General features: G+C 52.7%; 44 protein-coding genes across 44 annotated transcripts in view; 20 read left to right on the top strand and 24 right to left on the bottom strand.

The window, feature by feature from the left end:
- BDZ99DRAFT_486093 (uncharacterized protein) overlaps positions 1-758 on the top strand; it is a gene marked incomplete at both ends in the record, with an annotated part of 2,872 nt that extends 2,114 nt beyond the window's left edge. The window contains one exon of the mRNA XM_033722753.1: positions 1-758. This exon is cut by the window's left edge and continues 602 nt beyond it. Within this exon, the coding sequence (XP_033581023.1) occupies positions 1-758 (758 nt within the window).
- A 263-nt stretch (positions 759-1,021) lies between these two features.
- Positions 1,022-2,301, bottom strand: BDZ99DRAFT_230717 (uncharacterized protein). The gene is made up of 2 exons (XM_033713505.1): positions 2,032-2,301; positions 1,022-1,918 (listed from the first exon to the last, which is right to left on the bottom strand). Exons 1-2 carry the CDS (start codon positions 2,284-2,286, stop codon positions 1,286-1,288), a joined length of 888 nt encoding a protein of 295 aa, XP_033581022.1. The 5' UTR covers positions 2,287-2,301; the 3' UTR covers positions 1,022-1,285.
- Positions 2,302-2,454: 153 nt separating this feature from the next.
- On the top strand, positions 2,455-3,595 carry BDZ99DRAFT_506849 (protein-L-isoaspartate O-methyltransferase). Its single transcript, XM_033724199.1, has 2 exons — positions 2,455-2,751; positions 2,811-3,595. The coding sequence occupies exons 1-2, from the start codon at positions 2,650-2,652 to the stop codon at positions 3,378-3,380; spliced, it is 672 nt and encodes a 223-aa protein (XP_033581021.1). The 5' UTR covers positions 2,455-2,649; the 3' UTR covers positions 3,381-3,595.
- A 1,015-nt stretch (positions 3,596-4,610) lies between these two features.
- BDZ99DRAFT_459789 (uncharacterized protein) lies at positions 4,611-7,893 on the bottom strand. The gene has a single exon (XM_033719237.1). The coding sequence runs from the start codon at positions 7,541-7,543 to the stop codon at positions 4,802-4,804; it is 2,742 nt and encodes a 913-aa protein (XP_033581020.1). The 5' UTR covers positions 7,544-7,893; the 3' UTR covers positions 4,611-4,801.
- A 2,985-nt stretch (positions 7,894-10,878) lies between these two features.
- BDZ99DRAFT_459786 (uncharacterized protein) lies at positions 10,879-11,435 on the bottom strand. The gene is made up of 2 exons (XM_033719236.1): positions 11,151-11,435; positions 10,879-11,103 (listed from the first exon to the last, which is right to left on the bottom strand). The coding sequence occupies exons 1-2, from the start codon at positions 11,417-11,419 to the stop codon at positions 10,923-10,925; spliced, it is 450 nt and encodes a 149-aa protein (XP_033581019.1). The 5' UTR covers positions 11,420-11,435; the 3' UTR covers positions 10,879-10,922.
- Positions 11,436-12,501: 1,066 nt separating this feature from the next.
- BDZ99DRAFT_516675 (uncharacterized protein) lies at positions 12,502-13,070 on the bottom strand (the record flags this gene model as incomplete). The annotated part of the gene is made up of 2 exons (XM_033725093.1): positions 12,502-12,871; positions 12,925-13,070. 2 exons carry the CDS (start codon positions 13,068-13,070, stop codon positions 12,502-12,504), a joined length of 516 nt encoding a protein of 171 aa, XP_033581018.1.
- Positions 13,071-16,343: 3,273 nt separating this feature from the next.
- On the bottom strand, positions 16,344-17,842 carry BDZ99DRAFT_516674 (uncharacterized protein; the record flags this gene model as incomplete). Its single annotated transcript, XM_033725092.1, has 4 exons — positions 16,344-16,731; positions 16,787-17,111; positions 17,163-17,239; positions 17,292-17,842. The coding sequence occupies 4 exons, from the start codon at positions 17,840-17,842 to the stop codon at positions 16,344-16,346; spliced, it is 1,341 nt and encodes a 446-aa protein (XP_033581017.1).
- A 1,871-nt stretch (positions 17,843-19,713) lies between these two features.
- BDZ99DRAFT_473176 (uncharacterized protein) lies at positions 19,714-20,522 on the top strand (the record flags this gene model as incomplete). The annotated part of the gene is made up of 3 exons (XM_033721815.1): positions 19,714-20,130; positions 20,163-20,220; positions 20,398-20,522. 3 exons carry the CDS (start codon positions 19,714-19,716, stop codon positions 20,520-20,522), a joined length of 600 nt encoding a protein of 199 aa, XP_033581016.1.
- Positions 20,523-21,200: 678 nt separating this feature from the next.
- Positions 21,201-23,942, bottom strand: BDZ99DRAFT_459783 (cystathionine gamma-synthase). Its single transcript, XM_033719235.1, has 8 exons — positions 23,805-23,942; positions 23,663-23,757; positions 22,842-23,612; positions 22,459-22,794; positions 22,213-22,403; positions 21,964-22,147; positions 21,857-21,899; positions 21,201-21,801 (listed from the first exon to the last, which is right to left on the bottom strand). Exons 1-8 carry the CDS (start codon positions 23,871-23,873, stop codon positions 21,691-21,693), a joined length of 1,800 nt encoding a protein of 599 aa, XP_033581015.1. The 5' UTR covers positions 23,874-23,942; the 3' UTR covers positions 21,201-21,690.
- Positions 23,943-24,165: 223 nt separating this feature from the next.
- BDZ99DRAFT_495616 (Nrap protein) lies at positions 24,166-28,076 on the top strand (the record flags this gene model as incomplete). Its single annotated transcript, XM_033723386.1, has 4 exons — positions 24,166-24,633; positions 24,683-24,883; positions 24,934-25,108; positions 25,159-28,076. 4 exons carry the CDS (start codon positions 24,166-24,168, stop codon positions 27,903-27,905), a joined length of 3,591 nt encoding a protein of 1,196 aa, XP_033581014.1. The 3' UTR covers positions 27,906-28,076.
- A 1,357-nt stretch (positions 28,077-29,433) lies between these two features.
- On the bottom strand, positions 29,434-33,994 carry BDZ99DRAFT_410350 (cysteine proteinase). Its single transcript, XM_033716582.1, has 9 exons — positions 33,782-33,994; positions 32,989-33,725; positions 32,705-32,936; positions 32,594-32,654; positions 32,146-32,540; positions 32,007-32,095; positions 31,225-31,750; positions 30,583-31,174; positions 29,434-30,533 (listed from the first exon to the last, which is right to left on the bottom strand). Exons 1-9 carry the CDS (start codon positions 33,795-33,797, stop codon positions 29,438-29,440), a joined length of 3,744 nt encoding a protein of 1,247 aa, XP_033581013.1. The 5' UTR covers positions 33,798-33,994; the 3' UTR covers positions 29,434-29,437.
- Positions 33,995-34,266: 272 nt separating this feature from the next.
- Positions 34,267-35,220, top strand: BDZ99DRAFT_436772 (uncharacterized protein; the record flags this gene model as incomplete). The annotated part of the gene is made up of 4 exons (XM_033717554.1): positions 34,267-34,444; positions 34,506-34,625; positions 34,678-34,872; positions 34,922-35,220. 4 exons carry the CDS (start codon positions 34,267-34,269, stop codon positions 35,011-35,013), a joined length of 585 nt encoding a protein of 194 aa, XP_033581012.1. The 3' UTR covers positions 35,014-35,220.
- A 240-nt stretch (positions 35,221-35,460) lies between these two features.
- BDZ99DRAFT_436768 (TBCC-domain-containing protein) lies at positions 35,461-37,327 on the top strand. The gene is made up of 4 exons (XM_033717553.1): positions 35,461-35,782; positions 35,829-35,989; positions 36,071-36,745; positions 36,816-37,327. Exons 1-4 carry the CDS (start codon positions 35,710-35,712, stop codon positions 37,008-37,010), a joined length of 1,104 nt encoding a protein of 367 aa, XP_033581011.1. The 5' UTR covers positions 35,461-35,709; the 3' UTR covers positions 37,011-37,327.
- A 122-nt stretch (positions 37,328-37,449) lies between these two features.
- BDZ99DRAFT_436765 (Aldo/keto reductase) lies at positions 37,450-39,205 on the bottom strand (the record flags this gene model as incomplete). The annotated part of the gene is made up of 2 exons (XM_033717552.1): positions 37,555-39,205; positions 37,450-37,515 (listed from the first exon to the last, which is right to left on the bottom strand). The coding sequence occupies exons 1-2, from the start codon at positions 38,803-38,805 to the stop codon at positions 37,450-37,452; spliced, it is 1,317 nt and encodes a 438-aa protein (XP_033581010.1). The 5' UTR covers positions 38,806-39,205.
- Positions 39,206-39,529: 324 nt separating this feature from the next.
- On the bottom strand, positions 39,530-41,050 carry BDZ99DRAFT_436764 (ribonuclease M). The gene is made up of 3 exons (XM_033717551.1): positions 40,783-41,050; positions 40,436-40,730; positions 39,530-40,384 (listed from the first exon to the last, which is right to left on the bottom strand). Exons 1-3 carry the CDS (start codon positions 41,043-41,045, stop codon positions 39,701-39,703), a joined length of 1,242 nt encoding a protein of 413 aa, XP_033581009.1. The 5' UTR covers positions 41,046-41,050; the 3' UTR covers positions 39,530-39,700.
- Positions 41,051-42,745: 1,695 nt separating this feature from the next.
- Positions 42,746-44,752, bottom strand: BDZ99DRAFT_230479 (putative ATP dependent RNA helicase). Its single transcript, XM_033713504.1, has 4 exons — positions 44,589-44,752; positions 44,467-44,539; positions 43,815-44,411; positions 42,746-43,764 (listed from the first exon to the last, which is right to left on the bottom strand). Exons 1-4 carry the CDS (start codon positions 44,630-44,632, stop codon positions 42,952-42,954), a joined length of 1,527 nt encoding a protein of 508 aa, XP_033581008.1. The 5' UTR covers positions 44,633-44,752; the 3' UTR covers positions 42,746-42,951.
- Positions 44,753-45,613: 861 nt separating this feature from the next.
- On the top strand, positions 45,614-46,315 carry BDZ99DRAFT_516665 (uncharacterized protein; the record flags this gene model as incomplete). Its single annotated transcript, XM_033725091.1, has 1 exon — positions 45,614-46,315. One exon carries the CDS (start codon positions 45,614-45,616, stop codon positions 46,313-46,315), a length of 702 nt encoding a protein of 233 aa, XP_033581007.1.
- Positions 46,316-47,257: 942 nt separating this feature from the next.
- BDZ99DRAFT_567736 (uncharacterized protein) lies at positions 47,258-48,277 on the top strand (the record flags this gene model as incomplete). The annotated part of the gene is made up of 1 exon (XM_033727723.1): positions 47,258-48,277. The coding sequence occupies one exon, from the start codon at positions 47,258-47,260 to the stop codon at positions 48,275-48,277; it is 1,020 nt and encodes a 339-aa protein (XP_033581006.1).
- Positions 48,278-48,350: 73 nt separating this feature from the next.
- Positions 48,351-50,041, bottom strand: BDZ99DRAFT_459776 (uncharacterized protein). The gene is made up of 3 exons (XM_033719234.1): positions 48,955-50,041; positions 48,825-48,893; positions 48,351-48,754 (listed from the first exon to the last, which is right to left on the bottom strand). The coding sequence occupies exons 1-3, from the start codon at positions 49,951-49,953 to the stop codon at positions 48,560-48,562; spliced, it is 1,263 nt and encodes a 420-aa protein (XP_033581005.1). The 5' UTR covers positions 49,954-50,041; the 3' UTR covers positions 48,351-48,559.
- A 778-nt stretch (positions 50,042-50,819) lies between these two features.
- On the bottom strand, positions 50,820-52,476 carry BDZ99DRAFT_567734 (uncharacterized protein; the record flags this gene model as incomplete). Its single annotated transcript, XM_033727722.1, has 3 exons — positions 50,820-51,804; positions 51,856-52,288; positions 52,344-52,476. The coding sequence occupies 3 exons, from the start codon at positions 52,474-52,476 to the stop codon at positions 50,967-50,969; spliced, it is 1,404 nt and encodes a 467-aa protein (XP_033581004.1). The 3' UTR covers positions 50,820-50,966.
- A 1,364-nt stretch (positions 52,477-53,840) lies between these two features.
- Positions 53,841-55,513, bottom strand: BDZ99DRAFT_473164 (acid protease; the record flags this gene model as incomplete). The annotated part of the gene is made up of 2 exons (XM_033721814.1): positions 53,841-54,889; positions 54,943-55,513. The coding sequence occupies 2 exons, from the start codon at positions 55,511-55,513 to the stop codon at positions 53,841-53,843; spliced, it is 1,620 nt and encodes a 539-aa protein (XP_033581003.1).
- An 847-nt stretch (positions 55,514-56,360) lies between these two features.
- BDZ99DRAFT_473163 (uncharacterized protein) lies at positions 56,361-58,775 on the top strand (the record flags this gene model as incomplete). Its single annotated transcript, XM_033721813.1, has 2 exons — positions 56,361-56,430; positions 56,731-58,775. 2 exons carry the CDS (start codon positions 56,361-56,363, stop codon positions 58,773-58,775), a joined length of 2,115 nt encoding a protein of 704 aa, XP_033581002.1.
- A 764-nt stretch (positions 58,776-59,539) lies between these two features.
- Positions 59,540-62,323, top strand: BDZ99DRAFT_506837 (6-phosphofructokinase). Its single transcript, XM_033724198.1, has 3 exons — positions 59,540-60,478; positions 60,531-60,989; positions 61,042-62,323. The coding sequence occupies exons 1-3, from the start codon at positions 59,735-59,737 to the stop codon at positions 62,155-62,157; spliced, it is 2,319 nt and encodes a 772-aa protein (XP_033581001.1). The 5' UTR covers positions 59,540-59,734; the 3' UTR covers positions 62,158-62,323.
- A 246-nt stretch (positions 62,324-62,569) lies between these two features.
- BDZ99DRAFT_410323 (enoyl-acyl-carrier-proteinreductase 1 mitochondrial precursor) lies at positions 62,570-63,849 on the top strand. The gene has a single exon (XM_033716581.1). The coding sequence runs from the start codon at positions 62,582-62,584 to the stop codon at positions 63,770-63,772; it is 1,191 nt and encodes a 396-aa protein (XP_033581000.1). The 5' UTR covers positions 62,570-62,581; the 3' UTR covers positions 63,773-63,849.
- Positions 63,850-63,919: 70 nt separating this feature from the next.
- Positions 63,920-65,306, bottom strand: BDZ99DRAFT_567730 (uncharacterized protein). The gene is made up of 2 exons (XM_033727721.1): positions 64,995-65,306; positions 63,920-64,892 (listed from the first exon to the last, which is right to left on the bottom strand). Exons 1-2 carry the CDS (start codon positions 65,022-65,024, stop codon positions 64,320-64,322), a joined length of 603 nt encoding a protein of 200 aa, XP_033580999.1. The 5' UTR covers positions 65,025-65,306; the 3' UTR covers positions 63,920-64,319.
- Positions 65,307-66,274: 968 nt separating this feature from the next.
- Positions 66,275-69,232, top strand: BDZ99DRAFT_436745 (uncharacterized protein; the record flags this gene model as incomplete). Its single annotated transcript, XM_033717550.1, has 2 exons — positions 66,275-67,244; positions 67,293-69,232. 2 exons carry the CDS (start codon positions 66,275-66,277, stop codon positions 68,966-68,968), a joined length of 2,646 nt encoding a protein of 881 aa, XP_033580998.1. The 3' UTR covers positions 68,969-69,232.
- Positions 69,233-69,407: 175 nt separating this feature from the next.
- On the bottom strand, positions 69,408-71,289 carry BDZ99DRAFT_230394 (uncharacterized protein). Its single transcript, XM_033713503.1, has 3 exons — positions 71,043-71,289; positions 70,549-70,977; positions 69,408-70,479 (listed from the first exon to the last, which is right to left on the bottom strand). Exons 1-3 carry the CDS (start codon positions 71,173-71,175, stop codon positions 69,539-69,541), a joined length of 1,503 nt encoding a protein of 500 aa, XP_033580997.1. The 5' UTR covers positions 71,176-71,289; the 3' UTR covers positions 69,408-69,538.
- BDZ99DRAFT_459770 (uncharacterized protein) lies at positions 71,169-71,762 on the bottom strand. Its single transcript, XM_033719233.1, has one exon. It carries the CDS (start codon positions 71,746-71,748, stop codon positions 71,404-71,406), a length of 345 nt encoding a protein of 114 aa, XP_033580996.1. The 5' UTR covers positions 71,749-71,762; the 3' UTR covers positions 71,169-71,403.
- A 1,355-nt stretch (positions 71,763-73,117) lies between these two features.
- Positions 73,118-73,714, top strand: BDZ99DRAFT_516655 (uncharacterized protein; the record flags this gene model as incomplete). Its single annotated transcript, XM_033725090.1, has 1 exon — positions 73,118-73,714. The coding sequence occupies one exon, from the start codon at positions 73,118-73,120 to the stop codon at positions 73,712-73,714; it is 597 nt and encodes a 198-aa protein (XP_033580995.1).
- Positions 73,715-74,614: 900 nt separating this feature from the next.
- On the bottom strand, positions 74,615-76,069 carry BDZ99DRAFT_567727 (uncharacterized protein; the record flags this gene model as incomplete). Its single annotated transcript, XM_033727720.1, has 3 exons — positions 74,615-75,278; positions 75,332-75,817; positions 75,882-76,069. The coding sequence occupies 3 exons, from the start codon at positions 76,067-76,069 to the stop codon at positions 74,615-74,617; spliced, it is 1,338 nt and encodes a 445-aa protein (XP_033580994.1).
- A 1,515-nt stretch (positions 76,070-77,584) lies between these two features.
- Positions 77,585-78,929, top strand: BDZ99DRAFT_567726 (uncharacterized protein). The gene is made up of 3 exons (XM_033727719.1): positions 77,585-77,970; positions 78,048-78,328; positions 78,387-78,929. Exons 1-3 carry the CDS (start codon positions 77,663-77,665, stop codon positions 78,803-78,805), a joined length of 1,008 nt encoding a protein of 335 aa, XP_033580993.1. The 5' UTR covers positions 77,585-77,662; the 3' UTR covers positions 78,806-78,929.
- Positions 78,930-78,999: 70 nt separating this feature from the next.
- BDZ99DRAFT_459769 (uncharacterized protein) lies at positions 79,000-79,856 on the bottom strand. Its single transcript, XM_033719232.1, has 4 exons — positions 79,706-79,856; positions 79,539-79,581; positions 79,384-79,486; positions 79,000-79,314 (listed from the first exon to the last, which is right to left on the bottom strand). Exons 1-4 carry the CDS (start codon positions 79,795-79,797, stop codon positions 79,244-79,246), a joined length of 309 nt encoding a protein of 102 aa, XP_033580992.1. The 5' UTR covers positions 79,798-79,856; the 3' UTR covers positions 79,000-79,243.
- A 3,402-nt stretch (positions 79,857-83,258) lies between these two features.
- BDZ99DRAFT_230334 (uncharacterized protein) lies at positions 83,259-86,487 on the top strand. The gene is made up of 2 exons (XM_033713502.1): positions 83,259-84,029; positions 84,080-86,487. The coding sequence occupies exons 1-2, from the start codon at positions 83,622-83,624 to the stop codon at positions 86,303-86,305; spliced, it is 2,634 nt and encodes an 877-aa protein (XP_033580991.1). The 5' UTR covers positions 83,259-83,621; the 3' UTR covers positions 86,306-86,487.
- Positions 86,488-88,206: 1,719 nt separating this feature from the next.
- On the top strand, positions 88,207-89,228 carry BDZ99DRAFT_230316 (uncharacterized protein). The gene has a single exon (XM_033713501.1). The coding sequence runs from the start codon at positions 88,505-88,507 to the stop codon at positions 89,057-89,059; it is 555 nt and encodes a 184-aa protein (XP_033580990.1). The 5' UTR covers positions 88,207-88,504; the 3' UTR covers positions 89,060-89,228.
- Positions 89,229-91,070: 1,842 nt separating this feature from the next.
- BDZ99DRAFT_380428 (cytochrome P450) lies at positions 91,071-92,477 on the bottom strand (the record flags this gene model as incomplete). The annotated part of the gene is made up of 1 exon (XM_033715187.1): positions 91,071-92,477. A coding segment is annotated over one exon (1,407 nt), but the record flags the coding sequence as incomplete, so codon positions are not given.
- Positions 92,478-93,756: 1,279 nt separating this feature from the next.
- Positions 93,757-95,897, bottom strand: BDZ99DRAFT_410308 (uncharacterized protein; the record flags this gene model as incomplete). The annotated part of the gene is made up of 4 exons (XM_033716580.1): positions 93,757-94,290; positions 94,348-95,104; positions 95,156-95,325; positions 95,467-95,897. The coding sequence occupies 4 exons, from the start codon at positions 95,895-95,897 to the stop codon at positions 93,933-93,935; spliced, it is 1,716 nt and encodes a 571-aa protein (XP_033580988.1). The 3' UTR covers positions 93,757-93,932.
- A 1,476-nt stretch (positions 95,898-97,373) lies between these two features.
- On the top strand, positions 97,374-98,446 carry BDZ99DRAFT_567719 (uncharacterized protein; the record flags this gene model as incomplete). Its single annotated transcript, XM_033727718.1, has 3 exons — positions 97,374-97,502; positions 97,555-97,675; positions 97,734-98,446. The coding sequence occupies 3 exons, from the start codon at positions 97,374-97,376 to the stop codon at positions 98,408-98,410; spliced, it is 927 nt and encodes a 308-aa protein (XP_033580987.1). The 3' UTR covers positions 98,411-98,446.
- An 800-nt stretch (positions 98,447-99,246) lies between these two features.
- On the bottom strand, positions 99,247-101,216 carry BDZ99DRAFT_495592 (D-aminoacid aminotransferase-like PLP-dependent enzyme; the record flags this gene model as incomplete). Its single annotated transcript, XM_033723385.1, has 4 exons — positions 99,247-100,619; positions 100,787-100,845; positions 100,926-100,988; positions 101,086-101,216. 4 exons carry the CDS (start codon positions 101,214-101,216, stop codon positions 99,316-99,318), a joined length of 1,557 nt encoding a protein of 518 aa, XP_033580986.1. The 3' UTR covers positions 99,247-99,315.
- A 1,542-nt stretch (positions 101,217-102,758) lies between these two features.
- On the bottom strand, positions 102,759-104,418 carry BDZ99DRAFT_436725 (MFS general substrate transporter; the record flags this gene model as incomplete). The annotated part of the gene is made up of 4 exons (XM_033717549.1): positions 102,759-103,491; positions 103,544-103,697; positions 103,750-104,150; positions 104,204-104,418. 4 exons carry the CDS (start codon positions 104,416-104,418, stop codon positions 102,834-102,836), a joined length of 1,428 nt encoding a protein of 475 aa, XP_033580985.1. The 3' UTR covers positions 102,759-102,833.
- Positions 104,419-105,327: 909 nt separating this feature from the next.
- BDZ99DRAFT_506828 (Clavaminate synthase-like protein) lies at positions 105,328-107,161 on the top strand. The gene is made up of 5 exons (XM_033724197.1): positions 105,328-105,864; positions 105,916-106,017; positions 106,089-106,357; positions 106,416-106,663; positions 106,710-107,161. Exons 1-5 carry the CDS (start codon positions 105,503-105,505, stop codon positions 106,854-106,856), a joined length of 1,128 nt encoding a protein of 375 aa, XP_033580984.1. The 5' UTR covers positions 105,328-105,502; the 3' UTR covers positions 106,857-107,161.
- Positions 107,156-115,287, bottom strand: BDZ99DRAFT_567715 (uncharacterized protein; the record flags this gene model as incomplete). Its single annotated transcript, XM_033727717.1, has 5 exons — positions 107,156-108,276; positions 108,473-109,537; positions 109,593-110,962; positions 111,242-114,911; positions 115,191-115,287. The coding sequence occupies 5 exons, from the start codon at positions 115,285-115,287 to the stop codon at positions 107,225-107,227; spliced, it is 7,254 nt and encodes a 2,417-aa protein (XP_033580983.1). The 3' UTR covers positions 107,156-107,224.
- A 919-nt stretch (positions 115,288-116,206) lies between these two features.
- Positions 116,207-121,354, bottom strand: BDZ99DRAFT_410290 (uncharacterized protein). Its single transcript, XM_033716579.1, has 3 exons — positions 121,305-121,354; positions 120,791-121,251; positions 116,207-120,743 (listed from the first exon to the last, which is right to left on the bottom strand). Exons 2-3 carry the CDS (start codon positions 121,140-121,142, stop codon positions 116,317-116,319), a joined length of 4,779 nt encoding a protein of 1,592 aa, XP_033580982.1. The 5' UTR covers positions 121,143-121,251; positions 121,305-121,354; the 3' UTR covers positions 116,207-116,316.
- Positions 121,355-122,544: 1,190 nt separating this feature from the next.
- Positions 122,545-124,549, top strand: BDZ99DRAFT_554203 (cytochrome P450; the record flags this gene model as incomplete). Its single annotated transcript, XM_033727120.1, has 3 exons — positions 122,545-122,673; positions 122,729-122,939; positions 122,989-124,549. 3 exons carry the CDS (start codon positions 122,545-122,547, stop codon positions 124,278-124,280), a joined length of 1,632 nt encoding a protein of 543 aa, XP_033580981.1. The 3' UTR covers positions 124,281-124,549.
- A 1,389-nt stretch (positions 124,550-125,938) lies between these two features.
- Positions 125,939-126,083, top strand: part of BDZ99DRAFT_436715 (P-loop containing nucleoside triphosphate hydrolase protein) — a gene marked incomplete at its 5' end in the record, with an annotated part of 5,010 nt that continues 4,865 nt past the window's right edge. Inside the window, one exon of the mRNA XM_033717548.1 lies at positions 125,939-126,083. This exon is cut by the window's right edge and continues 71 nt beyond it. Coding sequence (XP_033580980.1) covers positions 125,942-126,083 — 142 coding nt within the window.

Genomic DNA, 126,083 nt, shown 5'->3' with positions numbered 1-126,083 from the left:
GCCAGTCTCAACAGATTCCTCAGCAATCTCAACAGATCCCTCAGCAGCCTCAACAGCTTCCTCAGCAACATGCCCCATACCCTCCGTACGAAGATCAGTACGGAAATCCTGTGGCTGGGGGATTGAACACCTATCAACAACCCAATTCTCAACAAACCAATTCTTATTATCAAGCCCCATACCCAAATTCATCGAACCCTCCCCCGGCCGCTTATCAACCCCAATCACCACAAATTTATTCCCAACCACAATCTTCTGTTCCCCAAAGCCAGCCTGCTGTGCAACGACACGAGAGTAGTTACGGCGACTGGATGGCTCCTGCAGCTGGAGGAGTCGCCGCCGGAGCCCTTGGCGCGGAAACGTACCATCACCACCAGCACGATGGGCAGAACGAACAAGAGCCAGCGGTGGCTCCGGTAGCCGAAGAGACCGCACCAGTTTCTCATCTACAAGCAACGCCCACGGAGGCATTGTCTCACCCAGCCCCGGCGCTACCTCTCATGTCAGCTCCCAGCGCGCCAGTCAGTCTCACAAGCACCATCTCCACAGTCCCCACCTCGCTTTCCACTTCCACCGCAGAGGCGCCTTTTTTAGGGGGAGCTGAGGCAGCAACTGGAGCTGCCTCAGCTAGTACCATTAAGGCAACAGGCGCATCTGGAGAGGCCTTTCCCGGTATCTTGAGGAACAACACGGGCCTCAGCGTTTCGGATTTGCATGTGCCTGGCGAGTACCCGAAGGGTCCCGGGGTTGCTTCCTGATTCTGAGGGTTGTGTGCTTGTACTCTCCTCCATGGTCTTTGTTTCTTTTTCTTTTCTTTCATACTGTCGCTAGTGCATTTGCGGGAAGAAAGGGCTTGAGGACATATACCCCGGTGTCTCTTTTTCCTATTTGCTATTTCCTTCTATTTTACTGCATTCGTTCTAGCGCTGCGAGGGGTGGAAAGATTGCCTTTGAATTCCCAATCCAGCCCCTTTTTTCTGATACTTTCTTCAATCGAACGGTGATAGCCCAAAAATCAGCGGAACTTGTGCGGGCTTCTTCCACGTGTAGGGGGTCCGAGATTTCGGGTAGGATAGTTACTTCTTGATACCTTTTCTCCAATATGCAAAGCTATTCCCTCCTGCTCTACTTGTAGCCGCACATGCCGCTGCCACTGTTATAACCACAAGTAACCTAAGGGTATCCACCAAACCTTTCTAGAAATAGGTCCTCACTCCAACCCAACTGCCTTGTACCGATCGTCTTCAAACATACGCTTATCTAGGACCCTCACCCACCCTCTCCCCTACCCCACCAACCCCTCAAACATCCCATCCCGCCTTCTCAGCAGCGCCTCCAGCTCCCCCTCTGCCCTCCTCACCTCCCGCCGCGCCCCCTCCTTCTCCATCGGCAACCCCCGGAACTCCTGCACCTGCGCCTCCAACTCTACCACCCGCGCCCGCAGCTCCAGCAGCTCCCGCTCCCGCGCCTCCAACACCGCCAGCCCGGCCGCGGTCCTGACGTCGTCCTGCCCGTTCTTCGGCGTCGTGGTAGCTCGTGAGAGCTCGGCGAGCGCCGTCTCGCACTCGCGCTGCTTGGCGCGCAGCTGCTTCGTCACGCGCGCGCGGTCGGCGGTTTGGCGGGGGAGGGTGGCGGGGACGGTGTATGCTGGGGCGCGCAGGGCGTGGAGCTCGTTGCGGAGGTCGGAGAGGGTGGTTGAGAGGGCTGTGTGGAGGGTGCGGAGGTGGTGCAGGGTGGTGGTTAGGGAGTGGGATGTGGTGGTGTGGGTTATGAGGGCGTGGGCGAGGGCTGAGGGGTCGGTGGAGGGGGTGTTGAGGTGGATGGAGGTGGTGGCGAGGGCGGTGAGGGAGTGTGCGCCGGTGGGGGGGAGGTGGGTGGTTAGGGCGGTGAGGAGGGTGTCGGAGGGGTTGTCTGGGGCCTAGATTGGGAGTGCTTATTAGCTTTGTAGTAGCCTAGTGTATAGAAAACGGGTCCGAAGCTTTGCAAGCTTATAGAGCGTTCAGCTCGATTAGATTGAAGCGCGTTCCATACCGATTCTAGCTCCGCCAATGCTTCCCGCTCTACCTTCTCTAATAGCCGCTGTTCCTCATCAGCGCGCTCGTTGGCTAATGCGACGGCGCGCAAGGCTTTTAGAGTCTCGTCATTGCGCTCGAAGGTGGGGATGCTGCGGCAGGCGTATTTGGACGCGAGCCAGCTGTCGATGTGGGACCAGTCGCGGGCTTGGGCGCGTTGCTGGCGGGCTTTGGAGGGGGAGAAGAGGTCGGTTGGGGTGAGGGTAGTGTCCATTGGTGTGTTCGGTGGGTGGAGAGGTGAAGAGGTGAAGGAATTGAGAGGCGGAGTGTTTTGAGAATGTCGAACCTGAGTACGTTGAAGAATGCACGGGCCATACCCCGGATTTCGGAGGTGTCTGTGACGTCCCGCAATTCTCGAGCTGTCTCCCCACCTTCCATTCATCTTTATTTCATTCACCATTCCGCCTTTAAGGTCAAGCTTCCTGCCGTCCCATTAAGCTTTAGCTCGCTTTCCATATTGGCTCTCGACAATCGCAAGCTCTTCCTTCTATCAGCACTCCTCACAATCCTCACTCTGCCTCTCTTCAGACCCCTCTTCCGCCACCTGCGCGGCCCTCCACAACAACGACACATCACCATGGCCTGGCGTTGCTCCGGGGCGACCAACACCGAGCTCATCACCAACCTCTTCAAGAATGGCCTCATCAAAGACGCCCGCGTTAAAGAGGCAATGCTAAAGGTACTTGTCCCCCTCGCGCACCTCCTCAAGCTTCAAAACTAACAACCCAACCCCTCCAGGTCGACCGCGCCCACTACGCCCCCAGCTCCGCCTACGAAGACTCCCCCCAATACATCGGACACGCCGCCACAATCTCCGCCCCGCATATGCACGCCTCGGCCGCCGAGTCCCTCCTCCCGCACCTGGCCCCCGGCTCCCACGTCCTCGACATCGGCTCTGGCAGCGGGTATCTCACCGCCGTCTTGGCTCACCTCGTCGGCCCCTCCGGCAGCGTCATCGGCATCGACCACATCCAGCCCCTCGTCGACCTCGCGGACGCTAATATGCGGAAATCGGAGTCAGGGCGGGAGATGCTGGCGTCTGGGCAGGTGAAGTTCGTGAAAGGGGATGGGCGGTTAGGGTGGAAGGAGGGGGCGCCGTATGATGCGATTCATGTGGGGGCCGCCGCGGCGGAGCACCATGAGGTGTTGGTGGAGCAGTTGAAGGCACCGGGGAGGCTTTTTGTGCCAGTGGACGAGCGGGGGCAGCAATATATCTTTGTGATTGATAAGAAGGGGGATGGGAGGGTGGTGAGGGAGAGATTGTTTGCGGTGAGCTATGTGCCGCTGACGGATGCGCCGGGGGCATGAGGGGGAGTTTAGGGGATGTGTTTTTCAGAGCTATGGATGAATGGCGTCCAACTGGGAAGGTGTAAATGACAATGGGTATTATCTGGCTAAGGGACGAGGTTATTCGGGGAAGATACAAGCGACATTGTGAACGGAGTCTGCAGGTAGTAGATTGACTTAGGAATAGGTATACCAAGAAGATATGAACAAGGAGCACCTTGAGTTATTATCAGGTCGTTACAGAAGACTTAGAGAGTGAGTCCAATAATGCACCCAAATTGAGTTCAAATCGCACGGACTGGCTCCCGTTTGTACGTCTCAACGCCGCCGAATCAACCCAATTCCACCGCCTTGATTCGGGGTGTCCCCAGATTTTCATTCTCAACGAGCCCAATTCACAAGCCCTAAGCTTTACCATGACAAACACCTGATCCTCACTTCTGCTGTAGCGTGTCATCCAATCACATGCCGTAATGAGGTGCAAATTACACAGACTAGCTCCACTTTCTAGATCTTGACACCGCCGACGTACTTGATTTCCCGAGGGCTACTTTAGGGAGATTTCTAATTAGCATGTGGAATGCCTCTAATTACTTTGCTGGGCGTGAAATGCGCAGGGTGGGCGATATGTAGGTACTGAGAGATTTCGTGGGATAAATGGCAAACAGAATCGTGGAGATTGATTGTAGGATGAAGTGTGTAAGACGTAGAGGCGCACGAGGAGTTAAAGCCCCTATGGCCAGACTCTTGGGGTATTTTGTGAAAAGAAGCATTGGATCGAACTGTAGAGATTGATTTTAGAGCCTATGTGGTAGACGCGGAGGTCCTGAACATATGAGCTAACAGGTAGGCATTCAGTGCAATCAGAGGCAAGGGGATGGCACTAGTAGGAGGCGCGAAGTTGCTCTTCTTCCTCCCATTACTCCCATTACTCCTTCCACCACGCTGCCTCCCAACCCTCACGTATCATATCAGTACTTAAGAGGTAGACTTCGTCTGATCGTATTAGAAGAGATGCCAAATCTAACCGTCGACTAATTTCCAGGAGCTGCTACGTGTGACACGGAGACATCCATATCGGGGCACGTTTGTAGCAAGACTTGAACGTAAATAGCAGAAGAACTATCACATCAAACCGCAGAGAGCGCCGTTGGGACACAGCGCGTACAGTAGGCGACCCTGTGTATAAGTAGGAAGTGGGGTAATTGGACGAAAGTGTTCACTATGAGGCCGGCGACTTGCTGCTTGTATTATCGCGAAGGGATCAAAGATGCATGAATTGGAGCACTTTATTACAAAAAGAACTTTGTAATTAGAAAAACATATGACGCGGAGCAAAAGAGCGACATGCTTATAAAAAGAACCAAAATGAAGAAGGAAAAAATCAACAAAACCACCGCTATAAGCGCTCACGAATGCTGCAGATATAGACCACACCGGATTCACATGTCTTCATCCACCACCGTACCCACATATCCTTCAAGCCCAGCAACTCCCTTCTCCCCTCTTTCCATGCCGCCATATAAGCCCGGTCCACCGCCTGGTACAATGAGTATCTGCGCTCCACACTCGACGAACTCCCGCGAGGCGATAAACTGGAACGTTACTATCGCAGTAGCGATGCCGTCGTTGCTGTTCTCTCCGTCAACGGAACCACTGTCATCGTCATCGAATCCGAATCCAAAGCTATCGTCATCATCTTCGTTGCTATTGGGGTTGGTCTTTGCTTGCCCCGGTTCGATCGCCACGGAGACGATTTTGGCCGAAGCACGCACACTCGCGACATATACGACGACAGCGCTGCCGACTGTGAGGGCGTTGACAGACGACGCATGCTTACCTACAAACCTTGCTCTTATAACGCGTTTGGCGACTGGACTGCCATGGACGAGGACCATGCCTTTACGGACGCGAACGATGGCTGGCGTTGAGATAGGTTGGTCTAGTGGTACAACGCCAATGGTCCCTACTTGTCCTGCAAGTAATTTGAGGACCGGCAGGCGCAGATTACGGAGAGAGCTGATTTGAACGCGCCGCCATTCATGCTGGTTCTCTTGTCCGAAATGACGAGACGGATGGAATGCAGATGAGCGTTTGTGTAGGGCGCCAGGAAAGGAACGAGAGGTTGGTATGGAAGAAGGGCGAAGTGGACGTGGTGTAGGGCTCGTGCCTGTCTTTCCACTACCACTATCGCTGTCGTCGGAAACATCCATAGGATACGGGCCAAGCAGGAGCTCTTGACCCAAGGATAGTGTTCCATACTGGAGATGACCCCCTACTACCACACCGCGGCCCACGTCAGGATCGGTGTTCGGAAGTGCCTTGCTCGGAGATAGCGTGCTGTAAATCTCTTCCACGTGGAAGAGGGCCAAAAGTGGCCTATCGGTACCATCGACTCGATGAGAGGGTGTGAGAGGGATAACCGGGAGGGGCAAAGGAAGCTCATGAAGCAACGCGTGTAATTTGCTAATGCCTGTACCATTGACTGCGCTAGTAAGCACAATAGGAACAGTAGTTGGCGAAGTAGTGACTGTTCTTGCTGTCTTGCATGCATCTGCAAGGTCTTTAGATGAAACAACATGCAAGTCTGCCTCATCGACTACGGTAGACGCGTCAGATAGAATGCTGGGTTTTCTGCCGGCCGCCTTTAGAGCGGAAAGCAAACTAGACAAGGTTTGACGGAGTCCATTCTTGGTGGCAAGGTCGAGCTTGGTGATCACCACTACCAGGGGCAGATCCAGGTTCAAGCACAGCTCAAGATGCGCCTGGGATAAGTCCACGTCTGCAGCGGCGAAGCCGAGGACATCTTGGGACGACGGTGTGCTTCCAACTTTTCCAGAGGTGTCCTCGGAATTGTCAGCGGGTATGCAAAGCACAGTCCAATGAGGTGCCCATCCAACAAGGCCGCGAACAGTGGTCCGACGATAGCGAGGATGACCAGCAGAGTCCGAGAGAAAGACAAGCCTCCCAGACTCCGAGGCAGCATGGATATCGGTCCACGAGGACACATTGCCACATGCATAGTTGACAACTTGGAAACAATTGGCGGCACCATCGGCCGTAGAGTCCCGATAGCCTATCAGCTCCTGGGTAACTGAGCTGGTCATTCCAGAGGCAATCTCATGCCGGTGCTTCAAAAGGCTCAGGCGGCTTTTCCCTCTACCGTTGTCAAACGTCGCTGTCGAAAGACAACCCAACAGGCTCGACTTGCCAGACATAGTGGCGCCAGTAAGGGATACCCTGAGCTGGTCCGCAGATGAGTGCAAGGGGGTCGAAGCTCCGCTATCGGGCGTGGGGACGGCACCGACCCTTAGGCCTGCAGGTTTCGAATCCTTCTCGAGAGCGCCTTTTCTTTCGGGAAGCAGAAGACTGAGGTCAGGACGAACGAACGCTTCAGTGACCCACAGTTTTCCAGTTCGGCGCATGCGCTGTGCCATTTCACCCGTGTCCACATCCTCGAACCATTCACAATCACCGACGGGAACTTTGCGAAGGATTTCCACGAGACAGCCTAGACTAGCCGCCATGGCCCGAAGGTTGTTTAGACTCTCTTCCATCTCATCTTCAGCTAAGCCCACGAAAGTTCCGTCGTCTGCAACACCAATCTCGTATAACGCGCCCCTGCTCTCTTCTAGACCTGGCAAGAGTTTGCGCGGCACGTTGGCACTAGACAGCTCTGAGGCATCCGGGAGGTGCGGAAGGATCAGGTTGTTTGCAGACGACGAGTGATATTGTGAAGACTGCTGCAGCCGCCAGAGCAATTGTGTGGTTAGTTGCTCTAGACGGTGCTGGCGTGATTGTGTGGAAGACGTGGCTGGGAGGGGATTGGCTAGGTTTGACTCTGAGGCACTTCGTGGAGTCGGAGATAGTAGAGCTTCCGTGCGGGGGCGATGTGACCCCGACACATGTCGTCCAGTGCTAACGCGAGAGAATGACCTGCGGCGGCGAAGGAGTAAATGAAGCTTGTACTCAGTTGGTCCTTCTTGGGGCTCTGCCTCCAGACGTGTGACAGTGTCATCATGCTGTGCAGCAACTGAAGAGCTGCTAATAACACGTTTTTGACGGGGTCCCACGACTGAAGGATCCTGCGGGATCCTCGACTGTGGCTTGGACCCTAGCGGCGGTGTGGACCAAGGCGAGGAAACACGCGGAGGATCAGGATCAAACGTGAAAATCGATGCCATATCTCTTTAGACGACAAGGTTTTCTGTGTTTGTTTCAGAGAGCGTCTGTCCTGCGCAGGTGACTGTATCCCTATACGCTTTTGCTAAATTTTGCACCGCTGCGAACGGGATAATGACCGGTAGTTGTGTATCGAGCGGGAATTAGTATGAGAGAAATGTGTCCGAAAGAGCTGCGACAATAAAGGAAGCATTTTGACAAAGTGTTTGGTGTGGTTGGTGAGTCAATGAGCTTAAAGCAAACGAATCGAGATGGCGATATTGGCAGGGGTGGAGTTGAAGAAGCCGTGAGGCTCACATCACCCAAGCCATGATATATTTTCGTGCGAGATGACGTTCGTGAATCAAACTTGTGCGGGCGGAATTGCTGCGTAGTTGTGATGAGGGTGATGCCGAATTTGATGAACAGGACTTGAGGTGATGAGGTGACAAGGTTGCGGGTCTTGGAGTCATGGAAAATCAGCACGTGAGCGCCTATGACTACTTCAATATGTGACCCTTTTGGGGATGCAGTGTGGATAAGACTGAAATTAACCTCTTGTAAATCGTTTACTACACAAATTATAACTGAACACTGGGTAATGCGATGTAATCACGTGATATAGGCGCCCTAGCTTCCCCGCTATTGGGGCTTCCACTCTGTTGACCGACAACTTTACCAGCAAACGCCGTATTGGGTCGTATATATATGTGGATCCAATCAAAACTACTTGAGTTCTCCCTTCGCTATTGGATGCCATTGGCTTGCTTGGCGCCGTCAAGGAGCTGGGTACGTGTAAACATTGAGAATCTAGTTGAAATAACGTACTTCACAAGCGAGTCGGCCACACAAGCGAGTCGGCCACCTCATCACGAAAACGCGACGCGTCAACCAACAACCAATATGCGTCGACAACACAACGCGCAATCAATCCAAAAAGAAGGCAGGCTAGCCTTAGCTCTCCTAGCTATCCGAAAAAATCAAATTCTAAGCGAACGACGCGCTGCAGGCATATACAATGTCCCCAAAAGCACGCTCCAAGACCGACGCGGCGGAATGACTGCACGACGCGATTGTGAGCCTAATTCAAAGAAGCTTACAAAGCTTGAAGAATCAGCCATTGTTCAACATATACTCGACCTGGATTCGCGAGGGTTTTCGCCTAGCTTAACTGCTGTACGAGAGATGGCCAACAAGCTACTCGCCGAGCGCGGTGCTGGCCAAGTGGGCATTAACTGGCCAAACAACTTTATCAAGCGAACGGACGAGCTTAAAACAAAGTTTAATCGAAAGTACGACTATCAAAGAGCTCTATGCGAAGATCCAGAGGTTATTGGCGATTGGTTTAAGCTTGTATACAATATAAAAGCAAAGTACGGCATTATTAATAACGATACATACAACTTTAATGAAGCTGGCTTCCAAATGGGCGTCATCTCATCAAGCATGGTTGTAACAGGCTCCGAGCGGCGCTATCGACCAAAAGCTGTACAGCCAGGCAATCGCGAATGGACAACAATAATCCAAGGAATCAATGCCTGTGGATGGGCCATCCCGCCATTCATCATCTTTGCAGGCAAGTACCATCTCTCTGCATGGTACGAGGGCGACGACATACCACCGGACTAGGTTATGGCAGTGAGCGACAATGGCTGGACAACGAATGAGCTTGGTGTTGCCTGGCTGCAGCATTTCAATATGCATACAAAAGATCACACCATAGGCACGCATCGGCTGCTGATTATTGATGGCCATAAGAGCCATATCTCGCTCGAATTCCAACAAATTTGCAAGGAGAACAACATCATTGCTCTCTGTATGCCGCCGCATTCGTCGCACCTGCTGCAGCCGCTTGATGTTGGCTGCTTTTCGCCATTGAAAAAGGCATACGGGCGCCAAATTGAGGACCTAGTACGCCACTACATCAATCACATCACAAAGCTAGAGTTCCTGCCGGCATTTAAAGCAGCATTCTACAACTCAATTACAAAGAGCAATATTTGCGCAAGCTTTCGAGGCGCAGGCCTTGTGCCGCTTGATCCAGAGGCAGTGCTCTTAAAGCTTGATGTTGTGCTTCGTACGCCGTCGCCTCCCGCCGTGGAGGCTCAATGGGAATCAAAAACACCAAGCAACGCTCTCGAGCTAGACTCTCAATCAGCCTTAATTTGTAATCGCATTCAAATGCATCAAAATAGCTCGCCTACAGCTATTCTTGACTCGCTTAATAGCCTCTCTAAAGGTGCTGCAATTATAAAGCATAAAGCCACGCTGCTGCGCGATACAGTTGCCAGCCTTCAAAAGGCAAATGAAGCTGCCACAAAGCGCAAGGCGCGCAAAAAAAAGCGGATTCAGAGGGAAGGAACTCTAACAAAGGAAGCAGGCTCTCAAATAGCTGCTCAAAGAATCGAGGAGGCAGCTCAAAGCAAAAGGCAGCAAGCCGGAGCGCGCTCCGGCGGCGGCGTGCAGCGCTGTAGGCGCTGCGGCGAACCAGGGCACAACGCTCGTACGTGCAAAAAAGATGCAGAGGTTGCTGCAGATTAGGCTACAACTTGTATCTAGTTGATATCTATTGGCGTTGTGGAGCAATCAACGTTTAAGGCAGCTAAATATGATGAGGTGGCCGACTCGCTTGTGTGGCCGACTCGCTTGTGAAGTACGTTATCACATCTGCAAAACTTGCCTTCCATCTTCGTTTGCGAACTCCATTGCTATTCTCCGGATGAGTAGAAGGAAAGAAACCCACTCCCACTTCCATAGTAGAAAGAGTTTCTCGAAAAGAAAAAGATATCAATATTCGCAATTTAGTTGTTTACCGGCGACGGCAATAGTCCTTCTATTTCGTTGAACCCCACCTTGCTGAACACATATAATCATGCGGTACGTATGGCACTGAAGGAGGTACCCTCCATGTAGTCCCCAATACTTGTTGACCCCTATTGATCGTCCTTAAGATTTGCAATCGCCTGCAGGAACGTCTCGTAATCTACAGTATAGGTGCCTGTACGCCAACTGCTCTTGGAGGGGGCGCAGATTTCGGGTCAAGAACCATGAAACTCAACCTCACTGGAGTTGCGACGACTGCGGCCTCTTATTCATAAAACGTGACCAAAATCAGCACAGTGAACCCTTTTCACGCGGCCATCAATCTTTCACGGAAGTGCCAGCACAGGCATCGGATACTTTCACCCGTGTGAAAAGGGTATCGGCCAGAAAATACACACCGACGACAGATGTGTTCTCCAGTCGCTTCTGGATTCAAGCGTGAGTGTTGTCTGCAAACCTTCCTCGTCGGATTGGCAGGCCGATTTTGGACCCACGCCTTTGGATGCTCCCAAGATTTTGCAATTCGAATGTGTTCCGTGGAGAGGCGAGCTGCATTGTCTACATGATGTCCATGATGTTCTACTTGGCGGAATCCTTGACTATCCCTTCCCCCCTAGCGTCTATCAGAATGGTGCCGATCTGGACGTCGACAAAGGCACTGCTTTTCGACTCATCATCGAGACTCTGCAGAGTGACGGCACCACTGCACTCACTAGTCAGATGGGTACGTTCTTCATTGGGCAAAGGGTGCCAGCGCTGTCTAGATACTTCATCAAACCTGCCTTCCTCTCTGATTGGAATGCCTACCCGTCTGCCTTCTCTGCATTTGTGTTCTCTAAATTTGCGGAATCCAACCTACGCCACAGCGATAGTTTCTTGTTATACAACATTGCGGAAGGTGTTCTGTTATGGGTTGTATATCCGCCGAGTGCGGACAACATCATGGCATTGCGGGTGTCGGAATGGCGAGAGAATACCTCCTTCGACGACCTCCACCCACAATTCAAGGGAGGTATTGTCCTCACCCAGATCGCGGGCGAAACGATCGTCATCCCTCCGAACTGCATCACCTTCATGTTTGCTCTCTCGTCGTGCATATTGTATGGTGCCGCGTTTTCGAATGTGAATCTGCTTCCTAAAAAGATAAGCTCGTTGCGTACGATGACTGCATCGAGCAATCCTAGAAAACAGAAACTATCGACTTTCTGGACAAGCTTCGTGGGGGATCTAGGAGTAGCTCTCGAGCGACCAGATATGTCGAAAGTGATCATTGCTGCCTGGCTGTCAAACAACCAGACATTAAAGCAGACTCTTCCATATGAGATGCAGCATGAAGACGATCAAAGGTCGTTAATAACGATTTGGGGGAAGTACCTCGATGCTACGACCACCAAAGTCTGCCCCTGCGGCGAGCAGGTGAAAAAGTCCTTCAGCCCTTCAAGCGCAGACACATGTTCGATACTATGTGGTGATGGAAGCTTTCGTCTGAAAGCAAAGACGCCCAGACCACGAGGGCAACACCAACGGCGTGAGCAGAGAGCCCCATCTTCCATTCAAAGCGGGTCTCCAGATCTTCCCAGGAGGCGCAGTCACCTTCTCGTTGACTCGTACCGATGATGTCGTTTAGCGAAAGCGAATAGTACGAGACATACAAAAATAGTGTCTACTCATGACACTTGCTAGAGTTGAAGCACGAGGCTTGCGTGGGTTTAAGGGAAATGACTTCATAAGGTTATTTCGACATGCCATCTGGTTGCCGAAAGTGGTATGGGCATTTTCCTGGAACATGGAGTTGAGGCTGTGTACAATGTATTATTAGCTCAGCATTAACGCTTACAACTGGGGCGCCAGCCAAGCCAGAAGCGACGAAGGGAGCCGAAATAGCAGTGCGATGCAATAAAAGAAGTGTTTCGGAACCTTGAGAGAGATGGGGCGGTCTGACGACGACGGAACCCGACAGCCTCACCAACTCTCCTGTCCTACTCTGTCATATCGACAAGGATAGCACGTGCGACCCCCCGACCCTGTCCCGCAAAGCAGGGCCCAAGGCCCCTGGTACCACCTGTCAGGGACTCGAGCAGCAGCCCGGCGCCCAGTTCGTCGGGGCGTCCACGGCCTTCTTGGTGAGCCTTTGGCCTACTGCACCTCACGGCCGGCATCACGATCCTTCAACACCTTGCGCAAGCACGGCAGGAAGGCCGTTGGCCAATCCTCCCGCCCGCCGTCGCCACCTCTTTCGATCCTCCCGCACTGCGACGACGCACATCAGCCCGTCCGCCGCCTGATCCGATCCGAGGGCGTGTCTTGCGGTCTTGGGCCTCTTTTGACGCGCTGCGGCGGTGTGAAGATGCCGCATGATGCGATGCGATGCCGCATGGTTTCGTTTGATGCCGATGCCGTGTCCGAGTGGTTGAGCCGGGCGTTGAGAGCACGTTGCGACGCCGAGGAGGGGCGGAGTAGAGCTGATCGTGGTGCCGTTTGCTCCAACCAAGAGTGCGGCACCGTACATGCTCTCGACCTCGAGGGGCCTGTTCTCCACATTCAGGAGCCTTGGTACGTAGCGTCGGGCTTTTGGAATCACCGACGAAGACGGCGGTGGATGCGGGTTTCCGCGCAGTGGCACTCCGCACCGCCGCGGACTTTCCACGAAGTCATGTCCATGGGCCAGGGCTGGTCGCCGGTTCGGCCTTGCTGGGCGCGTTCTGGGACGGGGGTGTGCTGTACCATGCCCGTTGTGTGCGACCTTTTTCTCAACTCAATCACCCTAGACACCGATTTCTCCATGCCACCAGCACTTCCCCATGGCGCCCCCTGCCACTTCAATGCTCGTCGCCTCATCCTTCCAGCCCAGGACAGACCTGACACGCCTGTCAGCACTCTGTTTTGACTGCGGCGCAGCCCAGCCGTCCTTACGTTAGCACAGTCCCCACACACCGCAAGCCTTGCCAGAGAGCCCTATTCGCTAGGTCGCTCATCGGGCCGAGTGATTGGCCCCAACTCATCGAGTTATACAAGATTCCACCACACGTTGATATGCATATTACCCGCGCGTCAGGTCAGAAGCCGGTGTGCACGGCGGTCCACGGTCCGTCACACGCATGCTTCATATGTACCAAGGAAAAGCAGGGGTCGGCGACTCGGTGACTCGGCGACTCTGCGCAGCACGACCGTTTCACCAGGATGCGAATAGATAATACTCTCGAGCTGCAGATGCCCTCTGTCGGTGGCTTTCCCGCTGCCATGAGCCGGGGATCGAGGCTCCAAAACGGGAATTGCTCATTACAGCAACTAGAACAGCCAGTCCTGGAACCTCCCGCCCCTTCATCAAAGGCCAAACCACGAACTGGTCCTGGTGTGTGCCATACTACTGTCGCACCCTGCAATATCGCGCGATATCCAAGATTAGGTGTCTTGGCGCGCCGCACGCGCCTCTCTTAACCTCCTGCACCCCTGAAGCGTGGACTTGGTTTTGGGATTCGCACCCCATGCGGAGACGGTCGGTCTCGTACAAGTAGACTAGCTTACAAACACATCGGAGCAGAACGAACAACTCAACACCGAAGCTAGTTATAGTGTATGATATTTCCGACCACGCAATATAAGAAATTAGAGGATAATAGATATAAATTTTATATAGGAATCTAGCTAGTCTATATATATATATATATAGGAAAGGCCTATACAGGCCTAATACATACTAGAGAAAGCGTTCCCACAGTAGATCTATACATTAACGTGCATAGTAGCCGAATATCAACCGAATATTTGAGAATTCCACAAGTGGCATCACGAAAGCAAGAGGGGGGCACGTGAGCGCTGTCGCCAGTGCGTGAGCACAGACTCGTTGGTATATCAATCAAACTTCCAACACCGCCCAACACCAACCCAACTTCTTAGCCTCCCCCCAAGGACAAGTGTCTATGCTCCACGAGCCATTTATCAACCTCGACGCGCTATTCTCAACGGCCTTCTTCTTCCACGGGCCCGACCCCCCAACGACTCGGAGGAAAATGAACGTCTCGTGATTTCCCGCTCGTAAAACTCCCATAATCCAAAACGAGTCCTATCCAGCGCGACGCAGGAACCCACGCAATCGCAGACGCAACGCAGGTTCGATCAGCGACAGGGAAGCGAATCAAGCATAACGAGTGCAAGCTGGCGGTTCGATACGAGAGCCATCGCCGTTCGTTCAGATGCACGCTATGATAGGATAGGACACCCGCGCCCGAGCGATTCGGATCGGTTCGAACGCCCCGAAGCCCGACTATGATCTTATGATCTTATGATCTTATAATCTCGAAGCTCTCGTATTCGCTAACGTCTAGAACAAACATGATCCGACTGCGGGTACGGCCGAGAAAAAAAACAGCGCACGTGCGAGTCCGCGAGTCGTTAGAGAGGGTCCTGATGGCTGGCTGTAGAGGGGAAACCAGCCACCGCCAACGTGGGGAGATTTGGAGGCCGTTGATGCGTGGGTCGTTTCATGGGCTTGTCGGGGTTGCGCTTGGGGTGAGTGGGGTGCATTAGTTCCTAACCGCCGCAAACGTCCAGTATCTACCGATTACATCATTAGCACAGAAACCACACACAAGGTAGTAGGATGTTTATGTATTCATAGTTTCATATTTCATGCGTTATACAAGGCAGCGAGAAATACAGTACAGTAGCTTCAAGAAAGGTCCCCTCCATCCTCTATTCTAACCGAACCCAGTAATGCCCAACCAGGCAGCAAGGAAAAGAAAACAAAAAGGGTATGCGCAGTGGGTGGAAAAGTAAGCCCCTTCACTCTTCGCCACCGCGAATGTATGTAAGCCCAGCTCAGCCTCGCCCAGCCGGCAAAACTCGAAAAGTAGCAAATAAATGAGCACCAGCCCATGTCGCCCACAGCGGGACCCCAGTGAAGAGAGCAAGCGAGCCAGCGAGCCAGCGTATAGCACAGCCCGACCGCCTACCTACCCGGCTCTCACCAAGCCCCCACCCAGCTGCGGTATGGCGTTGAAGCACTGTCCAGCCCGGGTCCGGTGAAGGTCGATCGATCATGCAATGTGGCTAATCCTTCATTGCTGAGATAAGATGAGAAGATTAAAGAGATGTGTTCTTTGCGGGTTATGTTTTGTGTGGTGTGGAAGAAGCGGTGTTGGCTGTGCTACAGTACACAGCATGACCTGACGGGGGCCGCACAGCCTCGCGCAGCGACGACGATCCCCGGTGCAGATCTTTGTGCGAGGCAGCCGCATGCAACAAGCGCAAGGAAGTGTTTGCCGACGGAAAAGAAAAGAATAGAATGAAATGAAATGTAAAAAAAATGATAACTCCAGCAAGGGGGAATACTCCGAAAGAAATAGAATGAAGCGAGAGGGGTATGGGTGGTGGGTACTTGGTATGCAAAATCGCTCGAAACGCCGGCCCAGATGCTTTGTGTAGAAGCTCACGAAAGAGTAAGAAAGAACGCTCTAAAGCGCGTAGAACCGCACAGGCGCGAAATAAATAAATAGAAAAACTTGAAACGCTCAGTAACAATGGTGATGGTGGGGTTTTCCCCCTTTTGGACCAAGTTACGAAGAAGCGAATGACGAAGAAGCGAATGGGTCAGAGCGTCGTCTGAGAAACACGAAATCGCTCCAATCTCCGAAAGCGACGCTGTCTGCGCAACTTATTTTGGTGTATGACAGCCCCCTGAGAAGTCTGGCGTTTGTCCCAAGCCAAATAGATGGTAAACTAGAGAGGCGATGGGGATCTGAGTTTCGCAGGAGTCGAATGCTGGGCGATATCGACGAGTCCGAACCACATTGCTTCTCTGCGATCCAACCCGCGCCTGGCACTTTTGTCGCGCCCCCACCGCGACCTCGCCGGCTGAGACCCAAGTGCGAAACATGATCTGTGCCATGCGCCAGAATGTGCATACGGCGATGCTCAAAGTGGCCCGTGCGTCCGCCAGTTTCGTGGTGAGTCTTAGGAGGCACGGACGATGAGGACACGACATCGGCGCAGCCTTACAGCTTACTGGCTTGCGTCGGACGGCCGCCGGGACTTGCACTTCTCGTGGGCCATGTGTCCGTTGCGCGCCGTCGTGCGCGTGAATTCAGCGCCGCACCGAGGGCAGTAGCTCTTCGCCGCCGTTCCAGACTTCTCGCGCTGGTGCCGTAGGAGGTTGCTGAAGGTTGAGAATTGCCGTCCGTTACAGCCGTGTTCCCAGCACTGCGGCTTGGGCCGTTGGTTGAGTACACGTACGTTACGCTGCTCCGGCGAGGAGGACAGGCCGCCTGCTGCGGGATTGGGCTGCGCCATGTGGTCGTAGGAGTAGGCGGGCGTTGCTGAAGGTGGGTACATGGTTGTGGGGAGAGACCCATAGGCCATCTCGTAGCTAGTTGGAGGGTATGCGTCGGCTCTGTTGCTTACTGTAAGCAAGGCTTTCTTCGCCGCCTGTAGATCTTGGAACTTACGGTGGATAGCTAGACCCGTGGTTTCCCAGTGAGCTGATAGGCTGGTTTGGTAGGGTGGGTTGCATTGCAGGATAACCGTATGAATGTGCTGGAGGAGTGCCGATGATTGCAGATGAGTCGCTTGATCCTGGGGGGTATGACATTGGTGTTGGACTTCCGCGCATAGGTCCGAGTGGCTGCTGGTAAGGGGAACGAGGTATTGAAGTTGATTGGTATGGTGGCATCCCCGCCTCTGACCGACCTGACTGACTCCGTAATGGCGGACTCGAGACATAGGCTGGAGCGTATCCTGCCGATGATTGTGACTGCTGTCGCATTTGGTAGCCTGAGAGCATCATTAACATGACTCTTAACTCAATCCCGAGGAGATTCTTACTGTGAGAGTCTAGCGGGGCGGAAGAACCGTACTGATCCATGGAACCGTAATGCGAAGGAACCATGAAGTCAATAGCACTGGAAAAGGTCAGTTGAGTGATCTGTTGTAGCTCAGGCCTTCGGAAGTTACCTCATATTCTGTAAATCCACTTGCTGGTTGGATTGAAGGCCGGGGCCTGCTGCAAGGCGCAGATCGAATTCACCGGAAGTGGGGTGCTCTGAGAACTGGGAAAGCTGGAGTGAAGGGAGGTCTGGCGCTGGTGATGCCTGAATATGGTACTGGCGTGCCTCGGTGTTGTAGGAAGATAGGGTTGGCGGAGGAAGCTGTTCAGAGCTGTACGAGTCGATGGGCTGGGAAAGCAGCGAATTTGAATGCGACTCGAGGTGGGGCTCGTATACTGTCGAGTGTGAGGTTCGGACACGTTGAAAGGACTGTGGGAGCTCTGGAGGATCCCAGGCAGCCTCGTGATGGGGCTCTGGTCGCGAAGTGACAGATATGGCGGATAGCTGTCCAGCGGGGGGATTCCTGGAGGATGCTGCTGCTGTTGCGGCGCGGCGGGAGCGCAAGTTGCGAATCTGAGGGAGCTCGGGCGGCTGTATGGAGAGATGCTGGCTAGCTCTGGATCTAAGTCTGCGTGAGATGGTGGTCGACTTATTTGATTTGGGTGACCGTGGGGTCATGGTTTGGTGTGAGGGAACATAGGAAGTTAAAGGCACAAGCCGGGACGGTCTTACACTCGGGCAGGTTGCTGGATCTGGACGTATTAGGTGCCTTTATAAAACTAGACGGGCGGCTGACGGAGGGGAGGCTTAAGCAGACTGGTAGCACTGGCTGGTTGGTGGAGAGCCTGCGCCTCGCTGGGGGAGCATAGGAACATATAGATAGACCATCTGAGCATCACGCTGGCGATTGGACTGAGCTCTAGCACCAGGACTAGCAGCATTCTCCCGGGAGCGCGGCTGGTTAGTGGGTCGGTGCCTGAAGGATTCACTTCCTGGCCCCGACCTTGCGCATTCTGAGGAGAGGGTGCGGGCCTCCTCCCGACCGTTTTTTTAGGTCGTGCACCAGTCAGTGAGTGGCATGCTCCTCCCTGGAGCTGTAGCACGGGGCCCGTTGGCCGCTGCCGCAGATAGCAGCGGTCGAGGCGTGCCTCCATTCCTGCCGCGCTCACGCCGCTGAGGCGTCCTCACACTGATCGATCGCGGTAAGCCACCTGGCTTTCGGCATTTCCAGGGTCGCGGAGTATTGCTGTAGCTGTGTGCTAGTAGGAGTATACCAGGCCTAGCATGCGCGTCTGCAACGGGAGGCTCTGTAGGCTCTGGTGTTGGTGGCTGCAGACACCCCCCCCCCTCCCTTCCCGACCACCAGGACCCCACTGCCTGGCTGCAAGTGGAACACCGCGCCCTACCAGGCGGGCTCGGTGGTTTCAACTCGCCCTGTCGGGCAAAGCTGCTTCTGCGAAAATAGGTGGTGGGTTAAGCCTCGCGCTGCGCCACCAGTGCTCGGCGATCATCGTTAGACGACGCAAACTGTTGCTCACCGCGGCGAGCCTCAGACGTCGCACCGTGTGCTATTTTCGAACAGCCTTACCGACGACGCCCTTTCTGGCTGCTGCCCCGGCCACCGCAACTCCACGCGGTGCAAGGAGATCTGGCGGGCGGGACGACGGGGTAGATCTGCCACTCTCCCTGCGCCGCGGGTCGCGTTGCCATCATTGACGAAGCTTGGTGCAGGCCTCACAGCGGGCCGCCAGCACTTGCATGTCTGCGGACTGTTTAGGCCCCTTGGCCAGAGGGCCAGGGAGATGCCGCTGCTGGGCCTGCCACCCCCATGCCCGCCCTCGTGGCGCTGGGGAGAGCAAAAGTACTTGATATCGAGTCCAGGCCGGCGGGTGCCGCGCTCAACCACCGCTGGGACTCGGCGCTGCCCAGCAAACCACTAGCAATTCCCGTGGGCTGCAGTGCGATCAGATGAGAGGCCCGATATAAACGGTGCTGGCGGTTTCGAACAAGGTGTCAACGATCGGTATCCAGCCAAACGCCCTCGTTCGTCTGAGGCGCACGGATATCAAGCTCCCGTGCTCGAGGGGATTTGCTCGGGGACCACGCCGCTGGGTCACCGTCACAAGCCGCCGCCTGCTGCCATCAAAAGACGAGCCCGGTTGCCGTCAAATTCTTCGGCGCGGTCGGGAGACGGAGCATTGGCACGCAATCTTGTCGACGTCGAAATGAGGCGAAGTAGGACGGCACAGAGAAGGGCGGCTCCCGATGCGGCGTGATGGTTGCAGATGAATCGCCAAGAAGAGGCCAGCTGCTGCGCGACTGACAAACGTCGACGTCGAGAACCAGTGCCTCAAGCCTGGGGTGTGGAGAATTGGGTGGGCGTGCATGAGTCCGCGCTCGCCATCAGTAGCGCTGGGCACTATGCCTGTTACGCTGAAGCCCCTCACGCCTCTTTACCGTCACGACTAGCTAGAGAGCTGTGGCTCTTGAACTGACGGGAACGCTGAATGAATGAAGATTCTTTACTAAACGTGTGCATCTAATACCCAATGTGCTGTCAGAGATATAGAACTTTACCAGTCGCTAGAAACAATCTGATTAGACAAGGCCATCCTGTGAAGCCGGGACCAGGGCCCGACAATGCAGCCAAGCGGATAGCGTATAGCGAATGGACTCCACAAACGCAGAGGAAGTGCCTCATGCGAGGACGCGCGGGAGAAGCTTCGAATGCTTCGATGCCAAGGCGTCACCCAGGTCCCGAGTCAGGCTTCTGCGGGTGCGGCGACAATCTGATTGTGCTGTGGCCACTAGGGTTGCAGAAGGCAGCGACATGCAAGTGCGCGCAGGACCGCAAGTCAGTTTTCGGGTGGCTGAAAGCGAAAGCGGCGGTAGCGTGGTCTTTCGAGGCTGTTATCCACGTGCGATTTGGGCAGCTCGCAGCACACCCGCTGGGATTCCTGTTGGATGTATGTACAGTGACGCTGGCGTACGTACGTAGGGTGTCGCTCACTTGCCAGGCCTGGCCATTGTTGGGTGTAGGGTGATGCATCTTGGCCGTGAGCGTAACCATGCGATGCAGGGCTGACCTGCAGGCCGCGTGGGAGAGCGTGGAGCTAGGCGCTGGAGTACGTGCCTATTCACTCCGAACCGACGCCGATGGACGGCGAGTGCACATGCAGCCGTTGATGTGCACCATCGAACCTGCATTGGGAACATCGCTGTGCCTTTTCCAGCGGGCAAGACTGGGAAACCACCCAGGACGGCTTCGATTGTGGCTTGGAACTTAAATCGCTGCGCTGATTCGAGCGCTCTTGATTATGCACGATGCGGCCCATGGGCCAACCAATCTGAGCTCTAAATGCTCCCGTTTTCAGCTTTAGATGCTGACGGTTCTTTTCTTTCGGCAGCGGCTTCATCGATCAGATCTCTATCTGCATCCACACCTAGGCTCGAGTGTCGATCGCGCTACGGCGCTGCAGATGGTGCCTCACTGCTTAAATCAGCATCACGAACTGCAAGACGGCACTCCCCGGCTCGCAGAAATGCCCCCCTTAGTACCTAGCGCCCACACCGCGCGCGGCCACCGCTAGATGCATGTGTTTCATGTTTCCACGGCATGCCGTGTGCTGCTCTCGGCCCAACCGACAGCCCAGGTGCTGAGTCCGGCTTGCCTATCAGATGGAACTGCTATTCAGGACGGCGCCATCGCCGCACGCTGTCCCGTCTAGCGTTCCTTGCTGCTGCACATGTCACGCGATTCTCCACCGGCCGGCGCCTGCAACTCGCTGCTCGCCGGCCCATCCTGGATGCCACACCCGCAGACCTGGCTCCTGGCGTGGTGAGCTTGCCTGCCGTCTGCCCACTCCGCCGTCGGCCCTCTCGGACTTACGCTGTGGCGCCCCTGAGATGCACACCCACGACGTCCCCGCACTATGGGAGTCTCTTGGAACCTTACCGTCGGCGAGTCCGACACGTAAGAGGCATCTTCTCCGCCAGATGCCCGCTGCAGCTTCACGGCACGGCAACCCCGCAAACGCTGCGGAAAGGATAAGCTAAGGGATATGCTTCCAGGCTCTAAATCAAAACGGGCAGACCCTCCAGCCGCGAGGTGTTTGTTGAAAAACCTCCGACTTCGCTCTTGGCCAGGGCCAGCAGGCCCATGCCACTCGGACCTTCCATCGATGCCCAGGTACTGTCATTCCGTCCGTCTCAGCGGCGCCTGACACCGAGTCTGCCTTGCGGACTCCGAAGCCCCATCCCTGTGATACATCACGCCTTCGCCACCCAACGCCATGCCTGCAGCACCCAGGTCGTCTTTCCAGGTGCTCCCTGTCTGTCATTCTCCCGCTACGTCCCCTTGGTAGGTAGGGGGCTGAGGAGTCGGTGCTCGTGAACCTGGCCCAGCCCAACATCTTGAAAATTCTCCTCTGAAGGAACCGCGCCGATCTGGTGCCAGAATCCTCACGCCGTCCTCATCCTTCTCTCCACCTCCCATCAGTCGTTTGTTTCAGGTTGACTGTTCATTTTCACTGCGGAATTGCCTCCAATGCCCGCTCGAACGTGTCTACCAACTCTTTGGTATCCTCGAGACCAACACTGAACCTGACTAGGTCTGTTTCGACACCAAAAGACGCAGCCTAGGAGTTTCAGTTTCATTATCATGCGAATGCCTTGCAGAAGTGGGGTGCTTACCCAATCCAGTTCCGAATAGTGGGCAAGAATTACATAGGGAGAACTACAGCCACATGTTAGCGCACGGGAAGATCCCAGGGTGAGAGCGACATCGAATGTCAGCTAACCTTAATGTAAAATTCGTCCCAAGACTCGGGCCCTTGGCCGTGTCAATGTGGTCAAAGAACGCCACCGCATCTGCCGTCGAATAGAAGGTAGCGGATAGCAGGCCGCCATAGCCCCCGTTAGGATTACGACACTGATCGTAAAACGGCCGCGTGGGGCTGTACTTGGGATAGTTGACTTGCTTCACTGTGCACCTTATCAGCCCTGGAGGAATAAAAAGCAAAATGTCAGGGATCGTGCACTAATCGTACCACGTGGATGAGCTCGTAACACGTCGCAGATAGCTTCCGCATTAGCGTTTATGCGTGCGATGCGTGGGACGAAGTCGCGACTATTCCTTTCAAGGAAGACGCTGTCCTCAGCCCAGTGGTTGTCCTCATACTCTGACTCCCAGGTGTCCTTCAGAACTTGGAAGTGGCGCCCTTTGGGATTCAAGATGGCACTGCTTGAATCAGTGACTAGTCCTCAATCATGCAGGGGACGGCACGCTGTCTTACCTCCCGCCCATGACATTGCTGTCGCCACTGAATACTTTGGTTAGGCTACTAACTACGACATCCGAATACGGCAGGACATTAACGTTGAGGAAATTGCCAACCGTCTCGTCGATGACCACGGCAAAATCGTACGTGTCAGCCAGCGTTCGTATACGCTGGAGATCGGGGGACTTTAGCAGCGGGTTGCCGGGGAACTCGGTGAAGAGCGCCAGGTATTTTTCACCGCCCGCAAGCCTCTTTTCCAGATCGTCGAGGTCCTCGGCGGATCCGAACCCATAGAATAAACATCCAGGGCCAAATTTCTGTACGATCTTTAGAGTGTCGACATAAGGGAACCTATCCGAAGTCAGTGCTTGTCTCCTTGGGGAGTAGCCCTAGCCTACCCAAATATGATGCTTTTCAGCTCGCCTCTCGCAGCCAGCAAAGTACGGTGGCTGTTGAATATGGAGCTCATCCCGGTAGGATACAGGTAGACGTCGTCCTCGGAGAACCCTGCGACTTTCCTCGTCGTCTCCTCATCTCTCTCCAAAGACAGAGCTTCTGTCAGTCCAACATCAGCCGTCAACGAGCCTGCAATGCGACGTCGGATTGCTAGCTTAGCGTTGGCAGCCAAGGAAAGATCCAAGTTCCTCCCAAATCGCTCCTCGACGAAGCGCGTGGGATCCTGTACTTCATCTCCAGTTCCCTTCGTCACAGAGTCAACGCCGTTCGAATGGCCGGTAATGTCTACAGATGTCTTCTTCTGATACCGCTTTGGTCCTTTGCAGAACCGCGGCTCCTCTTGCTTACGAAGGTCGACTAATAGCCCTTTTGAGAATAGATTAAAGCAATAATCTGCTCGGCGGCTTGAGATTCCATCGCCTGAGTGCTGCCAGTACGCCTTTGCGACACTGAAGTGTTCTTGCGGAAAGATCACCGCAGAAATACTTGGAGATACTTCCTCGGTGGCTCTGGAGCCAGCTGCTGGGGCGGCGGGCCCAAGATCGACAATTCGGACTTTCTGGGGATCAAGCTGCGGAGCTTGACGGTTGAAGAAGGCCAGGCAACGTGATGCTACGGCGTTTGAGGGGAAGAGGAAGGCCGCCTCGCCGGGACGGCCATATTTTTGAACGATTGCAGCGGCTAGCTTTTGAATAGACTTATGAATGAAAAACCTTTCTGTCTTAGCAATAGATATACCTGTTGGACAGACTTTGGGTCCTACCTGGGATAGCCGGTCTTCATCTTGCTCATGACCCATTCTTCCCCCTCTTCATATCCCACGTTTGCCTTCCATGTCGGCAGTGATACACTCACAGCCTACGACATCTCAGCATGAACAATGGCAATTTGCGGAAGTGACTCACGTGCGCAGTCATGGCGGGAATACTCTCGCCAACGTCGTTAGCGGGGTCTTCCGCCATTGAGACTGTCATGGTGGAGTAAGTGAATAGGGATAGCCTAGATGCGTGAAACGTACGACAATTGTGAAGTATGAATGTGGCAGACCCGCCTGCCAGTAGAGTTCCGCATATTAAGCGTCGAAATGCCGTCGGAGACGTCGTTTGCCCCACACTCCGAGTTCGGATGTCAAAATTTAAAGTTCCTGAAAGTCCGAAACGTCATTCAGCCACGCCGATGCGCCACAACTCGCACCGCCACGGTCCTTTTTTTTTTCTGTGTATCGAAAGTTCAGGTCCAACGCGCAACGATTACTCGACACCCACCATGGCGCCGCCAGCGACAAAGAGGAGGAAGCTCAGCCATAGCGACAGCAGTGAAGATAGAGACGTCGCAATATCCGGCAGCAACAATTTCGCTAGGAACGGATCCGAAGATAGCGAGCAGTCCAGCGGGGACGAGGACCCCATGGAGGAACACGGTCTTTATGGAGACGAAGATGCCTTAGGAAGCGAAGGCGAGGAGGGCGATTCTGTTGAAGAAGATACACCGGTAGCAGTCAAGAAGAGCAAGACCACCGGACCAGAACATAGAGCAAAACCGCGGAAAGGAATCGACGACATACCACAAGACGGAGTGTACACCGCTGAAATATACAAGTCAAATCTCTTCAAACTACAAGTGGATGAATTGCTGAAGCAAGTCAAACCGAAATACGGAAAGAAGGAGGTCACAAACGCAATGCACACATTGAAGAGCATTATCGAGCAAATTCCCAGTCGCGAGCCCCAGCTGGTATGACTATATGCATACTCTCTTAACATCATATGCTAATATTCTACAGGTTCACGACGCGGAAAAATCCCTCCTCAAATCAAGCAAAGTCTCCACGCCTTTTCCTCATCCACGACCCCCAAAAGACGCAAAATACAAGCTGGAATACGAGAAACCAGCAGTCATAAATGTGACGGGAAGTTACGTCCTGGAAATAGCAACCAAGCATGGCGACGAGCTTTGTGTTGATCTTGTTGTCACTATGCCCAGTGTAAGATTTTTCTCTGATATCGATAAGATGCCCTAGCTAACAAGTAGCAGTCGCTTTTCCAAGAAAAAGACTTCCTCAACTATCGATACTTCTATAAACGGGCATACTATCTAGCTTGCATAGCTGTCGGCATCAAAGAGTCAAAGGATCACAAATTTGAAATACGATTTGAAAGCTTGAATGGCAATTCCTTACAGCCAATTCTTGTCGTACGGCCGAGCAAAGGTATGGAAGGCTCCCAAAACGTCGTGAAACTGACTGACTGACTTCAATAGATGCTAGCGGCGACTTTTCGGCATCGAAATTCTGCATCAACGTTCTTCTTTCCCCCGGGGAGAAGATTTTCTCACCTGAGAAGCTTTTGCCGGAGAAAAACTGTGTACGACCAAAGGGCTCTAAAGACGAATTGTCTTCCAAATTAGTCCCAACGCCTTTCTACAACGCAACACTACAGGCGGATTGTTCCATTACGGCATACCTGAAAGTGCTTCATGCTGCATCGAAGCAGTGTGACGCGTACAAGGACGCTTGCATACTCGGGAGAGTATGGCTTAGGCAGCGCGGATTCCATGGTCACGCCCGCAAAGGAGGATTCGGCAACTTCGAATGGGCGGCCATTATAGCAATTCTTCTCCAGAGTAGCAGCGGTACCGGAGCACCAATTCTCTCTGCCGGATACAGCAGCTACCAGCTTTTCAAGGCCACGATTCAATTTCTCGCAACTAGAGACTTAACCAAGATTCCATTTGCGTTCCAGGCTGCCAACGTATCTTTACCGAAAACTGAAGGCGTTCCTTATTTCTTCGACGGTGAAAGGGGTCTCAATCTATTGTTCAAAATGACCGCTTGGTCTTATAGACTGTTACAGAAGGAAGCAAAGAATACTTTGAAATCCTTAGCAGACTCTACATTCGACCAATTTGATTCTACCTTCATTCTCAAGGTCGAGTCGCCATTGTACAGATACGATAGTATTCTCGAGCTTCCTCTCACCGGATTTGAGCAAGACACGAACGAGGAAGACATCCGCCAGACTCTACCTCGGACTTGCAAAAAGCTCTATACCACTCTTACACGTGGTCTCGGCAATAGAATCACTTCTCTATCGATAAGCCTTCCTGAGGAGACTGGCTGGCAAGTTAGCTCGTCTAGGCCCTTTGAAGATAGACAAGGCAGAATATTGATCGGACTGGAGACAGATCCTGTTAATTCTACAAGGTTGGTGGATCATGGCCCCTCAGCCGAAAACAAGAAAGAAGCCGCTTCTTTTCGCCAATTCTGGGGCGAAAAATCTGAGCTTCGTCGTTTCAAAGATGGGAGCATCCTTGAGAGTCTCGTCTGGTCACAGAAAGAAAGCAGTGGGACAATTGTGGAACAGATCATCAGGCACATCCTCCAGCGACATATCAGCGCAAGGGTCGCAGAGTCGGCGAAGTTTTCAGGTGACTCTTTCAACCATCTTATCACTGCTGGCGGATTGAGTGGGCAGTCAGGGACAACCCCCTTCCTTACGCTCATGAGTGCTTTCTCTACTCTCGAGAAGGACATTCGAAGTTTAGAGAATCTTCCTCTTCAAATTCGGCATATTATCTCCGCGGATCCTCAATTACGCTACTCTTCGATCGACCCACCCTTCAACGTCTCAAAGCAGATGAAAACTCCCGCATCAATTGTCGTACAATTTGAGGGATCCGGGCGATGGCCTGATGACCTCCTTGCTATCCAAAGGACAAAGGTCGCCTTTCTTCTCAAGCTCGCAGAACTCCTTTCGGGAGAAAACGCGCAATACGTCACCCGCGTTGGTCTTGAGAACACTTCACAGCCATCTCAAAATCAATCCTTCCTCGACATCATCACTCCATCAGGCGCAGCTTTTCGTCTCCGCATCCATCACGACCGCGAGGCCTTCTTACTACACCACCAATTGAAAGACAAATCATTAGACGGCCCAAGTCGTGAAGCAGCAGCCCACGCTCTGGCGACCTACAAACGCGATTTCCTCCGCATACCGGCACATACACAGGCCATGCAAGCCCTATGCACCCGCTTCACCGCGCTCTCCCCCTCAATCCGACTAACTAAGAAATGGTTCGCCTCGCACCTCCTGTCCTCCCATTTTGCCCCCGAATTCATCGAACTCCTCGTCGCGCGCTCCTTCCTCCAGCCCGCCCCATGGACGACCCCATCCTGCGCCACCAACGGCTTCCTCCGCACGCTCTTCTGGCTCAGTCGCTGGGACTGGACCCACAGCCCCCTCGTCGTCGACCTCGCCAACACCGAAAGCGGCGCTGACAGCATGAAAGCCGACGACCTCGCGGCCATCACGACGCGCTTCGAAGCCTGGCGCCGCATCGACCGCGACCTCAACCGCGTTGTACTCTTCGCGGCTTCGAACCTGGATCCAGACGGCACCACGTGGACGGACCGCGCGCGGCCGGCCAAGGTAGTCGCGAGACGTATGACGGTGCTCGCCCAGGCGGCTGTGAGCGTCCTCAAGGACACCGAGCTCGGGATCGTCGCGGGGAAGACTGGTGTCGCGGATTTCCAGCCTGAAACGCTCTTCGCAGGCCCGTTGAGCGATTATAGTTTCGTGCTCCGTATCGCACGACCATTCACCCGTTTTGGACGCTTGAAGGCGGATGCGAAGGCCGATAACGCCATGTTCAAGAACTTGCAGTTGCAGATGCAGTCGGAGGGTAGGGATGTGGAGGCGGTTGGGTATGCGCCTGCCAGCTTGTTTGTCGAGGAGCTGAAGGAAGTCTATGGGAACACAATTATCTGGTTCTATGATGAGGAGGGTGGGGATGTGGTGGCTGGGCTCTGGAACCCATTGGCGGCGGGAAAGAGGGGGTGGAAAGTCAGGTTGGGGACGTCGACTGTGCCTGTTGCTGGCAAGGCCAAGGCATCGAAAAGATATGGAGGAGTGGATGCGGTGGTCAATACGGGTGGGATTCTGAATGAGATTGCTAGGTTGGGTGGGGATTTGATTGAGAAGATTGAGGTGTTTGACATCCAAAAGTGAGGGGTTGGTTCTGCATGGCGGTAAGCGTTGGATGGTTTATTCAATTCGATTCCTAAAGACCAATCACTCGGGGAGTTTATGAAACAAAATTTCAAGAACGTTTGAAGCGGTCTACATGACGACCACGAACATCAGTCGAACGATGAATATCAAAATCTCGAATCACTGTCGATCTGAAACGTGCCTAATTTTCAGCCTCTTTTAGTATGTCAGTTCCCTGAGCCTCGAGATCAGACCTGAGGAAAAAGTTCGACAGACGGTGCTTTGGGAATCATGAACGGGAGCCAGTCCATGCGATTTGAACCCAATTTTGGTGTACTATTGGCTTAAACCCATAAATCAGCTCCTGAGAGATAGGGTAAGTTCGATATCGCGAGAAGCATGAACGGGAGCCAGTCCGTGCGATTTGAACTCAGTTTGGGCATGTTATTGCTAGGCACTCGAGATTAGGCCATGCAGCAAAAGTAATTTCACAGCGTATCCAACAGGAGCCAGCCTATGCGATTTGCACCAAGGGTTGGCATGTCATTGCTGACCTACCCTACTCGGGATTTGAGTCGCAGTAACTGGGAAGAAAGTGAGTCAACCAATGCGCTCGATCTCCAGTAAACTTCGGCAGCCTAGGATACAGCGACTACACATTCAACAATCCAGCGCAATCAGCAAAGTATAGGATAGGCAATTATGAATCTCATTCACCATCCACGCCCACCTAACCAGGCAAGCCTCTCCTATGTATGTATCGCTGAAACTAACAGGGACAACGAACCGCAGAGAGCAATCCACTCTCAATGCAACACTAGCTCATCTCAACGAACGGTGAAAAAGGATGAATGATGGAAAAAGAAAGGGGGAAGGGAGGAATCCGAGCGTCAAAAAATCACTTGTCAGTCCGCGACATCGCAATCACCGCCTCCATCATCTGATTGTCCAAATCGTTCAAATCGCGCTTCTCGTCAGGCTTGCACTCAAGGGTCATGATATTGACCACATTATTGCTCTCCCCCTCCTGGAAATCTTCCGCCATCAGGTGAATGATATCTTCCTGCCACGAGTCCTCACTTGTAAGCGAAAGCGACAAACCCTCCTGCATTATTTCCGTCAAAGCGTAGTTTACGGCCTCGGCCCTTTCCAGTAGAGTGAGTGATTCGTCTAGTGGCGCGTTCACTGCGGTATCGGCAATCTTGAAACGGTATGGTAAAGAAGATGGCGATTCCGCCGTTTTGAGTTGCTGCGATGATGTTTCAATCATCCCTTCCTCCAATTGGACATTCGGCTGGAGGTAAAGCGCCCTCTTCTCCGGCGTAACTGGTACGTAATTCCCATCAGGACTAACAGAATCGGCCTTGGAAGGCTCCATTTTCCTGGGTACAAAGTCTCCACTTTCGAAGGAACCCTTCACGAGCCTGCCTTCGTGCCAGCCAATGTCCTCAGAAGAATCGCTCTGGTCAGAATCGCCGTCGTACCCAAAATCGACCGCGAATATACCATGAAATACGGAAGTGTGCGGGTCAACTAGAGAAGCACAATCGTTAACCCAAGACATGATTCATGGGCATGGGACAGCAAGGGCCGTCTGCGGGCACACCCTCGATATACTCGACTTCCGTATACGAGCCCTCAACTGCATCCGCCATCTCGACGTCCTGGGTAATTTTTTCGTCGACCTGTGACATCTCTTGGTTAGCATGATCAGCCGCGGGAGGGAAGGGAGGTGGTACCCGTGGATCCCGCTTGACGGCTTCCACAAGTTCCAGCACATCCTCCTGCTTCACGTAGACCATGCCCGTCGAAAGGCCCGGGAATTTCTCTTCCTGCTCAAAGATCTCTTTGAGGTCCTTCACTTCATCCACCGTCTCGTCGTTGTATTTCCGCCAGATATCTTCCTTGAAGTCGTGGATGTATATGTAGTAGTGTCCACCGGTCGCGGAGCCGCGGTGGATGAAGACAGCCTGTAGCCTGTAGGGGTGGTCCTTCAGATTCTCGAAGTAGGAGTTGATCGTCTCGTCAACCTCTTTCATGTCCTGGTCTAAAGATTCCTGTTTTTTCCTGAGGATCTCCGCCTCGTTCCGAACAGCATCTGAAAGCCCAGGGGCAACGGGTATAGCGTCGACGTCTATGAGTTCGTCAGCGTCTAATTTCTCAAGGCCATCGAGAAGTTCCGCTGTTTCCTCCACGTCGTCTGCACGACTAGTACCCAATTCGGAGGTTTCAAGTTCCTTTTTCATATTTTCTAGCTCCCGTCGCTTCTTATCAGTTTCCCATTTCTTTTCTCTAAGACTCAGAAGCTCTTTGCTAGATAGAGACGTGGTTTGGTCGAGGTATCGATCCAAGTAGAGAACGTCCTCCAATCGCAAGTGAGACTCGATTCGCTTCGCTCTCTTTGATTCTTTGTCGAATACCAACCTTCGCACGTTGATCATCAAGATAGGCGGTAGCCGATTGATCTCTTCATATTTGAGTGAGTCTGTCCCTTCGACAGGTCCGAGGTCGAATTCATCGTCGAGAGCTCGGTAGAGATGTCTAGCGTAGTCGCCTGGGGAGGCAAGGATATTATCATGGAGTTGCAAGGTTGCTGAAGTCTCGCCTTTAGTGGTTTGTACCGTCTTTATGCGAGAGAAGAACAAGCTGCGACGAGTTAGAGAAGGCTGGCATTTCGAAGACGACTTCGGCATACCTAGTAATTTTATCCATCTGCTCCCCATCCTCCATGATATTATCAGCTTTCATCCCACACCTCAATAGATCGAGGATATTATTCAGGATTTCGGCGGCATCTTGTTGTTGCGCGGCGTTTTCAGCCCTTTGGAGCACGGTCTTTTCTTGAGCGGATGCCTTTGGCCTTGGCGGAACTGGGGGTGGTGGATGTGACGGGGCGGCTGGCGGTTGGTTCAGTGGTTCCGAGTTCGTCTGATTCTGCTGTACGTCGCCTCTGTCTTTGTCATCCTGTGATGCGTCTATAGAAGTATTTGTCGTGACTGCAGTGTCCGAATCAGTCATGATCACGTCGGTCGGCGATCCCGATGTGGGGTTTGAAGATTCTTCTTTGCTCGCAGATGGGTTCGGCATGGGTCCATATACGGGGCGACCCTCCACTTCGCCGAGGTGGCCGGTACCGTTTTCCGTGGGTTGAACATTAGAGTTGCCATCAAGGATACCATAGTCAGACTCATTCAGCAGGGCCAGAATGACGAGGAGTCTTTCTGGTGTTACGGAGTCGCTGGGCGCAGTGATCATCACCAAGAAGAGCTTCCTCAATTCTTGTATGACTGTGAAGTAGAATCAGCCATGATCGAAAACAGCGAAAAATAGGACTCACATTGTTGAGCGCGCTCGACTCTCTCTAGTGTGACTACGCGCCTACCAACTTTCTTGTTCTGTATCGCTTCTGGAGTACATTCTTGTTTCTGCTCGTCAAAATTCAGAACGATCTCTCGAAGGGGCTTGATGGTGAAGAGAAACTGCAGAACGCTGTTGAGGTAGCAGGTATTCCCGATGTTTTTACATCCAACAGGCCAGATCTCCAAGGGATGCTTAGCAGCAGGCTTCGTCTGCTGGACCATGGCGCCCTTCTCCCGTGCGATGAGCTCGAACGCTCGGTTGGCCTTTACTGCGTCCTTGTGATCGGCGATGGCCAGATCGCGATGGACTGCCAACGCACTCAGATCAATGTCTCCAGAGCGATCCGCAATACCGAGAAACGAGTATGCATCGGCAATATCCATATCGGCGTCTGCCATGGAGCCGTCCTGCAAAAACCTTCGCAAACTATCGCTGTTGCGGTGAGCGGCAATGATCTCCAGGGCCTTGCGGGCGATTTTCTCGTTTGCGGGGCTGTCCTGAATCTGCGAAGCAATGAGTAAATGTATGGTTGCCGACACATTGGCGTGGTGGGTGTCTTAAGATAGAGACAAAGGTGTAGAAGAGTGAAGTGGAAGGTGAGTCAAGACAAGGGAAGAAACACGGCGTAGAAACGCGCGGGTAACAAACGGAAGCGATTCACGGGCAAGTGCATCAAAGTGCATCAGCAGGAGCAAAGCTGCTGCGTCACCGCCGTCACTGCTGTCTGTCGCCGCTGTCACCACGCCGCCTGACACGTACCTTAAGAGTGAACATGGTGATCACAAACTCGTCCGCCGTGGTCTCGTCCAGATCAAACCACGAAAGCGCTTGCGAATACGTCTCGATAGCTGCGCACTCGTCAGCAAGTGCATACACTACCACAAGCCATCAAGCTCACCATTCGACGCCTCTTGCAGAATCTTGGAGCTCCCTCGAGCCTGGCCAATGACGCGCAGCATCTGCCGCGTTTCCTCTTCGTGCACCAAGGACATGTCCGCCATGCGAGATTTGAAGGTCCCGATGACGATATCGTCAGACAAGAGCGACACATACTTGGGGTCAATGTTGAAGTAAGCATAGGCGGCCGCTATCTCCTTGCGGCTCGTCTGTCCTTCCGAGGCCAGCATTTGCACCTTCTCCTCGAGCGTCGAGCTTTTCCTGCCTATCGCCAGATCCTTGAGGCACTCGAAATAGTACGCCGAGTTGACAGGGTCTGTCTCTACCTGCCTGCTGTACGCAAATAAGAGCAGTGCGTCGGAGAAGTCCCCAACGGCTCCTAAGCCGGCGTAATATCTGTGGTTGGGGATGAGCTCTCACTCTAACAGCATGCTCAATGGCGAACTTACGGGTGGTCCTCCTGTCCCTTCGCGTTCTGCACTTGGGTGCGAGTCAAAGAGATCTTGCTGTCTACACCGATATGTGAGTTGCGAATTTTCCATTGTATATCTAGATCTTACAGTCTAAACACCCTAGCGCTCTCTCGATTTCCGTCACAGAGGGCTTTGGAGCATATACGTTGTTTCGGACGCCCTGCTTCTCGGACTGTGGCCTGTTCGATATGTGCACAGAGAGCTCATGAATAGCGTCGTCGATCTTGTTGCGCATAGAATTTTCGGCGAGAGGGTCGGAGGAGGGCGGCGGCTTTGGGAGATACCAGCAGAACTCTTCGTTGGTGCCGTCGTTGTGTTCCTGCGAAGAAATTAGAGTTTGAGACCCAGCGAACGCAACCGGCGCCACCTACCATGGCACTCGTAAACCCCAAGTCACGGAGCATGTCGTCACAGTTCCTCCCAAATGTGACTAGGAACTTTCGGTTCAGCAGCGGTATCCGACCCTTCCCTTTGGTTGGATTCAAGGAATCGTTCAAATAACTGGTCAAGAAATCAAGGCCGTCCACAGGTCTCGCCATTTTGTGATCCTGGCGGTCTGGGTCAATCTGCTTCGCGGATTCCAACCTCCGGCGCAACTCGATCTTATCTGTCATAAGGTGGATATAATCGTCAGTGAGGCGTGGAGGATGTATCCGTATGCGAAGCTCGACGGGGCAGGTATTTGACGAGCACTGGAATCTGAAGATCCTGGGCCCATTGAACATGCCGAGAATCTCTCGATCAAAGGCACCATCGGGTCGGTGTATGAAGTGGTGCAGCGGACAGTCCCTGGTCGGGCAGGGGTCCTTTCTCACTCCATGGTCCTGGAAGTCCACCGTTACGTCGACGTGGTATAGACAATTCTGGCAGAATGACGCTACTTTGTACACGGTCTTCTCGTCTGGAGCTTGTCCTGGTACCGGCAGCACGCTCTGGTCATGCTTTATCATGAAGACATGGCGACAGTTTCGGAGAGGCACGGCACGTTGTGGCGGTTGGGACGGATCATGATGCGGGGGAGGATCTGTGAGCAGGTTTCGACCAGCCCGATCCTCATAGCGCGGGTCGTAGGTAAGAAGGTCTTGGAGTAGTTTTGGGGCGGTCTTGCCTAGAGAAGGGAGTATGGTGAGCAGAGAGAACAGCTTCCAGAGCGTGCAGGCCTACCAGGCGTGGAAGACATCTCCACCGCAAACGCAGTGGAAGAGTATGCAGTGGTCTATGGGCGGAGGGTTTGGATGTCCGCAGGGAGGAGTCTATGGTACACGCAGAAGAAAATCTACCGCAAGAGGCGCGGGAGAGAAGTGCGTAGAATGAGGCGGGTGAATAGGCGGAGGACAGAGCATCGCAGGCTGCGAAGTTGGAGGCGACTGCGCTGGCTGGCCACGCAAGCTGGGGCAAAGCGCGGAGTTCACGGGGAGGAGTAAGAGCCAGAAGCTTTGAAGAGCTTCGCCATAGGCCCAAGGAGTATTTGAAAGCTGTCAGAAGCGCGCCCTCGCAGCCATCTGGAGACTCGATGAAATGACATGCCCCAGCTGTGCACGCTCCAGAAACGGGTCCACTAGCGCGGCGGAGCTTGATGGGCAGAGCCGCGCGATTGACTCCAGACCTCACCACCACTCTCATCCAGCCCGCCCCCTCCAGCGCCCACGATGGCTTCAGAAAGCAGACCCTACCATCCGCAGGATGCCATATCCACCACCCTCCGGGCCACCATGGTCACCACGGGCGCCGGAGCCCTCGTTGCCGGTGTCCAGAACACCCTGGCCAAGCAGAACATCGGTGCAATGGGTGTTCTCACAAGGAGCGGAGGCACAATTGCAGTGTACGGTATGGACTACGATCCGGCGGTACTTGGGGAACGTACGCCAGAAGGCTAACGAGGCTTCAGCTGCTATGGGTGCCTCCTACGCCTTTGCCAAGACCGCCTCGGCCAACCTCCGCGAGAAGAACGATAGCCTAAATTCGGCAATTGGAGGCTTCTTTGCCGGTTCAATGATGGGTCTGAAAAGTACGAATATTGGAGGCTGCCTCAGTGGGCTTCAGTGCTAATGCTCCCTCAGTCCGGTCGACCCCTGCGATAATCGGATATGGCGCCTGTCTCGCGGTGATATTGGGCACATTTGACTACGCCGGAGGGTCGTTGACCGGCTACACTGAGGGCCCTGAAGTCGACCAAGTGGCAAAGAAGGAGTTTTTGAGGAAGAACCGGAGGATACCAGTGGAGCAAACCATTGCCGAGCTGGGCGAGGGTCGAGGTGCGTCAACATTCTGTTCATTCTAGCATTACCCATCTAACAGTTGCAGGAATATATGGGGCAGGATATGAAGAGCGAAGGCGTGAGCGGCTAAGGGAGAAATACGGTGTTGATTTCACCGGTGTCCCATCCTCTCACTAAACTAGCGAACCCGTGCTCTTTCTGCGTATTCTCGACGGCTTGCAACAATTACATTGCAGATGGTAGAGCTTCCCCGGGCACATGTACATATATTTACAAAAATTGTACCAAACATGTTTTCGATCTTGAGGTGAAATCTCAGAAGCTGGACCTCGAAGTGATAGACTTATGGCACGTGCTCTGCATAACTACTTCAATATGAACCATCAAACCTCATGCGATATGACGCGCCTTAAGAAACAGCGTGGCGATAACAGTTCGCTCCCGAACTCAAGTCCCGCCGACCTTATTTAGTAGCGGTATCTAGTCAGGTGGTCCAGATACGACGCCTAGAGGCAAGACGCGGGGTAGATCGTCTGTCTGCATGTTCTCTGGGGGTTTGGGCCCAAACGGAGCGTCTTGACGCATCAATTGGCCATGGCGGGTCGGGCATACGGCAGGGGCGTGGGAGCTTCCAAATACCTTAAATAAAAGCCATGAGTATGACCGCCACAAGCTCCCGCAGTTTTTGGTCTCCAAAACCACCCCACCACGGCTCGTCGCGTCCCCTCGTCGCGTCACCACTTCTCACCCCACCGCCGAACAACATACCCAATTTCAAGATTCACTGAGGGAAAAGCCCCTCTAATCTCATTCTTACTTCTGACCTCAAGCATCTATCCGCGGCGTCTACAACTATCCCTACTCGTTCCCAAAATGGGATCCCAACCTCAAAGCGAAGCAGGCCTCAAAGAACGCTTCTTCCGCTACTTCCAACATGAAGTCACCGGTATGGCCCTCTGCCTAGCCCAAGAACCAAAACTAACCCCTCCCAGCCCTCCAAGAACAAATGGAACGCCTCTCCTCCACCGCCCTCGCAGGCGGCGAGCGCAACGACGCCGTCGACCACTGCCTCGCGGGGATCGCCCGCCTCTCGCACGAAGTCAAAGACGCCTCCAGCTACATTCCCGCATACGACCAGCGAACCTATGCCGAAGTGCGTCCCCAAAACCCCCTTACCCAACCTTCCAACCACTGTTAAGCCCGAAGTCCTGACTGACGACTCGCATGGAACCAGGCCATCAAAGCCCTCAACGACAAGCTCCAAAAAACCCGCCTCGCCTTCGCGCCACGCAGCAAGTTCTCCTTCAGAACCGCCCACAAAAACCCCTCCGCCATCTCCCTCTCCTCGGCCGCCGAACTCGCCGCCCAAAAGACCCTCCGCGTCTCCGGCTACCCGTCCTCCCCCTCCAGCACAAACCCCTCCTCCTTCGCGCCCACGCCGCTCGACGCCGCCTCCCCCGTCGACGAGAAGCCCGAGTCGAGTTTGTACAGCAACCACGCCACCAACGCGGAAGGGGAAGCCACCAAGGCTCCAACGACCGTAATCGCAATCTCCAACCACGCGCACGCGCACATCGTCCTGCCGCACTCCACCTCGCACACCACAACCAGGGGCACGGTGTCGAACCTCCGCCGCTGCGTGGCGGACATGTCCACGCCCACCTCGTCCGCCACCGGCCACCCATTCGCGGGGCTAACCCTCAAAAACATCAAACACTCCCTCATCGTGTGCGGGCAGGTCGCCGGCGCGACGCACGTCACGGGCGTCGAGAACAGCGTGGTCGTGGCCGCGACGCGGCAGTTCCGGATGCACGGGAGCAAGAACGTGGACGTGTATCTGCACAGTGCGAGCCGGCCGATTGTGGAGGAGTGTGAGGGGGTGCGGTTTGCGCCCCTGCCGACAAGCTATGTAGGTGGATTATCTACGTGACCCTTTTTTTTTTGGATAGAGGGAGGGCTAATGTGGATGTCGCATTTAGGTTACAGACGCGAATGCCGAGTCGGCGAATCAGTGGGATCAGATTGATGACTTTGACTGGCTGCAGGCGGAGCAGAGCCCGCATTGGAGTATCTTGCCGCTGGAGAAGCGGGTAGAGGAGAGGGTGTGGAAGGAAGTGGTGCCGGGGGGGCACAATATTAGTTTGGAGGACATTTTGAAGGCTGTCGGGGTGTGAAGGGGTGGCGGAAAGGGGTGGGTAAAGCCGCAGTGGAACTACGATGCAAGCCCTAAATTTTGAAGAGAGGCGCACACATAGCAGTATTGTTTTGGGATCATGGAACAGGAGGAGTATTGGCGCTAGCGTTTAGGACGGCGGAATCAACAAGGTAATTGACAGTAGGAAAGATGAGTGACTAGGGAAAAGGTCAGACCGTTCGTATAGCATTAGCAAAGCGGAGAGGCTATAGGAAGACGACAGTTGAAGCATAGTCATATCGATTCGTTTGAACAAACCAGCTATACCTCCACCTATCGAAAGCCTCGTCATAATGCCATGTCCAAAAATTCAAAGCAGCCGTAACCGATACCACTCTTATGATCCTCCGCGAAAATGCTCACAGCGAACCTCCCAAATGCAATCCACTACCCCATCCCAACACGGGACACCCCAACAACTACCTCAGCGGAATACTGACCTCTGGCTCCGGACTCGCATCCGGCGTTGGCCACGGCGCTTCCACCTCCTTCACCTTGATATCAGAAACTCGCTTGCTCTCTACCCTCCCCTGGCCCCCTTCCTTCTCTTTCTCCCCTTTACTCCCCTTCTCCTCCGGCGGACTCTCCCACGTATACCCTACCCACTCCCCCAACACCTCCTGCACGCCCTCGCTCAATATTTGCACCGCCCTTTTCCGATTCTGCGCCCACTCATACGCCCTACTCCACCTGCCCGCCCTAATCGCCGTCTCCCTCCCCCCCTCCAACCCATCCAAAATACTCCGCCACACCAGCATCGTCTTCTCCAGCTCCGGCGCGCGGCTCACCCCAATCACGCTGACCCCCAGCTTCGTCCCACCGACCGCCTCATTGCTCTCCTGCTGCCACGGCACCCCGGACGCCGGGTCCCCGCGACTCCCCACGCTCGCGCCCCTTGCGAGCCACGTCTCGAGCGCATACCTGATGGCGATGACCTCGAGCTTCTCGCCATGCGCGTCGCAGAAGTCGCTCGCCTGCCGCACGGCCTGGCGCAGCGCGCGCGACGCCGGGTGGAAGTCGCCCAGAGCGCCGACGGGCACGCCCTGGCGGCGCAGCAGGCCCATGCCGAGGGGGCTCGCGTTCGGCACGACGTCCACGCCCGCGTTGCGCAGGCGCTGGATGCCCTTGGGGCCGGCGAGCGCCTCGTTCTGCAGCGTGAAGTTGGCGTAGGACATGACGGCGTCGAGGGGCTCGCCGGTTTCGCGCAGGACCAGCTCGGCAAGGGATCCGAGGACGTCGAGCGGGTAGCCCGAGATGCCGACGTAGCGCAGCGTGCCTTCTTCGTCGCGGATGCGGCGGAGTTCGCGCACGGCGCCGAGGACGGCGGCGGGGGAGACGAACTCGACGTCGTGACAGTAGACGACGTCGAGGTAGGAGGTGTGCAGGCGCGCGAGGCTGCGGGCGATGCTCTGCGCGACCCAGGCGGGCGAGTAGTCGAAGTGGGCTTCGGCGATGCGGCCGACTTTTGTGAGGATGAAGTACGAGGAGCGCGGGAAGGTGGTGCGCACAAAGGGCGTGGCGAGGGCGGCGCCGAGGAGGGTTTCCGAGGGCCCGTAGTAGGGCGAGGTGTCGAAGGCGCGGATGCCGTGGGTTAGGGCGTCCGAGACCAGGCCTGTGGTGTCGAGCGCATACGGATCGTCATTGTACTGGTGGTTGAAGGTTGCCGTGCCGAAGATGAGCGGAGGGAGGATGGCAGAGAGCGGGGTGCCTTTTTCGTACGCGACGGGACGCTGGACCTGGGGAGCGTCTGCGGTAGCCGGCGGTGTCGCGGCCATCGAAGGAGGAGGCCTGAGGCGTCCGGAGCGATAAGGTGGTGGTGGTTGTGGCGGGGCTGTATATATACACCTAGGTAGTGCCTACTCTGCCGGCTCTGTTACAAAGGTAGGAGGAGAGCGCCGCGTACGTGGTTGATTCCTGCTAAAAGCAATAGGCGGCGGACGAAGAGAGTAGAAGAAGAGGACAGTCAGTCGCTGGCGGTTAGTGAATATGTAATAAGGCAGGCATGGCCGGGGTGTAATGGGTGGATAGCCCGCCGGATTAGGGTCGCCTTGAACGATGCCCTACGGCTCGATGGCAGGGCCATATCCACTAGGCGGCGCCGAGTCGCGCGGATTCAATGACGCCATGGCACGGCCTGTCGCAAATGGCAGGCAGGCCGGCGGTGATTCGTGGCCCGGCACGGTGAGGGATGGAGGGTGTGGTTGAAGCCGGAGCGAGGTTGCGAGCTGCCAGTCGCTGCTGGAGACCACCCCGCGTGGTGTTTCTGACCAGCTATCGTCCCTGCAGGAGAAAGTGCCGATCCAGCCCCAGAACCCTTCGGAAACGTGCCTCGGGTCATCGCGGGGCCTTGCCCCTGATATCTATTACGCCTTGACGCCGGCGGCATTTAGCGGACCACATGATATTACTTGCACATACAAAAGTGGCGTCTCTCGTATGGAACGCCCTAAATACCTAGGTATGCACGAGGACGCAGCATCTACATTTCGGGCAGAAAGACTCCACAAAGCGAGTTAGAACCGCCAAGTTGATTCTAAAGAGACAGCATATTCAATTGCGGCTACAAGGTATTGACTTTAGAAGTAAGAATTTCAAATCGTCATATATATGTTTATGTGCAACCCAATCCATAAATGCTAGAAATTGTGACATATCGTAACCCTGAACGGCCTACACGCTCTGCCATGTAATCGTCAAGCTCGTCGAATGACTGCTGGTATACACCGTTTCTTGGGTGCTCCCACTCGCGACAGCATCCGCATAGAAGTTCGCACTGCCGTTCGCTGCCAGCTTGCCACTGCTAGCGGTGAAGACAGTCGCAGAGCTGACACTCGATCCGCAGGTGAAGGCACCAGACACAACAGCACACTTCCCCTTGGAAGTTGACAGCGTGAAACCCGATCCGCTCGTGGCAGCCGTGTAGGTTGCGCAAGTACCCGATGTGTACCATGTGCCAGCCGAGATCAGACATCCCGTTGCCGCACCACCCGTAGACACATTCAAGTAGCCTTTACCGGAAAAAGCACCCCCAGTACTCGTAGGAGCCGAAGTGCTCGTCTTAGTCCCGGTGACGAAAGTCGTTGTTGGTGACCCTCCACCACTGCCACTCTTTGGGAGGTATTTGATCCCAGTGTCAGGGCATGTCGACTTGCTACCGTCAGGGGCAGCGACTACGAACTCGCCCGTTTGGACGCTACCCTTCACATTGTAGTGGTACCAGATCTCGTTGAGCGCGCCGTTGCTGCAGCCCAAAGTGACCTCAACGCCATTGCGATTCTTCCCTAGCGCGGCTTGGATGGCGGCAGCGGTGTATGTAGCAGTGCTGGAAGGGACAATGCCGGCTGCTTGTAGCCACTATATTCGTTTGTTAGTGTTTGAACGAAGAAAAATCCAGGAGAGACATACAGTATAAGATGGAAGAGTCTTGAAGAGGTTGACGGTCCTCTCAAAGAAATCTGCAGCTTCCTCCTTTGCCTGGTAGTCGGTGTAGCAATCTGTGTCATAGGTGCTGACGCAAGTGCCATGTTTGCCCCATTCATGCTCCCAGAATGACTCGTCATTGCCCTGATAGTCTTTCCAGTACGTCTGCATATAGGTGAGTACATCCGTCTTGCCGAAGCTGGTCAAAATATCCCCGATTCCGGTATATGCCCGGCTGGTGTCGCAGTTGGCGTCGAAGGTGCCGTCACAGTGATCTGGCCTACGCGTCTGTTAGAAAGGCTACAAGACGGATTGTAGTGACCTTGGCTTACCATAAGCCGTGAATGGTCCATGAATCTGACGGTCCGGTGGCTGGGTCCGTGTCCCAGAATTGTGTCTGGAGGAGCTGTCCGCCAGGCGCGTTGAAGCAGCAGAGGTCTGCTACCGCCGTGGTGTTGTGGCAGCTAAGCTGCCCTGTCGTAGAGCATGTCTTCGGAGTACCACCCAGCACCGTAGACCCAGAACCCAGGAACAGCTGCGCACCGCCGAGCGCAAACTTGGAGAGCGACCGCAGAGAGGGAATTGAGGAAGCCATAGCCGTGTCCCGCGCTACATCCAGGGCAGACATCGCCGCATTTTGTACCGCTTCGAAGGCAGCCAGGCTGCCCATGCTGGGCCCAGGGCAGCGAAGCTCCGCAAAGAAGTCCCCGACGTGGAAGGACAATAGGTACAGCGCCTATCGTATTGGATAGAACGTTGGCCTGCTAAAGATGAAAGAGGGAGGTGTTGTATGCATGGAACAATCGTGGAAGGATAGTAAAGGTAGCTCCCGAAGCGGGAGCCTATCGCGGCGAAGGTCGCGGCCTCATGGAGGGCGGAGGGCCATCAACAGGATGATGATCGCTGTTGTTTCAGGCATGGAGGCCAGTCAGAGGCCAAGAACGACCGCAGCATCCCAGCGCGTGCGACAGGCCGTCGGCATCATGGTGGTTGAGATCAACGTTGAACCCCAGGCCGGACGTCGCCATCTGGCCCCTCCCCTGCAGCAGCCTGCATTGGCCCGATCCGTTCACCTGCTTGTTTCGGGATGCTTCCGCCGTCCATCTACTTTATATCGACCAGCTCATTCGACTCGCTGCTCTCGAGCTCCTTCATAACATCTAGCGCAATCTCTGCCCGGGTTGAAACAAGCTTAAGCTTTCGGGATGGCGCCGGTAATTAGCGAGGTTCTTAAATACCTACCGAATAGCATCAAGTTAAGGGTCCTCTCGTCTATTGGCTACATGGTATATTGCAATGACGACATGCGCTGAGCTACCAACTGGCCTACAAGGCTACATCTAAGGTCCACTGATCGCGTGGAGATACGTTAAAGTCACAGCAAGGTCAAGACAATATAGGTTTAATGATTCGCATTTGTGTTTACATGATGCTGAAGGCCAGTCGAATGCTCAACCGCATCCCAGCTCGAACCATGTCAATGCTAATTGGCTGAATCATCCCCTAACATATTCATCGTTTTCTTTGTTGGGTTTTCTTCTACTAAACAAAGTATCATCAGACCACTCTTACGACCCGTAGAAAGGTGTAAGACAACAGCTTAGAGTTGGTGTGGTTGAGAGACGTTGCCCAGACTGATCTCGTCCTTCTCAAGATGAAAAGGTTGATCAACAGTGACTGAGGCGGACCGATTCGTAGCATCCGCAGTTGGAGTTGCAAGAGGTGTGTTAGGGAAGATCGTATGATGGTGGAGGGTGGTGGAGAAGGGTGTGAGATGATGGAGTGTTGGGAAGCCGACTTGCTCGAGATCGCAAGCTGAGGAGGGACACATGAGAGAGTTGCTGATGACAGCATCGTGACGTCTTTGCCGAGATACGCCTTCATGGAAATAACAAGCACCGTGGCTGAGAAGATGAAGAAAGCCAACCAGGGCTGCCGTGAGAACGCTAGAGTGCCGAGGATATATGCCATGGTGACTGTGAGCCAGGAATCCTCTAACAAGTGCATGAACTTTTATGATTACACCGCCGGTCATGTATCCGGCAGAACTGACGAAGATCCGCTCCAGCACAAAGTGGTAGAAAAGCATCTGTATCCGGGAGTGAGAGAGTACTGGAAGTCGCCATGGGTGTTGAGAGGCGACAGCTTGGATAGAGGAGTTGTGTTGAGAAAACAGAAAGTCCAAAAAGTCCAGGCATATAATACAGTGCTGGATTGAAGTCGTAGACTCCGTGGAGCGCCAGGTAGTCGAGTCGTGAAACTTCTGAGGAAAGAAAACCAGGTATCCCGTTTCAAATCGTCGAACCCGCTCCCGTAATCATGAAGAAGGAAAATAGGAAAACCGCAAATATGTTCAAGCTGAGAACGGTACCAAGAACAAGTCTCCAGGTTACTGAGCAAAGAGAGATCGCGCCAGATTTTCAAAAGAGGGACCCAAAAGGGAGGTCGACGAAAACTGCTCAGGCAAACCGGGAAACGAAACATGAAGGCTTCGAAAGTTCCTATGCCGGCGCGGCTGGTGGAGGACGGGCGTTACGTTGGGCATTGTTGCCATTCTGGCGGTTCTGTAGGTTGGATGGAGGTCCTCTACGCTGGCCTTGGAACTGCGCGCCACCTCGCTGATTCCGCTGGAAGTTTTGCCTACTACTGGCCTGAGAGTTGGAGCGAGCAACATTTCCCTCGTCCTGTTCTTGGGCTTGACCCGCGCCTTGGGTTCGCTGGACAGGAGGGTTGGAGATCGGGCGTGGGATGTTCTCGGGGGACTCGTAGACATAGAGCTTCTTCTCGATAGTCTGAGGGATAGGTTGAATCTCGGTTCCTAGCTCCTGTTCGATGCGGTAAAGATTGAAGCGATCGTCCCAGTTGATCAAGTTGATAGCCAAGCCCAAATGTCCAAATCTACCAGAACGACCAATACGATGGAGATAAGTTTCAGCATTCTTTGGGAAATCGAAATTGATGACCACATTAACTGCCTGAATATCGATACCACGAGTGAGTAGATCCGAACAGACGAGATTGCGGCAAACACCGTTCCTGAAGTCGTGGAAAACGCGGTTGCGGTTGTGTTGAAGCATACGGGCGTGGGAGTAGAAGCATGAGTAGCCGAGTTCGGTGATCTTCTTCGCGAGGAGTTCGACCCGATTGGTTGAGTTGCAGAAGATAATGGACTGGTTGATCTGAAGCTTGTTGAACAGTGTGTTGAGGCAGTGCACTTTCTGCTTTTCCTCAACAAAGGCATAGTACTGGGTAATACCGCGGAGGGTGAGTTCGTCCATCAAGTTGATCTCGTACGGCGAGTTCATGTGTTTATCCTGAGCTGTTAGTTTATTCGTTGCATAGGATTGGAAACCGATAATCTTACCTTGAAATGCTTGACCACGATTGGAAATGTAGCACTAAAGAGCATGACTTGTCGGTCTTTCGGATGGAACGCTAGGAGTTGTTCGATGACGGGCGTAAACTCGGGAGACAACAGCTTGTCCGCTTCATCCATAACGAACGTCTGGCACCCTGACAGAACTGCAACGCCTTTGCTCGCAAGATCTAGAATTCTTCCAGGTGTTCCAATGATGATATGAACAGGTTCTGACAAGCGAATGATATCATCTTTGAGCCCAGTGCCGCCGGTAGTCACCATGACATTGAGCCCCAGGTGTTTGCCTAGCATCTTGCACACTTGTGATGTCTGTAACGCCAGCTCTCGGGTTGGGACGAGGATGAGGGCTTGTGTCTGTGTGCTCTTAGGGTTGATGCGCTCGAGTGTTGGTATGACGAAGGCGGCAGTCTTTCCAGTGCCGTTCTTCGCTCGTGCAAGAATGTCTCGTCCAGTCAAAGCCACAGGGATCGCCTCTTCTTGAATGGGCGAAGGTTTCTCGAAGCCAGCCTCGAAGATCCCCATCATGAGTTCGCGCTTGATGTAGAAATCCTCAAATTCGAGTCCTTTGGTCGCGGTAACGTCCTAGCAGTCCTTATATTAGCCTTTGAATATGCCAATCCATTTCAGATTTATGTACCTCGGTCTGTGGTCGGGCGTCTTTGGAAGGTATCTTGAGTCCATCTTTCCAGGAGGTCTCTGATGCCGGCTCTCTGAAGGTGTATCAGTAAATGGCCTTCCGTATCGAAGTGCTTAACTTACCCAAGCTTGACAGCTCCTAGCTGGTTTGTTATGTCGGTAGTCATTGTGCGCGGGCCACCACGGGTGGGGGAGAATGAGTGTGACTTAGAAGATGACAGAACTGTTAGCGCAGCGGGCTATACGGCCGCGTCTTATTGAGAGTCCGGATGCAGGACTCGGAGGCTCAGAGGCTCGGGTGTAGGAGTCGAGTCGGTGTGAGTGGTGGAGCCAGCAAGTGATCCTCGCTGCTGGGGAGAGATAGAAGTGTAGATGTGGCCTTTGTGGCTTGCCCTGTGTTGGTGCAAGCTAGGCAGCGGGACGATCTCGCTGAAGAAGATATGTAGGACAGGTTGCGCTTGGAGTGTTGTTTGTAGAGAGCTGGTCGAGTCTGGGTGGCGGAGTTGCTGGGCAAGACTTCGAGTTAGTGCGTAGCCTTTTCAGAAGTGCAGCGAAGCTTTCAGGTGGCAGTGGCAGGTTGCGCGGCGACGGTGAGGTGGGTGAGAGGAGGGCGAGTCCTTGAAGATGAAGTTGTGCGGTGGGCGAGTTTTGGCCTTGGTGCCAAGCCTGCCCGGTGCGGCAAGCTGGAGTGATCCGAGTGATTGGCTGAGGAACGACATGGTAGACTTAACCTCACTATCTACTCATTCACCATTCTACGTCTAGCGCTCGAGAGCATCTGCTGCACAGTGCTATCTTAGACTCTCTCTTTTGGAATCCTTTTAGCAATCCCTGTTCTTGATCCGAGTGTGTGTTTCATCTGAGCTTCCTTTTTACGCGTCGTTGATCCGACGTCTCCATCGAGGCATTGTCCATTAAGAGTTCATTCTATTCTATAGACTATCTAGCTAGCTCTCGGAGACAGCCTCGTGTTTCCTCTTGTGCTCTCCCCCACCATTGGAGCGGGAGCCAGATATCCACACGCGTGGTGGCACAACAACTCCATGTCATCGTTCCTCCACCGCTCATCCGCGGTCTCGCGCTCCCTGCCGCGTCAACTCTCCCAAAATTCATGGCGTTTTGGCTTCCATACTCGCCGCTCATTCGCCATGGATAGACACTTCTACTACTCCAGCTTGGCCTCCAACAGGATGGGCGGCTTCAATCCACGCCCGGGTATGGGCTTCATCTGGGGCCTCATTGGTGCCAACGTCGCCGTCTTTGCCGCAGTTCATGCAAGCCCTTCGCAGTCTCGGAAGCTGACACGAGAATTGCCTATGAGCCTTCAGAGCATTCGGGAAGGCAAATATTGGACCATCATCACATCCGGCTTCACACATTTTAGTGGATATCACCTTCTGGGAAATATGTTCACCTTGCATGCATTCGGTCGTGTCCTCGTTTACGGCGCGAGACTCCCTCTCCTCAACCTCATCATTCTGTCTGTTGGCTCGCTTATATCTGGAAGCGCTTTCTTCCTCGCGCACGAGAAACGACGCGAACGGCCTTACCGCATGGTTCAAGGCATCGGCGCTAGTGGAATGGTCATGGGTCTCGGCGCTGCTGCTGCCTGTTTAGTACCGAGAACAATGATGCTAGTCGCTTTCTTCCCAGCACCGCTCTGGCTTGTTGTTAGCGGGTACTTTGCGTATGACTATTGGTATCTCAACCAACACACTGGAACAGCACATTCGGGACATCTTGGAGGTCTAGGTTTTGGCCTGCTCTACTACGTCCTAAGCCTTCGAAGGTTCGGAGGCGTTCTGGGGCTGCGGGTCATTAAACCACAGAATTGGCGAGGAGTGAGGTGAACCATCCTGGCCGTCTCTTTCCTAAGTTACTGGTTCCTTTCGGTTTCTCTGTTTCGGTCAAGTCACCTGGGAACCCCTCAGTCTCCACCCTCACATCAACACGCCTTCAGACAGTAGAACCATTACGGACCCTGGAAATAATCACAGATTTTCCAGGTCGTCAGCAATGTAGAACCAATACGAGCACTGCAACCCCTCAGTCTCAATCCCCTTCGCTTCCTGTTGCCCCCTTCGCTTTCTATTGGTCCTCTTCTCGGTTTGAGCGCACCATCATGCTTATACTGCACGTTATGTGATTTTTCGGCCTTTTTATAGGCTCCCGTTTCTACCACATTTATATGGAATCCTCCATCATGGTGCATTTTAAGTGTTATCTTGGTCCTATCATAAAACTGTTCTTTTGCTTAAAAGTTGGTCTTCGCCTTGAACGGTTAGAGCAGTACTCAATGCACCACATGTGCACTTTCGGTTCTGTTATTCCCCCTTTGCGTCTTCGTAGGTAATCGTAAAAAAACGAAAGAACTTGCGCTTGCCTGCCCAGTTGTCTGTGCCGATAAGTCACGTCGAGTACCGTGGATAAGATACGTACGCCTCAGTGGAATCACAGAGCAAGAAAGATCGTCTAATATTCTCGAAATCTCAAAACCCTTGAAGCAGCTCTGGGAAGATGTGATCTGTAAGTTTAGGTTCCTAGAGTGGGTGCCCTCGCGAGCTTACTGGTCGTCCAAAATGATGCACTTACGTCCCGTTGAGGTCCTAGAAAATGTATCGAGGGATTTCAGACAGCGACAGATAGACTGCTGTCACGAGTGACACCCAAGTATGAACAGGAGCGGGGAGATCTAAGCTGAAGTGAGGCGTTTACCCCACCTGTTGCCTGGATCTCCAACTTCAACTTTACCCCTCCAATCCACTTCTCATCCATACACGTTTTACTCAGCGATGTCATCCCTTCTCTCCATCCCTCGCGAAATACGCGACAACATCATCGAACTTTCCCTTTCATGCGTCCGAAAACCTCACTCGAGCATCGCCGAAGCAGAATCAACCCGCTCAACCAAGAAAAACTCGCACAGGCCCTTCTTCTCGAGTTGGAGCTTCGGACTCAAGCACGTGCTCTTCGAACCACCCTCCTACACCTCCTCCAGCCTCGCGCTCCTCCTCGTCAACCACCAACTCTCCTCCGAAACCGTCGCAACGCTCTCCCGCCTCTCCAACAATGCCCAACTGCCCCCTTACGAGCTCGACGTCATGTTCGTCCGCGAACTCGAACTCTGGCCCACCTGGCTCTCCGTCCCCGTGATCGCCAAGCACCTCGACCGCGTCAACGTCACCTTCCGTGCCCTCGGCCTCCACACCGGCGCAAAGAGGCAGTGGAACCCCGGCGACGGCTCGCCCCCGCAGATCCTCTGGTGCTTCTACTACCTAATGGAGCATGTCCTGCGCCAAGGCCCGCTCCCGCACACCTCCTCCTCCGCCGATAGGGGCGTCAGCATCAAGACCCTGCACCTCGATTTCGTGGGCCCTGACGGCGAGACCTGCGCCACCGACACCCGCTACTACATCCCCAGCACCGTGGCGTGGAAAGGGAAAGAAGTGCGCCCGGAGTTCCTGGCGTACTATCTCTGGCATAATATCTCGATGCTCGCGAAAATGGACTATCATACGGCGGAGTATGGCGAGATTCTATATGAGAGGGTTGGCGAGGTGAGGTTTAGCGTTAATGGGGTGGAGGTGCAGCCGCCGATTGATTTTGGGGAGAGCCTGGCAAGGTTGCACTACGAGGGCCCGGCGAATACGTTTGGGCATGTTTGGCCGCGGGAGAAGCGGGTGCCGGCGTTTGAGGAGTGGAAGAGGGGTGCGTGGAGGAAGAGGGTGGAGCGGGGGTTGCCGGTTGTGGGCGGGGAAGGGGGAGAGGCGGGATCTAGAGAGTTGGAATATGAGGATGCGTCTGGGCATTAGCGCTGTTTGGTAATGCATCACAGGAAAAGAAAATCACGGGACGAGTGTAATGCTCTGCCTTTTCGAAGACATGGTTTGTTGGATCTAATGGCCCGTTCGTCAAATCTATGGTGATGTTCCACATCTAGAAGAGAAAATATATTTACACAACCCCAAACATACCCGGGAAATCTGTCCATCTACCTCCGCAAACATGCACTCGAACCGTTCCTTATCAAACACCCACTTTTGTACACCGCCCGTGCCCGAGAGCAAAGAATTCGAGAAAAAGTCGATCCACGCTTAGTACGCCGAGATGGCATCGAGGTACTTCTGCCCACTTTCGGTCAAAACTCCGTTTATCACCGGCTTCCACTCCTCCGCCAGGCCCTCCCCAGTCGAGTACGCATACGCGTACACGCGGTCGTCTTTCTCGAGCAGCGGGACGATATTGGAGATGTACTCGTTGATCAGAGTCTGGTCGGTGGAGGGGATCCACTGCGTGAAGATTAGCACATCTCGCTATCAACGTCTCTAGTGCTTGGAGAAGCAAAAAGAGCAGACTTACGGGGTTGTCTTGGACGCAGCTGAACTCGGTCACCCAGATGGGGAGGGCGTATTTGTCCCAGTAGTGGTCCTGCGAACAGAATTAGTTTTGCTGGCTTTCTAAATACAACGATCCAGGGGGAGAATCTCACAAGATCTTTGTTCACACCATCCATATCCACCTTGTTGATATGCACCGTCGTAAAATCCCACGGCGTGCTGATCTTGGAGTAAAACTCCTCCAACCACGTCTCATCCGCCTGCTTGCACATCCCGGGACTCCCCAGCAGCGTCTTGCCCTTTAGCGGCGCGAAATACTTCTCCCACAGCACCACCGCCGCGTCCACGTCCGGCATGTCGCTCGAGCCGGTGGAGCTGCAGTCCGGTTCGTAGAAGCCCATGACGTAGGGAAGGTCGGTCAGCTGGACTGTCGTTGTCGTGAAGTAGTCGAAGCGCTCCTTGTCGACGGCGTCGACGTGGCCGTTGCCCCAGAGGATGGGCACGGGCACGGGAGCGGTGGACTCGCCGCTGTCGGTTTTGTTGGGGAAGGGGGTGTAGTCCCACCACCAGCCGAGGAGGTCTTCCCAGAGGTAGTAGGCGTCGCCGCCGGACATGCCGGCTTTTTTGCCGTGAGGGGTGAGCGGAGCTTTAGTAGAGGTATAGGCAGCGGCTGCGGCGGAGGCTTGGATGGAAGACGCTTTGGAGGACGACGTTTTCGTGGGGGCCGCTTTGGTGGAAGAGACTTTGGTGGCAGACGCTCTGGTGGGGGCAGCTGCTTTCGAAGAGGCTTTGGCGGAAGAAACTTCGACGTAGGATATTTGAGCAGAGGATGCTTTGGGAGCAGAGACCGCAGGTTTAGAAGATACGGGGGAGCGTTTAGACGAAGGCACCGCTGCTACTTTGCTAGTGGCGACCACAGCGTGCGAAGAGCTTGCCGAGCTATAAGTGTATGATGCCAGAATTGTCTTGTAGACAGTCTCCTGAGCCACAATGGTGGACGTTTCTGGCTCCTCAGTACAAGAACTCGAGCTCACCGAGAGGCTTTCTGAGGAGTGGCCATGGTGGAACTTCCGATGCCTGTCGGGAGGAAAGGCGTTCCCAAGGGTGACGGTCAAAGCGAGCGTTGCTACAACGAAGGCCTTCGAAATCATAATGGCGGTAGACCGGTACCGAATCTTGAAAGAGTGGCTGTAGAAGGTAGAAAAAAGAGTGTGATGGGCACTAGGCCTGAAAATTGACAATATACGCAAAGAAGTGACGATAGAGAGCGTGCCTTCCCAAAGCGGGTGTGCAGAAGTACGTACTTATCCATCATGTCGACCAAGCGCCATGTTTCGTAAAGTTCAAGCCACTCTAGCCATACTGCCCCTACAATTACAGCCAACCCTGCCATTAGTTGCGTCAACCTCCTTTCTCACTGTCTGCCGTACGTCTACCGAATGATTTCGTCCTGCTGTAGCGGAGCAAGCACCCGTCTTTCGTCAGATCCTCCCCTGGCTACCACGTCACCACGAGTCGTTGAACACTCGGTCGTCTGCAAACAAAAAGGTTAGCACTGGGCCATGGCTCAGACCCGGGAACCCCTCGGCGGGTAAAGGGTGGTATAAGTGTAGGAGCGTGTTGAGGTGGCACGGAGCCGAGGGTGCGCCGTTAGTGCCCATTAGACGTGTTTCATGTTTGGTCTAAGGAGCCCCTCAGCCCGGTGCCCGGCTCCTACGGAGATTAATCAACGGCTGTTCCGTAGAGCTGGGAGGCGCAGATTGGACAGCCTGCTCGAAATTGGAGTGGGGTTCTGGTGGAGAAGTGTTTTTCGTTAAGGTTGGAAACGCTGGATCCGTGGTTGTGCAGCATGAGGATACTCACGTACGTGTCGGTACCCATTCCGACGATGCTGGCGAGTGCGACCTCGCGTGTGCAAAGCTCCAATCAGATAGCTGACGAGGGAGTCATATCCTAGAGTATCGCTGCACGGTCAGTTGACAGAAAGAGATAACGTTTCGGAATGTCTTCTGATTTTGCTCGTCAAGAAAAACATCAAATTTCATAAGTTCTCTATGTACTGAGGACGTCATCGAGCGTCAAAGCCCATTCATGCTTGTATTCGCACGGTATTCCTCTTTTGATGTTTGCCCAGACCTTTGAGTCTTGCGTAGGAAGAGCATTTTCATTGATCGTACCGCGTCCTCGCCCCTGGGAGGGGCCACTGTCTGTTCTCTGCTACTCCAACCAACCCTTGCCTGTGTATCGGCGGTCCTTCATCAAGCTCTTGTCTATGCATTGTGACACCTCCATACAACTCCGTAGGCACATCGACCGGTGATACTGCTGCTGGGAAAGGATATTGCTGCTGCCCAGAAACCGAAAGTCCCGCCGCAGGTGTGTTGGACATTGGAGTTGAAGAATAGTTCCTCGGTGATACCCGCATAGATTTTTGTGAGTATTCATTCGGTGAAGGCGAAACTGATCCAGGAGCCCAGTCCGCCGAGTATATCTTGGTGCCAGCTGGCCTAGCACCCTGGTCGCTGAACTGCTCTCCGAACCTCCCCTCAACCGGCTCAGATACTCTTTGGTGCCACTTTGGGGCGCCCGCACTGGTGACTTGAGATGGTGCTGAGTAGCGCCCCACGACTGGATCGGTGGTAGAGTTCGGTCCAGAGTTTTTGAGGGATTGACGAGCTGCACGATTTCGTTTCCGGTCTCGACGTTTCCATAGGAGGAAGATCATCAGAATCCCAAATGCAAGAGCACCAATACCGGCCCCCGCTCCGATACCGATCTTAGATGGTAGAGCCAGACCTCCATTTTTAGGTGCCTTGACTTTGTATTGCATCGCGTATACGACATTGACGACAGCAGAGGTAGGTTTCGACGTTCCACCGGAACCCGTCGCCTTCAGAGCGTAGGTGTCTGGCACCGGTGGTGGAGTCATTACTGCGGCCCCGGACAGTTCGAGATAGCAAGGTGTTTGGCCGTCAAATGCTGCGTTCCAGGGATTATATTGACTATGACCTCTATTAGTGAATGGAGTCCAAGGGTCAACAGCTGTAACTTACGACGGGCAGCACCCATTGCCGACAGAAGTGTAGTCGTCCGGGCATGTGTCCAATTCAGCTCCATCAGACCTCGGAATCGGAAACCCAACGGAGGCTCCTCCAACCTGTTTGGCTTGCAGTGTTGATTGAAGTGTCGAGGCTGCCGTCATGGATGCAACGCTGAATGCACAACAGTCCGTCTTATCACCAACGCAGCCAAGCACTGGAGCCCAATAAGCCGTAGGACCTCCATCAATCAAAGTGTAGTCTGGCGTCGCGCAATAGCCTTTCAGTACATTTCCTGAGCCGGTGTACTGCGGAATCGGTGAGTGAGTCGAACTCGTATATGCAGTAGCGGTGGTGATAGCAACGAGGCTCAGGCTCGGTACTGAAGCGGTAGTAGTAGATTCGGCGGCTGATGATGAGGAGATTGGGTCTGTCGCAGAAACTGTATCTATTGTTGGTTGAGTTTGACCCCGGTATATCATCTGGCTAAGAACAGTACCTACTTTTTGAACTGTCGGCTGGAGTAGCGGTTGAAGTCGGATCCTTAGTTGCCTGTTCAGTGGTGGTAGTAGTCCCATTCAGAAGATTTTGGCGTGCGAAACGATGCATCGGTGGTCCTCTTTCAGCAACCTTCATGTCTGCAGTGAAGGTAAGATCGACGTATTAGAGATACTATGATCTATAGACACTCGTGAGCTTAGGGTATGTGATGAAGGAACATAAAGGGGAGTCAAGGGCGTCGCGCCCTTATGAAGCCAAGTACCAAGCACTGAAATACGGCCTCGCCGCCACCCCGAAGGCCTCCATCTGGAGCTGAGAGGAGGTAAAGCGATTGATGGCGCAAAGCTGGGGACAGATCCAGGCTGAACACGAGAATCCGTTCGTCTATAGGCCGCCCAGAATGGTGGCGCTGTGGCTGGGTTGTTGCAGTCGAACGTTAAGGTAGGTAGGTATGTTTTCCTCCCATGGAGGTATAACATGGTAGAGTTCTTCAAGCAACGTCACAAGTTCTCGACCTCAGAAAAAGCCCATCGCCAGTGACAGAACATGGACCTGGCAAAGAATCCATCGAAGAGAGTCAATTTTCGAAAACGGTTGGTAAAAAAATACCAAGAGCATCCAAGAGTTTCCAAGAGCCTCCAAGACAACTTTCGCTAAAGACATTGGGCCAGCCTGGACGCCTTCATGGACATAGGTTCGCCAAGTACGCCTAGTGGCTCTGGAGAGATCCAGGCGCCCTTTGCATGAAGTGCTGAAAACGTGACTGTAGAGTGTGTGGGATGATGTCATTTACTTACAGGAATCGTTAGGGTATACTTGTCTGTAGGATAGTCCTTTTAAGCGCTTTGAAGTTGTGCATTGAAATGTGTTAGAAATAGAGCAATGCAAGCTACGCTACAAGGCTGCGCGTACTTGCTTTTTTCGCTGACGACAACGAGTGTGTTTTTATGCATCTTGGAAAGCTGTGTAGGTATAGCTTGATCAGCGCCATATGGGTAACAGTGGCTGAAGTCCTCCAAGGGGACGAAATATATCAGCAGCAATGTCACGAATCGCGACGCATGAATGAGACTCTCCATTGATCAAAACGCACGTGATAATCGAGATCCTGTATGTGCGTTCTCGCACGTGCCTGACACCATCTGAAGTCTTCCAAGCAGTCAAATAGAATCTGACAGCGATGTAACGGATTGTTATGCGTAATTCAGACCTTGTGAAATTGAACTAAATTTACAGCTTTGTGACGCTGTGTGAAATCCTCCCAGGCGTCGATCAGAATCGAAACGCTATGCAAAGGGCTGCAACGTGTATATCAGAGGTTGCGAAGTAGATACTTTTCCTAGCATCGTAACGCTGTCGGGAGGTCTCTAATGGTAGTCCTATACTGTGCATGGACTGCTCCCTCTCTGCGCCGTCGAGTCAGCCTCTGGGGGAGGAGAGCGTGGCGGTTGGGCAAAGGAGGCGCTTTATTCATTGACGCCGATAATAGGCATACGATATCAAGGACCATCTTTGCTCCTTTGTGTGCCGCTCGTCACCACAAGCCGAAAGGGCGACTCAAAATCGCTCGCAGGCATCTCATGCACTTTCACAACTGCATCGTCTGATAATAGCGCCGGGCCTTTCTCGCCGCCGAGCTCATGCCGTAGATTTGGCCCATCCAGTTCATGCTTCTGCTCCGACATCAGCTCCGCCCCATAATGCCACCTGTTTTGCTGCCATGGAGGAATTCCACCATCAAGGCTGAGTTCAGCAAGCGGCGCCTCTTTGTTTTGTCTTCCGCGCCGGCGGAAGAAGTACACGAGGGCCGCGGCCACAAGAAGCAGTATCGCTGCGGCACCTACGCTGATGCCGGCGACGGCGCCTACTGGTAGGCTTTTACTGTTCTGGGGCGTGGAAGTGCCATTTGTGGTGTTGTGTGTGAGCCCTCCTGGTGGTAAAATGGCCACAATCGTTTGCGGTGGCATGTGTGACTCAAAATGAGCTTGATGAACGGAGAAGTTAGAGTGTCCGTAGTCAGCGATGACGTATGCTTCTTGAAGAAAAGCGCGTCCGAGGGTATATTGGGTATCATTTGCAGCGCGACGAAGAGGAAAATAATTAGTTGTGTTGGCGTATATCGGAGATTTGGCCTGCAGATCAAAGGCACCATATGGAAGAGATATGCTGACTGTATCTGCAGGGTTTCCCGTGTTTCCGAGGACAAAGGAGATCTGAGGATTGAGCTTCTGAAGCTGTGTGTGGATAGTGTCGTTGACAAGGTAAAGGTCCGTTTTGTTGTCGTATTGAAGACCAAATGCATTTTCGAAGTCATCACATACTGTTCGAGGAAGCCATATTTGAGGCACGGTGGAGTCTACCAGGGATAAAATCTCGGTGCTCATGAGGGAGACTGTGCCTTGTAGGGTGTTTGTAGCTGTGATCCCTTGAATGCCTATACTGAGGACTTTGGAGTCATCAGTGCCGAATGGAAATGAAATAGGGTTTGCGTCAAATCTGGATGTATCGTATCCGCCAAAGGTAAGGCTTCCTGGGAGTTGTGGTATTCCTATGATAATTTAGCGCGTGGTCCGAGGGTCTAGAGAAGAGCTTGTAGCTTACGGTATGATGCGCCAGCTGTGTATCCATACGACAGAGAAGGGATCTTATTCTGATCCTTCAGGCTGCGCATATAGGATGGCTGCGGGTAATCAAAATTCGAGAAGTTGGAAGGTTTCGGGCCCAGGCCAAAGATGCCGAGATAGAAGTCCTTCGTCGCAATACCAGCGACAACCTGACCAGACAGACTGGGGCCACCAGAATTCTGAATCATAAGACCAACAGTATCAAAGCCGTACATGCCAGCACCGGCATAGCCGAGTTGATGCTCAAGTATCAGGTCGTATAGTCCAATAGATTTCCATGTTGAAGATTGATTTGCTAGGAAGCCGGAGCTTGCTTTCCCATCGTATGGGTATACGCCGCGGAGGTCGCCACAATCGCTCGGATCGGTCGATATGCAGCCTTCAGGAACCGGAACCCAGATCTCTTGGCCACTGGTTGAAGGCAAAACGCGGAAATTTTGTTCTGGAGTGCCTACGCGAATTGTAAAGGTAGACCAGCTTCCGTCGTTCCCATCCCAGGATTGAGAGGGAGAAAAAACGAGCGGGGCGGGGACAGTGACATTCCCCATAGTAATGAAACAAAGACAAGGCGTTCAACTAGACGATGTAGGGTAAAGATGGAAGCATGTCGCGCATAATGAGAGGTGAAAGACGAGAGAAGCTGGGAAGGAGATGGGTGGGGCTATCAGGTCGACACCCAAGCTTTGTGTACCTAGTCAGCGGGTTCCTTCCCGCTAGGGCGAGATGTAGAATATGGCCAGACCTGTTTCAATGAAACACCATATGTGGGCGCCTCCGGATGTGTCCATCAATGAAACGAGGAGGAGAAGTTTTGCAACACCAACCCTTGCACCTTAAACATAAGCCATAGGCCAGGATCCCGAACACTGATCGCAATGGTAGCGAATGGGAGAAGATCGATCGTGCGTGTCCTTGTCGAGCCGCAGTTCCTTGCCGCAGCGTGCATGTACTGCGCATGTAAGCTGAAAGATTCTCCGACAAAATGGATGAGCCGCACGAAATGTATCTAAATAAAGATGTCCAGCGGAAGCGTTGTAGAAGAAGGTCGTGACTGGTACGCAATATAGAGAGCATTTCTGCGACTGAGAGTGGTTGGTGGAGGCAGGGGAGGGGAGAGACCTGCCCTTGCACGACGTCCATTTCCACTCCTCGCGGAGTGGAACGAGTTGGGTTTAGGGCTCATCTACGCGCCGCACCATTTTCCCGACTAGTTCTATAAACAGCCCCATAACCTTTTTTAACGATGTGATCCCTGCCATGTAAATGAATTGTGTGCGTGTATGACCCGACCTCGGCATGGGTTAGGTATCTTGGTAGGCAGTGAGTAGTATGTAATAAAAGCGTGAAATCCACCTCCTCATCCCCGGATCCTGCCAGCTCTTGTTAATATCTACAATGTCTTTCGTTAATTTCGCTCTGGTGCTGTTTTCTGCTAGTACAGCGTTTGCGGCTAATCTACCAGCTTGTAAGTGATAATAAATTGTCTCTTCTAGGATATTACTCTACGTACACTCTGTCACGGTGCAATGCGAGGATCGAGGGAGAAGACCTTATTGTATTGAGTATACAGACGAAGTAGCTACAAGGTCACGTGAATGTGTAGGAAGAGGCGCGGAGGCCTTAAGCGAGGTCATGTGACAGCAACACGTGATATAGCCCACGTGACGCTATTGCATGTGACAGTAGCCGTATCCCGATGGAGAGGTCGCGATGCGGGCATGACACACTCTTTTGGAACTGCTGAGTGTATACTGATAGGCTGTAGATTCCAGTTTCTACTCAAATTCTTCGACTCAATACCCAGCCACCACAATAGCACCATCCGGAGCACCATGTTGCCTCATCGTACCCCAAACCGTCGGACTAAATTTCTGGTGGAACCAGTCTCTCACCATCACCTACGCTACGGTCCTTACCCAGTACCTTCAGTATAACAACACTGTAATACTCAACACGACGACAATATACAATGCCTCTGCGACTCAAGGACTCGTAGTTCCGACGGACATCATCCCCGGATACCTCCTCTATTCTGAAACCTTCTTCGATATAGGGACCACTATAGATCTCACCACCACAACTCTAACGTACCCAACGCCATATGTCGCCATCAACTCTGCATTTTACGTCACGGGGACTTACAGCATGTCTGCTGGAGAACAGATGTGCCAGCAAGACCTACAGAACTTCAATCCCGTAAGCAACATCATCCAATTGACGGCCGAATACGACTTTGTTCCAGCGACCTCGACGTTTTGGTCTGCAGGAACTTATGTGAATGCGCCGACGCAGCTGAAAGACACAATCCTAGCGATCCCCAGTGTCACGGAGAGCTTCCCCATGATAGCGTCATGCTCTCTTGTGAGCGGATCAGGACAGCCTTCAGTGCATTTGCCTGTCAGTGCGCTAACAACGCATGGCTCAACCACAATCACAGTTGGAGGCTTTTTCTCTGGTTCCGTAGGCTCATCAGCAGCAGAAGTCACTCCACCTCCGGTTTCGTCATCTCAGTATACTCCTCCCCCTTCTTCGGCGGGAAATGGCCAACCTCCTGCGTCCGAGAACCAGCCGAGTTCTGCTCCTGCTGCTCCTCCAGCTTCTTCATCGGTAATCGGTGCCCCGGTGCCTCCTTCATCAGCAAATGGTGCATCGCCGATCTCTTCCGTAGCAAACAACCCACCTCCAACTTCTCAAAATCAGCCCTCCTCTCATGCAAGCATCCAAACACCCCCACCAGTCGTCGTTATACCTCCGGCGGGCGTATCCTCCATCCAAATTGGCTCGACCGTCATCCCAGTATCCTTCGCCTCAGCCTCAGGAGGCGGCATTGTGCTTCCAGGAGGTGCTACTTTATCGCCCGGTATCGTAACTACGATCAACGGTGTTGGCATCTCTCTCGCACCCTCCGAAACAGCTGTCGTAGTTGGCGGCTCGACAATCATCCTCCCGGTTTCCGCTGCAGCATCTTTCCCATCTGTTTTCGCTATCCAGGTAGGCTCTTCAGTGATTACGGCTGCATTTGCCTCTGCAAGTGGAGGGGGCGTTGTACTTCCAGGAGGTGCTACTCTATCGCCCGGTGCCGTAACCACAATCAACGGCGTTGGCGTCTCTCTCGCACCCTCCGAAACAGCTGTCGTAGTTGGCGGCTCGACCGTTGTCCTCCCAGTTCCCGCTACACCATCTTTCCCATCTATTTTCACTATCCAGGTGGGCTCCTCAGCCATCACGGCGGCGTTCGCCTCTGCGAGCGGAGGCGGCATTATTCTTCCTGGGGGGGCGACGCTTCTCCCTGGCACTACGACTGTGGTGAACGGAGAGACGATCGCGCTTGTGCCATCCGGAACAGCTTTGGTGGTCGATGGCACCGAGACGATCAAACCTGTTCCATTCACGCCAGCTCCAGCTCCGGCTCCAACGACGCTCCTTGTGGGATCGTCAGCTCTTCCAATCACTTATGCCACTGCCACGGGAGGAGGCGTGATTTTGCCTAACGGAGGGACGCTGTTACCGGGTTCGACGACGGTGTATAATGGTGTTACGATATCGTTGACTCCATCCGAGACTGCAATTGTGGTGGCCGGCTCGACGGTTCCTTTGACGCCACCGTCAGTGGCTACTTCGAGTGGAGTTGGTGGATACATCCTCAGTGGTCTAGGTGGAGCAGGCGGAATTAGCACTGCGAGTGGTAGTGGTACTCAGACGGCTGGGTATACTGGGCCCCTTGCTACGGGTGCTGCGGGACGGATAAGATCACTAGGGCCACTCAACGTTTTCCTAATAGCAGCGGTGATAGGTGCAATATGGATATAGTAACGACAGATAATGTATGTATGACTGAATGAAAGACGAAAGGCCGTTTAAGGAACACCATGGCGAGGAGCGCTTGAAATCAGAATTTCTAACAAGTGTAATGACCATAAAGACCTCATATTCAGGCTACACTACCTGTTGCGAATTCTTGAGTTACCTCCTTAATTGTCTGTGCACACTTGCTTGCCGCTGTGTGGAGTGCTCTAGCATAGTAGCAGAAACTTGAAAAGATGTAAATTCCTTGAGGACGCAAATGAGAAAGAATTCACGGGAAATACGACAAGCCGATTCTTTCCCATGTCGAGATCTCCAATGCTCCATGCCCGCAGTGCTGCATTAGGCTTAAAAAATATGGAGTCACACGTCATCAAGAATAGTAACGCCATGGCTTGAAGATTTACATAACGTCGATACGGCGATTCCGGATGATAAGGGAGGGGAAAATTCTCGCAAAAAGCAAAAGAGCAGATGCTTCGCTCGCTGTCTGCAGTTCCGGAAAATTTAAGATGCGAAGGTTGTTCCTAGACTATGCGTTCTAATTGAATCACATTTGACGGCCTCGCGGTAGAATAGTTCTACTAGATAGCATCTTTTGCGTCTCGGCGAACGGTGACGAGGAATGGAGTTGGAGAGCTCGGGAAAGAAGAAAACTCAGCCTTATCGGACACAGCTCTGTAAAAGTACATGCCTCCACCCCGCATCGTATGATTGGTGTGAGCTCCCACGTCGCGGTGCAACATCCACGCATCCCGATCCAGAACCACCCCCGGGAAGAGCTCACCACTTTCCGGACCTCCCATTTTGTTTTTATTCAACATGCACCTGGTCATTTACACCCCAAACCTTTTCTTCCGCATCTGAGCTACACTATATAGCTTCCTCGTCCGCAATCCTCTCTAACGACTGCATCGGACCTCCCAATTCCCCGCATCCCCAACGACAAACCCGAGTACAACACCATGGCCCCGACCGAGATTCCACCACCCCTCCCGGGTAAGAAGCGCCGCATTGGTGTCATGACCAGCGGAGGGGACGCCCCCGGCATGAACGGAGCTGTGCGAGCCGTTGTCCGCATGTCAATTGCCCAGAACTGCGAGGCCTACGTTATCCTCGAGGGCTATGAAGGCCTGGTACAAGGAGGGGATATGATCAAGGAGATGGGATGGGAAGACGTCCGGGGCTTCCTCTCTGAGGGCGGAACACTGATCGGCACGGCACGGTGCAAGTCCTTCATGGAGAGGCCCGGACGCCTGGCCGCGGCGAAGAACATGGTCTTGAAGGGCATCGATGCTCTCATTATCTGCGGAGGAGACGGTAGTTTGACCGGTGCGGACAAGTTTAGGGGGGAATGGCCTGGCCTTGTCGCAGAGCTGGTGGAGAAGGGCGAGTTGACCGCCGAGCAGGTCGAGCCTTTCAAGCATCTGAACATTGTTGGGCTGGTCGGCTCTATTGACAACGACCTGTCCATGACGGACGCGACTATTGGCTGCTACTCTTCTCTGGGGCGAATATGCGAGTCGGTGGATTACATTGACGCCACGGCCTTTTCACATCAGCGAGCCTTCGTCATTGAAGTCATGGGAAGGCATTGCGGCTGGCTTGCTCTCATGGCAGGTGTCAGTACTGGTGCTGATTTTGTGTTCATTCCGGAAAACCCTCCCTCAGATGACTGGGAGAAGGAGATGTGCCACATCATCAAGCAGGTATGACTTCACCATCCAGCTCCAAGCAAGATCAATTTGCTAACTTTCACAGCACCGAGACATGGGCAAGAGAAAGACCATCGTAATCGTTGCCGAGGGTGCTATAGACCGAAATCTAAACAAGATCACACCGTCGATGGTCAAAGATCTCCTTACCAATCAATTGGGCTTGGACACTCGGATCACCACTTTGGGCCACGTCCAGCGAGGAGGTACTGCATGCGCGTATGACCGCATGCTGTCCACTCTACAAGGCGCTGAAGCTGTGAAGGCGGTATTGGAGGCCACCCCGGAGACACCAAGTCCAGTCATATGCATGATTGAGAACAAGATTGTGCGAAGGCCGCTACTGGAGGCTGTGAAGCAGACCCACGAAGTGGCAGAGGCTATTGGAGCCAAGGACTTCGATCGAGCTATGAGTCTACGAGACGCAGAGTTTGCCGAATACTACCAGGCTTATAACATAACCACCTCGTCAGATCAACCCAAATTGCGCCTCCCGGAGAATCAGGTAAGATATTTGTCAAGAACCCAACGATAATCCTCTTGCTGACCGTTTCTAGCGAATACGGGTTGGTATCATTCACGTCGGTGCGCCAGCCGGAGGTATGAACGCTGCAACTCGAGCCGCCGTAGCGTACTGCTTGGCTCGAGGCCACACACCAGTTGCAATCCACAATGGCTTCCCCGGCCTACAAAGGCATCATGACGAGGGCGCAATCAAGGAAATCAGCTGGCTAGATGCCGAAAGCTGGGCCAGCAAGGGTGGTTCCGAGATTGGAACGAATCGTGGTCTACCGTCTACAGACCTTGAAACGACCGCCATGTGTTTCGCGAAATACAACATCCAAGCGCTCTTCCTCGTTGGTGGATTCGAAGCCTTCACCGCAGTCAGCGAGCTGAGAAAAGCGAGGGAACATTACAATTCTTTCAAGATCCCAATGGTCATTCTCCCTGCCACCGTCAGCAACAACGTCCCAGGCACCGAGTACTCGATTGGAAGCGATACCTGCCTGAACTCTTTGATTCAGTACTGCGATGCATGCAGACAATCCGCATCAGCTTCCCGACGCCGCGTCTTTATCATCGAGACACAAGGCGGCGCATCTGGCTACATCGCCAGCATAGCTGGTCTCTCCATCGGTGCCCTCGCAGTCTACACGCCCGAGGAAGGCATCAACATTAAGATGCTCGACCGCGACATCGACCATCTCCGCGAGACATTCGCCAGAGACAAGGGCCAGGGCCGTGCCGGAAAGATCATCCTCCGCAACGAAAAGGCATCCAAGACCTACACCACCGAAATCATCGCCAACATGATCCGCGAGGAAGCCAAGGGCCGCTTCGAGGCGCGTGTTGGTGTGCCCGGCCACTTTCAGCAGGGTACAACACCATCGCCTATGGACAGAGTGCGAGCGACGAGATTCGGCGTCAAGAGTCTACAGCATATCGAGCAGTTCATCGGGAAGAGCAAGGACGAGATTGCTGCTGATCCGATGAGTGCGGCGGTCATTGGTATCAAGGGCGCCAAGGTGCTGTTTTCGCCAATGGAGCAAGTCGAGAGTAAGGAGACTGACTGGAAAGACCGACGACCGAAAGACGAGTTCTGGATGGATTTGAAGTCGATCATAAACACGCTGAGCGGGAGGCCGCAGGCGCCGAAGGGGGAGGGAGCTTAGAGTGAGCGCTGTAACGAAACGATGACTGATCATATTCTTTAACGGATAGGGGGCGTTTAGCATCTTGTAAGGCTAGTAAATATAAGACAACAGTGCTCTTAGTTTTTATACCTTATAAATTTAAGATGAGGACGCAATCTGAAAGCTAGCCTCTCAATTGTCAAGCGGTCACGTGCTCTACAATACGATACGACATCTATAAACTAACAGCATGAGTATGTCTTGATTTTAAATACCATCTAAATGTTCTAACAGCGAACTGCAGAATTACTATGATTTTCGTAATTTTGTTGTTTGCGTAATCCGGCCTAGTTCTACCTACGTATCCTCGGTTTCAAACAAGCTCCAACATCCCACTAGAAAACACCAGACGACATCAACAGCACAAACCTCCACAGCTCCCCCCAACCACCCAATTCCCACAATGGCCTCCAAACGCCTCTCCCACACCGCCCTCCGCCCTCTACTCCCCTCCACCCCCCCAAAACTCCTCCGCCCCTCCGCCCGCCGCCCCATCTCCGCCTACGGCTACGAACAAGCCAAAGCGCTCACCTTCACGCAATACGGCGACCCCCCGGCTGTCCTCTCGCTGCACACGCACTCCATCTCGCCCGCGCACTCCTCCCTCCTCACCCTCCGCTTCCTCGCCTCCCCCATCAACCCCGCCGACATCAACCAGATCCAAGGCGTCTACCCCTCCAAACCCGTCTTCACGACCGCCCTCTCCACGCCCTCCCCCATCGCCGTCGCGGGCAACGAGGGCGTCGCCGAGGTCATCGGCGTCGGGGACAAAGTCAAAGGCTTCGCGAAGGGGGATTGGGTGATCATGAAAGCGCCGTCGTTCGGCACCTGGCGCACGCACGCGCAGACGACGGCGGACAAGCTCGTGAAGCTGGAGCCCGCGGCGCGGGAGGGCATCAGCGCGGTGCAGGCGGGCACCGTCAGCATCAACCCGTGCACGGCGTACCGGATGCTGAGCGACTTCGTCAAGGTGGGCGAGGGCGAGTGGTTTGTGCAGAACGGGGCGAACAGCGGCGTGGGGCGGGCGGCGATCCAGCTGGGGAAGGCGTGGGGGCTCAAGAGCATTAATGTGATACGCGACCGGCCGGAGGGGGTGGAGGCGCTGAAGAGGGAGCTTGCGGAGCTAGGCGCGACGGTTGTGGTGACGGAGGGGGAGTTGCTGGCAAGGGAGTTTAGGGAGCGGGTGAAGGAGTGGACGGATGGGGGCAGGGAGGAGGTCAGGCTGGGGTTGAATTGTGTGGGTGGGGAGGCGGCGACGGCGATGGCGAAGATTCTGGCGCCGCATGCGCATTTTGTGACGTATGGCGCGATGTCGAAGAAGCCGTTGGTGCTGCCGGCGAGTTTGTTGATTTTTAAGGATGTGCATTTTGATGGGTTTTGGGTTAGTAAATGGGCCGAGTGGCATCCGGAGGAGAAGAAGAAGACGGTGGAGCATGTGTTGGAGTTGACGAGGAGGGGGGAGTTCAAGGATATGCCGTTTGAGCAGGTTCCGTGGGAGTGGGAGACGCCGGAGAGTGAGCTGATTGCGGCTGTGAAAGGGACGTTGGAGGGGTTCAGGAAGGGGAAGGGAGTCTTCGTATTCAAGAATACGTAGAGATGGCAATAGGAGGTGGACTGATGGTTTAGCGGGCATGAACGGAGTTTGGGTTTTCGTATGAGTTCAACATACGCTGTATAAATACATATCACAAGAAGCACAGCAAGATTGTTTGTCACATGAGATGATACGGAGCCTAGAAGGAGCATGTAGACAGCGAACAAGAATTGATACTTCGAGGGCAATAGCGATAGCCTTTGATGCTAAGCATATACAGAGAAACGGGTAGTAATTTGTGTGTGAAGCAGCTGTACAGTCGGACTGCTTCATCGAACCAGGAATCATCAGCAGTCCCCCCACACCAGCTCTCTTTTGAGACCAATCTTTTCCTTATCAACAACTCCTGGACACCATCCCCATAAACCTCTTATGCCAATCTCTCGAATTGCCTGTTTGGGGTATCGTGTATCCAACGAAATGAACAACCGCAAGCCAGCTCTTCCATGCGCGGAACTGAGAAAAATAGGCCCATCCAAGTCTGCCATTACTGCAATGGCCATTTTACAGCTAGCCCCATCAATCTCCGTTCTTCAATTCTATCTCCTCACTTGATGTCTTTAAACATATCGTCCGCACCCATGGATACTGCCTCTTCACTGACACCAAGACTTTTCAGCTCCGGGAGAGCCGGCGGTGGAGGACCCTTCTTTTCAGGTACAGGCGCCATCCTGGGCGCCGCGTTCTCCTTCTCCGAACCCTCCTCCACCCGGCCAACGAACATTGCGCTCTTCCGCCTACCGAACCAGCTCCCGCTCTTCTTCCGGTTGAGGGACGGCCTGCTGTCCACTGTCGAAGGGCTACCAGGCCTGTCTGTCGCCGTACTCCTCAGACTGTCGGAGCTACTCAGTGTGCGCAGGCCTAGGAATTTGCGTACCGATGACGGCCGCTTGCCTAGACTGCTCTGGGTGGGGGAGAGTGGGGTTGGCGAGATGAGGCCGCCTTCTGTTGATGACTTCCCATTGGCAGCTGTGGCTTCAGCGAACGTTCCTACGGAGGGTGTAGGATGTGATGAGAGAGGCCCTTTACCGGGAGTGGGAGGGCGAGGAGTGTCAGGCGGCGAGTCAGGAGGAGCGGGTATCGAGGTGCCCTCTGTGAGGCTGAAGTTGACCGGGGAGAGCTGCGCATGTCAGTCGAGGGCATCGAATGGCCACTTAGAGAGCGTCGGAGTTGTAGGCGGGGTTGAGTGGTGCAGGTTTCACGGCGCAAGGAATCAACGTACGGTCAGCGGGGTGTATTTGCCTTTCGCCATGGTGGACAAGGTGCAGTGTTCTGGCGAGCGTGTGTTGTATAATGTCTAAAGGGGACTGATGAAGCGGTGAACGCGTCTTATGTCGTGCCAGTGAATGGTAGAGACAGGTATCAGGAGTCGCGGCGCGGAGCACGCGGGTAACGTGGCGATTGGATGGGAGCGAAGGACAACCACGGTTCATGCACGTCGTAGCAATGATGGGTGCGCCGAGCGGCAGTGTATATCGGCGTCTGTGCTAATGTTGAGGGGCCCTTGGGTGTGGCTGGGCTGTGGAGAAAAAGCGTGGTGTTTGCTGCTCTGCGGCAGGCGCTTCGTCTCCAGCGGACGCCGCAAAGCTCCTGCTCGAATGGGGCAGGTCTAGACGGAAAGGGGTCCTCGACGCACGCTAAGCCGGCTTGACGAGGGGAATTGCTGTATTAGGCCCGTTAGTTCTTATGCAAGCTGTTCGAGCCAATAGGAGCTTTTGTTCCGCGTCTTCTTCGTATATAACGAAGAAAGACAGGCGTCTCCCTGCTGAAGTAATCCGAGGTTATTTACCACGCCTCCAAGAGCGCCATCACGACCACCTGGCGCTAGACCCAGTGCTTCCGGTGAGGCTGAGCGTAAAAATAGCGACCAGCTGCGTCTGGGCTTGGCCCATGGCTTGCCCAGGTCGCGCCGGCGGGTTGAAGAGGGGGCCATGATTCCTTTTCGTCTCCACCATCCTTTGTCTCTTCCAAAGCTCACATCTCACGGCCTCCCACCGCTACCGTAAGACATTCCGGCACGTCTAACCAGGCTGTCGGGACACCCCGCCAGTCACCAACCTAACTCAGCCCCGCGCCTGCTTCGACGGACCGGGGCCATTGTTCGCGAGGCTGGGATCAGGACTTCAGGGCTGGTGGAACAGCGTGCTGCGAACTCCTGCGGGAGGCTCCGGACCTGCTTCGCCTCTCTATAATGTTTTGAAGCTTGTTCGTGCTATCGTCATTACCCAACCCCATTACGCTCGCTTTCCTGCCTTGGTTGTGCTGTGAGTTTCAGCTCTCGGCGCAACGAGGCTGAATCCACGGATACGAAGAACCTCAAGGCACATTTGCTTTCCCAGGCTCCAGCAACCTTCAATACTACAGCTGCTCTATTGCCTGCCATCTGGTTCTCGTCTGATATACTGGAGTACCCTCGATACCACGACATCGCGTCCTCGGACCCATACAGACTCGCTTGTGATCCTGTGGTCAAATTAGGGTTGATCTGTGATTAGGCCTTCCATGGAGGGGGTTCCTAACCCTTTACGCATTGGCTCTCCAGCAGTGGAGAGGAATTATTCGAATGAGAGTTTCCCCTCACCACTCCGAGTCGGGTCGCCTCTCGTGGAACGCCCTGGGTCGCAGCAATTCACCCGACCACCCCTCTCGCACCGCTCCACCTCCGACCGACTCTCACAGCTCTTCCCGTCCCGACCGGCCTCTGTTGCATCTATCAATACCGACCATGACTCCTCGAGACGAACATCCTACCCCTCACCCCTCACGCCCGCTGCTGAGCCATCTTATCGAATACCACGCGCACCAGCCCCACCCACATTGTATGGCAGTTCTGCCTCCGATCCCTTCGATACACATCACTCACCGCCCGAGTTGAAATCAGGAGGAACTCATCGATTGTTAAATAGGCTCAGCTCGCTTCGAACTGCACGAACGAACAGACAATACGGCGTGTTGGAAGACCAGGATGATGTCGAAAGGTCGCGGGGACTCAAAGGTGTGGACGAGGAGGAAGAGCCCCTTGGGTTTGATATAAGCGGGCTATCCGGGTCGCCAATCGCTATGAGAAGCATGGATAGCGGCAGCAAGAAAATGAAAAGTACAGCAGACTCTATCGACGCCGAACAGGAGTTATTACAGGCAGGCTTTGCTGCCGAATACGATCGACTAGAAGCCCAGCCTAAATCCAGCAACGCAATTTTGGGATTAGGAATGGGCTCGGTCGTAGAGGCACCATTTGTCCATCACCCAGGACCAGTGCATCAGCATCGTCGCGGACCGTCAAATGTAGACTCATCCCGCGAGGACGCCCAGAAAGCTGCAGAGAAGACCGGAGAAATCTTGGCTGTCGCAGAAGTCCCACTCATGGACATCAGCAATTTGGGAGGCGCTGAATATGAGACCCGAAGTGTGATGAATGCAGGTATGGGGGAGGGTGATGCTCCGCAAAAAACTAGCTATTATTTCCCTCCAGGTACGTTGAGAGCTCCGGTAAACGTTTCTATTGCTAACATTCGCATAGACCCCGATATGCCTTCTTGGAGGCCAATGTCGATGCACTGGCCGTACATATCGCTTCTAATTGTCATTGCCCTTGGTCTTGCCGGCTTGCAGGAGTTCCTGTGCCAGCTGTCGATACGAAGATCCAAGGACGGCAAGGGCTTGATACAGTTCAAAGCCCCTAATGAGCTCAGCATAACAGCATACTTTACTTGGAAGTATGCTCCAGTCCTGACGTTAGTCACCTACGGTATCCTATGGCAAATTTCCGACTTTGAGGTCAAACGACTGGAGCCTTACTATCAGCTCTCTAAGAAGACCGGTGCAACAGCTGCAGAGTCTGTAAACATGGACTACCTTACGTTTATGTCATGGCTAGTCCCCTTCAGAGCTTTGAAATACCGACAGTATGCCGTCATTTACTCTTCGTTGGCTACCTTGGTTTCAGGCAGTCTTGTCCCCGTCCTGCAGTCCGCGTCCATCAACATGTATCCACCCAAGAAGGAGCGGAAAGAAGACCAACTAAAGTTCGTCCGGATAGTGCCCATTTGGTCACGCCTAGTGACAGCAAGTTTGTGCTGTGTCGCCATTTTTGGAGTCGTCCTGCTTTTCCAACTACGCCGTAAGAGCGGGCTTCAGTCTGATCCTAAGGGTATTGCTGGTGTCGCAGCCATGGCAACCCGAAGCCATATCCTCAACGACTTCCATGGTCTGGATACTGCGCCTTTGCATTTGATCCATAAGCAGCTCCGACACAGGCGATACATTCTACACAAAAGCTCCCTATGGCAGGGAGAGTATATCCGCAACATCAAAGAAAACGTGCGGGAGCACGACACGGACAGCCGACCGCTTATGCTAAGGAAACGAGCCGGCATCCCTTACATCTGTTTCCTGGTATTATTCTTCGGTGCAATCCCAGTGTTCATGTTTGTGGATGCGGCCAATAATGTTACTGAGAAAATTCCATTCCTGCTCACGGCCATTGCAACGGCTGTTAAACTGCTTTGGGGCACTCTCGACTGCGACGTGCGTATGCTGGAACCCTTTTATATCCTCTCACGCCGACGTGCACCACCGCGAACACTCACCCTCGACTACACCGGGACCATGCCCGGATGGCTTCCCATCAAAGCCCTCATGAGCCGGCATTACGTCGTCTCGATGGTTGGCTTCGGCGCCATCTTGACAGAAGTCCTGACCGTCTGCGTCTCCTCCTTCTCCGTCGATGGCAAGAAGTTCTTCCCTGGCCACGGCCACAGCTCGGGCAAGAACAAACTAGACGACTCCGACGACCGCTACAACTCCGACGAGACCTTCAAATCGTTCTGGGTCTCCTTCTCCCTCGTCCTCGGCATTCTCCTCACTCTGGTCATCATCGCCTGCATCATCTACTTCCGCCGCTCGCAAAAGTTCATCCCGCGCCAGATCGGTACCATGGCCTCCGTGCTCGCTTTCATCCACCAGTCCAAGATGCTGGTCAGTTTTGTCGATACGGAGAAGATGGACAGCAAGCAGATGACAGATTATCTGGAGAGTTTACCGAAGACGTATGCGCTGGGGTGGTTCAGTGGGCGCGACGGGGAGGACCATTGTGGGATTGATGAGGAGCCGATCCTGGCACCGTATAAGTATGGTGTGGATTGGACGAAGACAAGGGTGTTGGGGAGTCATATTGGGACTTGGGAGAATTATTAGCGTTGTAGATTTCTACGTTGGTTTATCTACTTGGGTCTACATGGGGTAAATGGCGTTCAAGAGCATTTCTGGAGTTCATATCATGGAGATTAAAACTATTTGAGCGGAGGAAGCCGTCTATATCCATGACGTATTAACATATTCGAGCCATATTTATAAGGATATCATCTTTCTGTCTTCATCTCTTTCTCCATTTTGGCCCCTACCACCACCCTGTTCACGCACAGCTCGCGTTGCTATCATCCATGCTAGCTTAGCGAACCGACCGCCCAGCTTTCCACTACTCCTCTACAGTATCGTCTAACAAGAAGCTATTTCTCCGTTCATCTCAATCAATGGGCCATCGTCCGCTTATATGCACCCTCAAAGCTTCACCACATTCTCTTCGCTGGGCACGGCTCGGAGGAATCGCAGATTTATGAACCACACCACAGGAATCAATAATCTAGAACATCTTTTACATTCGCTATGAAACACTTTTGATGAGGGACATAGGTCCGCTATAAACGGTACGTTCATGACCACCTATGTACAAAAGGAAACCCACGAAAATACTTTTTGGCGACGGATCTAGCACACCGAAGTAATGGTTCCAGAGTTGAAGGGAGATAGCATGGACATGGTAGACAGGCGGCAAAAGGACGGAGTCCTAGTGACCTTTGAAGGCGAGATCTTCGAGAGTGATGGTTGCGGGAACGAAGGCACAGGGGCTGCGTCCTGCGGAAAAGTCCCGAGTAGGGCCGGATATTCGATGTCTTGGAGAAAAAGCTGGTTCGAGGTATCGGGGCTATTGGGAGTGGAGGGCTTGTCGTTCCACCACGCCCAGAGCGCGCCCACCCACTTCGGGATGCTCTTGATCGTGAAGACGGTAGCGGCAACCACCTTGTGAGTGGCCCAGCAGCCCTTGCGAACGCCCCAGCAGATTGTCTGGGAAGCCGAGGCCCAGGGAGCGTAGTCGTCGTGGCTGTTGGGACTAGCTGGGGTGGGGAACTGGCCCGGCATAGAGAGTGTGAAAGCAGATGTTGCTTCGATGGTGATGTCGGCGGGGAATGCCTTCCGCCAAACCCATTTGGATGAACCGAAAAGGCCTCGTGCAGCCCAGTAAGACACATTGTACGCACAGTAGGTGCTGGCCGTGAGAAGGGGTACAACAACACAGACCGCTTCCGCGAGACTCTCGTAGGTAGACTCCTCTAAGAGTCTATCAAGAGTCCAGCCACCGGCGTTCTTGGCCGAGTCACAGACGAAGCTAATAAAGATGGGAGCGTGTTCCTGGACCTTGCCCAACGAATCATCCAGCAAGACCGCGAGCGTCATAGAGGAGTTTCGAGGCACTTTCTCGAAGAAGTTGAGAAAGTTATCTAGATGGAGGTAGATCAGATTGGCAGATTCGTCCAGGACGACGTAGTTGTTGGCCACGGGACCCTGGAATACGCTGCGCCAGATTGTACAGCAAGCCTCTTCGAGTTGAGACCACTTCAAAGTGTACCAGGCGTGGAGATGGAGGGCGCCTATATGGACAATGTTAGTAGTGGACGAAGTACGAAGTAAAGAGGTGAAGTGGATATGGGGAGACTTACGCGTGTCGTTTTCAACTGGAAGAGTGAATGCTGTGGTATTTTGATACGGGCTCAGTATGTCGGTGATGGAGTCTTCCGAAGAGGTGGAACAGCTGCTCGATCCCAAGGACACCGTGTTCTGATTGGTGTGCTCGGCCTCGTAGGTGAGTTCGATATGTTGTAGATCGCCATCGCCGGCAATGTGGTCCTGAGTACCGAGCGTATGGTCGCAAACGACCGAGGGCACCGTCATCGCCGCGTTCTCGTACGATGTTTGGTAGGAAGGTTCGATCAGCTTCCGTTGGCTGCCGCTGACGCTGTGGTCGATGCGGCTAACATCGTTGCACACGCTGTTGGCGTAGTGAATAAGGATGCTGTATGACCAACCCTTTCCGGCAAACAGCAATGCGATGCTAGGCATTTCGCCAACCCAGACAACCTGGCCAGCCGCTAAGTGTTGTGTTAGTAACGAACGAGCGATATACATAGTCGCATGGATCTGTGAAAGGACTTACCGAGTACTTGATACTTCTCCTCGCAAGTCGTGGTAGGCGTCAACTTGTTGGAACCACAGGATTTGGTGACTGCAAGCCGTATTAGATGCCATCCTAGTTCGCATTTTAGAGTATACGAAGACTTACCCCACATATTGTTATCGTCAAGCTCTCCCAAAAAGCGCCCTCTCTCAAGGTGCTTCTTGTCGACGCCACACTTGTATATCTCGAGTTCTAGAGCTCGAGTTGCGCTTATACCAGGAGAAGACTTGATGAACGCTTGGAGGTTGGTGGCAAAGCCAGCTGGCAGGTCTTTGGGATAGACATCTGTAGTGAATAAGTTAGTCGAGGTTGGATATAATCGGACAGTAGGCAGGTTAGACTAACCCTGAGGAACTTTGCGGCTGTTCCAATAGCCTTTCTCTTGGAGATGATTGACCCATCCCCAATCATCCTCGATGTCCGGGAGAGCTAGAAAGGTCAGCATGTTTGACGAGGAGATGGGACGCGGAGGAGTCGCAGGAAGGGAGGTAGGCATACCGAGAGCAACGTATGGGTCGTTAGGGTCGTCAGACTCGACTTCACCAACGGTACGAGCTGCAGTGTCTTCGTATTCGAACCCGAGATCCGAAGATGTTGGCGCAGAAGAATAGAGTCCGAGGGCGGTAGCACCTCGCTTGAAGAGTCCACCGACTCCACTCAAGAGACCGCGTCCGAAGGAACCCATTTCGACAGTACTAGGTAATGTGGAAGACGAGTGGAGAGAGATAGAATGTATGAGAATGACAGCTATAAGCTCGGAAACTGTGTGAGAGCAAGAGTATAAACTGTGAAGCCAACTTGAGAAGTGTGGTGGAGAAGTTAGGGTGGGGTGTCGGTGAGCAGGCTTAAGTAGACAGAGTGCGAGCAAATCCAGGGTGGCTGGTTTCAATACAGCGCGGGTTGCAGCGTTGTTCAAGGTGAATGATCTACAGCTGTCAGCGTGGCAGATGCAGAAGAGAAGGTTCCAGATCTGCGGGCGCGTTTGAGTGAATGGAATTGACAGCTTCTCCTAGACTAACGCAATACAAAATCCCCCATCGACAGCTAGCAAGCCATCATAACGGCCTTGATAGAGCGAAGCAGAGGTCGATGGAAGAGGGCCTATGCTTGAGGGACGAGGTCAAGTGACGCCAGCGGGCGACGCGCTCGCTCGCCTCACACGGAGAACGACGAAAATATGAACGAACACGTTTATATGGCAAAGGCAAGAGAGAGAGAGAGTTCGTATGCTCACCGTCGTACTGACATCAAACGCCCGACTAACGGATCCATTGTCCGCAGAACAGCATACTGACAACTCATCAACATCTCCAGCACAGTCATACTAATCTTTTCATTAGATTGGCGGCCTCATTAGCGCCTTCTGCGCCTATCTGCATCAGCTGCTCTTTATGCACGCGTGTTCGCCACTCTCTCCTTGTTTATAGATATCTACAGCCCGCTTCTGAGACATAAAAGCACTCTAGGCACATCAAAGATGCTACAATGCCACCAGAACTTGGTCGAATAATCGTCTCTATTACTAGCACTGTTAGGCTTTTATTGTTCGCAAAAGCTACACTACTTCGCGATGGCCATTGCCTCTGGTGTTCGGTCACCACACTGTCGGATGGCGAAGGGAAAGGTGAAGGCATAAAATAAGAGAGAGATCCAGTTTTGAGCTCAAGGATTGGTTGATGGGGATAATGACGGGGAGGGAAGATAATACGCATATGAATAGAGATGCAGTAGGATACCGGATACCTATGCTTTCATGCTATCCCAATGCTGCTAGCGCGTAAGTTTCGTGTGATAAGAGTCAACCGAAATACTATCGATGAAACTGTGTCCTGTAATCTATCCGGACTTTATGCTGTTATAGGATGAGGAGGATGTAGGGACGGCCGTTAAGAAGCGGACGTCGCGAAGATAATCGATCATGTGATTGCGCGTAAGATTGGTGGCGTATTCGTACATAGAAATCGAATCGCGTCTCTGACGTTTCACAGGTTGCCTAGAGATTCAAAGCAGAACCATCGAAAGCAGGACATCGTTCACATTGGCATTGTTGATTCATGTATAAAACAATCGCCCATGTTCCTCTAACCCCTAGAATCTGTGAACTGTTCGAGCTGACCGAAAGAGGACTCCCATCCGTACAGCCAAAGAGATCAAAGAGCGAGATTAACGCGTCTAGAGGCTTCCCGAAGGACCTCGAGACTCGATATTCGTGCAAGAGCTCTGTCCTTCTGAAGGAAATGTCATACAATGACTATCATCTGAAGACGAGAATCAAGTGGCCTTCAACTGCATTTTGCCAGTCGCAGACGTCCTCCTTCACATGGATTTCAAAGCTGAAAGAGTCACGTTCCCATATATATACTGGAAATGTCTTCTATTCGGTGTGGACGAGCTGCAAAGCAGCTTTGGATTTTCTCAAAACACTGCCCGAGCATAGCGGGCTGAAGATCAAGAGCTTCTACATCCCAAGCAGGGCCGCTACGACGAGCGAAGGTGACAATATGTGCTTCCATGAGCAGCTGTGCAAGTTTATTCCGGCTGAGATGCAATTGGAAGACGTTACAATAGGCGTACCGAACGATTTGGATGATGCTGGCGACGGGAACAACAACTCTACGAATGGCTCGGCTTCGATGCTGTTGCCGGATTGATTAAGGCTTTCAAAGATGGAAAACTGCTCGAGGTCCGCTTCGCTCACCCGCAAAAGTACCATGCCAACTCCGATGTCCACAGATTTTATAATGTCTACATTTATATCGAGTCATTTTTGCTAGAGGAACATAGAAAGAGTCTGCAGCTGGTGGGATTTGGAATCTACGAATATGGTGTTTTAGTTCAGGGCCAAAGCAACGATGGCACGCCTGAAGCAGTCGTGAGGGATGTTCGCGAAATCTGGCACCGTGCTGGTGCTCCGACGACATACGGCGTCACCGAAGCCGACTTCGTTGTCGAAGATGCGTGCTGCGGAGAACGTTTCGGCCGCGACAAGAAAGAAGGTCAAATCACAGAGTCATGTATGTAAGGTAGCACAGCTAACGCTTTGGAGGGATGGTGAGAAGAGGCACGCAGATCTAAACCTCGTGTAGAAGAGAGATAGATGGCACCACTGTCTGGGGTAGCCTAGTGTGGTATCAAGATGTTGAGAAATATAAGCTCGCGATTTACTCCGGTTCCCAATTCTAGCGGCCACCATGCTCCAAAAAGTGGCAATAAGCTTACAGGGACCCATATGTTGAAGTACCCTTAATGTCTATAACTTGAGACTTGAGGTGGGAGATGAGGAAGATGTCATTGAAATAGTAAAGGAACATACATACATATAAGTATGGGGATGCCGAAACCAAAGAGAATATCAAAGCCGAACGCAGAATCAATAGATAAAATTGGATTGCCAGTGGCACTGAAGTGCCCTTTTCAGATGACCGCTATAAGTGTGCTCATGAAAATCAGAATTGCCTAGTTCGAAAATCATTAAAACCGGCCCTGGCTCACTCCCCGGTTCTCGCAATACGGAGTCAGTATATAAGCAAAACAAGAAGACGCTAGAACGCTCAAATTTCCTCATAGGGTTCGCGTCGGGGCTCTTTAGCCTCCCGGATCCGTTCCAATACTGCGCTCATAAGATCCGGACGTTGCTGAAAAGCATCAAGTACATTACTCGCCTGGCTTATATCCGGCCAGATGTTGTCGTGGATTTCACTAATCAAGTATTCTCTTAGTTGCTTATCGGCTTCGGGTTGCATATCAGCGTCGAGATCGGAGATCGGTTCGGCAAAGACGAGTTTCGACAGACAGAGAGTGAACTCTGGGGACTCCTTGAATGCTTTGATCTTTCGTAGTGTCATCTCCATCATTTCCTCGAAGGGAATTTCGCTGGATACCTTCCATGCTCGAATGCACCGGGTCATTGCCTCTATTTTGTCTACTTGGGTGGGCATGTCGTCCACGAACTGATCCTCTGGTGTTTCTTGCCGATCCTCTGGTGGTTTTTGCTTGAAAAGTGGATTGAAGTCTCCATTTGAGATGAACTCCGAGACAGCGTCGAAGCTCTTGGGGTCTATCTTGCGGAACGCTGGACGTCTGACACAAATGCCCTCGTCCTTGTCCTCGATGGCCTCTTTGAAGCAATCGAACTTCAGCACATCTGCATACGGCACTAGGAATTTCTCCTTCTCGTCTTTACCGATGTAAAAAGTCGCCCACTCTCTATCGACCCTAGAAGTGTGTTAGCCGCGGAGATGAAGGCCGGGCAGATTTCTTTGACTTACGGCTCTGGCTCTAGTTCTAGTGTTTGCGAGTGATCCTCTAGAGACTGAATCAGATCTTCGTCTGGCGTAGACTGCACCTTATCAGAGTGCTTACGCTGTGAAACCGCAGTTCCTAACTCTGACGTCAAGTTCCATGTGTAGAACGAGTTGTCTTTTTTCTCGGGGGAGGGCGAGGGCGTATTGACTTTCCGTTTCTTCGCTTGGACAGAGCGGGATTGTGGTACCGATGGATTTTGCTTTCTTCTACGCGGCGCTACCACTTCCTCGACGAGTTGGACGCTGTCGTCCGATGCATATCCGTTCCATTGCTGTTGTATGAGGCTAGTCTCTAAAATTTCCCTCCAGTAGGCCAGATCTGGGTAGTAGACATTACGAACGTCGTCGAATATCTCGCTATACGCCACACGGCGATCTTCGTCCATGCCCGCTATGACCTCTCGGTCTTCAGGATCCAGCCCTTTCAAGGTCTCAGCAGTGGCGTAAACACTAGTCCAATTAATTTTCAATTGCGTAGTACCAGCTGACTGGTGTTCGAGGAGGGTTTACTCACACTCCCAACGTGTCGGCCCTACGCAGCAACACCGGCAACTCATAACCGTTCTTTCGTTGTTGGCGATCGTCTTCTGGGATCATTTCCACCATATCTTCTGTGCAAACAATTCCCGGCCACGAAAGCTGAGGTGCGTCTGGGAGTGGGACTAGGACGTATTGTCCAGCGGAGAAGCCAGAGGCCGCCATGCTAGTGTCGAGCTTCCTGAAGCGGCTTGAAGACCCAAGGACTCGCTTTAAAATAACCAAAGCAATCAGTCGGTGGGTAGGCGACACGGAATCTCTCAGCGGGTGGCGATTCCTAGGATTGATTGACTCGATGTTGTGATTAGGAAGCTGAAGGCGATGGGTGTGTTTGATAGTGGCCGAAAGGCAAGACAGCTCAATTAGTGGAGCTTGTATCGCAACTTTGAATACGATTGCAGAAGGCCAGGGAAGGGCGAAGTTGAAAAGATGGAGATCGGAGATAGAGGAGACTGAGGGTGGGAATGTGGGGGCAAGAGGTCGAAGTTGAAGATAGTTGAAGAAGCCTTGTAGAGGAGAGGATAGAAGCTGATTTTTTATGTGTCAAAGGCCTATAGCTGAGGCGAGGACAGGCTTCAAGTAAGAGGTTGGTCGTAGTGAGAGTGAGTAGAAGAGATGAGAGTTATGAGGGAGGCCACCCTAATTTGTTGGAAGTGATGTTCCTATTATCTATGCAAGGAAGATGAAGTGAGTTACTATTGCCTAGCTGTTTCATAGCCGAGTTGTTTGTCGTTGGCTTGATATACGATAGCGACGTGCCAGGTGAGGCCGCTTGTACTTGGAGATGCATCCTCGCTTCACCGACATCACATTGCATTTCAACACCCTAAATTGGCGCTATAGGATTATACTAAGTGAAACTCGATCGAGGACGTCGTATCTACGAGAGGCTGGTTGAGAAGGATGTGATTTGGGAAATGATACTAATGAGATGTCTGAAGTCTTGTTTAGGAGAAGGATAACGATAATCAACTTCTCTGAAGGAGATCCATCAACATCGTGCTAGGTCACTTCATTTGAAACGAACTATGATGTATGTAATCTGAAATGATGAAGGATGAGTACTCGAGATCACATATTTGGTCCAGCATTGAGGCGGACTGAAATGGTATCTAGAATGCTTCTCTGGTACCATGTGTGATTTGAGGCTCCATGTCGATTCTCAATGGCAACTATCACTGTTCAGTTAGTTAAGGATTCTCAAGTAGTAGAATAATTTTGTACAGATTGTACATAAAAAGAACAAGTGGTGACGATGGCACGCGGAGCATAGAAAAGGTGGCACTCCAATTCTACGGCAAGCTGTCTCATGTGTACACCTGTCTGGCACTGCTTGGGGTGCTTCAATGCACATTCAGGAATCTGAACGAGATAGAACCCTTTGCCTTGGACTATGTGGAAACGCGTTGAAGCACCACAAACAGTGGCAAACAGGTGTACACGCGAGACAGAGTGTTCGATAAGTGTGCCACTTTTTTCACGCCCAACGTGGATGGGAGGAGGTACAGAGCTCGAGGTTGACTATGAAGTTATTCAAACACGATTACACCAAAACTAGAGGTTACCGGGATAGTCACTACATTCAGCATTGATGACTTTTGAAAAGAAGTAGAAATAGGAATTCGAATATTCAAGAGACGCTTGAAATTTAAACTACTTTGAAATGTTGAATGTTTCCCGATGTATAGTTAGAAATCTTTCATCTGCACGACACCAACCTGCATCGACCCACTCTAAACACCAACAGCAACCGCCGCAATGCCTTCTAACTCCAACTCTCGACATACCCATAGAGAACCCCACCGCTCTTCCCATCATCACCATCGCCACTCTCACGATGCTCGATCGCGTTCCCCGCGCCGCCAGGACGAACCGCGACACAAGCGGAAGCGCTCACCACCGCCCCCAGCAGTCCTCCCATACCGAGCTCGCCCGCTCGTAAAACAGGACTTCACAGCCTACAAACCCCTCTTTGCATCATATCTCGACATCCACAAACAGCTATACCTCGAGGAAATAGAGGAGCACGAGGCGCGCGGACGATGGAAGAGCTTCCTCTCCAAATGGTAAACCACACTCTCATATCCATGTCATTCACCCCTCACTATCTCGAAACTTTGGACAAGAGACTAACATTCTTGAGGAACCGTGGAGAACTCGCAGAAGGCTGGTACGACCCCGCCATGCTGAAGAAGACGCAAAACGCAGCCGCATCCACCGGTGCGCAGAACGCTGGCTCGAGATCACCCAAGCGACAGCGGAGAGAGTCTCCAGACCTCCGTCCTTACAATACTACACAAGAAGTGGGTGACACGAAGAATGATTCAAGCTCCGAGGATGAGATTGGGCCCGCGCTTCCAGACTCGCATGGTCGCCGTGCAGGCCCCGTCATACCACGTAGAGAGGATCTGGAGCTCAGAGATGGTATTCAAAGGCCTCATTTCCCTATGTATAACGCAATTTGCTAACAATTTTGGTACAGAAATGACCGCCGAAGCGCGCTCCCACAACATCGCCGACCTCCGCTACGAGCGCAAACTGGACCGCAGCACGCAGAAAGAGCGCCTCGAAGAGCTTGCTCCCCGCGCAGATCCCGGTTCCCGAGAGCGTGCGCTTGAGAAGAAGCGGGAAGTCACTGGCACATTGAACGCATTCAGGGAAGCGAAGTCGCCTGGTGCGGAGGAGGTCCCGGAAGGGGATCTCATGGGCGATGATGGGATAGACGGGTATAAGAAGCGGAAAAAGGAAGGTGAGCGGAAAAAGAACGAACGAGAGATCCGGAAGGAGGAGATTATGAGGGCGAAGGCTGAGGAGAGGGAGGAGAGGCAGGCCGAGATTAGGGCGAAGGAGGATAAGACGATGGAGATGTTGAGGGCTATTGCCAGAGAAAGGTTTGGATAGGTTGGTTGGGTCTTGATCTATGACCTGGATGTTAGGATCTCACGCCCTTCTTTCTCGAAAGAAGAGAGGCATTTGGAATTCTGAACATCATTATTCGCTGCAGATTGTTGATCAGTTATAGCACCACGAGGCAGTCGCAATATTCAGCGAAATTGAAAGCGGTCAGCATATCAAGTCTCTCATGCATATCCTTGACAGTATCACGAAAGAGCCAGCACTTGATACACGGAAATTATAAATTAAGTACTTGTATGGGGCTCTCGACAATGTACTTAAGAAACTACCACCACATGAACCCGTGCAAAAGCCATTGCAATGAAGTGGGTATTCAAACAACCCTCCCAAACGCCTTGCATGCTGTTTAGTACAGAGAAGTATACATTGCATCAGAAACTCCTATGCCATTCCCTTGACATAGGCCGTAGACTTGACTCCGTGTCACTCGTCATCTAATATCGAGCTGGCGAGGGGTCCAAAGAAGGGGACTTCGAATCGATCGAGGGTCTCGGCTGCAATCGATCAGATATGAAATATAAGGGGAAAGAGCTTAGGGCTTGTAAAGTTATGAGAATGCTTACCATCCTTGTACGCCCGGAATGTGAGATACCCTATGAGAGCAATATCGCAGGCGAATAGCAGCCATGATATTATGCTCGTCCAGGAGAATATGATGTGGATGACCTGATCCTGATTAGCTTCAATCCTCTTGTATATCTGACCTGTGGAAACTTACAAAGATGAACGCAAACAGTAAGCTAGACTGCCATGCGTGAAACCTGCATCACAACATCAGCTCTCATACTCAGAGCCAATATAATTTCCACAATTCTGTCCCTCGTAGCCTCAAGTTCCCACGATGCATCCTCTCCCCCATCAACCAAGAATCATGCATCCACTCACCTCACATAATCACTCCGATGCTCCAACACCAACAACAGCACACCCCCCACCGGCGGCAATAGCAGATACGCCAAACACGCCTCATAATCCATCCTCAACCCCCACCTCTGCAGACTCGTCTCAAACATATCCACCTCCTCCCTCCCGCCGCCAAACCCTCCTCCCCCATTCCCAACCCACGGCTCCCGCTCCGGCTCCTGGCTCCCAAAGTACCCAGCCTGCGGAGACGTAGTCGAGGGCGATACGACGGCTGCGGTGGTGTTGCGCGTGCGGTCGAGCGAGGCGCGCGGCGAGTAGGTGGGCGAGCGGACGCCAGAGGGGGAGCGCGCGCCCGGGGGTGGCGGGGAGAGGGCGCGGTGGGTTTCGGGGGAGGCATCTTGGTAGGGTGCGAAATCCATGTTTGTGGGGTGTATAATTTCGTAGGTTTGGTGGGTTGTGGTGGATAAAGTTGTGAAGGTGACGTTTTGCGCAAGGTGAGGTGAGCTTTGAGGTGACGCGGAGGTCTGGGGTGGTGGAGGGGTGAGAATGGTGGGCGTAGATTTCAGTATGGGTATAGGTACAGGTTTTGATAACGTAGGTGGCAAGCGAGTCGCGCAGGCAAGCGAGTCGCGCACCCTTCAACTTTTTGCAACGCGACCTCTGTTAACTACAATGGCTCCACCAACAACAAATCCATTGCCGTACAACGAAGGAGACCTCTTCCTTGCTATCTCATCTATCAACTCTACACAGATTCCTAGTGCACGGTATGCTGCATTACTATACAATGTCCCTGAATCTACACTACGCGACCGACGCGCCGGAAAGCCTGCACGACGCGATTGCGAGCCCAACTCAAAGAAACTTACTGCGACTGAAGAGGAGGTGATTGTCAGACACATACTGGACCTGGATGCGCGTGGGTTTGCGCCCACTCTTGATGCTGTACGCGATATGGCGAATATGCTGCTTGCTGAGCGCGGCGCTGGCCAGGTTGGCCAGAAGTGGCCAAGGAACTTTGTCAACCGGACACCTAGCCTCAAAACGCGATTCAATCGACCGTACGACTGGCAGAGGGCCCTATGCGAGGATCCTATAATTATTGGAGGCTGGTTTAACCTAGTAGCGCGCACCAAAGCTACGTACGGCATCTGCGATAAGGACACCTACAATTTCGATGAAACTGGCTTTCTATTCGGCAGGATATCATCACAGCTTGTTATTACAGGCTCTGAGAGGCGCGGCCGACCAAAAGCAATACAGCCTGGCAATCGCGAGTGGGCTACAGTTATCCAGGGAATCAATGCTGCTGGGTGGGCGATCCCGCCATTTATTATCTTTACAGCCAAGTACCACCTCTCTGCCTGGTATCAGGATGATGATATACCTAGTAATTGGGCTATCTTAGTGAGCGATAATGGCTGGACAACAAATAAGCTTGGTGTTGCATAGCTGCGGCACTTTGATAGGCATACAAAAGGGAGGACAGCAGGCGCACGCCGGCTATTAATTCTAGATGGCCATAAGAGCCACAAATCGCTCGAGTTCCAGGCCATCTGCAGGGAGAACAACATCTATACTCTCTGCATGCCAGCGCATTCATCGCACCTCCTACAGCCACTTGATGTGGGTTGCTTCTCGCCATTAAAGCGCGCGTATGGGCATTAGGTCAATGGCCTAGTACGCGACCACATTAACCATATTACTAAGCTTAAGTTCTTGCCAGCCTTTAAAGCTGCCTTTAACGCGTTATTTACAAAGGATAACATCTGTGCAAGCTTTCAAGGCGCTGGCCTAATCCTATATAATCTAGATAAGGTACTATTACAGCTTAATGTTAGGCTTCGGACGCCTACCCCCGTTGCTGTAGATGTTACCCTATGGGAATCAAAAACACCAAGCAACGCGCGCGAGCTAGGGTCTTAATTAATCCTGATTTGTGATCGGATACAGAAGCATCAGGATTCTTCTCCTACATCGATTATCCAGTCACTTAATCAGCTTCAAAGGGGCGGTGAGGTAATGGGCCATGAGCTAGTGTTGCTGCGCGATCGCGTCTCTAGACTTAAGAAGGCAAATGAGGCCGCCACAAGGCGTAAACAACGCAAAAGGAAACGGATCCAGAAGCGAGGCACCTTAACAAAGGCAGAAGGAGAGGATATTATTGCTCAAAGGGACGTTGAGCAGCAGCTAGAGAGTGAAACGCGTCAAGGCAACGCGCAATCAGGTGTCAGCCGGCAGGCCTCAGCGCGCTGTAAGCTTTGTAGACAGCCTGGGCATAACTCACAAACGTGTGAGAAACGTACTCTAGATACTATCTAATCCTGCAGAGCTACTATACTACTAGTATTTCTATGCGTTGTTGAGTTATAAGGTGTCGCGTTGCAAAAAAGTTGAAGGGTGCGCGACTCGCTTGCCTGCGCGACTCGCTTGCCACCTACGTTATCGCTTTTTAAGTCTCGCAGGTATCTATATGCCGGCTGTTTGCAGGAGAAGACGTAGTATCTTTCGCCCTTTGATATACCTAGCGTTTGGTTTCGTTGGTGAAGCATATCTGTTTCATTTTGCTCTGTTACCCTAGTCTGCTAGCTTCAGAAGCTCTTCAAGATATCGAGGAAAGTTTAGATCTAATGTAAAGCATCCAACGCTATGATTCAGGCTTCCTATTGGTACCTTGTGCACAGCTGTCTTTAATCGTCAGGAGAACAGTCGCCCGACATCGAAACTAGCAATGGAATGTAATCCTGGTTACACTGCGATATAGGCTACGGCCTGAGCCCGATTTTACACGGGTACTTGAAGCGGCAACAAAGAAGCAAGATAAATCGGTAATGTCTAACACTGATCCAGATCTGGAACTGTGAATACTCAACTCTGATTTGATAGGAGGGACAGTTTGCTCCCGATCGGGATTAACCGTCATAGATCTATCCCTTTCGAACTATGGAGTCCTCAGGAGTGGCTATATGGAAAGTTGTAGGGGTTCCCCGTTCAAATTCGGCCACGTCGTCGTGGACCAAGAAGGCCCAAACACCATCGGGCAGCCTCGCCATTGGTTAGCGGCCTGATGCCCTGACCTGATGCCCTGATGCCCATTCTTCGGCATGGCCTCGGTGGTGTACAGACTATACTGAAGGAGAGATAACAAAAGCAGAGCGTGGACAAGAAAAGAAAGCAGATGATGGGTTTCTTCTATCGAATAGGCACACATGACTCGGGTGCCCCGGCTCTTGGATATGGTGGTGAAACCTGGGTTGGGCGTGGGGTTCTATGCGCCCCATGCTGGGCGGTTTCGGCGGCAGCTTTATCTAGACCTAAGGCAAGGCACGAAGCAAGCCCTGGCGCTGGCGGGAATAGTATGGGTAGCGCTGGAGGAGCACCTGCAGCAGTGAGTCTAGCAGCAGGCTTTTGAGCGATTCAAAGGGGGCCCTGAGCGATGATGTCGGAGGTGTAGATAATCCAGTCGCTGCAGTCGCTGCTCACATCGCCGGGTTCTCCCTTCCCCGCCTCTCACAACGCAAACAACCTTGGCCCTCTCGTCCAACGTCACCCCAAAGAAGCCTGACGCGATCCCGTAACCTCTTCTATCCTCCACCACCCGACTGCCCTCCATCACCCAGCGCCGGCCGCCTCCACGCCGCATCCACCCTCTCAACCACCAGCCCGCCCGCCCGCGACCTCCCACCGTGCGATAAGGCGACTCCGGCTGGGCCAGCTGTCTTAGATTTCATCCATTATCATGTCCCTGTGATGCGACCCGACTCCCCGCTCGAAGAACCACCACAGAAACCCCCGGTCGCCCTCACTTGCATTCACACCTTCGTCCGTGGCCACTCTCTTTTCATGAGGTTCCGCCTCCTGCTTACCTCACCACCATCGCCAATCCGCTCCACTCCACACCCTCGACGGCGTTCCCGGGATATTCCTATTTGGCAGGATGGGTAACAGCTCGGCCAAAGAAGCGCGTCCAGGCTCCTCGCGCAGCCATTCGCGGCCGGATAATGTCCGCGACGCGGGCTCTCCTACCACTACCGGGCCCTCCGGCTCTTCCTCCCACCTCGCGGGCGACAGGTTGGCAACATATACTAGTCGTGGCGGACGGGGAAGTAGACCTGACCTGTCATTCCTGGGCATCGGCGGGAGCTCCGACCAACCACCCGCGGAAGCTCGGCGGGAGACAAAGGCAGAGAGGGAAGCCCGGAAACTCGAAGAGGAACGGGCTGCCCGAGAGAAAGAGCGGGAGCGGAGTATCCGCGAGGAGGGAGTCGATGGCGGATATCTAGTCACACTGGGGACCTATACGGGCCCGGAGGATTTCAACAAAGATGTTGTCCGGCAATTGATGGTATGCTAGATGTGCTCACTATAGTAGAGTGCAGGCTAACAATGTTGAAGATTGAGCGCCGGCTGGCACCTTTTTGGAAGGGCCTCAATGACCACTCGGACATGTGGACTGAGCATCAGTTGGTAGCTGTCGTCAATGGTTTGCCCATCCCGCCGGCCGATGAAATTCCCCCAGAGGAGCCACCACGTTCAACCAACTTGAGTGTGGACTGGAACCCTCGATCGTCGAACAGCAACATCAACCACCTCACAGTGCCCATAACCTCGAGATCGCAGTCATCCAACTCCGACAGATCAATGAATCTATCTCCGTCACATCCAGCGTTTTCGCTGCCTTCTCCCACATCCCCAATTTCGGCCTCGCCATCATCATCTTCACCATTCTTCCGTGGTCGGGCCAAGACCTTAGCTGCTCTGACGACATCATCGAAAAATAACTCTCAAACTGAAATGACTCCCCAGGAGGTGCAGCTTCCGAAGGACCCCTATGTTAACGGCCAACGCTTAGAAGCTTTCCTATATAAGAATGCTACCGAGTGTCCCATCTGCTTCTTGTATTATCCACCTTATCTCAACAAGACCCGCTGCTGCGATCAACCGATCTGTTCAGAGTGTTTTGTCCAAATCAAGCGACCTGACCCCCACATTCCAGAGCATCATGACCCGACCGATCCAAATGCGAGTAAGGAGCCTCAGGAGGATGGTATGCTTGTTTCAGAGCCTGCTTCTTGTCCATTCTGCGTACAACCGGAGTTTGGTGTTACATACGAACCGCCACCTTTTAGGAGGGGGCTTTCATATGCAGGCCAGGCAGGACAGGCAGGACAGGCAGGACATCCACTCGCGAGTACCATGTCGGCCATGTCGTCCTCTTCATCGCTAGCTTCTCAAGGACTAGGATCACCCACAGGTAATCGACGGAGAACGACGTCACTCTCGGCCAATAATGCGAGTGTGATCACCACAGACCGGGTTCGGCCCGATTGGGCCAAGAAGCTATCGGATGCACGTGCCCATGCGCTTCGACGAGCTGCAGCGGCGACTGCTTTGCACAACGCGGCATACGTGATGGGGAATATCCAGGCTGCGGATGGCAGGGGGTTCGTTCTTGGTCGAAGGCGGCGGACCATGTTCGGGGGAGATAGCGGTGGTAGCAGTGGCAACCACACGCCTCGTCATGGTGATGGTGGAAGTGTCGGAAGCGTGGGCGCGTTGCTTGCTGCTGCAGAGCGATCGGGAGGCTCAGGCCCGCGGGGACAGGACGATTTGTTTCCTGGTCGCCACAGCTCTCGAAGAAATCGAATCGAGGATCTTGAAGACCTCATGATGATGGAAGCGATCCGGTTGAGCATTGCAGCTGAGGAGGAGCGCAAGAAAAAGGAGGAGAAGGAATCTGCTAAGGAATCTAGAAAGGAGGAGAAAAGAAAGGCGAAAGAGACGAAAAAGGCCGAGAAGGCGGCGAGAAAGACTGGGTTTTTCCCTAGCACTAGTTTTGATCGCGACACCGATACCACCAACGCCGGATTGTCGACAATTGCAGGCAAAGGTAAGGGTGTCGACCGATCTGGTGCCTACACTGGCTTCAACCCGCTAAGCGAACCTACTTCAACCATCAACGCGTCTGGTTCCAAGGAGGACCCTCAGCGCCATCTGGAGCACTCGCGGGCCCAGATTCAAAGCCATTCTTCAACCGCTGGGCAGCCTGCGGAGCCCCCTACCCATCGGCAAATTCTCAGGAATCTATCGAATGCCTCCTCGTCCGCCTCTTCTTTCTCCGAGTCGTTGCAAGGTTCGCTACAGCAAGTTGGTGGATTTGGCGCCTCGGGCTCTTCTTTCGAACCCAGCCCGACGGCTTCAGGTGTGAGCCTCAACAGAGACGAAACTTCTCCCGGTGGTACTACAGGCGGCCTAGAGCCCATGTTCAATTTCACCAGTCTTGCCGAGGTCATTGGAGTTGAAGACGATAAGCATGACCAGGCTCATGGAAGCTCCCATATTGAGAATCTTGCGAATCATAACAGCAGTCCGAACCACGGTCAAGGTCGCGAGGGCTCTGCAGGTGGGGAGAGCTCGAGTAGTAGTGCAGCCCCCCCAGTCTCACAGCCTCATGACGGGGCTTTCGGCAATATGGATGAGAGCACGGCAACGATTACTGGAAAGTCTATGGAAGACCTTGCGCTTGTCGCTACCCACGAATCTAACCAGTACGATGCGAAACATTTCGGGGATGTCAGCTTGCTGGAGACCTTTGGACAGGGCGCTCGCAGCGCGCATTGATGGATATGGGCGTCCGTCTCGGAAGTTTTATTCTTTCCACACAGTTTTCTACATCACAACGAATGTCACGGGCGGTACCTCTGAGCGGCTTTGACTGTTTTCATTCTGGCAGCAAAAGCTTTGCCGCCATGACCGCCTTACCCGTAGCCATCCCACCAGAGCTGCAGTGTCACAGGTTCATACAATCCACTCGTTCCACACATAAAGCGTTCGGTTATTGGTGTCTCGGATCACGGCTCAACGGTGTCTACATATGGGCAGACGAGACACCTGAACTGGGGGTAAGGGTAGATTCGTGGCTTAGTCTAGTCTAATTTTCTATTCTCTTCACTCACTTCTGCTTTCCTTCTGTTCTCTTTGTGCATGGGCATGATTGGCTGTGGTCTTCTGGAGTCCTGGGATCGGAACGGGATCGGATGGTGTCAAGCGGTTAAATTGCATGGATTGGGTGGGTGGCTGGTTGGCGGGTTGGCCCTTTCTTTACTCTTCCCATATCGCGGAGACAACGTGAGCGAGGTGTGCTTGACAGTGTTCTGAGACTTAAGTGGCTGTGACTGATTGAGTGTTGGACGTGGGAGGGAAGCAGTCTTACGTAGTAGATTAGTGTCTATGTAGATAACATTGTCTGATGTTCATCGGACGGTGGAATCGAGACATCTGAAGCAAAACGAGCAGCTTGGTTTGTAGGTTTGAGTAGTAGGTTCGGCAATTTTCCGCCGCCGTTTGTAGTATTTCTTTGATCTTGGTCGCTTTTCATTATCGCCAGCTCGCCCTCCATGTTTGATTCGCCGTCTCGACCTCAACTTCCGCATTCATGGCAAAGGTACGGATGGCCGTTCTTAGGAGGAATGTACACACGACATTAGCAGGATGTCTGAAGTAGTATTATTATTATACGGACGTAAGAGCTGTGACGCCTCCAAGAATATGACTAGGATGGTCTATCGAATGCGCGTAAGCCAGTTTTCCCTATTTAGACTCGTGGCGGACGTTGTGAGAACGATTTAGAAGTAAGCAATGCACCCAACCCAAACTTGCCATATACGGATGCTAATTGGTACCGAGATAGTGATTTTGAGGATACGCAGTGGTTGTAGCCACGATGAGATGAACACATGTCTACGCAAGTATGCGTGTCTACTTGCTCGTCCCCATCCGAAGTTCCCCACTACAAATCCAGAAATCTAAGCCAGACTGCGGAGGTAAAATGGTGGAAGTAGGACTAGAAGAGGGCGGAGGATATCCAGGTATAAGCCGGTCTCCTTGGCCCGACATCATAGGTACAGCTTTGTATGTTGAGGTGAGATGAGTCCGCTGGCAGCGGACGTTTCTCTTCGGTCACGTGTGCGGCCCTCACCATAACAAGCACAGACCTCTGACCTTGGAGCCTAAGTATATGTTTTGAGTTATTTGGGCACATCTCAACTAACCAGCAGGAATGCCCCAGTGGTACCGCCCCCGCCTCCTCCGCCTCCGCCCGCCTCCGCCCAGGCCCTCCGGCCCCCTCGCCCCTAACATGAATGCCTTGGGTCCGGGTTCGAGTCCCGCCATTGTCACGACTGTTATCAGAGAAACCCCTTCGGGGGTGGCTACTCCTCCTTCACACCGGTGAAGGGGGTGGTGTTTTGCTCCTTGGATATTCTTTTTGTATTTTTTTTTTTTGCCTCGTGGGACTGTATGCGATGTAAGTCTATCTTGTGAGTTGTCTGGAAGCATTGGGCTCGCTCAAACGGTGCCGTCCATCTGGCCTGCCGATTATTGGGTTTGTGTACAAGCTTTCGCCACCGTTTGAAGTGCTTCAGCGCAGTTTCACGCATTTGGATGCAAGGAAAATTGGCTTATTTGACTGGTCTAATAACTCTCTAGGCCACCTTAGACAGCGGTGGAAGGGCGGACGCAGTAGGTTTGGTAGGTAAAGTTTACAACTGCCTCACCGAGGGAACCATGCGTGAGCAAAGGCATATTACGTCATCATAGAGCTGTATACACCTTCCCACCACCGTTTGAAGCCCTTCAAGGAGCTTTCGGGACGTGCAAGCTGCCCGTTTTGATGGGTGTGATACCAATCCAGGCCACCTCCAACGGCGCTATCCGCACGTGACATGGGTGCCCAGACACTAGCGTGGCGGAGGAAAGAGCAGACGCAACGACACTTCCACTCATTCTCCTCCACCCTCCACTCCACCTTCCTTCACCGCGATGGAAACCCATATACGTTCAATCACACGCGCTGATCCGAACAATCCTCGCGGCCCACCGCGCACATACGCCCTCGTCTCCCACAACGACGTTCCTCCAAGAGTAGGCGTAGACCTCTGCATCTGTTGCTGGAAGCCTGGCCCAGAAAACTTCTACTGGTGCCCCCGGAAGTGCATGTGGTGCCAGGACAAGATCAATCACAAGGGATTTGCTTGCCCGCTCTACATCAAGAATAGCAAGTGGTGGCAACGTAAGATCGGCCATGAACCAAAGGGATTTGCGGAGACGGTAGGATCTCAGCTTTCCGAGCAGGGACTCACATCATTCACTAAGAGCAATGAGACGAAGCGGCAGCACGCGTTTGAGGAAGCTGATCTGCATGCGAAGCGTATGAGGGCTGGCCCGGGGGTGCCTCCAGCAGCTCCGTTTGTTGACAGACAGGAGGGCTCTCTAGCCGGATATCAATTGTATACGCCATCAGGATACCCATTCGGCTTCGCAGAGAACGGAACTCCGTATTACGGCCCTCCTCCTGGCCTGCAACCGTCGAGCTAGTCACCCGTACCAAGCAAACCCCACTTTCCACCCTAATCTACTATCGGCCCGCGATACAACGGCCTCGTCTTTCATACCAAGCAGCACCGACTTAACCCAGCAGCACAGCATCACTGCCTTCATCAGCCAACCGACCCTCAATCGCTCGGAGCCCCTCGATGCTGCATGGCTTCTTGCAGAAAACACCCACCTCCGAACACAGATTGCTGCACTAGAGTCTGAGATGGCGCAGATGAAGGTAGAGCATCGGGAAGCGGTCAAGATTCTCACTGAATGTCTAAGATTCCGGAGTGGGTTTAGCGGATGAAGTGGAGCGCAAAAGCCACCAACAGTCCTCAATGCGCGGAGCGCGGCTGAAGAATGTGTTGGGGCGTCGGATTATGGGCACACACGGCAGCAGCATAAACGACAGTGGCTTGAACAGCAGTGGCTTGAACAGCAGCCCCTTGAACGGCAGCGGCGTGGGCGGCAGCGGTGTGAACGGTGGTGGCGTGAACGGTGGCGGAAGCCATGGTGGTGCAGACGCGTTTGGCAGGAACGAGTCAGTGGGGCAGAACGAAGATCAGGAACGACAGTTGATGGGAAGCCAGAGGGGGGATCAGATGGAAAAGAATGGACAAGGCGATGAGAGCAAGATGGGCAAGAGCGTGTGAGGGGCCACGAGGCACTTCAATGCCAGTTCACGAGTATGGCTAAGTGTGAGGCTTGTCACGAGGTTCAGGCTCAACTGCGTCGTAGCATTAGGTAGGTATCAGAGTATATATGATTGACCTGGCACTGTATAATCTTCACCGTGAACATACCATCTCCTTTTCTCGGTGTTTCATAAGTCTGTGTGTGCTCTTCGGCCACTTTGTGAGGTGCTTCAACATACTTTCAAGATTCCAAGGTCATGTGAGTATATATGACGGCCTGGTACCTACCTTCTTGTCCAAGAATGACGTTTGCGCTAACTCGATCCAGCAGCCCAATTTCCCGGCGATCAAAACCCCGTTTCCGACCAACTTCTTCTGTCTTCATAACATACACCCTACTACGATCCAAACCCAACACCTTCGACACCATGGGGCGCTACTGCAAAGCCTGTGGAAAGCCTCACTTGAAGGCCTCTCAGACCGTCCTCGACTGTAACACTCTGAAGGCCCTGAAAAACGACGGTTGTCTCGAAGCAGTCTTCATGGCCGTACTGCGGACTCACATCACCTTCGCTGGCATGGATCTGCCATCCGCCTACCATGCAGAACTCAGGGTCGCTGCCAAGGAGATCAACGCCAAATTCGATAAGCAGGAAAAGGTACGTGTCTGAATTCAGGACTCATTCTGAATATTTACTGACCACGATTCAGGACAAGGAGCTCGAACAGGCGAAGAAGGATGCTAACAAAGTGGGGATGACTCTCACTCGTGAATGTTCACAGGCGCTTCGGTCGACTAAGCGTGCCAGGGTCGACTAGACCAGGACGCCATCTTGTGTCCATCAAATTCCGTTCTTGAGTCCTAGCTTCCCCCCTCTCCAGTCCCTCAGCTCGCCATGTTCATGTAGGAAATGGAAATCAGTGGTCTGGGAAAACCCTCTTTGACTTGCTCTGTGACCGTGACCATGATATGTCTCGACTAATACTGCCATTTGCAAACTAGAAATAAATCATGCAATTATCGACGGATCCTCGATCGCAGCTCTTGCTTATTTAATCGAACTGACAGACGCTCCATATAGTGAGGTTGTGCTCTTTATCTCTGTCATTTGCACCAATACGCATCACGAGACCAAGCTGGGACGGCCTTGAGTGTCGATTTACTGACGACGATCTTTCCGCCTGATCTTGACTGTGTCAGTTGGGCTTTTGAATAAGGCTCTATCGCCAGAATAGCTAATCAGACCAACATGCTTATATGGAATGAGTAAAATTATTCCTTCAATCCATCCTGACGTGATTATGCTATTTTGAATTATACAGGTATCATAGAACGATAAACACTAAATAAACTGGTACGCCGCTGAAAGAAGACATCACGAGTAACGCCGTGTCAACCGCACCCGGACGTCGGCCACTGGAGACCTCGATGCGCCCGCGAGACCCATATCTGGAATCTTGAGAGCATCGCTACCATCTGCCGGCCTCAAATCCCACATCACCAAGATACTCGCCGCAAATATCAGCACCTCCTTCTCAGCAAAATAACGCCCTTTGCACTTGTACAACCCCCCTCCAAACGTATGCAGATTCTTCATATTGACGCGGACAGGTTCATCTTTACCGTTCCCTTCAATGAATCTCCCCGGTCGGAACTTGTCAGGCTCCTCGAAGATCCGCGGATCCTGCTGCATCGTCCCGTTGGCGAGAACGAGCGAACTTCCAGCGGGGATGCGGTACGATTGTGGCTTCTTCTTCCCGAACATTGCTGCATCCTCGGCAGACTCCGTCAATATGAGGTCCTTGTTGACCTGTCTGATCCCCAACCCTGACATATTCATCCTCATCGTCTCGTAAAATGACGCCTTGATCAACGGACAATTCTTGCAAAGCCCATCGACATCGATATCTAATTTCGGGAACCCGTTCGCTCCACATTCGCCAGTTGACGACACCTTCACATACGCCACGAGTTCTTCCCGGATATCAGCGAGCAACTCCCTCTGCGCGTAGATCTGGAGCAGCATCCAGAAGATGTTCTTGTTCGAATTGACGTTCACGCCCCAAAGGACCGAAACATCATTCGTCGTTTGCAATTTCGTCGACGCGCCGTTTTCCACCCAATTCTTCACCCTCAACCGCATCACCTCCGACACATCATCCAACTCCTGATACTCCGGCCCAGGATCCTCACCCCTCTGCACCGCAGCCATGGCATTATGCCACCCCTCCATCGCCTTCACCAGCGCCTTCCTCGCCGCCTTCGCCCTTCTTCCAGCCGCCGTGAACGCTCCGAGCGACGAAACCAGATGATGCACCCCCTCATCAAAGTTCCACAAATCCTTCTGCAGCTCCGGATTGTTGCCAATCAACGCCTTCCCATAGAGCATATCAATCACCACCTGGCCCACATAATGCACCGCCAACCCATAGAAATCCGCGTCCGCACTCCCGTCTGCGTTGAACGTCACGCCCCCCGCTTTCTCCCACGCTTCCAGCCCCCCGTTCGCTTTCGACGTGACCAAGCTCCCGGCCTTCAGGCCCACCGCCCTCGCCGTCTTCCCCGTCGCTTCGCCCACGAAATCGTCCTTCAGCATGAGGTTCAGCGCCTTGTGGCTCGCGTGGAAGGCGGCGTGCTCCGTGCGCGCGGCGTTGCCGTCGCCGAACGCGACGCGCATGAACCAGTACAGGATCTTCTCCTTCGAGAGCACGGCAGCTTTTTGCGCGAAGACTTGGCGCACGAGCGAGGGCATGTTGAGGACGTAGTAGGTCGAGGGACCGAGGCGGTAGGAGATGAGGCCGTCGCCGCTTGAATCGCTGTCGAGGGTGTGTAAGCACGCGGTTGGATGGTCGGTTTGGGGTTTGCAGAGGAGGGGGGATTACCGGTCTTTTGCGAGCGTGCCTTCGACATCTCGGGCGAAGGAGATGGCGGAGCCAACGAAGGGGATCCAGTAGGGGATGCGAATGGGGGTTTTGAGGGAGGCGGTGGTTTGGGCTAGGGCGCGGCGGCGCTGGAGCTCGGTGAGGGCGCGAGTGAGGAGGCTGATGGCGAGGAGGGTGGCTAAGAGGGTAAGGGTTGGGGAGGTTGCGATGAGGTTGGATACGGCGGGTGGCAGGTGGTAGGAGTGGATGAAGCCCATTTTAAGGCTCCGAAGATAGAGGATGGAGTATGTCGAGAGAGAGAGGGAAAGAAATTGAGTACTTGTGTTGGAGAGTGTTCACAAGATTTGATATTGGTATGCTTAGTTAGATGATTGACAATAGAAAGAAAGAAACAAAGGGGAAAAAAAAAAAAAAGAAAGAGGAAGGAAATGCAGAAACAGACGCAATACAGGAAGCAGATAGCAGTTCAACGCAAAAGATAGCATTCGCCCGATCCCTCCAGCCCATAAGCCAAATCATGTGAGATTGCTTCCAAATATCCCGTCCTATTCTCGGCTATACGCAATCACCCAAGCCTCAAGCCTCTCCCCTAAATGATATCCAATGAGACAGGTCCCACCCGTCGAGGCTATGTTCCTTACCATCCAAGCACTAAACTAACCAATACCATAGGGCCGACTCAATACATTGCGTAGCATACGAACCCCCAAAAGGTGGCTAGCGGAATAGCCCCGCGGTCCTCTTTCAGCTGATCGTAAATATAACTCGGCAAGCTGCAAGCGTGGACCCGGCAGCATGGCTGACGTGGAGGTGAGACGCAGGGGTTGTTTGTCCAGCCTCACCGATCGCCCCGCGGATAAAATAAGCATGCATCACATCCCTGCAGCCATGGATCTCCGGATCGGGATAAATTGTGCGAATAGCGGACTGGATAGTTGTGATGAGATGGCTAATCATGTGGATTCTGGTTTTCTGGCGGTGAAGTGGGAGGGAAGTGGAGCTAGTGGAGCTCCGCTACGTGGGACTCCGCTCCAGATTCTGGTATTCTGCGATTGGGTGCTGGTCAAAACCTTTTTCTTGTTCAAGTTCATGCATATGAAGCTCCGTGACTGTATTATGAATTAAGTAGTTTCGAGTTCGCAATAATGATAGTCTATGTAAAAATGATGTGGATATCTCCCGGTCCCTAAAGCAGTAGAACGCCCCTCCCATCCTCGCAATGCAGTTTTATCCAGCGAACGATTTACAGATAAATATGTATAGGCGAACAGAAATGACAAACGAAATTGAAAGAGACGCTTGAGTAGCAATTGCAAGCATGAGGAGCGCACCAGGCGTCCTCAGCATATACCATCTCACCCCAAACACAAAAGCCGATCAGTGTGGATAACATGAGCACTGCTCTCCGGCTCTAGCATCTCATCCCACCAGCCCTCATGACGATGAATCTCGGGGCTCTGACGCGCAAGCCAGCTGCGCAGACCAGAAATGCGGCGGAGAACAGCTGGAAGCGTGCTCTTGTCTCCTTCCCGAATCGGCACGACGCGCTGGTAGAGTCTATCCCTTGTCTCGGCGTTACATGTTAAACACGCTATAAAGAGTGGCCAGATGGGGTATATTGCGGTATATAACGGGCCGGTAACGGGTATGGAGAGTATAAGAGAGATGAGGGCGTCAGAGAGCTCAGTGACTGCAGGATGGAAGCGAGTGTAACTGTGTTCATGCGATTAGCGTTCGAACTCATTCAAGTATTTTTTGGGTTGAATTTACCCATATAGTCGACATCTGAGATAGATCTGCGTAGCAAGCCGATATGTTTCCGCTGTGGTAAGCACGATTTCCAGTGCTGCACCTGACACCTCCGTCGTCCATTGCCGCAAATTCTGGAGCTGCGAGTCTTGCATTTGCGCGTAAGAGTGTCTGTGAGCCATTATGGAGCTGCTGTTGTCCGCCGAAAGAGCAGTAATGGAGGAAATGAGGAAAAGAAGCTGCGGCGAGAGGCCGAGTACGCCATTGATGCATTGCGTCTCGTTTTGAGGAATCAGATCGTACCATTCTGCAGTCTCTAGTGAGTGTAGCTTGGTATTTCGTAATTGAGCACCAGTTTTTGAAGTTCTTGCGAGTATCAGCTGGTATCTTATGAATGAAGCGGCGTCGCAGAGCGGGCTGATTTGGTTTGGTGGGATCGTGTCGAAGATACTGGCGTGAACAGACCAACACATATTCGACTCTTCAACGTTGTTGACTGCATCATGGTGTAGTAATAGCATGCTTGTGGCCAGGCATGCATCAAATGAGTCACCGGCGGTGATTTGTCGAGCCAGCGACTGCAGCGCCTCCGTCATGTAAAATAGATGAGCTTGATGATAACGCTCCTTTTCTGCATGGACATAATCTTCAATATATGAGGCACTTAGGCTGAGTAAGGCGAATCTAGTGCTTGGACAGGTATCTGCGGTTCGCAGCAGGGTGATGTATGCATTTGATGTTTTCGTTGGGGTGCGTCCGGGGCATATTCCATTGATGTCTGCTTTCGTCAGCTAACTTGAACTGAGCTACGAGAGCTTGTAGCGCTTACAAAACTCAATCAGGAGATGCTCCATATCATTCTTCCATAAGGTCGAAGAAGAACTTGGGAGAAATTTGATCAGTCCTGTGCCAAAAGCCGCTGGTTCTGGCTCCGGACTAGTCATGCAGATGGCTGCCTTGCCTGGTGAAGACATATGACGCATAGGGGTAGGCGATCTGCTCATCGACACCCTCAAGAGCTCATTGTCTGATCTTGGTGATTCCGCTGCTAAAGTTAGCCTCTCAGTTCTAATGAAGTCGTTGACTACTTCGCGAAAGCCGGAATCGCTGGTGAAAGAATGCTCACTTTTAATATCCGACCCATCAGATAGCTCGATTAAGAAATCTTGACAGGCATCTGATTTGGACTTTTGTATGTGCCTGATGCGTTGCACGACGATTGCCACTGCCCGTTGGTCCTGAACCAGGGATAGATATGACGACTGATTCTCCAGCGCGGCCTTGAATCGTTCGAATTGCCTCCCATTCAGTTCGCCTAATCTCCAAAACAACTGACCTAGGACTTCAAGGAGGATCACTGCAGCGCCTTTCTGGACCATCCATTGCCGTACAACCAGCAGATTGCGGCGCGTGTTTCTTTGGTTTGCTTCGGTAGGTAGGTCGACAACTCTGGCCAGCAATCGATCGATATGCGCGTAGTCTAAGTTGCTAAAATCTGGCGATACGGAAAGGTGTTGCATGGCGTCGTTGGCCGCTTCGAGCGCCTTGTTGAGCTTCCGGTCTACATCCATGGCGATGGAGTTCCCGTAGAGGTGATATAATAGCGACGGGCTCCAAGTGTTGAAGTCTATGCCCGAGATAGACTAGGCGTAGGATTTAGGCTGATTGTGGTGCGCCCGGAGATGTGAACGAAACCCTATTCTCAACTCGGGGAATTACTGCAAATTACCTTTCCCCCACGTACACATATGACCAGGCGGCATCAAAAGAAAGGCGGTTGAAATAAGAAATCTCGTATATGACAAGGCTGCAGTGCAGGGCTGCGCGCCGTGCGTATATACGGGGACTTGGGGTGCGAATAATGGAGATCGGAACAGCCGCGATCTAGATGAAACGGATAATTTCAAGATGACTTTAACAGCTGCTGCTCTGGCGCGTCTGGCAGTTCGGGCAGCTTTGGGGGCGAAGCTTCCCGCCGCCTCTCCGCAACGAGGGCGTGCTGGTTGAGACAGGCACCCACAGCCTGACCATTAGGGCTGAACGGGCGTGGCCGACAGCTGGTCCCTTCTAATGTGATGAAACGGGTCAACAGGAGCAGACGGCCCCAATGCAGACGGGCCATGAGGCAAGAATAGCAAGTTGCAAGTGCAAAGCCGCGGCGGAGAGTCAGAGGCCAACGGCTCGAGCTATGTCCGAGCCATCTCCAAGCCTTGTCTAAGCCATACTGCTGCCGTCGAGCCGCAGAAGGTTGTGCTACACCGTGATCGGTCAGCGGAAGATCGCTTTAGATGCTTATCAAGGAGGCCAAAGACCGCTCTAGAGTCTGTGGGGCGTGTAGAGCCAGAGTCGCGACCTTCAGCTGTCATCTCGGGCGTCTTCTGCCACTCAGCTTATCTACGCCCTTTGCTACGACGAAGTCACGATACAACACACGGTACAACACCACGTAGAGGTCGGAAGCCGAGTAGGCATCGCTAGCGTGAGATCTGTCACTGGGATCAGGCCTGGTCCATCCCTGACTCGGTCTAGCAGTGTCTGTGCTACGGGCTAAAAGGCCTCGGGAGCAATCCGAAGGATGCGGCTTGGACGAGGCGCAAGCTTCCAGAAGATAGTACAACATTTACTTTTCCTCATTCATAACGTGTATACTACTTTGATTGGCATTCTGGAAAAGCACTGCCTGCATCTGTTGCGCTGGCTGCACTAAGCCTCGGACTACCCCCATTCCACTTCCCTAGCCCGTGCTTATGGGAGCACTACATGCTTGGAATATTCGGCATGCACCGCTCGGTAATAGCGTTTCGAGACATGCACCTGGCCTATCACTCGGGGACCAACATGTTCCAATCTATTATTATCCCGAGAGAACGGAGAACCAATGAGATCGGACTGGGCTGCGCATTCAGCCTCGTTTCATCATATATAGGACTTAGACACAGTCTAGCATCCTTTCCTATCACTATCCTGCCTCTTCAATCACTTCATTTCGAGCATTTCAAACATCATTTTAAGAAAATAAATCAGCTATCATGGACAACTCAAACACCATGGCCGAGCACATCATCGATGCCTCTGGCCTAACCCTCCACTTCAGCCCCGCTCAAATCTTCATCGGACTAGCTATGTTAACTATCATCCTCCTGAGCAACGGCAAAAGCCTCCTTTTCATGTGGCACGTAAATCTAACCCCATTCCACCCCCAACTCCCCTTTTCTAACACTCCCGAAGGTACGACTCCTGCTTCAGCTATCACGGCATCTCCTATTCCGCCGCCGCCATCTGACCGTCTCCTCCGCCTCCCACGGCGCCGAGTCCCTGTTCCTCCCCGTTTTCACATCCTCCTACACGCGTAAGCCCCAGTACCTTCCAAACCCAAAAAGAAGACTTTACCCCTAAACCCGCCAAAGCCCTCGTCGACCTCGACTACAACCTCCACAAATCCAACTCGACCTTCTTCACCGACCTCGACGCCAACCGCACCGAGCTCATGCTCGCCCTCTTCAAGAACGTCATGGCGCCCCTCAAACAAAACCAAACCCAAGCAAAAGCCACCACGCTAAAAACTAAAACCATCAACCTCGGCGGCACTGCTTGTGTTTTCAAGAAACCTATCCCGCCCTTCGCCCGCTACGAGGTCTCCTCGCGTCTGCTGTGCTGGGATGCCAAGTGGATCTATGTCGTGAGCCACTTCACGAAGCCCGGCGCGAGCAAGCCGACGGCGTTTGTGCTAGGCGGGCAGGCGAAGATGGAGAGGGGAGGGGGGAAGAAGCGGGAGGCGGGGGACGAGGGGGTGTATGCGTCGGCGATTGCGAGGTATGTTTTTAAAGCGGGCAGGGTGACGGTGAAGCCGGAGGAGATTATTGAGGAGTGTGGGCTGCTTCCAGAGAAGGAGCCTACTGAGCAAGGAGAGAGCAATGGAAAGGGGGAGGGGAACGCAGGAGAGGTGGGCGAGGGCCACTGGTCGCGCGAACAGGTGATGGAGGAGTGTCGGAGGAGCTTGCCGCTCGCGCAGAACTTTGCGAGTCTTGATCTGCTGCATGGGACGAGGGTTGGGGGGTCGAGGCCGGCTTTGTATGCTTATTGAACTCTAGGTTTGCTTTTGGTGGATGGCTAGAGGCTGGGACGATGAGAATAGACATGTATCATGTATATTTATCGCGTTAATGTATCGATACACACCCTATCCAATGAAAGCGCGGGGAAAAGGACGATGAACATGATGTATATTACAGCGTGTAATACTGTAGGCGGCCCAATCCCCTTGTCGTGTAATCAATAGTGTCTAGTGCTGTTTGCGTAGGTGAATTCAATGCTCGGGCATTGACTAACCCCATATAAAGTCTATAATTTCCCAGCACTTCCGCCCTTCGGGGTCTCTGCCAATGGGTGGACGGCTTGATCAACCGTCCCCCCGTTGGTAGAGTGGCTAACCGCCTAGCCAGCGGGTAAGGGATGCGAAAAAATCCTACTTATAAAGGGATTTTTGTAGGGCCTCGGCCCGAGTTTTTCGCAGGTTGGGAGTTCGAGGCTCCGGCTGGAGAAGTGGGCTTTCTTTTCGGGCTGGAGAATAGTAGTGAGCTGTGTAAGATGCGCTACAGTCACCATCTTTTCTAGGGGCTGCGTACGCTTGAGACGAAACAAGCCTAGCAATAATAGAAATGAATATCAAGGAGCAGGCATCACCTTCCCTGGCGGAGGGAGGGGGTGGCCACCTCCAGCATATGAGGACTTTCCGATAATTCCCTGACAAATGATGCGTGTTGAACTGTCATGTAAATTGTATGGAGGGCAGAAGTCTATTGTATGCATGGTTGGGTTCAGGATGGGAGATGCGGGAACTCTAGGACGCGGAGGGATGAGGTAAGAACAGAAAATAATGACATATAACAATATATAGAGAACTGATGTCCTAACTCCAATATATGACTGATGCCCAAACGCTCAACCCAAACACCAGAGATGTCTAAGAGTCTTCTGTACCCGTGATAGTCACGCTTTCTCTTCCACTTCTGTCCCCTTGCTACCAATCGATCCATTAACATTCTCGACCCCATTCGCCTTCTCATCAACGACCTCAGCAGGCTGCTCACTAACCGCCTCTACAACAGGCTCTTCAGCGATAATACTCTCCTCAGCCAATAAATCCCCTTCCTTCACCTCAACCGTCCACCCAAACCCATCTTCCACCTTCCCGCGCATCAAATTCCTCATCGCCGTCCCCAGCTTCACCGTCACGTCACCCGTGCTATCCCCATAGTAAAACGTCTCCCCGGTACTCGGGCGATGCAAACTCCTTATCGGCAGCAAGCTCGCCGCCGTCCCCACCGCCACCACCTCGTCGAAGAACTTGCACTCGCTCCACGGGATCTCCCGCCGCTCCACGGTCCACCCGAACGACTCCGCTAGCGCAAGACAGCTATCGCTCGTGATGCTAGCGACGATGTTCTTGCTGTCGGGCACGACGAGCGTGACGTGTTCACCCGCTTTCCACACGCCAATGAAACCGGACGTGCTGAACTCTTCGACGCAGGTCCGCGTCTGTGCGTCCAGGTGCAGCGTCACCCCGTACCCCTGTGTGCGCGCGCGGTCTGTCCAGCGGATGACGGGGGCGTAGTTGCCGCCCACCTTTCCACCGCCGGTTCCTCGGGGAGCGGCACGGTCGAAGTCCTCGACTACGACGGCGGGGAGGGGCTGCACGCCGTGGTATGTAGTCCCCGGCTGCACGAAGACCGCGAAGGTGAACTCGGTGGGCGCGGTTAGGGCGAGGTGGCCGCTGCTGCCGAAGACGAGGGGGCGGATGTAGAGGAGGGCTTCGGAGGTGTGGGGGGCGACCCATTCTGCGTTCCGCGCGACGGCCATCTTGACGCATTGCAGGAAATGCGCTTCCGGGATGGGTGGGATGGAAACGTAGGCGGCGGAGTTGGAAAGGCGGGCGGCGTGGTCGGCGGGGCGGAAGAGGAGGATGGAGTTGGATGGGGAGCGGTGGGCTTTGAGGCCCTCGTAGGCTTGTTGGCCATAGTTTAGGGCCGGCGAGAGGCCATGGACGCGGAGGAAAGGGTCTGAGACGAATTTGGGGGTGGACCAGGCGCCGGTGGAGAGAGTATAGGTGGATTCCACGTGGCCGTTTACGGCGTCAGTGATCGAGAGGCCGAGGGCGTTCCACTTAATGGTTTCAAGTGGAGAGGGGGGAAACGCCATATTGAGTTTATTTAGATTTTTCGGTCTGGGTGGTGGGTGTTTTGCGGGACTTGACGAAAAGAATGAGATCCAACAGGGCCATAAACTTTTAGATGCTAGTGAGAAAGAGGGTATGAAGTGCTAGTTTATGGGAAGAAAGAACTGTTTTGAGATGTTTGTCTTTCTATTGCGCTTCAACAAGCGTATTAAAGAGCACTGAGAAGTAAAGTGAGTCTAAACATAGAAATAACCTCACCAGAGCCCCATCCTCAGCCTCACCTACATTCAAAAATCTCGCTGGATACTGGTCCAAGAACCAGCGCCTCATTCGGGGCATTCCCGCTGCTGTAAGACAGCGTTGACCAAAAAAGAATACTAATCCAAACGCTTCTTGGCTGTCCACCACGGGGTGGTGCACTTACTCAGCCCAGTTTGATATAGACTGAACATCGAGCCAAGCCTCAGACCAGACGCGGGTAGCCACGCTGTGTTACTGGTACCACCTACCTAGTTCTTACCTCAGACGCCCCTCTGTGCAAATGCGACTTAGATACCAAACGAGTTGAGGCACTGCTCACTGACTTCAGGGGTCTAGGCTTAATTCCCAACAAGGAGACATATCGCGGCAGTGAGAACGTTGCTCGCACACTACCACGTATTGGTTGTAAAGGAGCCAGGAGAGCCTCGAGGAATAGGCCCTCGGCCAGTGGCATTGTCGACGCGGCTACAACAGCGACCCAAGTGCCGTGGCTTAGCAACCGTGCTAGTGAACAGCTAGCTCTCGTTATTTGACAGACACGGATATCCTACCTAAGCTGCTAGAATGACACGTCGGAAATTTCGGAGGTTGACCGAATTGTGATAGGTGTAGCCGGTGAGGAAGGGGTTCAGATCCTGGGGCTGACGTGGACCCAAGGACCCTTGGACGTGGAGAAAGCTTGCAGTTCTAGGAGAATTAACGTTACCATGGATCGCACGGATGCTGCATGGGCCACGATTGCTGGGATTTTAAGCTTTTTTCATTACCGTATTGTATCTTCTGTACGGCAGGGGCCTGCCCAGGTGTGCAAGGGTAGGTCGCAGTGGCGTTCCAGGGCTGAACCGGGCCAATGTTCTATTTTCTGGGCGGCTTAGAAGAGGCTGTGTTGTGGAGGTTTGTTGGCAATCAAGCTTCAGGCGGTGAGCATTTGCTATCGTGGCATTTTACAGGGTGTCTGAGGAGCAGGGAATTGCCAGGCGTTACTTGACTATAGTTCTGGTGGACTTTGAGGGGTGAAAGGAAACTGCACGTGACGCTCACGTGATGGTTAGCAGATGGTCGTTTGTGAACCACCAGGGCGTTGATGTGTCTCCCTAAATCTTTGGTTTAGGCGAAGATATCTAACAGACATGTTTGGAGCGCAGACTTTCAGTGATGCTTTCTGTGCTACACGTGACTCGGCCATTCACTTCACGTCCAGTACTGCAACTTGACATCTTTGGCGTTGATATAAGCTAAACTGAGGATTCTACTTCTTCTAGGGCACGGCAGTCATAATATTTACAGGGCGAGCTTAGTTATCACCCCCCTTTTCTCTCTATATCACCCCCCTAATTCTCTTTCTATCAACCCCCCCTAGATTTGGCTTAGCTGTGGCCTGTAACAGCTTTCTTTCACCAATTAGAAGCTAAATTACTAATCTCAATGTGAAATTCACATCTTGAGAGTGGATAAATAGAGATATATCATCACAATTGGCCCGCCTAGTTCTACACACCTGCCCGCTAATTAAGACTAAAAGACCTAGATAGGCACCTCTTAATTACTAATTCAAAAGGAAAGTCATGTAATCCGTCCCACATAGCCACCTACCGTGCCAGGTCCTTTACCACAAGCTGTTCTCTTCTTAGGATTGACTGGTTAGAAGGCCGTCCTGGAGGGCTGGCTAACTGTTAAGGACTAAGGTAATAGAGCCCTCGGTTGCTGTTGGAGTGTGCCTGCATATCTGGCGAAGAGATGATGTGAACTCCACATTGAGATTTAGTAATTCAGCTTCTAATTGGTGAAAAGAAAGTTGTTACAGGCCAGAGCTAAGCCAAATCTAGGGGGGGCTGATAGGAAGAGAATTAGGATATAGAGAGAAAAGGGTGGTGATAATTAAGCTCGTCTTATTTACATCTACTCAACCCCGAAAAAGAGCTTCTAGTGCCGTTTGCGGATGAACATGCAATACGCAATATATACAAGCAATACAGACACCTTGGAAACAGCAACTGTATGATTATTGACCATAACTACCGACACTTCTATAGTATCTTTGTACTCAAGCTTTTAATGTCTACCAAAGCATTCAATGCTTAACCTGAATTTCTTTCACACCCCCTTCCGCAAGCTTAGGAGTCTCATCCTCGCCCTTCTCCCCATCCGCACCATAAAGCGTTACCCCGATATTCCTCACAACAAGATACGTCGGTATGACCGCCAGCCCCCAAAGCGCAAAGTTCACCCCCGTCTCTCGAATTAACGGCGTCTTCGTCGAACTGATCCCAGACGCTACACACTGCCCAGCCGCCTCCACGGCCCGCACCACCGATGTATACCGCACTATCTCCCGATTCTCTTTCGCCATGTATCCTACCAACCAATACCCGTAGTTGTAAGTCAGCGCGAAGTTCACCTGCCAGAACACATAAAGCGCCCACCCGCGGCCGAAGCTTGCATCGTTCCAGTCGAGTGCGGGCTTGTGATGGGAGTAGCCGCGCTGGACGACGATTCCCCAGACCCAGCATCCGCCGATGAGCGACATCATGGCAATGTAGGAGACCTTGGCGCGGGTGTTGAGGGAGAGGCGTTGCCAGTCCAGGAAAGAGCCCATGATGAGAGTGGCACAGATTTGGGAGACGGCACCGACGAGGGAAGCGAGGGCTCGGGCGCGTACGCTGAAGTAGAGGGAGACGTAGGCGGAGATGTAGGGCTGGTTCCAGGTTACGTAGATGAAGAAGGGGACGCTGGGGTGTGTCAGTATGGTCGTATGATTTCCGCGGGTAAGGGGGTACGTACACTAGGAGGAAGTCTTTCCGCGTCAGCAGCTTCAAGATTGCTTTGATCTCATCTTTGGTATGAATCCGTTCCGAGATTTGAACTTTTGTGCCGTTTCGCCGTTGAACCTTTTCTGGTGGTGATAGTAGGCATCCTACTGCGGGTCCGAAGCATTCTAAAATGCCGTTAGTAAGGAAGTATCGGCGGCTATTTGTAAGGGCACTCACGAAGCACGACAAAGACAATGTAAGTTCGCCAATTCAGTTTTCCCGTCTTCTTTCCAGCATAGTTGAAGGCCAGGTTGATTACACCACCTATGATCGATCCACCATTTCGATACGCAAGCCAGTACGCGAGGTACTTACCCCTGTTCTTTGGTTCGGGATAACTCAGCATTATGGCACCCTCTGCGGCCCAGAAGACTCCAGCTGTAATACCGCAGGCGGCCGAGCCGAGATAGATGAACCACTTCGTTCTGTAGCGGTTGTTGCAGTACAGGGCAGCTGAGTAGAGCACGTAACCAGATGTTCCAAAGATGAAGGCCGCTTTCAGTCCGAATCGGTTCGCAAGGACGCTGCCAGCTAGACACGTAAATGTCATCAGCGCGAACAGAATCGCGTTACCAGCCCTGATACTGAAGTAAGAACTCTGTCAAGGATACTCAGATTTTCTCAAACTTACATGACAAGATACGGAGTTTGTTGTCCTCCAGCACCAACTGCCTGCATAGCATTCCATAGTCCTGGTGCCGTGAAAGCCGCCACGCCAACGATAGTTGCGTTGAAGAAGACTCCACGGAACCAGCTGTAGTTTCGGGTACTCGAGGTTGAACGCACATCCTCGGATTCTGGCGTTGAAGCTGGCGAAGCTACGCTGTGTTTGATTTCAGTGGCCATGACGGTAGAGCAAACTTGAAGCGATTGTAAGAAAAGAAATGTTTAGGAGAAGATGCTTGATACTCTTATAAGATGCGACGAGATGCGACATCCCGGCGGGCCTCGCAGAAATTCTCTCTAGGGTATCATGATCTATGGCGTGCTGATATTTATCGGCCCGCTGTCAGTGTTTAATGCAGCCGCCATGGGCACGATAACGGCCCACATTCCTGCTTCTGGGGCTCGTCTCCTATCCGTAGCCACGGATCGGGTTATGTCGCTGCGAAAGCTTCACAAAAGCCCTGATTCCAAGTCATAAGGCTGTGGCGGCTGCATGACTCAAGCTCATGGTTGACAGTGACTCGTAACGAGGTCCGGCTAATATATAGGCAGTCCGAATCGGAGAAGTCCTTGGGAGTTTCTCGCTAGAGTATACTTTTGCGGAAATAGACCTTTGCAATGCTACAACCATTCGGAGTCCTCAACCTCACCTGGAAACATTTACAAATCACTATTATGACAGTCAGAACTCGTGAATATTGAAGACTCTTGAGATGGAGAGTGATGTTGGTGATCAGAGGTTAAGATAGAAAGTGGAGCAGAACACCCGCTTAGCGAGATGTCGTGATCGATCCTGGGACTGACGTTCATTCTTCATCAAGAAAACCACGATAAGGCCTGCGGAAGCACATCGGATACACTTTTGCGACTCACGCGTCCTACTGACAGCCCTGACAGCGACCGTTGACTGACTTAGCCTTTCCGCGGTAGATCTTGCTTCTCAGGTTCTGATGGCGACATCGACCCTAAACATTGCTCATCGCCGCAAGAAACAGCTCCAAAACGTGCAAAATCCAACGATAGACTCCGACACCCCGAATGCTGCGGAGATTTGTGCGATATCGCATCCAAAAGCCGCGTTAACCAGGGCGTGATGTCGGACATGCGCTGGTCTCCGCGAGATAATAAAATAGTGGATCGCGATGCAGACCGTAGTAATACATGTAGACCGAGTACCTAGGTAATATTTCGTATCTCAATCCCTAGACTTTCACGCCTTGTGTCCAATTTGTCTTTTCCACTCGAACCTACGCATTTGTCCGACATGGTCGGCGTCCTTTCTACATCCCAAGCCTTCACTTCCTTCACCTTTTCAGGCCAAAAAAGCACCAAAGCTCTAGGCTTCCCCAACGATGCTGAATTCCCCCTTGCTCTAAAACCGGCCGCAAATTGGCAACCCACGCTTCAAGAATCCGTCACCGCAATCGAAGGACTGGCGAAATCGGGGCAAATTTCCAGCCTGGCCCAGAAGCATGGCGGCGCTATCATCTTCCGTGGACTACCGATTAAGACGCCACAGGACTATAGCGAGGTCGCGCATGCGTTTGGGTTCCGTGCTCATGAGGAGGTGGGACGGCCACCGCTGAGGACGGTGTTGGCGAAGAATATTAAGACTGCGAATGAGGGGTGAGTAGAACCACCATTGATTTGTGGAAGACGGGGCTTATGAAAGCGCAGACCACCAGAACTACCTATCTGGCCGCACAACGAGTACGGCTGGTCAACGATTAACCCTGCGTGGTTGACTTTCTCTGCTATAGTCATCCCGGAGCAAGGCAAGTTCGACCTCAATTGAATGTAGAATCGCATAAATAACCTTTTACAGGCGGAGAGACCCCAATAAACTCCAGCATAGCCCTCGCATCTGCTCTCGAAAAGCAAGCACCTGAATTCGTTCGGACGCTGCTAAAGAAGGGTGTCCGGTACGTGTACCGCTATGGCGTGCAAGAAGTGAAATCAAACACCGGCACTAGCGTACTCGGAGCATACGGCCAGACCGTGGTGCCCGGTGACGACGCAGAAACCGTGCGGAGGAAAGTGGAGGCGGAGGTGCAGCGGCATAGTGAGAGGTTTGAGTGGCATGAAGATGGGTCGTTGAGCGTGATGCATATTGTACCAAGTAAGTACTCCACTTCCGATAAGCGTCTTGATATAGCGTAGAAACTGACCTCGCAAAGTCATTAGGAAACACGAGAAACTAGGCCTGACGACGTTCTTCGGAAATCTGACAAGCGCATGGGGAAGGAGCAAGCATTATCGCGCGACGGAGCCGCCGTATTTAGGGTCCGATGGCTCCTACCACCCTATTCCAGAATATGGCGACGGAACGCCGATTGAGACGAAGTATCTTGATCTCGCGTTGGCGATTGCGGAGGATTCGCAGGTGTTGCTTACGTGGCAGCCGGGTGATGTTGTGCTGATTGATGTAAGTGATATAGCTCCAATTCAATATACTTGCTAATTTGATGCAGAACCACGCTGTGCAGCATTCGCGTTCGCCTTGGGTAGGAAACCGGACAGTGCTCGCTGCGTTATGGGATGAAGACGGCAAGATAGGCGACTTTGAGGAGGGTATTGAGATCTTGGAGTCGAGTCCGCGGGTACCCATAGTTGTATAGCAATGATTTCTATGCACTAAGTACTGGTGGAGGGGAGCAAACAGGTAGGGGGGAGCCGGGGGGAAGGAGCTGATGGATGCAAGGATGGGCACAAGTGGGCAACCAGGCAAAGGCACCGCAACTCCTACTCGGTCCTGGCACGCTTCGAGCGTTGCAGAATCTTCCAGTTGTCCTCCGTAAGGTCGACTCCGATCTTGCTCATCTGCTCCTTTGCCTTCGCACGACATCGGCCGCCTTCCTCATCTCAGCAACCTTGGTCTTCAGTTCTGCGTGCATTGTCTTGGGGACATCGAGGTCAGCATAGGTTTTGTGTGTGGCGAGAATGGCTTTGAATACAGCCTCGAGGCAGTGATCTGCCGGCCTTGTCGCTAACTAGCCGTCCGGCTCACCGCCATGATACCCCGGACGGCTAGCCCCATTTCAAGCGCGAGCTTTGCGGTGGTGAGAACCTGGATGCCGCAGCCTTCAGACTCAACAAACCCGCCCCTAGTTGAAGTGGCAGGTCGAGACATCTCCTGAGGATCCCTGCCGCGGGCCATGTCTGTATCGCTGCTGATGGTTGCCTTCATATTGGCGAACTCGTACGCAACATCTTTAGCTAAGTAATCGTAGCCACCAACAAGTACAGCTTTCGCTTTGCCGCTGGAAATGAGCTCGAAGCCCACGTCAAGCGACTCTAGTGCGGTTGCACACGCGCCAACGGGCGTGATGTTGGGTCCGGAGGAGGAGAGCAGAAGCATATTGATCCATGCACTGCCGGTATTAATGAAGGATTCAGCCAGCACATCATTTTGAATAGGTCTATCTAGAAATCGCTCTTTGTAGATACCCTGCAACAATGCAGCTCCGCCGTAGCCGGATCCGACAGCGACACCGAGCTGAGAAACGTGGATGTACTTATAAAATTTGTAGGGGTCGGTAATACTGGCAGATAATAAAGCCTCAGCGGTGCACACTAAAGCATATAGTGTTGCAGGATCAACTTGGTTAATAATATCCTCAGCAATACCGTATGTTCTTGCGGACCACCCGGTAGGAACCTGGCCTCCAACGGTGCGGTCGAAAACCAAAGCCTTAGGGACCATGAGACGGGCACCCTTCTTGAGAACTACAACACAGTGGTCCTCCACGTCGGTGATCGCATCCTTGTTTCCGTGCTCCCTGATCAGGTCTGTGGCGGTATCGTTGGAAACCTTAAAAGGCGCGAAATCAGCCTGTAGGTCGATCTCGTGAAGGACCTGCCGAGCAGATGGGTCCGGGCTATCTAACGAACGAGCATCAAAGAAGCGAATGCCGCTGTGCTTCAGAATGTGCTGCTCGTACTTCTTCTTGATATCGAGGTCCGTGATCGGCTGGTGACTTTCTTCCTCGACCCACCCACGATATGGTATACCCTCAGCGCTTTGATATTCAATGAATCCTATCAAGAGCTTCAATCACTACAGGAATAGGTTCGACACGCTAACAATGAACTTCAAAACGCCGCGCTACCTAGTATAGTATCCAGATGATGCAGGCGAAAATAGTGCGCACAATGCTATCCATCTACAGCGACGTATTCCCCCCAGCCCCTTCGAGCCTCACCCTCCCCAACTGTGTATGTGCATCCGTCGCACTCGTCCACGTTGCCAGCCTCCCTAACCTTCCACCCACCGCAATCGCGGGTACCAGCGCCTCCGGCTCCCAATCGTCCAAGACTTTCTTCAGGCGCTCGCTTCCCGTCGCCGCATACGCGTACTCAAAAGCCTCCTTTGTCAGCTCGAATGGTCGCGCGGTGACATTCGGCACGTAGCGACCGATCAGCTTCTGCGGATCGAGCTTATTGGCAATGATATTGGCTTCTAGGACTTCGCGGAAGGCGGACAGGTTTGGCCGCAGGAAGGAGCTGTGGAATGGGACGTCGATGCCGGTGAGCGGGATGGTCGCTTTGCCTCGTGCTAATGTAGTGATGGGAGGTCCGGCAGCGACATTTGCGGCATGTGTTACTATGAGAGCAGAGATAGACGCAGCGTCATGCTTGGCTTTCGGAGATCCAGCGAGGGTATTCAAAACAGTAGTCAAGAGGTGGAGGTTTGTCAGCGTGCCCGCGCAGACGTACTGGCGCTGGGCGACGTTGTAGTTTACGATCTCAAGCAGTGATGCCGTCGTGTTGCTGATGTTTGAGACGGTGGCTTCGAGGTCCTTGATCTCGAAGGATGGGGTGACGCGACTAGGGTCTACAGCCATCATGCCGAACTCCGAGCGGCCTTGTTCGTCTCGCTCGACGGCGACTTGCATCGATAGCCCGCGGTAGAAGACGATGGAGAGGATTTGCTCGAGTGGCATCATATTCGCAATTGCGCAGAGAGCCGCATACTCGCCAAGAGAGTGACCGGCGTACATGCTGTTCTGCGAGATGAGGCCTTTGGCGGCCATGTCCTCGAAGGCAGCTTTTTCCATGACAGTGAGAGCGGGCTGGGCGAATTCAGTCGAGAAGAGGAGGCCAGCGGGCGAGCGGTAAGTGTAAGAAGCGCTTCGCTCGTGGATATCGAAGAATCGCTTCGTGGTCTTGTTGCCAGCCTTATCGTAGGAGTCATAAGTCATTTTGAGGTAGTTCTGGCGGATGATGGCCCCGCGGCGGCCGCCGAAGTGGACGGTGAGTTGTTTTGGGTTCTTCTTTACGATATCGGTTAAGCGGAATCCTGATTGATATGTTAGCATACAATAACTGTATGAGAGGACCTGGTTGCTTCTTACCATATGTCTCATCAAAATGCTTATCCGCTCTCTCCCAGACAGCCCTGGCAACGGGACTGCTCTCATAAAGATCCATACCCATTCCCATCTCCTGGCTTCCCTGACCAGTAAAGACATACGCAGTCTCCGATTGTTCGACCTCGCACTCACCTACGAAAACCTTCTCCTCAGTATCGACATTCCGCGCTTCGATGGTGATGACCTTGAGGCCCTCAAACATGGCTACATGCTCGATGCTAACCTCAATCTTGTCACCGGGCTGGATCATCCCGCTAAACGACGCGCTGAAGCGTTTCATAGAGCCGAGGTGGACTTCTGCGCTGCTTTCCGCACATCGCATTTCGCAGATGCTGCGAATAATGGCACTAGTATGCATGCCGTGTGTGATGCAATTTGGAAGACCGGCGTAGCGGGCGAATGCGGGCGAGACATGGATCGGGTTGAAGTCCTGCGAAACACGAGAGTACGCGAGGTTGCTCTTTGGAGCGGTGAAGATGAAGCCTGATTCTTCGTGGTTGAGGGATTGGGGAGCGTCTAGAGGTACGCGCTTTTGAACGATCTTACCGTGACGGCCAAGGTATCCAAGAACAGGATTTCCGTTGGTGGGAGGAAGACCAGAGGTAAGAGAGTCGTACTCCACGGTGCCGATTTCGATAGGATCTCTTGAAGATGATGAGCTGGCAAAGACTTTTCCAGTTGTTCGGAGGTGACTTGACGAGGAGAAAGTATTGAGCTCAAAGCTTAGGGTCTTGCCGCAGAGAGTCTCTGTGGTGTCAGGGTGGTAGAATGACATCCAGGCTTTCGACATCAGAAGGTTGACATGGCTGTTTGTGCTGAGGTCAACCTCTCTTATCTCTTCCTTGATATCTTGGAATGCATCCGAGCGATCGGTATATGTCCCGCGATAGAAGAACTCTGATGTAACATCCATCACGGGAGCACCATCTCTAGTAATGGCACAGCAGACCGAGACCACCTTCCCAGTCTCTTGGACTGTAATGGCAGTCGTTTTCGCAGAGCTCTCAGTTTTGTCTCCAATCATCAATGGACCGACTCCGGGGTACATTCGATACTCGTTAGAAAGGTGGACTAGCTTCAAGAGATCCCCTTTCACGAAGAGGAGGGACTTCATTATCGCTTTCCAACCGACCACGATCGCCAGGTCCATTGGTACCAACGAATCTCGGTCAAGCCCTCGCATACCACCGCCAATAGTTTGCAAGAACTTCTCGACGAGGCCTTTGGTAATGACGACCTCCTCGACATCCTCTCCCTTACCAAACCAGAGCGTGTCGTAGAAGCTGCGAATCCGCTCTTCGCGACCTTCAACATCTTCACGTAGCAACGAATGGGGTAGCTCCGGGTGATACCTAAAGGTGGCAATACACATGTTAGTGGGTTTTCATAAACACGCGGGGTATGGAAAAGGGATCACTGTAATTTTAGAACAAGTTGTGTCGCGTGTACACCTGTCTGCCGCTGCTTGGGGTGCTTTAATGCATTTTCAAGAATCTGAACGAGCTAGAAGCTCTTCACCTTGGGTTTCGTGAAAACCTCTTGAAGCACTCCAAGCAGTGGCAGACAGGTGTACGCACAGGCAGAGTACTTGATGAGTGTGCCACCTTTTTTTCGCCCATGTGTATACGTACCTGAAATAGAATTCGAGCGGCAGTGGCTCCTTCAGCGCGTTCTCGTGGCATACCAAGCGAAGCGTGATTTTCTTTCCCGATTCGCTGGTAACGATCGATGCATCCGTTTGACCGTCATTATTGCTACTCATAGTGATGGAGATATTGCCGCTTCCGGAGTCGTTTGTGATGAGCACGGAACAACCCTTTAATGGCGTGAATGCTTGACGTATAGGATTAGGAATCACTTCGTCTCCACTCGTGATTGTTGGACTTTTAAAGACTGCATATCTCCAAGAGAGCTCCTTGCCGGCAAGAATGTTGAACCACGCCTCGGATGATGGGATGTTCTGCGCGTTGAAGGGAATGTTGTATGCAGTGAATTCGGGCGCGGGGATAACTTGAATGCCGTCTTCCGATGTAGTATCGGAGGCCTGGTGGCCAAAGAATTCAGCAACCGGAACAGCTTGCTGGTCACCGTTGTAGAATTCGTCGAGCATCGTTTTGACGTGAGCACTGCTGATCTGATCCAGAACGGATTTTACGGGTTGATTAATGTTGTCTGGGGTGGAATAGGTCACGGAAACGGGTCCCTGGAGAATACAACATCGCTGTATATCACCATCGATGACCGCTTCTATGTTCTCGGACTGCCACAGCGAATCTTTCTTGAACCAGGACTCGAAGCTTGCATCCAGCACGGGGATGAATGTAACCGGCTTCTGACCCGATCTTCGACAGATTGAGAGGAAATACTCTTGATCCTCTTGGCTGATGAGCTGTATTTTGCTCTCTCCGTAGGCTTCTACCAGAGTGCGCATAGCTTTGGCCGGGTCCTTGAAGTCATCATAGCTTCTAAAGATGGGCTTGGAAAGCTCTGATCGTGACAGAGGTAAACGCTCTTCGACGCGGCGGACGAAATCTCCAAGTATCCGGATATAGGAGTCATCGATCCATTGGGAGCTCTTCTTGAGGTACAGCAAGTCGATCATGCGTCTGGCTACGTCTGCATACGACATATCTTTAAGTTCTCCGGATTTGCCGGCTTCGAAGTCGTAGCCGAACCAAACCTTCTGGAAATCTTTGTTGAGGCGCTCAATGATGGAACTCCGTTGGTGCTTGATCACGACAAGCTGCTTGCTCTTCTCGAGCGAGAAGATCTTCTTATCCATCTCAGCCCATAGCTGCACTCCACGAGTGGCGATTTTGTGGATAGGCTGTCCCATCTCCGATTTAACAGTAATGATGCCTTTACCAGACCGCCAGAATGCATCTTCGACGCCTTCCGTGGCGGCGATGGTCTGTTTCGCTGCTAGAGAAGTATGCGCCTCTTTTGCGACCATCATTCGACTTCCGAAGAGGCAGCCGTCGAATGGCATACGAGATTGCTCAAACCTCTCCGACCATGATCCTGTCAGATATGAATATGTATCCTCGGCTCCACCGAAACCGCTGCCGGCAATCAGGATGATGTTGGTGCATCGTCTGATACTCGAATATGTTTGCAACATTGGTGCGTGGAAGTCTTCCGTGGAGTGATGGCCTCCACCACGTCCTCCTGTCCACTGCAATAAGATCGGGAAGTTGGGGTGTGCTTTCGCAATTGTAAGCACCTGCTGGATTGCATCTACCGATCCCGGTTTGAAGCCGATGTGTTTTAGTCCGAGTTCCTCGATATAGCCCGTTGCTATTTCAAGTGATGGAACTCCCGCGCCTAGCGTAATGCCTTCAATCAAATGGCCTTTTTGAACAAGACTCTTGATCAAGGGGATCTGCCATTGGATGGCTCTTGGTGCCGAATAAATCAGGTTGATGGTGATCCCTTTCCCGGTTGTGATTGACTTCTCAATGGTAGTGATAGCCTTGACGAGTGATTGTTCGCTGGGGTGGCCTCCGGCAGCCAGCTCGACGTGGTAGCCTGCGTTGATGACTGCGGCGACAAAATCAGGGTGTACAGTAGTAGGAGTCATTCCTGCAACCATGAGCGGCGGCACTCCAAGGAGCTGGCTCATCTTAGTGCTAACTATCGTCCTCCCCGACGCGTCAGCGAGCAAAGATGGCGCCCAGTCCCGCAGCCAGTCGACTGTCTTCTTAGTGAAGGTTTCAGAGCTCTCGAACAGTTCAGCTTTGTAGCCCACGTGCGCTAGTGCGCCCTGAAGCGGTCCAGCCAAAATAATTCGAGTACCTCTTCCCTCTTTCATCCTATGCATGAGGGTTCCCACGCCTGAAGTACCGCCAGGCCCGAAGTCAATGATATAAGAGCGATTGGGAAATTTGGTTGCCGATGGCCAATCGACTACCTCGGTGGTGATCGCTCTCGTAAGCATTGGGAGTAAGGCTTCCTCTTCTGCTTCACGGAGATCCCGACCAGTCTTGCTGTCGTATACCGGAATCAACAGGTTGCGTGGCATGATTGAGATATTGTACTTCTTCATGTCTCCTTCAACAGCTAGAGCAGCCTCTGTAAGGTAGGGCGTATGGAAAGGGCAGGATATGGGCAGGTATCGCGTAGTGAAGGATTTACCGCTCTGAGGCTGAGTTTTGGACTTCGGTTCTCGAAGTCTTTGGATGAATGCTGTAAAATTTCGTAGCGACTCTGGAGCGCCGCCGACGACGATATTCGAGGGGCCATTTACTAGCGCCATATAGACTTCCTGATCCCATGCAACGTTCTGGTTGAATGAGCGGATTTGCGACTCGACTTCTGCTCGGGGCAGATGCAATATATTCATCATAGGCGTTGGGTCATCTTTTGGGTCTGCCGACCGCTCTTCAACCATCTTTTGCCATGACGTTTTCCCAGGAAAAGCTTGTTGACTTCGGCAGCCAGTATAGAAAAGGGCTATCAATACGGACTTTGACGCCCCTTGGAAATCTTCGAAGGTTTCACACGTCGCAAGAGCAACCGCTACAATAATCCCCTGACTGTGCCCTGTCAAGCCGTGCAATTTTTGAACAACTTCTCCAGGGTTAAGTTGCCAGAGCTTGCACTTAACATAGAAGCTGGCGAGCTGAAGCACCGCGATCAATGGGAAGCTGACGGGTGCTGAAAGCAGGTAATCACGCTCGGGGGTGGTCTCCGGCTTGCGTAACCATGTGAGGAAGTCCAGGCCGTGAGGGTATTGGTCATTCGTTGTCTCGTCGCCGAGCACTCTTTCAAAAATCTCCGACGCAAAGTTCAAAGCTTCGTCAAGGAGGCAGCCATATGTCCCGTAGAGATCCCTCAATTCATCGAAGTATTGTTGTGTATTTCCCTGTCCTCCGAACACAAAGAATGTCGAATTGTCTTCTGAGAATATTGGCGGTGGGGCAGCGCCAAAAGGGTGCTCCATGAGATGCATGGCCTCGTAGTAGGATCTGATGATTTCTCTCCTGCTGGCGGGCTCCGCGTCTGACATCGCTGCGACACAGGTGTGGATGTTCTCGCCGCGTAGGTACTCATTTTCGAACTTATCTAGTGCAACTATGAAAACCTCTCTCGTAGGCGCGTCGAGTTTCGCAGCCTTTCGACCGGTAATGTATCTCAAGAATTGGGCCAGAAATTGGAAGGTTGAACTAGGTTCCGAAAGTTCCCCGTCTTCGAAACTTTGTAGGAACTCTTCGCGTAGGAGATTTGCAAACTCGGTCAAACCCTCTGGCAAGAAAAAGTGGAAATTGTACGATCCATTGGGGGATTCGAAGAGGCACTTCTCTGAAGTTGCGAATTAGTTAACGTGGACTGAGGCATGCAGCATTAAATCTTCAAACTTACCCATCTTGCTAAAATAAAGGAAATAGCGATTGAAGCTCTCAATATATACAGGGCTCGCTGGACAATGAAATTGGGGTATCAAGACGGAAAGAGTATGCACAGAAAGTGGAATGGATGACGATTGAGAGTATGGGGGAAGCAACTTTCTAGATATTCAAAGTAGATCAATGAGGCCCTAGGCAGGGCTGAACCCGCGCTATATCAGGATGCACTTAGGACGGTGGCACCAGAGCGAAGAGGGTCCATCGCCGCCCAGCTCCGGTGGCTCGCGGCTTTGGAGCAGCGCCATGGCCCAGTTCAATCGAACGCTGGACATAATTGGCAACTGTCATCTCACACCGACTGCGGATCGGGGCTGTACTTCCTGCGCGATGCTGCTAGGTCACGTACGGATATGGCCTGTGGCACGGAGAAGTATTTTCGGCCCCTGCGAAAAGTGGGGATGCCCAGTATTGTAATTTTGTGTTTTGTGACTAACCTTGGCTTCCAGGACCCCAGACGAAGGATTCAGATCCCAGGCGCCATGGCTCCGATAAGCTTGACAGGGGCTTTGAAGCTTGTCATGCAGCTCACGGCGCAAGTGGCAGGGCTGTGCCCAGTGGATGAGGTTTACTGACACCCAATTACCATGTTGTCCAAGCGCTACGTCACGACCGCGGCCAGGCTGTGGAGTATTCTAAAGTCGGGTGCGTTGTATGAAAAAGTTGAAATCTAAAAATAATGATGTCTGGCGTGGACGAGCATGATGATGTGGGGATACGAAGGTAGGTTCGAGTGGGAGGAAATGTACTGCTATGATGCGTATTTCAGAGAATGTTGCTCCACGTGATTCGAGATGGCTCACCTTTGACATACAAGTATGTAGATTATCACGCCGTATGGGGACTGCAAGACCAGAGGACTAGATCATGGTGCAGTAAGCTTTACATCACGGGCTGGCTCTAAATGATGTGTTGGAGAGCTTCGGGCAGTGTCAATTGGGTGCAAGTAGTGGACTTAGATACTCAACCGATAGGCCTTACAGTCTATCCTTATTCTCTAGAGTCATTTGAGTACTTCAGGCAAGTGTAAAACTGATCTTCGTTTGTTCCAAGTGAGTTAAGCTGGCCACCCTAGTTTGGAGGCGATAAGTAAACTTTGCAAATTCCTTTGAAGGATGGCTTCGAAGACCCTGGTAAATCACGATGTCAGAACAATACCATGTTCGAAAGTAGTGATAGATAATGCTATTATACGGACTATAGAAACGTGATCAGACATCCCCGATCCAACACCGCGCCATAGAGAAAAGCGAAAACTCCTTGCGCAAAACCTAAAGTATATACAAGACATATGCAAGCGTCGCCTACTCAAGTTCCATGTCCATAGGCAACCTGGCATCCACATTCGTCAAAAACTCCGTCTCCTTCCCCGGCGCATACGGCGGCAAATCCTTCGCCTTGAACAAACTATTCTCCATCATCGATTTCTGGAAATGCTGATACGCTTTCTTCTGCCTCTTGGCCAGCTTTACACGATAGCTCTCATACTGCTCCTTCCCTGCCGCCGCGAAGAGATATTTCGGATGAATTCCAATCGCCTGCGCGCCCTTCTGCCCGAACCCGAATGAGCTTACGATGAAAGCCTTCACTCCTGTTGACGTCTTGAGAGTCTCGCTTGGGAAAGCGATATGGTCGAACTTCTCGAGCTCTGCGTCGATATTGTCTGCATTCCGGTTGCCCGGCACGAGACCCGTATCCATAATCTGCAGACACCCGTTCAGCATCCATGCCGCCGCGGCGCCCTTGGGGTGGCCTGTAAGGTGCTTCTGGAAGACGGCCTGGACTGGGTTGCCGCGTGTGCGACCGAGCTGGGTCATCTGCTCTTGGATGACACTGCATTCATTCAGCTCGTTCATCACAGTCGACGTGCCATGGAAGGACGCAACGGAGAGATCGTCGATTGCGAGACCCCAAGTAGCGAGAGCGCCTCGCATAGGCGAGATGCGAGTATCGCGTTTCCAAAAGTTGTTGCCGTAGGTGTTCATGGTTTCTTGTCGCTGGCTTTGGCTCTCGGAGAGGATGGCGGCGATACGATGCTTGCGGAATTCGTCAATGTCGAAGTCAGGTTCGTTGGACTTGTAAGAGGTGAGCTCTTCTTCGAGGAAGGTGAGTTCGGAGTCTTCAGTGGCTTTGATCTGGTTCATGCGAAGGTCGATTTGGCGTTTGCGATAGGCAATGCTCATTAAGGGTGAGTCGAAGGCGCCACCTTTGGACCGGCCACTGGCGGTCATGATACCATGGCCAGGGGCTGGCAATGATCTGCCAGCTTTGTCGCTAGCAGTCCGCGTCATAGCCATGATGCCGTGAATCGGCAAACCCATTTCAAGAGCGAGCTTTGCGGTGGTGAGAACCTGGATGCCGCAGCCTTCAGACTCAACAAACCCGCCCCTAGTTGAAGTGGCAGGTCGAGACATCTCCTGAGGATCCCTGCCGCGGGCCATGTCTGCATCGCTGCTGATGGTTGCCTTCATATTGGCGAACTCGTACGCAACATCTTTAGCTAAGTAATCGTAGCCACCAACAAGTACAGCTTTCGCTTTGCCGCTGGAAATGAGCTCGAAGCCCACGTCAAGTGACTCTAGTGCGGTTGCACACGCGCCAACGGGCGTGATGTTGGGTCCGGAGGAGGAGAGCAGAAGCATATTGATCCATGCACTGCCGGTATTAATGAAGGACTCAGCCAGCACATCATTTTGAATAGGTCTATCCAGAAATCGCTCTTTGTAGATACCCTGCAACGATGCAGCTCCACCATAGCCGGATCCGACAGCGACACCGAGCTGAGAAACGTGGATGTACTTATAAAATTCATAGGGGTCGGTAATACCGGCGGTCAACAAAGCCTCAGCGGTGCACACTAAAGCATATAGTGTTGCAGGATCAACTTGGTTAATAATATCCTCAGCAATACCGTATGTTCTTGCAGACCACCCGGTAGGAACCTGGCCTCCAACGGTGCGGTCGAAAACCAAAGCCTTAGGGACCATGAGACGGGCACCCTTCTTGAGAACTGCAACGCAGTGGTCCTCAACGTCGGTGATTGTAATCTTGTTTCCGTGCTCCCTGATCAGGTCTGTGGCGGTATCGTTGGAAACCTCGAAAGGCGCGAAATCAGCCTGTAGGTCGATCTCGTGAAGGACCTGCCGAGCAGACGGGTCCGGGCCATCTAGCGAACGAGCATCAAAGAAGCGAATGCCGCTGTGCTTCAGAATGTGCTGCTCGTACTTCTTCTTGATATCGAGATCCGTGATCGGCTGGTGACTTTCTTTCTCGACCCACCCATGATACGGTACACCCTCAGCGCTTTGATATTCAATGAGTCCCATCATCCAGGCCATCTCGATATGGCCTTCCAAAGAAAGTTCCCCATGAGCTTCCATTTGCCATCGAGTGCGAGAGCTGCCATGTGGTCCGACTTCCCCGTAGCCGCATACGACCACGACCTTTTCGAGGTCGATCATGCCTTCTAGCTGAGAGAGCTGTTCGACCTCTGAAGAAAAGTCAGGAAGTTTGGGAAAATCGAACTTGATGTTGGCTCGCTGCGTGAAAGCAGGGAACTGACTACTTGCCGGAGATGAGACACCGTGTTCTGCCTGGAGTTCACGAGCCATAGTACGTCGGCTGGCGCTGATGTCTTTGATTTCCGAGCGGATGATGGCGACTTCTTCCTTGAGGTTCGGAAACGAGCTCATGCCCCCGCTGAGGTCCGCAAGGAGCGGCTCAGTCTGGCAAATGTGAAGAAGCGGCGAAGTCATCAAGCCCAGGATATTCAAAGCCATCTCAGCTTGTGAGAAGGTCTTTACACCCAGGCCTTCAACGCCTTCGGCTACGATGTCGTTGTCGTTCATAAGTTTAGTGCCACGAGTCCATCCAATGACAGCGCCGCAGATGGATAGGTAGTCGGACCAATCTTCCGTGTGCCATTTGTTCAGAAGTCCTTCGAGACCAAGCTTCGATTCCGAGTAGAGCCCGTCGCCTCCGAATACGCCGTGGTTGGGCGATAGAGGAAGGATAACTTGCGCAGGTCTAGTGTCAATCCGACGAGCCTCTTTAGCCGTCTTAATCGCTCCGAGTAGCCTCAGAGTATTTGTGAGCATCATTCTATGAGCCAGTTCTGATTTCGAACCAAGCTCAACCCCGTTAGAGAACTCCGAGATAGCTGCGAATGGAACAACGTGGTCTAGATCCCATTCCGAGTCGTTTATACTATAGATATATTCGATAAGGGCTTCCGTATCTTGCTGGCTGCCTTGGTTGAACGGCACGACCAGCAGGCTGGAGCCTTTGGATCCAAATCTAGAGAACATCTCTTGGTAATGGATGGTGGTCTTTCTCGAGTATGAGCTCGTGGTAACTACGACCCTGGCGCCTCCAGAGAGAAGCCCTTGTAAGATCTTTGAACCAATGGAGTCCTTTCCGGCTCCAGTGATGAGAACGTTCTTTCCGGAGAACTCCAATCCTTTTGAAGTTGACTGATTTAGAGCCGTTGCGAACTCGTCTGTCAAAGGCATGGAGTCCCTCCATGATCCTCCAGCCTTCTTCTGTATTTTCGGGAGGGAAGTGTAGCGAAGGCCAGGAGTGGCTACTTCAGTAACTGATGAGGTATCTGATGCCGGCACGTCGAGATTATGGGTACGTATGTTGACGCTGATATTGGTAATCTCCCCATTTGCGTCTTTATCAACGATGATTTCTTTCAGGGCTTGCTCCTCACACGCCTGTACGCGCGCAACCGGTTCCTCAACGAACTGTATCACCCCGTTGATATCGATGGTAGTTCTTGGCTTTGTGAGCTTCGCAGACGCAATAAAGGCTGGTGATCGATGGAGAGCCATTTTACAGTCCGCGAGAAGTTCCGCGAACCAGCTCGTTACTTCCACTGGTTGTGATTTCTCAGCCTTTATCTCAGCCAACATGTGAGTGAGAGCGGAGTTCAAGCGCGCACATGATTTATTGAGCAAAGCTTGTCGGCGGGGAACCAGATCTTCGTCGTTGATATGAATGCTACCTTGGCGGATGCCATGGTAAATCTGGAAGAGGTCCTGTACTGCCCAATTCCAGTACGAGTCGTATTGCCGAGCCTTACGACGGTCGAACAGTGGTTTGATACCAGTCGCGTAGTCATTGCCGTGTTCCAGATTCCATAGATCAAGTTCACTCTGGAGGTCTTTTAAGTCGTTCCGGATTCTTGCAAGCTCGTCAGAACTAGGTCCAGATTTATCGCCGACGTGCTTGGCATAGGCTTCGTAGATCTCTCGGTTGAAGTCGTCATTGCGTTTTGTCAAGGCTTCTAGCGCCTTGGGGTCGATGTTGACAGCAGCACCAGCGGCACCAGAAGATATCGCAGCCTTTTGGACTTGAATACCGGCAGCGGATATGTAAATCTGCACGGTACTGGACCAATATTCTCTGGCTTTGTCTTCGGAGTCAAGACGGGCTGCTGGTGCAGTCTGGAGGGAGGAAAGAAGAATACAGTCCTGTCTTCCTGCGCCAAATCCATACTCATGTTCAAGCATGCTTCGCACTTTCGTCAAGTTGAATCCACCTGGCATCTTGGATGTGAAAAGTTTGTCGACCATGGACTTCGTCCGCCGTCCTAGCTGCCCAGTAAAAGACTTCTGAAGCATGGCGGCGAGTTCTTTCAGAGGAATGTCCTCTGCGCCATCAGGTGCGGACCCAAACTCGGTGTCCAGGTCGCCTGTGATTTCATTTTGCAGAGTAGATCGTCCTGCTTAGAGTCAGTTATACAAATCTCAGCCGCTAGGTTCAAGGCCGTACCTCGAGAAAGGGCCTTGACAGAACTGTCGAGAGCCAGATCTTTCGGGCTCTTCTTCAAGGCAACTGAAACGATGGTTATGATTATATCTGCAGCAGACACAGGAGCATCTTCAATGGGACTAACGGCCACTGCCGCAGGTGGTGTTGACGATATAGGTGGTGTTGAGGCCACAGTAGGCTTTGACACCTCAGCCTTCGTGTTGACCACCTTTGCCTTCTTTGCCGGGGTCGTCGTTCGCTCCTTTTGAAAACAGACATCCTGCTTATTACGCTTGAGGGACAGAAAATTTCGAGATACAGAGTTGGCGGTATCGAAAGGTCGGTACGTGAGATCATGAGTTCTCTTCATCATCGTTGTAAGGGTGTCTGATGGCCCGATTTCGACAGTCTTCTTGGTCTTGAAGTCGTGCAGAAGCAGGTCCTGCGTCTCGGTCCATCGCACAGGTGAGCAGAACTGGTGTCTTTAGGCTAATGCATTAGTAGATATTGCACGAAGTTGGACTAAGAGACAAACGCGAGGAGTTCTATGAGCAGAGTGTGACACAGCTCTTGTTGCTTCGACGGGCTTGAATGGGCGTCCATCTTTGCGGAGACTAATGATCGGGTTCAGAACCTTTGGACAGCGTTTGTCGTGTGATGATCAATTAAAGGTTGAAAGGAAAAAGATAAGGTTTCAAACACAACCCGAAAATAAGGTAGAGAGATGATGTATTAGAGCGACGAATGGAAGACACTGGAAAGGTAGATGATACAAATAAAAATGGAAGCTAATGACTCTGGTATAATATGATGATAATCTCGGGCTGAAGTCCAGTAGCACCTTGTTTCAAAGTCGAGCTTCTACAAAATTGGAAATGTAGCAGACCGCAGCACAGTAGCGTCCTCATTTCCAACCCCTCAACGGCCGGTACAGCCCCGAGGGGAAGGCATGGTGAACGTGCAGCTCTAAATGCTTAGCGTTCAGCACAGGCCCACATTCGGTGGCTTGATTTCCTGGACTCAGCACTCAAACGGCTGAGTGAGACGGGCTTGTAGCGAGGTGGCGAGGTATGTAGCGAGCTGGCAGCTGGAGGGACCCCGCCCGCAGATCGAACGTGTGTTGTACCGCTACTGAGATAGCGACAGGGCCCTGCCCGGTGGGCCGGTGTAGACGCTAAGCTAGAATAGTCTTGTAAAGTTACGGGCTTACCTCACCGACTCTCTGAAACGACAATGCACGCATCAGTCGTCTTCCCAGCCCTATCTCCCCATTGGCCTCGTTCCAGGTCGTCACAATTGTAGGGTACCTGCTGTCATTGCACTAGGCTCGCCCTGGTCTGCTACTGACCGATTTAGAATCACCGCAGCATAGTCCCGTCTACAAACGCATCGGGAGCTTGCCGAAATGTCTTCAATGGCCTGTAATCCAGCACTGATCAGGAGATTGAAGGCTGGAAGGTGGCAGTGTCTCTGAGGCTGGAGCCGTGGCAGCCGGAGTCTTCCTTTCTCTCAGTCACCCATAGCCCATGATTAGATTGAGGGGTGTGGGTAGTGGACTAGCAGTCCGTGACTTAGGCTAGATTGCTGCGGAGATGATGGATCGTATATATTCTAGTGTAAAGAATGTAGAAGCTTTTCTAGTCCATCTCCTTCGTTCTCATTTCTATCTACTTTTAGTTTTTCTGTCCATCTCCTTGGTTCAGTTCAATATTCTCTTTTAAAGTTCATCTCCTTAGCACACCTATCTATTTCCTCTTCGTCTCATTCGCGTCACGATGACGACCCCATTCGCTGTAGTTCCCCCAACGGCTACGGCCATTCACATCACCAAGGCACTTCGTTTGGCTTCAAGTCATAGTCTGGTTGCAGCGTGCTCGTTGGTGGGGCTTGGCCTCGCTCTCTACGTATGTCTTCTCCAGTAATATAGACTTTGTCATACAGACTGACATGTGCCTTTAGATTTTCGTTAAGATCATCTACTCTATCTATTTCCACCCTTTGTCCAAGCATCCAGGCCCCTTTCTGGCCAGGTTCACCGATCTTTACGCTGGTTATCATGCATGGAAAGGGGACATCCACATCGACATGTGGCGATGCCACCAGAAGTATGGCGACTTCGTTCGCTATGCCCCAAATCGCTTGAATGTAAACACTGCTACGGGTATCAAGGGTAAGCTGCCTACCTTAGCTTCCAGCTTCACATACTGATCATCGTTTAGATATCTATTCGCAAAACAAGAACTTTCTAAAGAGCAAGAACTATTCCGCTATGGTCCACCAAGCCCTCAACACTCTCACCGTCAGAGAGAAGAAAGACCACGGCCGCCGCAGACGAGTCATCAGCCAGGGTCTTTCCGATGCTGTCATCCGCAACTTCGAGCCTGCTATGCTTGAAATCATCAACCGATTCTGCGATCGCATGCTTCAGACTGTCGAAGAGGAGGCAGAAAACTCAAGTGTTGAAAAGGCCTGGAACCCGACACGGAACATGTCGGAGTGGTGCAACTATCTGGCCTTCGACATCATGACCTCTTTGATTTTCCAAGGCAAATACAACATGCTCGAACGGCCAACTTACCGATACGTTGTAAAGGTCATTGAAACGTCGAATATCCGTGTCAGTTCCATTCTGCAAGCACCAATCCTGAAGATGTTCCGCCTCGATAAAGTCCTGTTCCCCCAAGCTATCGCTGCTAGGAACGCATTCATCGGCTTCGTCGGCAAGCTTCTTAGAGACACCAAAAGGAACGACCGGACAGCTCGCAAGGATCTCTTCCAAATCCTCTCAGATGCCAAAGACCCTGAGACCGGCCTCGGCTTCAACAACACGGAAATAATTGCTGAGAGCACAACTCTCGTGGTTGCTGGCGCTGACACCGTTGCCACCGCCATGACTTCCGTCTTTTTCTACTTGAGCCGCAATTCAGATTCCTATGCCCGCGCTGCCGCGGAAATTCGCTCTACCTTTGACAGCAAAGACGATATTAAAGGTGGTGCTAAGCTTAGCAGCTGCCGCTACCTCCGTGCCTGTATTGATGAGGCAATGCGCATGTCTCCCTCTGTCGGCCTCGCCCTTTCCCGCGAAGTTCCAGCTGGCGGTGCTGTCGTCAATGGCGAGTTCATTCCCGGAGGCTGCGAAGTGGGCGTACCCATCTACAGCATCCACCACAAGGAAGACTACTTCGCAGATCCGTTCAAGTACAACCCTGACCGATGGCTCGTCGAGAAGGAGGCCTCCACACAGCAAGCTATCGATCAAACCTCCGCATTCGTCCCGTTCTCAACAGGCCCAAGAGGCTGCATCGGAAAGGGCGTTGCGTTGGTCGAGATGATGCTCACGATGGCGGTTGTTCTGTACAGGTTGGACTTCAGCACTGCAGCGGGCGACAAGTCCGGAGGCAGTGTGGGAGCGGAGTATGGGAGGCACCGTCTAGACGAATTCCAGCTTCGGGATCATATCACGATGTCGAAAGATGGGCCCCTGCTCCAGTTTCGCTCTGCTTCGTCTTAGGGCTTGGCTTGCTCTTCTCGATAATTTACATTGTTGCGCGTGTATGTATATACATAGATACCACTTTGAACCTGAAGCACAGCGTAATTGAATTATATTGGATTACTTTTAACTGTTATTCGAAATGCTTCATCTTGAATCTGTGTAGACTTTCCTCGCGCCGTCATAGAATAGTGCCTTCATATATCTTTAGGGATATGAAATCAAAGAAGCTCATAATTTGAAGGAATCAGGAAGCTGGCTGGGCGACCTCAGGCAGTGGTAGTCAGTGTGGAAGTGAATCCTTGATTGTATTCTACTGAAGGGGCTGAGCCCATATGTATTACAGAGGCCTGCACGTGACCAGTAGATCCGGAAGTCGCGTGGCCAAGAGCGTCAGATTGATATCTTCCAACAGTCAGGTGTACAGGAATTAGTCGCACACCCCATGGAATCAAATCCTTATTCATGCTTCGAAGCACCGCAAATACTAGCAGAGAAATGTGCAAATATTTACGAAAAAGCACCCAGAAAAGTGAACATCTCTTGCACTCGATGGCAAATGGAAGCTCATGGGGAACTTTCTTTGGAAGGCCATATCGAGATGGCCTGGATGATGGGACTCATTGAATATCAAAGCGCTGAGGGTGTACCGTATCATGGGTGGGTCGAGAAAGAAAGTCACCAGCCGATCACGGATCTCGATATCAAGAAGAAGTACGAGCAGCACATTCTGAAGCACAGCGGCATTCGCTTCTTTGATGCTCGTTCGCTAGATGGCCCGGACCCGTCTGCTCGGCAGGTCCTTCACGAGATCGACCTACAGAAACGTTGAAGATATGTTCTTTATTTAGCAGGGCAAAACATCCGAGACTAATCACCAAAAACCTCGAGTACGTTGAGCGTGCCGCCCGCTCGTATAGTCTGACAATACCTACGATCAACCGACGCATGAAAGTCTGGCTAAATGATTGATGTCTCGCACGTGACGGCATCCGCTTTGGGTATCGGGGCACAGGGACCGTCTCAGCGGAGCTCCCACTTTCATCCTTCTGCATCCATCGTCCTCCCAGCTCAACGGTCACCCACCCCATCACTCACGCAGGGACCGCTGGACAAGCATTGCAGACCTTGTAATATGGCCCTCGCTCACCGTCGCTAGGCGCCACGTGGCATGCAGGGAGGCGCAGACGTTGCAGGGTACCGCTGAGCCGCTGGAGCTCCACACCGCAATACATAGCACCGCACGTCTAGCGAGCGAGGCGGCCTAAAAATACCCACGGAATGAATCTTACCGTCTTGTATTACCCTTCTAGAAGACGGCCGTCGCAGGGGGCTGTACATGGTCGACTCTGTGGGTCTCGTCAGCGCTGTCACTGGCCTCTAGTCCAATTGCAGGAAACGGATCTTCGGGATAGTCGGAGTCTTTCTACTACCCAATTTTGAACTCAGCCTCTCCAGCCTACAACCTAGGTACAGAGACTTGCGGACAAATGTGCTGCGCAGCATCCGGCTTAGAGACACCAAGAATGGATCATTCCGATCGTTGCAGTCATCCCACTAATATCGACATGGCCAACTGCTAATTCACAGCCCTCAACTGTACATTCAATCTCCTACTGCATCTCAAACCTTTGACTTTCCTATCCTTTTTGTCGTTATTTTCCTTTTGTCTACTTTCGATGGCGTCATCATGTTCAATAGATACACAGAAAGCCTTTGGGCCTGCTAATCCCCACTGCTATGGCGGATTTGATTTTACCTTGTTCTTCGAGGAGGTTTTCCTTTCTATAATACCCTTCATCGTCGCGTTGCCATTTCTTT

This window comes from Mytilinidion resinicola (genome assembly GCF_010093595.1).
Source record: "Mytilinidion resinicola strain CBS 304.34 unplaced genomic scaffold BDZ99scaffold_4, whole genome shotgun sequence".
Lineage (NCBI taxonomy): Eukaryota > Fungi > Ascomycota > Dothideomycetes > Mytilinidiales > Mytilinidiaceae > Mytilinidion > Mytilinidion resinicola.
The sequence above is the reverse complement of the archived record's forward strand: the minus strand, read 5'-3'. Positions and strand labels throughout refer to the sequence as shown.

Bases quoted from the DNA above. Each gene is read 5' to 3' on its own strand.
- BDZ99DRAFT_506849 (XM_033724199.1), top strand. From the start codon at position 2,650: ATGGCCTGGCGTTGCTCCGGGGCGACCAACACCGAGCTCATCACCAAC. The intron at 2,752-2,810 runs GTACTTGTCCCC...CAACCCCTCCAG, and splicing joins TTAAAGAGGCAATGCTAAAG to GTCGACCGCGCCCACTACGC.
- BDZ99DRAFT_459786 (XM_033719236.1), bottom strand. From the start codon at position 11,419: ATGAAGGTGATGCAGTTCGGAGGGATGACGATCGTTTCGCCCGCGATC. The intron at 11,104-11,150 runs GTAGGCATTCCA...TGAAGTATCTAG, and splicing joins AATGCAGAGAAGGCAGACGG to ACAGCGCTGGCACCCTTTGC.
- BDZ99DRAFT_410290 (XM_033716579.1), bottom strand. From the start codon at position 121,142: ATGATGAAGAGAACTCATGATCTCACGTACCGACCTTTCGATACCGCC. The intron at 120,744-120,790 runs GTACGGCCTTGA...ACTGACTCTAAG, and splicing joins TGTCAAGGCCCTTTCTCGAG to CAGGACGATCTACTCTGCAA.
- BDZ99DRAFT_230334 (XM_033713502.1), top strand. From the start codon at position 83,622: ATGGGTAACAGCTCGGCCAAAGAAGCGCGTCCAGGCTCCTCGCGCAGC. The intron at 84,030-84,079 runs GTATGCTAGATG...ACAATGTTGAAG, and splicing joins ATGTTGTCCGGCAATTGATG to ATTGAGCGCCGGCTGGCACC.
- BDZ99DRAFT_459776 (XM_033719234.1), bottom strand. From the start codon at position 49,953: ATGATTTCGAAGGCCTTCGTTGTAGCAACGCTCGCTTTGACCGTCACC. The intron at 48,894-48,954 runs GTGAGATTCTCC...TTCTGTTCGCAG, and splicing joins ATGGTGTGAACAAAGATCTT to GACCACTACTGGGACAAATA. The intron at 48,755-48,824 runs GTAAGTCTGCTC...ATCTTCACGCAG, and splicing joins GCTGCGTCCAAGACAACCCC to TGGATCCCCTCCACCGACCA.
- BDZ99DRAFT_410323 (XM_033716581.1), top strand. From the start codon at position 62,582: ATGGCCTCCAAACGCCTCTCCCACACCGCCCTCCGCCCTCTACTCCCC.
- BDZ99DRAFT_506828 (XM_033724197.1), top strand. From the start codon at position 105,503: ATGGTCGGCGTCCTTTCTACATCCCAAGCCTTCACTTCCTTCACCTTT. The intron at 105,865-105,915 runs GTGAGTAGAACC...ATGAAAGCGCAG, and splicing joins ATTAAGACTGCGAATGAGGG to ACCACCAGAACTACCTATCT. The intron at 106,358-106,415 runs GTAAGTACTCCA...GACCTCGCAAAG, and splicing joins CGTGATGCATATTGTACCAA to TCATTAGGAAACACGAGAAA.
- BDZ99DRAFT_459783 (XM_033719235.1), bottom strand. From the start codon at position 23,873: ATGACAGTCTCAATGGCGGAAGACCCCGCTAACGACGTTGGCGAGAGT. The intron at 23,758-23,804 runs GTGAGTCACTTC...GAGATGTCGTAG, and splicing joins TTCCCGCCATGACTGCGCAC to GCTGTGAGTGTATCACTGCC. The intron at 22,148-22,212 runs GTACGATTAGTG...TAAGGTGCACAG, and splicing joins GTTACGAGCTCATCCACGTG to TGAAGCAAGTCAACTATCCC.
- BDZ99DRAFT_567730 (XM_033727721.1), bottom strand. From the start codon at position 65,024: ATGGCGAAAGGCAAATACACCCCGCTGACC. The intron at 64,893-64,994 runs GTACGTTGATTC...TGACATGCGCAG, and splicing joins GCAAATACACCCCGCTGACC to CTCTCCCCGGTCAACTTCAG.
- BDZ99DRAFT_230479 (XM_033713504.1), bottom strand. From the start codon at position 44,632: ATGACTACCGACATAACAAACCAGCTAGGAGCTGTCAAGCTTGG. The intron at 44,540-44,588 runs GTAAGTTAAGCA...ATACACCTTCAG, and splicing joins CTAGGAGCTGTCAAGCTTGG to AGAGCCGGCATCAGAGACCT. The intron at 43,765-43,814 runs GTAAGATTATCG...CTAACAGCTCAG, and splicing joins TCGTGGTCAAGCATTTCAAG to GATAAACACATGAACTCGCC.
- BDZ99DRAFT_436768 (XM_033717553.1), top strand. From the start codon at position 35,710: ATGGGATCCCAACCTCAAAGCGAAGCAGGCCTCAAAGAACGCTTCTTC. The intron at 35,783-35,828 runs GTATGGCCCTCT...AACCCCTCCCAG, and splicing joins CTTCCAACATGAAGTCACCG to CCCTCCAAGAACAAATGGAA. The intron at 35,990-36,070 runs GTGCGTCCCCAA...GCATGGAACCAG, and splicing joins ACCAGCGAACCTATGCCGAA to GCCATCAAAGCCCTCAACGA.
- BDZ99DRAFT_459789 (XM_033719237.1), bottom strand. From the start codon at position 7,543: ATGGCATCGATTTTCACGTTTGATCCTGATCCTCCGCGTGTTTCCTCG.
- BDZ99DRAFT_567726 (XM_033727719.1), top strand. From the start codon at position 77,663: ATGCCTTCTAACTCCAACTCTCGACATACCCATAGAGAACCCCACCGC. The intron at 77,971-78,047 runs GTAAACCACACT...AACATTCTTGAG, and splicing joins AAGAGCTTCCTCTCCAAATG to GAACCGTGGAGAACTCGCAG. The intron at 78,329-78,386 runs GTATTCAAAGGC...ATTTTGGTACAG, and splicing joins GGATCTGGAGCTCAGAGATG to AAATGACCGCCGAAGCGCGC.
- BDZ99DRAFT_506837 (XM_033724198.1), top strand. From the start codon at position 59,735: ATGGCCCCGACCGAGATTCCACCACCCCTCCCGGGTAAGAAGCGCCGC. The intron at 60,479-60,530 runs GTATGACTTCAC...TAACTTTCACAG, and splicing joins TGTGCCACATCATCAAGCAG to CACCGAGACATGGGCAAGAG. The intron at 60,990-61,041 runs GTAAGATATTTG...GACCGTTTCTAG, and splicing joins TGCGCCTCCCGGAGAATCAG to CGAATACGGGTTGGTATCAT.
- BDZ99DRAFT_230316 (XM_033713501.1), top strand. From the start codon at position 88,505: ATGGAAACCCATATACGTTCAATCACACGCGCTGATCCGAACAATCCT.
- BDZ99DRAFT_230394 (XM_033713503.1), bottom strand. From the start codon at position 71,175: ATGTGGGGTAAGTCTTCGTATACTCTAAAATGCGAACTAGGATGGCAT. The intron at 70,978-71,042 runs GTAAGTCCTTTC...CACAACACTTAG, and splicing joins GGAGAAGTATCAAGTACTCG to CGGCTGGCCAGGTTGTCTGG. The intron at 70,480-70,548 runs GTAAGTCTCCCC...TTGTCCATATAG, and splicing joins TCCAGTTGAAAACGACACGC to GCGCCCTCCATCTCCACGCC.
- BDZ99DRAFT_459769 (XM_033719232.1), bottom strand. From the start codon at position 79,797: ATGGATTATGAGGCGTGTTTGGCGTATCTGCTATTGCCGCCGGTGGGG. The intron at 79,487-79,538 runs GTAAGTTTCCAC...AATCAGGATCAG, and splicing joins TACTGTTTGCGTTCATCTTT to GTCATCCACATCATATTCTC. The intron at 79,315-79,383 runs GTAAGCATTCTC...GATCGATTGCAG, and splicing joins ATTCCGGGCGTACAAGGATG to CCGAGACCCTCGATCGATTC.
- BDZ99DRAFT_230717 (XM_033713505.1), bottom strand. From the start codon at position 2,286: ATGGACACTACCCTCACCCCAACCGACCTCTTCTCCCCCTCCAAAGCC. The intron at 1,919-2,031 runs GTATGGAACGCG...CTCCCAATCTAG, and splicing joins CATTGGCGGAGCTAGAATCG to GCCCCAGACAACCCCTCCGA.
- BDZ99DRAFT_459770 (XM_033719233.1), bottom strand. From the start codon at position 71,748: ATGGGTTCCTTCGGACGCGGTCTCTTGAGTGGAGTCGGTGGACTCTTC.
- BDZ99DRAFT_410350 (XM_033716582.1), bottom strand. The intron at 32,655-32,704 runs GTAAGATCTAGA...ATATCGGTGTAG, and splicing joins AGCGCTAGGGTGTTTAGACT to ACAGCAAGATCTCTTTGACT. The intron at 31,751-32,006 runs GTACGTGTCAGG...ATTGCTTCGCAG, and splicing joins TCACCATGTTCACTCTTAAG to ATTCAGGACAGCCCCGCAAA.
- BDZ99DRAFT_436764 (XM_033717551.1), bottom strand. From the start codon at position 41,045: ATGGCTTCCTCAATTCCCTCTCTGCGGTCGCTCTCCAAGTTTGCGCTC. The intron at 40,731-40,782 runs GTAAGCCAAGGT...ACAGACGCGTAG, and splicing joins TGGACCATTCACGGCTTATG to GCCAGATCACTGTGACGGCA. The intron at 40,385-40,435 runs GTATGTCTCTCC...AAACGAATATAG, and splicing joins AGACTCTTCCATCTTATACT to TGGCTACAAGCAGCCGGCAT.